General features: G+C 43.1%; 9 protein-coding genes and 2 long non-coding RNA genes across 22 annotated transcripts in view; 6 read left to right on the top strand and 5 right to left on the bottom strand.

Moving 5' to 3' along the window:
• The first annotated feature begins 2456 nt into the window (after positions 1–2456).
• On the top strand, positions 2457–7028 carry LOC309378539. The gene is made up of 3 exons (XR_014172129.1): positions 2457–2571; positions 4407–4594; positions 6799–7028. It is a non-coding gene; the product is annotated as an uncharacterized lncRNA (long non-coding RNA).
• Positions 7029–7649: 621 nt separating this feature from the next.
• Positions 7650–15160, top strand: LOC309378543 (uncharacterized protein). Of its 2 annotated transcripts, none has more exons than XM_081926714.1 (5): positions 7650–7944; positions 10768–10888; positions 12703–12868; positions 14198–14391; positions 14901–15160. In XM_081926714.1, the coding sequence occupies exons 3-5, from the start codon at positions 12817–12819 to the stop codon at positions 14934–14936; spliced, it is 282 nt and encodes a 93-aa protein (XP_081782840.1). In that variant the 5' UTR covers positions 7650–7944; positions 10768–10888; positions 12703–12816; the 3' UTR covers positions 14937–15160. The 2 variants fall into 2 exon arrangements, with proteins under 2 accessions (XP_081782840.1, XP_081782839.1); XM_081926713.1 differs by having other exon boundaries at positions 7650–8145.
• A 2834-nt stretch (positions 15161–17994) lies between these two features.
• SCGB1C1 (secretoglobin family 1C member 1) lies at positions 17995–21399 on the bottom strand. Its single transcript, XM_081907408.1, has 3 exons — positions 21260–21399; positions 20056–20240; positions 17995–18245 (listed from the first exon to the last, which is right to left on the bottom strand). The coding sequence occupies exons 1-3, from the start codon at positions 21312–21314 to the stop codon at positions 18210–18212; spliced, it is 276 nt and encodes a 91-aa protein (XP_081763534.1). The 5' UTR covers positions 21315–21399; the 3' UTR covers positions 17995–18209.
• Positions 21400–36651: 15252 nt separating this feature from the next.
• Positions 36652–41189, top strand: LOC309367196. Its single transcript, XR_014166948.1, has 3 exons — positions 36652–37290; positions 37778–37962; positions 40314–41189. It is a non-coding gene; the product is annotated as an uncharacterized lncRNA (long non-coding RNA).
• A 2605-nt stretch (positions 41190–43794) lies between these two features.
• CIMAP1A (ciliary microtubule associated protein 1A) lies at positions 43795–51052 on the top strand. The gene is made up of 7 exons (XM_081885265.1): positions 43795–43977; positions 44598–44727; positions 45189–45386; positions 47382–47483; positions 48247–48368; positions 48953–49090; positions 50588–51052. Exons 2-7 carry the CDS (start codon positions 44619–44621, stop codon positions 50675–50677), a joined length of 759 nt encoding a protein of 252 aa, XP_081741391.1. The 5' UTR covers positions 43795–43977; positions 44598–44618; the 3' UTR covers positions 50678–51052.
• A 1793-nt stretch (positions 51053–52845) lies between these two features.
• BET1L (Bet1 golgi vesicular membrane trafficking protein like) lies at positions 52846–56610 on the bottom strand. Of its 2 annotated transcripts, none has more exons than XM_081885275.1 (4): positions 56474–56610; positions 55833–55924; positions 55369–55425; positions 52846–54610 (listed from the first exon to the last, which is right to left on the bottom strand). In XM_081885275.1, the coding sequence occupies exons 1-4, from the start codon at positions 56490–56492 to the stop codon at positions 54443–54445; spliced, it is 336 nt and encodes a 111-aa protein (XP_081741401.1). In that variant the 5' UTR covers positions 56493–56610; the 3' UTR covers positions 52846–54442. The 2 variants fall into 2 exon arrangements, with proteins under 2 accessions (XP_081741401.1, XP_081741402.1); XM_081885276.1 differs by lacking the exon at positions 56474–56610 and adding an exon at positions 56026–56329.
• Positions 56611–56687: 77 nt separating this feature from the next.
• Positions 56688–79898, top strand: RIC8A (RIC8 guanine nucleotide exchange factor A). Of its 5 annotated transcripts, XM_081885180.1 has the most exons (13): positions 56688–56815; positions 59422–59637; positions 60204–60276; positions 62069–62253; positions 67001–67048; positions 69509–70123; positions 71532–71626; positions 72304–72454; positions 73132–73227; positions 73573–73717; positions 74620–74764; positions 75905–76024; positions 78631–79898. In XM_081885180.1, the coding sequence occupies exons 4-13, from the start codon at positions 62170–62172 to the stop codon at positions 78764–78766; spliced, it is 1635 nt and encodes a 544-aa protein (XP_081741306.1). In that variant the 5' UTR covers positions 56688–56815; positions 59422–59637; positions 60204–60276; positions 62069–62169; the 3' UTR covers positions 78767–79898. The 5 variants fall into 5 exon arrangements, with proteins under 5 accessions (XP_081741306.1, XP_081741304.1, XP_081741308.1 ...); XM_081885178.1 differs by lacking the exon at positions 60204–60276; XM_081885182.1 differs by lacking the exons at positions 60204–60276; positions 62069–62253.
• A 1820-nt stretch (positions 79899–81718) lies between these two features.
• On the bottom strand, positions 81719–90628 carry SIRT3 (sirtuin 3). 6 transcript variants are annotated; one of them, XM_081885217.1, is made up of 9 exons: positions 90415–90628; positions 89661–89756; positions 87594–87765; positions 87032–87214; positions 85651–85883; positions 85384–85484; positions 84973–85134; positions 83486–83695; positions 81719–82558 (listed from the first exon to the last, which is right to left on the bottom strand). In XM_081885217.1, exons 2-9 carry the CDS (start codon positions 89734–89736, stop codon positions 82343–82345), a joined length of 1353 nt encoding a protein of 450 aa, XP_081741343.1. In that variant the 5' UTR covers positions 89737–89756; positions 90415–90628; the 3' UTR covers positions 81719–82342. The 6 variants fall into 6 exon arrangements, 4 of the variants coding, with proteins under 4 accessions (XP_081741343.1, XP_081741345.1, XP_081741344.1 ...); XM_081885219.1 differs by having other exon boundaries at positions 81719–82482; XM_081885218.1 differs by lacking the exon at positions 90415–90628 and having other exon boundaries at positions 89661–90341.
• Positions 90629–91030: 402 nt separating this feature from the next.
• Positions 91031–100765, top strand: PSMD13 (proteasome 26S subunit, non-ATPase 13). The gene is made up of 13 exons (XM_081920069.1): positions 91031–91244; positions 91722–91800; positions 93516–93550; positions 93685–93740; positions 95380–95423; positions 95839–95925; positions 97361–97532; positions 97827–97906; positions 97992–98117; positions 98656–98718; positions 98976–99056; positions 99364–99480; positions 99962–100765. The coding sequence occupies exons 1-13, from the start codon at positions 91150–91152 to the stop codon at positions 100055–100057; spliced, it is 1131 nt and encodes a 376-aa protein (XP_081776195.1). The 5' UTR covers positions 91031–91149; the 3' UTR covers positions 100058–100765.
• Positions 100766–108667: 7902 nt separating this feature from the next.
• On the bottom strand, positions 108668–115597 carry LOC309354481 (veficolin-1-like). Its single transcript, XM_081884632.1, has 8 exons — positions 115372–115597; positions 113816–113953; positions 113534–113596; positions 113205–113249; positions 112710–112843; positions 111475–111604; positions 109868–110002; positions 108668–109617 (listed from the first exon to the last, which is right to left on the bottom strand). The coding sequence occupies exons 1-8, from the start codon at positions 115475–115477 to the stop codon at positions 109367–109369; spliced, it is 1002 nt and encodes a 333-aa protein (XP_081740758.1). The 5' UTR covers positions 115478–115597; the 3' UTR covers positions 108668–109366.
• A 1824-nt stretch (positions 115598–117421) lies between these two features.
• LOC309355456 (uncharacterized protein) overlaps positions 117422–121896 on the bottom strand; it is a 35766-nt gene continuing 31291 nt past the window's right edge. The window contains exons 23-26 of the mRNA XM_081886343.1: positions 121006–121176; positions 119866–120036; positions 119083–119253; positions 117422–117827 (exon numbers count right to left, since the gene is read on the bottom strand). Of these exons, the coding sequence (XP_081742469.1) occupies positions 117740–117827; positions 119083–119253; positions 119866–120036; positions 121006–121176 (601 nt within the window). The 3' untranslated portion in view covers positions 117422–117739. The remainder of the gene's footprint in view (positions 117828–119082; positions 119254–119865; positions 120037–121005; positions 121177–121896) is intronic.

Raw genomic sequence — 121896 nt, 5'->3', positions numbered from 1 at the left:
TCCAAGAGAGGGTAGGAGAGTGAAAATAAAATAAAATATGGGTGTTCTGGAATGATATTAAAAGAAACCTTGATGAAATTTCAAACCACAATTTCAATCTGAATCCCATAGCTATTTTCAAAGGAAATTTCATAGAAGTAGTACCACCTCAAGGACCTCCTCTCCACAAATGAACTGACCAGACCCTGCAGTTGTTATCTGAGGCCCTTCACACACCTCCTCCATGAGCGGCCCAGAAAGCAGCAACACAAGAACAGGCCTTTTCTGTGTTGGCTCCCCGTTTGTGGAATGCTCTCCTCAGGGAGACTCAACTGGCAGCTTTGTTACATATCTTTAGGCACCAGGCAAAAACATTCCTCTTTCCCCAGGCCTTTGGCTAATTAAACAATCTATGAGTGCGAGGGTAATTATTTTGTTGTTGTTGTTCTGGTATGTATTTTTATGATTTTATATTGTAAACTGCCCTGTGATCTTAGGATGAAGGGTGGTATAGAAATTTAATAAATAATAATAATACTAACATGCTATAAAATAGTGGAAAGTTTACCAATTATAAATAGCAAAGCACTGAGATGGGAGGTGGGAACACACACACACATAAAATCTGGCACAGGATACTAGGGAACAAAATATCCTGTGAATAATTGTAGGAAGGTACAGTAAATATGATCAACTGAAAATCTGGTATAAATTTATTTCATACTGGAAGAGTGAACTCAGTCCAATAATACTGGTAATGAATGTTGAGAATGTAAGCAGAAATGTGAGGCAAGAATAACTACAGAGAACTATAAATGTGGTAGATCCTTCTCTTTTACGTAATATTTCAACAAGGAACTCTTTGGAATGGATAAATATGATTCCTGATAACTAAAGTATACAATTTATGGTTCCTGGTAAAATGAAATGTGTTATATTTTGTCCCTTAAATAAATACATATTTTAAAAGGCACTGAGTGCAAGTCTCAGGGCATCTGAAAAAGAGGTAGCAGCTACACACCTTGTATGTAAGAATTACTGTACTTCCAAAAGGGATCTGTTGTGAGGGTTTTTTCACATTTGCCTCCTGTCCTTCACCCAAGTAACTCAGAGCCACTTTCTAGCTTCACAATAGGTTAGCTATGCCAAAAGCGTGATTTCCCCGGGACTGTCCTGCGAGCTTCATATGTCAATAGCAATTTTGCATATCCAATCTTAATATTCCAGCTGCCTTTTCAAAATTCTTATGTACAGCATACCCTCCAACTTTTATCCGATGAAAATAGGGATGTCCCATTCCATTATAATTTTACTTTTTATACCCCACACATCTTACTGGGTTGCCCCAGCCACTCTGGGCAGCTTCCAACATATATAAAAACATAATAAAACATTAAACATTTTTTTAAAAATCCCTGTACAGTGGTACCTCGGCTTACATACGCTTCAGGTTACAGACTCCGCTAACCCAGAAATAGTGCTTCAGGTTAAGAACTTTGCTTCAGGATGAGAACAGAAATCGTGCTCCGGCTGCGCAGCGGCAGCAGGAGACCCCATTAGTTAAAGTGGTGCTTCAAGTTAAGAACAGTTTCAGGTTAAGTACGGACCTCCAGAACGAATTAAGTACTTATCCTGAGGTACCACTGTACAGGAATGCCTTCAGATGACTCGGGAGTCAAATAACTCCATACCCCGCAACATTTCTCCAATGAAAATACAGTAAGGACATCCTAAGGAAAAGTGGGACATTCTGAGATCAAATCAGAAACTGGGTCGGCTTCTCTAAATCAGGGCATCCCTGGAAAGTAGGGACACTTGGAGGGTCTGTATACACTGTGTATATATGCCTACAAGGAGCTGACCTGGGCTAGGCCCCTGCAGTTCACAGAAGTGGTCAAAAACCTGCTTCTGTCTTGCAAGGAAGTCCCTTATAGAGCACATCACAGCAGCCCATACTCTGGCCACTAATTTTGCAATATGTGAAGCCACTCTCCATCTCCTTCAGATCTGATTCTAGGACTGAAATGTTCCAAGAGACACTAATCAGTAAGAGAATTCCTCTCTCGTCTATATTTTCTCTCCCACGGAAGATAATTTTAAATGTAAAATACTCGGAGAACTTTGGTTATTGGGCTGTATAGAAACATAGCTGTCAACTTTTCCCTTTTCTTGTGAGGAATCCTATTGGGAATAAGGGAATTTCCCTTTAAAAAAGGGAAATGTTGACAGCTATGTATAGAAATGTGCAAGGATGGCTGCAATGCTAACTCCACTTACCTGGGACTTGGGAGTAAGCACCACTGAATTCAGTAGGACTTACTAATGAGAGGACATGGTTAGGTTGCCCCGTCAGTAAATATTTTAAGTAAGTAAATACCAGGAGAAATGTAAATAAGGTCATGTGTGCTCCTGTGTCATGTTGTGGGAGGAGTGGTTCTTGCTACCTCCTCTGTGTGTATAAATAAATACACACCCCAAACAGTTTTGCTGCGTATTGGAACCCATACTGGGATTTCTTCTCCACCATGAAGCTGACACTTGTCCTTCTGCTCCTTGCCCTGGCATGCTGCTCCTTGGATGCGCATCACCATGGTAAGCATCACTCTTCTGGTAACTATCACTATGACACTTAATGGCTCTTTGCCTCAAGAAGCAAAAATAATCCAGTCTAATGTCTTCAGATATGGCATCTACAAATGAGATGCAGGAGAACTTCAGCTAAATCATGAATGCCTGTACCTGACACTTCAGGCATACTCTCCTGAGGTAGGTGCAGTGGCAACCAGGGGCCCAGGATAAAAGATGGTCTTTGGGAACCCTCCACCAATGCAACCCCCTCCCCTAATGCTGTCTGTAGTGAACATAGTATATTTGGGTAAATAGAATATCAGCACAATACCAGGGATGCGGGTGGCACTTTGGTCTAAACCACAGAGCCTAGGGCTTGCCGATCAGAAGGTCGGCGGTTCGAATCCCCACGACGGAGTGATCTCCTGTTGCTCGGACCCTGCTCCTGCCAACCTAGCAGTTTGAAAGCACGTCAAAGTGCAAGTAGATAAATAGGTACCACTCCAGCGGGAAGATAAACGGCGTTTCCATGCGCTGTTCTGGTTCGCCAGAAATGGATTAGTCACATGACCCGGAAGCTGTCTGCGGACAAACCTCTTCTCCCTTGGCCAGTAAAGCGACATGAGCGCCGCAACCCCAGAGTCGTTTGCGACTGGACTTAACAGTCAGGGGTCCCTTTACCTTTACCTATTTGCATTGTAAACTTTAAAATGTAGTATTTAATGCTGGTCATTAAATTAATAACATTAAATAAATAATAACCATGAATATTGACTCACTAGCCTAGTGACATTCATGGGTATCCATTAATGTATCTATCTAACCTACTTTAATGGAGCTCAGAAGCAGTTCCTTCCAGTCTAGGAAACTGTGAATCATCAGAATAGCTGTATATTTTTACAACCATTAAAATTGAGAGCAGAAATGATAACCTATTCTTATAATTCAAGCAAAACATCATTTATTGCAAGAATTAATAAGACATCTGATTCTTAAACAAGTAGCCAAGTTAGATGACTTGCTTCTAGTTTGGTGAAAGAAATTTCTCAAAAGAGATTTGCCTAGCTAGCTTACTTTCTTCTGACAGCGTAAGATAGGGGTCAAGCCTATCTTGCCCCTTGGTAAACCTTGGGTGCTCCTTTGTCAGAGGGGGCGAGGGAAGGATAAGGAAGCCCTGTCCATAAGTCAGATCCAGCCCACAGCTGAATTTCATATGGAGGCCACTCAGCATTCTCCCCAAGAAAGACCTGGTGGGACATGAGCATTGGGTCCCACTGCCTGAAGGCACATGCTCGCTTCCACCCTGTCTTCTCTATTCATCTGGTAGGTGCAGAGGCTGAGAAAACCAGCATGCCTCTCCACTGTCCCCAGGTGGGCAGGAGGGAGATGTTGGAACACTTCCTCCTGTCTCTCTTTTCATAGATTTGAACCTACCTGCCTGTCCATTAATGTAGAAGTGTCCACATTACACCCTCTCCATTTCAGGGTTGTCCCACACCTTTCCACCTTTTAATGTGGGTTTTTTTTTCAATCCTTGGAAAGCCCGAAGAGGCCAGGCTTGAAAAACCTTGCCATAATGAAGAGACAGGAAAGTGCAAATCCATGCTTTGCTCCAGTGTGGACAAGCTCATAGCATCTGCTGGTGTAAGTGCCTCTGTCTTGCAGTCTTCTTCTCTGGCATCCCAGCTGGATCCTGGGCAGGGCAGTCTGATGTGGGCTATCATGGTTGCAGCCAGTTATCACTTAGTTTTTATTTACTTTTTAAAGATGATACTAAAGAAGAGTATGTTTGTGTGTGTGTGTGTAGATTTAAAGTGTTTTTAACAGCCTGTTTGGGTTTTTATTGTCCTTCTTCCTAGATTCCCACAAAACATGCAAACCTATGGAGAAATTTCTAGGTGCAAAGTTTTCCGGAACAGATTCTGAGTATATGGAAGAACTTGAACGTTATTCTGACAATGAAGATGGCATCCAAGCTGCAATGGAAGTAAAAGAGCTGATTGAAACATTTTCGGATGAGAAACGTTCGGAATACCTGAAACTTCTGGTAATTTTAAGCATTGTCCTTTTTCTTGCTGGCTTTTTGTGCTTCTAACTCATAACAAGAGACAGGGGGAGGAATATGATATTGTGATTGCCAAACAGAATGATCTCCTCTCTCCTCCTGCCACATGCTGTTCTGGGGGTTCTCTTGACGCCCCAGAAGGGATTGGGGGGGGGGGGTAGAAGGGGAGTCGTATTGCACTAGTGGGAGCCTCTGCACTGACTTCTGCTAGCACACTGGGTTAATTGAAGCCAACCCAGGATGTATATGTTCCCCCCCCCATCTAATTTTTTAATTTCATTTTTTATTTATGAATTTATAAGAGTACAAAATACAGAACTGAAAAATAAAAGAAAAAAGTGAAAGAAAAGGAAGGGGAGAAAGGGGGAGATACATTACATCAACCCATAATTCTATTTCATCGACTTCCCCTAAAGTTCCCTAAAGTTCCCTTCCATGGTTCCCTAAAGTTTCCCTTTTCTGCTGCATATTCTATTTTTTTTAAACTATTTAAACATTCAAATGCTTCCCAGTATAAACTATAACTGCTGAGCTTACTCCAAACCGATTAAAGTTCTAACATTTTTACAAAGGTTTTTTAGGTAGTCTACAAATGGCTTCTGTCCCAGGGATGTATATGTTCTCACCTATCCCACAAATTACAGTCTTTTGGTTTTAAGAGTGTTTTACCCTGCATATGACAAAATCTGATGCTCTAAAACGGTTTTAAATACGTTGCCTGACCCCAGCACTCTCCACATACTAATTTACATCCACAGCACACGTATCTGTATTCTCTTTTCATCCCAGATAAATGTTTCCGTGGCCAGGCAGATACCCCTGACCCCAAGAGCCATGAATGACTCATAACGTGTTATGGGATTAAATTGACCACAACTTTATTTAAACTTTCAGATGTAGGAAGACCTTAGCTTAGGCATTGGGCATGTATCCCTCCCAGTCCCCAGCTGGGGATCTGGAGCACATCCGGGTAATCAGATCTGTCTGGGAAGTGGGCTGGCTCTGAAAGACATTTGTTTATGCAGTGTCCACCACCATTTCACTGCAACACTGGGGAGTGCACTGACAACTTTTCAGCTTATGGCCCTTTACGGGGAACCCTGGGATCGCCGCCGCAGAGGGGGAGCATCACCACTACACCCCCCCCCCCGTATAGGGAAGATAGACTAAAGGATTCCACCCAAGGCCTAAAACCTCCAAAGTTGTGACATCTGCTACGGGGAAGGCGAAACTTGCCAATGCAGGGAAATTCCTTCCCGGTCCCTTAACAGCAACCATCCTAAGACCATAGCAGCACCTGAATACCTGTAAAAGAAGTTAACCTGTAATAAAAGAGCATTAAACAAAGGGAGGGTAGGGAAGGTGAAGCTCTGGAGCTGACTGTGTGCTGTCAGGTAGGCTCCACCCCTTTTAACTATGCAAAGAGCTCTGCCTCCCCCCCCCCTAGATAGGTTTATTAGAACTGAGGTTTGGTGGGAAGCTCAAAGAGCTGTGACATGGGGAGGTGGACCAGGAACTTCTGCCATTGTCTCAGGGATCAGGGTACTGCGGGCGCCTTCCGGTTGATGGGAGAGCGGTCATTACACAGGTTGTCTATGCCATACATGCGAACCGAGGTACAGAGAGGAGGCAAATATACCACCCCATGAGGCAATCTCCTACAGTTTGAGAAGCAGGCTGATGATTAAATCCAAGACACAAATACTTTTTCTTCCAACTCCCTTGAGTTGGCTCAACTAGAACTCCCTCAAGCCCTGTCTACCTCACCCCTTCCCTTCCTCCTCATTCATAAGGATCCCTCAAGCCTCATGGCCAATAGCTGTGCCTCTCCCAGCTTTACATTACCTTTCTAATCTCCCAGCCATTCTTCATCAGCAGGCCCTACTGACAAGGAGAAAGGCAGTGGTACGGCCCTTGGTGGTCCTTCAGATTAACCCTACTACAGTTTCAGCCCTCTTTTCTTTCTTTCTTTCTTTCTTTCTTTCTTTCTTTCTTTCTTTCTTTCTTTCTTTCTTTCTTTCTTTCTTTCTTTCTTTCCCTCCTGTATCATAGAAAATATCTAAGTGGTGAACAAGAGTATATGAAAATATGTACATAAAGTCACTGGAGCTACATTGCATAGCTGTGATTTCTTTCTTCTTTGTCATTCAGCACTCTGTACTCACCCGGATTTCATTTAATTTCAGAAAAACTTAATGCACAAATGCAAAAAAGACTGGAAGAACTGATCTCTGGATGATGCTACGCTGATTCCACAAGCTGACTACCAATTCCTGAAATATTATATGATTGATCCATTCTTCGATTTCGCTTGTACTGTCCTTGTTCAAAGAAGCTTTCTGTGGGGCAATAATCATTATGCGACAGAAAACCTGTTCTGCAATCAGTCATATTCAAATTGTTATTAAACGTACTGCCTTGCATTCCTCTGCTCAAGTTTCATTCCTGTAGGCTGTTAAATGTGTGCCATTTGCACTGATCTCTTGAGATTTGCTAGAGCCAGCCAGAGACTATGTTAGAGCAGAACAAGGAATGTTCTGAACAGCGAGTTGCTGGCCCAGCCCTTCTCTACAACTTAGAGAGGGCCCTTGTGTTGCTAGTTTGAGAGACAGGCAGTTGTGCTTCCCCCACTTCCAAACCCTTTTTGTGGGGGGTGGGGAGAGTGGTTAGTACTAGGGACAAAGTGCCATAATGATCAGTCAGATACATGGAAAAGTCATGGAAGCAGGTGGTAGAGTTTATGGGCCCCAACTTTGATCCCAGGAACAGGAATGCAGCTGATAGAATTGATATGCTCACCTGTGAATAAATGTCTACACACACACACACACTCCACAAATGTGAGTAAATGCGCTCGCACGCTCATGATACTGACATGTGCTAGACAGTCAGGAGCTTATATTACAAGGTTAAAGGAAGGCAGCAAAGATAAGCTAGAGGAAACCTTTCATTTGTCCACTTTTTCAAAATAGACAAGACCTTTCTGCAGGCAATCTGATTAGCCCAGGGATGATGAACAAAATATTTCAATAAGGAACAAAGACTGCCAAATGTATCATGTGACTCTAGTCAGTGGCCTCATCTGCACAATACAATTATAGCACTATCATAACACTTTGACCGTTGTGGCTTCTCCCAAAGAATTCTGGGAAATATACTTTATTAAGGTGCTGGGCACTCCTTCCTTCAAGCAGCCCCCCATCTCTAGACCTTCTTTCTTGCCAAACCACTGTAATTGGATATTGCAGAAAAATGGATTCAGTTTAGTCCCACAAGGCTTGCACTCTTGTTTAAGAAGTCTTACTGCAGCATCTTGCACTTCTCTGAACCTGGTAGGACTCTTAACATAACGTAAGAATATAAGATGATCCTGCTGGATCAGACCAGTGGCCCATCTAGTCCAGCTTGCTGTTCTCACAGGGATCAACCAGGTGCCTATGGGAAGCCTGCAAGTTGGACTTGAGCTGGACAACAGCACTCTGCTCACCTGAAGCTCCCAGCAACTGGGATTCAGATGTATGTTGGCTCCCAAGGTAGGAGGACAAAGGTATCATTGCTAGTAGCCACTGATGGTCTTATCCCCCATGAATTTGTCTAATCCTTTTGAAAAGCCATTCAAGTTGGTGGCCATCACAGCCTCTTGAGGGATCAAGTTCCATAGTTTAACTATCTGCCCTGAATCTTCCAGCATTCCGCTTCATTGGATGCCCATGAGTTCTAATGTTATGAAAGAAGCAGAAAAACACTTTCTCCTTGTCATGCATAATTTCTGCCACATCACCTTTTTTCTCTGAACTAAAAAGTCAAAAATTCTGCAGCATTTCCTCACAGAGAAATTACTCCACCTTCTTGATAGATTTGTATAATGGTGCTTTTATGATATCAGCAGTTTTATTTTTAATTCCTTTTCTAGGTATCTTCTGTTGTGGAGGTGGGGGGTGATTAACAAAATCAATCCTCCTGGCAATATCTGGGAATATCCCCTCACTCACGCAGTTTAGGACATTCCACACCTTTCCTCAGCAGAGTTTCTTGTTCACTGAGAAAAATAAAGCTTACGTATATGTAAACTCAGCTTTAATAATAAAACTGTAACAAAATAACATAATGAAAGAAACTAAATACGACGACATGAGGCAAGTTTGAGTCAAGAAACAAGAAGAGACAGTTGGTCCGTCCTAACTGAAACTTAATGGAACACACTGAAGGGAGGGGCTGATTCCAAGCAGAACACACAAGCCCCTCCCACCAGATACCTAGCACTCTACTATTCAAATTAGACCCTAGTGTTTTTCTTACATCTTCAGCATGCGATTTGCCCTTTCCACAGCTGCTACACCCTGGGTCAAATATCCCTTCAGCTACTACCCAAAGGTCTCATTCCTGATCAGTCACTGCCAGTTCAGACCCTATGAGTATATATGTGAAATTAAGATTATTTTTCACCACAATATGCATCACTTTACACTTGTTTACCCTGAATTGCATTTCCCATTTACTGCCCATTCCCTCAATTTGGAGAGGACTTTTTGGAAAAAGTTTTGCAAAATCTTTTCATGCTAACGACTCTGAACAATGTATTATCTTCCACAAACTTGGCTACCTCACTGCTTACCCCTAACTCTAGATCACTTTCGAACAAGCCAAAGATCACAAGTCCCAATACCAATCCTTGTGGGATTCCACTTTCCACATGTCTCCATTTGGAGGACTGTCCATTGATTCCTGTTCTCTGTTTTCTTAACCAATATCTGACCCACAAGAAGACTTCTCCTCTTATTCCATGACTGCTAACCTTACTAAACTTTCATGAGGTACCCTGTTAAAGGTTTTTGAAAGCCCAGGTACACTACATCACTGGATCAGTTCTATCTATATGCTTGTTGACACTCCAAAATAAATCTAATAGCTTCGTCGGAAAGGGCTTGTCCATGCAGAAGCCATGCTGGCTCTGCTTCTTGATGATGTACAAACAGCCTGCCTATCTCTCTTAAGAGTACATGAAAAAAGCAGTGCCTATCTCCAGAGAAGCGGAATATGTACCCTCCAAGCAGCAGCATTGGGGTAAAGTGGCTGTAGCCACCTTGTATATTACTGATCTACTCAGTTAGCATTGAGGAGATTTCACCCCTCCCATATCCAAGAATCTCCTGATGATCTCCTGATGATCTCTGCTGACTCTCCAGAGAGGAGGAGGCGTGTTCTGCTATCTACTTATTCTGCCCCAGCACCACATCAGTGTGTGAGAGTCAGTCAGTCAGTGTATCGGAGAGTTAGAGATCGTGTCTAGAGATAAGGTTGCTGCTAAGAGCAGCTGCAGACTCTCAGTGTAGCATTGATTTATGCTTAGAATATTCAGCTCTGTATATAGTTTTGTATCATAGTTGTAGTTACAGAATAAAAGGAAGATATTCTACAGAGCTGCTCTCCAAGTGGTTTATACTCTGTAAGACTCTGCAAAACTCTGCTGCGCAACGACTGTATTATTGAGACAGTGAATCCGGTGCTCTCAGCTCTAAGCTGTGAGTCCACAGCACTGTGACCTGTTCCTGTGAGAAAGGTGGTCTCTGGCAGTGCTACCCAGCTCGCCTAGCCCAGTCGGGGTTGAGGTGCATGAGTCCAGTTGGTGCACTGGCTCATGGGCGATGCTGACAAGCATGACCAACAGACAGGGGATAGGAATGTTGTATTCCAGAAACATCTGGAGGGCCATAAGTTCTTGTTCCTTGACAAGATCTCCTGAAAAGGTTTTAAGGGTTGATCAATCCATTAATCCACCTGATAGCATGCTTGTGAGCACTCCTCTTCTACAGCCCACAAAGGTGTAAAATTTGCCTCAGACACTTAATACCAAACACACAAAGCTGCTTTGCACAGGTTCAGATCATTTTCCATCTAGGCCACACAGACGTATTAGCGTAAGCACTAGATTGGCTCTGCACAGCCCTGGCCTCACCACCACCTTCCCCTGGCAGTACATGGAAGTGATGCTACCTCTGTCAAATGTTGTTGTTGCAGCTCCACCCAACCAGGTGAGCTGCTCTTGATCTCTTGTAATAGTATACAGCATTTTTAAAATGGGTCAGATTTCTTCTCATCGTAAGTCTCGTGATTTATTTCTTTTTAATCTTTGGCCCTTTTCACTTTGTTTTTAGCTAAGGAATCTTTCTGCCAGTGTCAGACCTTTCGCCCCCAGAAAGTTATAGTACATTCCTCCACACAAGGAAAAGATAACAAGGAAAGAAAAGAAGAAGGAAATCAGAAGAAACCTAGCTGGTTAGTAAAGATAATATTGTCTATACTGTCTGCTTATGAAATGAATGAATGAAGATCTGGATAATTGGGGGGAGTGAATAGAATTCAAAGCAGAATTCATAGTTAGCCTAGCCCAAAGATAATAGGTGGTATCCAATGAAGTAGTTCCATCAGTGGCGGAGCTTGGGGTCTCAAATTTCAGTGGAGCCCTGCGCAACTTCAGCACCCTCCGCATTTGTGCTCCATTCTAAATCATAGTTGTGGTGTCCCCAGCATTGCCACTCTCCTAAATCTGTTCCATTAGGACATGGATAAGAGAAAACACACAGGCCTGGGCACAAATCAATACGCAAAGGAGAAATGTCAATATATACACATCCTTCAATTTAGGTAATCCCATAATGACCTAAAGAATTTAAAAGCAACATTCATATTAGCAATACTTGGCAAAGTCAAGATAGTTTGGACTGTTTATAAAACCTCAGGCTATACGGATCATTTGCATTTACCTAACCATGGAACAACCTGCCCTTTCCTTTTTGCCTCCATCAACCATTTGCTCTCTATAACCTTGAAAATCTTACAGCCACTGATCTTTTGTCCTGAAATTTCATTTACATATAATTGAATGCACATTTGGAAGGTTACTATATATTTATAAAGTGGTTGGGGTGCAGGAATCAAATCAAAGTCACAGAATGAAAACATGAGTGTATTTGTAATTGATTTAGCAACTACACACAGGGACTATTAAGTATAACACATGAGAGAGAGAGAAATTTTGTTTTGTTACGTTCTCGTCCCCAGAAACTCAGTGTGGCACTCGAGCCTCACAATACCCCTTTGAAGAACCCAGACCAAGAAAGAGTGAGCTTCATAATAATAATAAGCTACCCAGTGAACTTCATATATATATATATATATATATATATATATATATATATATATATATATATATATTTGCTTTCGTAGATTTTCACGGGTACAGGAATGCAGGTTTTGGTGTCCTCGGGTGTCTTCCCGTGTAAAAGTTGGGGTGTCTAGGCGACGTTTCGACGAGGTCTCACTCGTCATCTTCAGGCTGGTGCTTTCGGCCGAAAGCACCAGCCTGAAGATGACGAGTGAGACCTCGTCGAAACGTTGCCTAGACACCCCAACTTTTACACGGGAAGACACCCGAGGACACCAAAACCTGCATATATATATATATATATATATATATATATATATATATATATATATATATACATATATATATACACACACCCAGTGAGCTTCATATATATATATATATCCTAGCTAAGGCCTTTGTTCTTTCAGCTCACATATGAAGCTCACAGGGCTACCCAGTGAGCTTCATATGTGAGCAGGGATTTGATGCATCGAAACTCAAGAGTACAGCCATAACTCTCTCTTGGCTCTCTTGTCTTCTTAAATCCTACGTACACTCTGCATATAGGTCAACAGGAAACCACACCAGACCCTCCTTGTGCTGTAGGAATTGATCTTGGTCTCTTCATCTTGCCAACCTTAAATTTAGTTCACTCCATTTCCACAGCATTTTTTCTTTCTTTTAAAAGCTGCCACAAACATTCAGGTAGATGATATTTCGTATCAGTTTGCTGACAGACTGGCTCTCTCCCCCATCTGCAGTGCAGACAAAAAGTCAAAAAAATGATTTTGTCCCCTCAAGGAACTCTCTAATAAGGCACACCGCAGTAACCAACCCAGTGCACACTGAATTTTAAATGCATGCAGCAGCTCTCCATCTCCTTTGGATTTGATCAGAAATGAGGAGGAGAACAATAAGATTTAGGGCATGTGTTGTGTTGTAGGTGGAGCAGCTCGTGGGCACATAGAGCTATATATATAGATGCCTGAGCTGCGCAGCTCAGGATCCCAGATAGCTTTGCTGTGGGCTGCAACCCGTCTGAGAATTTTTCTCCATCATGAAGCTGACACTCATCCTGCTCATCGCCCTAGCATGCTACTGCTCTACAGGTAAGCATCACTACTGAGACTTCTGGCTCTTGGTTTCAATAGATGCAAGAAGCAAACATTTAGTAGTATGGCATAACATTTCCAGAGATGCCATTTGTAAATGAATCTCAGTAGAATCTCAGTGAAATGAACTCCAAGAGCTGGACATTTTAGACAATGAGACATCCTGGACCAGCTCCGCAGGGCCTCCACTCAAGTGCAGCACAATGCAAAGCAGGCTTACTCAAAAGTAAGTCCTGTTGTGCCCAATGGGGCTTTCTTCCCAGTATGTTTTCTTTAAGATTGCACAGACCACAGTTAGGGAAATAGAAGCAGAAATCGCCTCTGTTCACTTATTCGTTCCACGTCTGGAATGAAAATCAGTTGATTGAACACAATTGGTATAAGCTGTTGTCACTTTCAGTCTGGAAACGATACATGATTGATGAGTCGTCGTCGTCGTCCCCGTCCCCTCGCATTTGCCCCATGTTTCCATTACATAGAAATGAATGAGGTTGAATAATGCAATGGCAATGTAATTACATAATTTACATAATTATGTAAAATTTGTCACATCGGACAGTGAGACGAGTAACATAGTTTCTGACAGAAACGGTGCTTTCTTACATCCCCAGTGACAGTACTGAGCTCTAAAAAATCATTATGGCAACAAGATGCAAAAAGGAAAAAAAGGGGGGGGAAAGGCTCCTGTACCTTTAAAAATTTCAGCAGGTATAGTTTGGCATAGGAGGTGCATCTGCAGAAATCTCCTCTTTTACACAGCTGTTAAAAGGTGCAAGAGCCCTGTCCTTTTTTTTATAACCTGGGCACCCTAAAAATCACTGAAGATTATAGTCAGTGAGTTTAAGTGGACTACAACAGGACTCAGTTTGATCTAGTGACATGTGAATTTTATGGTAAGTTAAGATGTCATATTTATGGCCTCTAATTTAGAAATTACTCGGCTGTGAAAAGGTCAGTTTTGGTTAGTGCTACACAGAGGAAGTATAGTATTCCCCCCCCCCCCGCCTGTGCATCTCCAGACCCCAGGAAACATAGCACCCTCTGGTCAGGGCTGTGTGTCCCTGACATACAAACATGGTAAGGAAAGAACATTTAAACCATCCTCATGTGGTGTCAGCACAAGAAAGTGCTTTTCCCGTGGAGCTTTCTTGCAGAGAAATGGGCATCCAAGCTGGAGCTGGGGCTCAGCTGAATCAAATTATTTCCATCCAGTTATCAGGTGATTATTTCTTTTTTCAAAGATGACAATAAAGAGTTTAAATAAAACATGTATAAAGTATTATAAATTCAGTTTTTGTTTTTGTTTTGTTTCCTCCCCCATCCCAGTTTATTCTGAGCTATGTCCTTCTGTCGAGAATTCAGTGACTGAATTCCTTTCTGGAACAGCGGATGACTTAAAAGAGGAGCTTAAAAAACACGTACCTCGTTCAAAGTATGGGATAACCAATGCACAGAAGGTGCAAAGTTGTACCCAGGATGAATTTACAGAAAAGGAAAAAGAGGGGTTATATGATCTTGTGGTAATTATCTATTTTGCCATTTTTTCCTTGCCTGTGTTTGGGTATTTATTATACCTTGTCTTTCATCCCGTCAAACTTTATTTGCAGTCTGCTATTTAAAAACATCATTTTAGCATGCATATCAAAGGCCACAAGTTAATATCTGATGATCTAAAAAGGATCTAAATTCTTTGTCCTGCCATCTATATTACCAGAGCCTTCTCCATATGTCAGAGACTAATTCAGGTCATACAGTAATAACTCTAGTTTAATATGCATGCAGCAGGCCTGTGCCATCATATGGAAGACCCATCTTTTCCAACCCTAAAGCTGCCCAATTGTTCTGATGGTTCAGCCAAGTGAATTGAGGCAAAGTTGCCCTTTATTGACTTTCAGTCATTTTCACCATGGCATGATCTTCTACTGTTCAGGAAGCAGGCTGTTGAGTAATGCTCACCAAGAACCAGCTAGCCACAACCTTCCTCATTTCCTTTATCACCTGTACTTACATTTGTTTCATTTCATTTCAGAAAAAGATGGTTGACAAATGCAGCAGCGACGAGTAATTTTGATCTATGGAAGAAGTCAATCAAATTCCACATGCTGACTACTGATATTGGTTGCTGGAAAATATTGATCCATTCTTCTATTTCTTTGATCCTGTCATTGACGTCGGAGCTCCTGCCTCCCTTTGAAGCAATAATCATATGCTGCAGAAAAGCTAGAGAAATCTCCTGCCATGTTCTTCAATCATTCCTACTTGAATCATTATTAAAACCCGTGCTTTGCATTTCTGTACTGAAGATTCATTTTTCAGTGTGTATGATAAATGCCACAGTTAATCCAGAGACTACTTGAAGGATTTAGAGAGCAATTCTAGAAAGGGAATTTAATTTTGTTGATATTTATTTATAAAAATATTTATATACCATCAACTCAAAGCAGGGTAGAACAAAAGATAAAATGAAATGAAATAGTTTATTGTCACTTGTACAACTTGTATACAGTGAGATTACACGAGCACCCCCCACTCAACTCTCTTAGTCTTAATTCCCCTCATTTACTGACGCACACCCACCAAACCCAAAAGTCAGTTGCCCTGTTGTTATCTTTTCATTCAGCAGCTTAACAGCCCACGGATAGAAGCTGTTATTTACCCTGTTGGTGCAACTAATCATGCTTCTATATCTTCTGCCCGATATTCTTGCTGATATTAAGGTGCAAGTGATTCCCTAGGCACCATGTAGATATTTTTTGGACCTCCCCTCTATACGCTGATTCGTCTCCACCTGTTATTAAACCCATTATGGTGGTGTCATCTGCAAACTTAATAATTGCAGTAGATGGGTCAGATGATAAAAGGACACTAAAGAATTGTTGGGGTCCGCTAATCGGGCGCAAGCTGCCTTGGTCACTGAAAGGCCAATAAATGCCATAGACAGAGTCCCATAATTACTCGTTTATTCAGCTGAGTAAAACAGAGTGGGTGATCCACACTCATCAGTGTGATGGAGAAGCCATGCCCAAATAGCCTTTGTTCAGACTTTTTATAGGCATCCCCCCTGCCTTTCCCCCTTTTGAGGTTCCTAGCGCTGATCAAAACAGGACACCCTGCCTGGAGACCTTGAAGGGAAAAGCTTCCTGGCAGAGGGAAGTTTTCTGGAAAATTGCCTAGCAATGTTATCTGGTCTTCACATATTTGTGGCTCACCCTCCGAAATTATAAAGCAGGCAGTTTCTTTACAGAAGCAAAATGGCATCCGTTAGTCTAACCAAAAAACAGACAAGAACAGGCCTCTGTGGCTTTTCCTGAGACCTCACAGGATAAAATACAATAAAACAATAAATGGCAAAGGGCTAGCATTGCTGTATCAAAGGATTCTGTCTGTATGTGGTGCACAACTCTAATACAGTTTGTAACCATATTCAGACTTATGCATCCTGCAAATGACCTGCTTATCAAGCATTCATTCTGGTTTGCTTACATAAGCAACAGCACCCTCTACAGTGCAGCTCATGGTTGGCACAGCAAGCGGGAACATAGCAAACAACTTAGTCCAGCCCACTCTGTGGAATGGAAAAATGAAGCTTGTTTTTGGGGAAGGGGGAGGAAGGAGGGAAGATGCTGCACACTCTCTCACCATCACCCTGCCTTCTCACCATCCAAAGACACATTCAGTCAGTAAAAAAACCAAAAACCTCAAGGAGGCTGCAAAGCAAAACTGGAGGTGGGTGATCTGAGCCCCAACAGAGAGGCTTGGATGGCTGTATCTGGTCCCCAGAGCCCAATATTCCCTATCTATGCACCCTTAACAAAATACAGTTCCCAGGGAGCTGCTATTTTCTGCTTCACCTCAGGCAGCAAATTGTCTTGGAGGGCACATCTGGAGGCACCATGCTGGCGACTCCTAACCTATTGGATTCGCCAAGTTTTATGCTGGGTTTAATTGTTTTAGTTGTTATGTTCTATGCTGAAGTTAGTTATTTTTTTACTGGGCTTTTTAACTTTCTGATTTATTTTAAGGTTTTTAATAATAGTATAAATGCAGTGTAAAAATGCATGCTAAACTAGCTTCCTGGCCAGGAATCACCTGGGGAACCATGTGGCTTTGAGAAGTGGACAGAGACAGGAGAATTGGCAGGTTTTAAAAATTGGGCTTGGAATGCCTGAGGCAGAAGGGGAGGGGCTGTGTTTCCAGGGACTTGGGGGAGTGAGAAAGGAGGGGTCAGAACTTCATGTAGGAGCTGAAAGGCAGAACTATCTTGGCTGCTGGCTGGAGAGGCTGTATCCCAGAGGCTGAGGAAGATGGCTGGCTGCTCTGGACTCAAGATGGCTGAAGCTATGAGAGAAGTAAGGAGAGACACCCTGGAGATGTAATGCTGTGTACTCCTCCATCCTAGGCTCAGGTTGTAAATATGTGTTATTAAAGCATGTTTCTTAAAGACACTAGCCTCCTCTGTGCCTTCATCTGCCCAATGCAAACACAACCCTGGGTAAGTGCCTGGAACCCCAGAATCCGTGGAGATTGGGGTAGTGTGTAACAGTATTTTAAGGTGGCTAAATTCTGTTAAGTTGTGGGTGAACATATCAGACAACACAGCGATTCTTCAAACAGCTCTTGTTTATTCACAGGCCAGAACAGAACTGAACTGAAGGGTTCAGCCAGCCTGCTTATATAGAGCTCCACTACAACGCAATAGTAACCACTTTCTGTAACTATCCAATCACTGAATGTCACTTTCAATCCCTTATTTGCATATATGGACCTGAGTGAAAACTATCTGTTTCACATATTGCAAAATCAGGTGGTAAGTGAATGGAAGGCTTAGCTCACAATTGATCATGCCCCTGAAATTAGGGAAGTCCAGCAACTATTCTGTTCTATTTTGACTTCTTTGTGTTGGGTTAGTTAGTATAACCCCTTGCATTGGGCCAATGATCTGCAGAATTATTTCACATTGAAGATGAAACTCTTACAAATATCACCAGCCATGTAGTGTGGCATATTACAAACACCCAAGTGACTGCTACAAAGTCAGCTTTGCAACCAAAACGTTTGTGCCCTTCCCAGCAGTTCAGCTGGTGAGCAAAGAGCACTTGTCATCAAGAATACACAAAGCAGAGTTTGAATGCAAGGCAATGAGTTTAATGAAACAGGAAGTTTGAGTGATTTAGAAATATTATAGGAAGTTTCTTCAAGTTTTGTAGATCATGATGGATGCACTCTAAAGGAAAGATGGGGCTCCTTGATCAGCGAGAAGGAAGGGATGCAACTTGCAATTGGCTTTGTCTGGCTGTTGACCTGTAGCGTTGCTGTAGATTTCTTTTGAAAACTGAAGCTACTGGATTGAGTCGCAGTTCTTCATCACCTTCCTCTGAATTGAAAGAACAGATGAAAGGTCAGCATAAAGTGCCAGTGTCATCCCAACCTAACAATATGGGCTATATATTGTCTGGAAAGATGATTAAGTTTTTATAAAAGTTTTTACATCCTTACTATACTGGTGCTAGCCTTGATCTGAGTGGTATAGGAGCACCGTGCCTCTTCTTTATATACTAGAAACCAGAATACTACTCACACTGATACCCACCTGTTACTTTTTCAATGGAATTCTGTTTGTGCAGCAGGGCTTCCCCTCTCCCTCCCAGCCCACTCTCAAAATCTCTTCTGAAGGATCCTCCAATCCTCTGGAGAAGATTTTGAAGGCACGTGCATGGTGGACTACAGGGGAGAGGAGGGGAGGGGGAAGTTTTGTTGCACAAGTGGAAGTCTTCTGGACGGGCTGAACAGCAGCTTAGATACAACCCAAAGACTCATGGGTATTCACTGGCATTATACCAAACAAGGGAGTCAATAGGCTGGTCAGTTGGGAAAGAGGATGGGACTCCTGTACCTTTAACAGTTGTGCAGTAGAATTTCTGCAGGTGTAGCAAGTGACAACTGCTGGAATTCCTTCATCTAAACAATTATTATAGGAGCAGGAGTCACTCCCCTGTTTTTCACCTGGTGACCACCCTAGTTACACCTCATGAGCATCACTTTGTCTGCTGAATTAGACGAAGGTAGGACCTTCAGTCATAATTAATTCAATATTGGTATCTTTGTTTAGCTCAATGGTTATCAAACTTTTGGGTCACACACACACCCAGGTCCTATGAACTCATTCCCAGCATCCCCTATTAAAAGCATCATTCAGAACACTGCTTTGCACAACCCACTAAGGAAGATAAGAATGCAATAAAGTTCAAAACAGTGACAATTAATTGCACAATTATTCAAAACAGACCGCTCCCTGCTGAAAGGCCCATTTCCACCTGGCCTAGGGGTAGGGCCCACATTCCCCCTGAACACCCTGGGACACTGCTGGAACAACTCTTGGGTTGGGGCAACTGGTTAAAATGTTTTAAATAATTCTAATTTTTGTTCTCTGCTTCATTTTTGTTGGGTTGGTGTTGGTTAAATGTTTAGTTGTTTTTTAATGTTTGGTATTTTGTTGCGTTTTATATGTTGTAAGCCACCCAGAGTGGCTGGGGAAACGCACCCAGATGAGTAGGATATAAATTAAAAATATTGTTGTTATCATTATTACTACTACTATTATTATTGAAATCCAGTTAAAACTATTTAGTTGAATTAATTCAACAGTGGAACCTCTGACTTAGCCAGTTATCTCATAGATACACAATTATGCTGTACAAGTAGTTCATCACCTGAAATAAGAAGGTTGAAATGTGAATTTAAAAGTGAAAGGATTGCATGCATGCGTGCAAAGGCGTACCTAGGCTCCCATGCACCCTTGGCAAGGAGCTATATCAGTGACTCCCCATCCCCACCACCAAATCCCTTCCACCTTTGGCAAGGAGATGCATCAGCGCCTCTGAAGCCAGGAGAGAAAATGAACCACGAACTCAAAAGGTTTGCTTTTTGTTGCCTTTCACTCTCCGCCACTGACTTCCCCCATGAACATCGAGGTTAGGCTGTGTCTGCTGTGCCTCCCTTCCTCCTCCTCCTCCTCCTCCTCCTCCTCCTCCTCCTCCTCCTCCTCCTCCATCTGTCCGTCTGCCTCCCTCCCCACCTCAGCTTCCCATGGTAGAGAGTGGGAACAAAACTATTTCTCCTTCTCCCCAACTCCCCACAAATGACTTAGCTTAATTTTCTAGATAGTTGTAGCAAAATATAATTACCACCACAGGAAGCAGAGTTGCTTTTTGCATAAGGCTTAATTCGCCGACACATTCTTTCAATTTAAATACAGCATTCTTGGCATCACTGTCCTCTGTGTGCTTAGCAACTTCTTTCTCAACTTCATCATCTGATTTAAAAAGCACCGTTTTTACGAAAGACTTGACAGGCTCACAGATGGAGAAAGCTGCATTAAAGCAAAACAAACAAAGAAAACAAAAACACTAAATAGCTGGCGATTTAAGAAATAACTTTTCACATACATTTTATTTCAGATCTTTGGAGTTTTAAATGTATAATGACAATAGTAACTGGGAAGAGTGTATGGCTTGATTATTTTTATTTATTCCTTGTTAGATTTATATACCGTCCTTCAAAAGATCTCAGGGCAGTTCACAAGATAAAAACAATAGATAAAAGCACAAATAAATAGTTAACACAGAAACAACAAAACCTCCCACAAACACATTTAAAAGGCTGTAGAATATTATCAGGAATGGGGAATGAGAAGAGAGAAATATAAAAGAAAAAACCTTTTCCGCTTATAGCTTCCTAATAAGCAAATTCTGCCTAAAATGCAGGGGCTGAGTTGCAATATCTCAGTAGGAACACAGGCAGCTGTGTTACACCAAATCAAGCCACTAACTAACTTAGTACAGTGCTACCTTGGGTTACATACGCTTCAGGTTACAGACTCCGCTAACCCAGAAATAGTACCTCGGGTTAAGAACTTTGCTTCAGGATGAGAACAGAAATCGTGCTCCGGCAGCAGCAGGAGGCCCCATTAGCTAAAGTGGTGCTTCAGGTTAAGAACAGTTTCAGGTTAAGAACGGACCTCCGAAACAAATTAAGTACTTAACCTGAGGTACCACTGTAGTGGCTACACTGACTGGCTGTAGCTCTGCAGGATTTCAGTCAAGGAGTCTTTGCCAGCCCTGCCTAGAGGTGCTGGAGACTGAAACTGAGACCTATTGCATGTAATGCAAATGTAGCAACGTCCAAAGATCAATTAGATATTAGTAGAGAATGGCGTCCATGATTGCCAGTTATGCTAAGCTCTGCGTCTCCCTGCCACCCTTTTGCGACTGGTTCTGTCCCTGCACCACCACTTTGTGTCAGGTGGGCCTTGAGGGGTAGAAGGCTTGAGAAACCCTGCTCTACAGTGTTTTCAGGCAGAGAATTGTGCATGGCATTACGGATGCTTACCAGAGTTGCAGCTACATGCCAGGATGAGGAGCAGAAAGAGAAGGGTTGGCTTCATAGCAGCAAGGACCACTTCCTAGGAATAGCTGAAATGCTTTGTGACTTCCTTTGGAACCTAAGGCGCACAGCCGAGAAAGAAGGAGATATATAAGAGGCTACAAGACTGACTCCTCCCTCAACAGAGCATGGCAGGTCACCAGACTTCCTTCGCTCTTGTCTTCCTTGCACATTTCCTTAGCAAGGACGCACAGGCAAATATGCCCTCCAGCCAGTTTCAGATTTGCAAGCCTCTGTTCTATTCTCCGAAGCTATGACACATTGAAGAGTTTGAGGAAACCAAGCAGCCACAAGGACTGCCATATGCACTGGCAACAGCCATGACCATAGTTGCACACAGCATAGAACGAGCTGGAATTTTTCTAAGTCCATTTTAACAACAAGAGCTGTTTCAAATCCCCCGGGAGAAATAACAAGACCAAGATCTGCTGAGTTGGGTTTTCTCTAGAATCCTTGTATCTGATATATTTCAAAAAAAACATCATCCACTAACTCCATCAACAATAAAGCAGGAGCATAGAAAGGGTAATGTTTTATTTCAAACAATTTCTTGGGAAAGTAATGGCAGAGGTGAAGAAATCAGTACTCTTACCCAATCATGTTTAAGGCATCTAGGACAATACCAAACCTTATACACATTCCTCTGATACTTAGTAGGCTTCATCCACTCAGAAGACTACTATGCCTGCAAATTTCATCCAGTTTTGACACATTAAACCCATTTGCTGATCTCTCCATTATAGTTGATGGGGAGACAGCTGAAGCTTTGTAAAACTAACCAAAGCAAGGCTCATCTTCAGATCTTAAATTAAGTTTGAGGACATTACTAGGCTTCAGCCTGAGGCTCCAAAGTGGGTTCTGAACTGAGTGATTTGTTTTTACACCCCTAATCTGTATACAGTGGGACATTTGTTGTGACAGACACTACAGTTGTCACCTCTGTGTTCTTTTTCCTGGAACTGCCACCATTTGTTTACTCACTTTCTATAGGGATTCATACAAAGCAGTTGCCAGATCATTGCATTCTCCTATTATTTTTCAGACCTGGGCTTTTTCGGTGACAATTTGTGTTATAAAATACAATCACAGTAGCAGCTTGTCTAATCTGAACAGAGAAAACACTCTCAAGGCTTTTAAACATTAGTGTGTCTTTAAACAAAAGCTTTCTGTCTGAAATCCAGAACACACGTTGATGGCACTGGTCCCAGCAGGTGATTTGGCTGCCATGGCCTTGCTGCTGCCCCATTCAACAGCTGCATGGCTGTTGCCAGTGCAGATGGCAGTCCCTGTGGCTGCTTGGTTTCCTCGAACTGGTCAACGTGTCATAGCTTCGGAGAACAGAACAGAGGCTTGTATATCTGCTCCAACGGACTCCATTACCACCTGTTATCAATGTTCTTAATGAAATAAAATACACCTATGGAAAGACCCCCTAATGCAGATTTTGTTTGGGATTTGTTTCTACCATTAAGGGATTTCCTTAGCTATTGACATTTCTTCTCTTGATACTGGCATGCGGTTTCTTTTCTGAAGGAGCAGTTAATCTGGCCACAGGCATGCTTTACTTTTATTCCTGGTTTTGGCACGCTTTGAAATTCAGCTGCTAATTGTGCCAAACTACCGCACCACTAGTTAGTTAGTTATTTACTATTATATTCCACCCTTCCTGCAAAGGAGCCCTGTGCTGTTCACCCTAGGTGCTTGGGGTGTGTTTTAAGTTAAAGTGCTTTCCAACCATTGCAAATGCTTTTATTTCTAAGTATTTCAAAGAAAAGTTTGCATTGGGAGATACAAAGGTGAACAACATCCTATATGCAAATAGGTGTAATTGTGTTCTTATGGCCTGTAACTAACACACACAAACACACACACACACAGAGAGAGAGAGAGAGAGAGAGAGAGAGAGAGAGAGAGAGAGAGAGAGAGAGCTGCTCTCTCCAGCATTTCCACCAACATGAAAATAAATTTCTTTCCATCTCCACCTTGTTGGCTACCTGCCTGCTACAGTAAAAGATGTGTAGAGTGTTGCTGGACTCAGCCATCAGAAGGATCACCTAGTGGGGGGGGCGAGAATGTTTGCATCTGTCCTATTGGTAGATGACTGATGGAGAAGCTTCGTCTCTTAATGCCCCTCCTCCTTCAAATGCTACTCCATCATTGAAGTGCCCAGTCTGAAGCCCTTAATATCTCTCTCTCTCTCTCTCTCTCTCTCTCTCTCTCTCTCTCTCACACACACACACACACACACACACACACAATGAACAAAATGGAGGCAGCTAGTAACAGTTTAATTTTCTGTGGAGGCCACCAAAGCATAAATGAGGGAAAGCACACATGCCTCAGTCCAAATCAATTCCCAAAGAAGAAAAGTCCATGTATACAAACTAATCCTTTAATTTAGGTAATCGCTTAATGACCTGAATAATTTAGAAGCAGCATTTGTGTTATCAATTCTTGCCAAAGTCAAGACATTTGTGACAGTTTACAATGCCTAGGATTATGTTGATCATTTTTTATTTACCTTTCTATGGAATAATCTGCCTTTGCCTCTTCCCCTGCCCAGTCCCCAACCATTTGCTCCTTGCAACTGTGAATATCTTACAGCCACTGATCTTTGCAAACCTCATGATCCTGTTCACCTGTTCTTAACACAAATGCTTCCTTGCTATTTATACCCATTAGTTATCTTGGCAGGGGTGCCAGCTTGAATAAAATATTGGAGGGTCCAGATAAGCCCTTCCTCTGACCCTATCCACCTTAGGCTTCAAGCTTGGTTTTTCCCCACTCACCCTTGGTCACCTCCAACAAAGGAGAAGGTTGCTGGTAGGCTCAAGCTTGTCTGCCCCCTGCTCTTTTCTGTTCCCCATCATCATCATCACCACCACTGCCACATCATAACCATGAAAACCTTATGGCTATTGATATTTGCAAAATCTGCCATCCTATTCTGCATTCAGGTAGTTAGCCATGTTGGTCTGACACAGTCGAAATATAAAATAAAAAATTGTCCAGTAGCACCTTAGAGACCAGCTAAGTTTGTTCTTGGTATGAGCTTTTGTGTGCATGCACCAGAACAAACTTAGTTGGTCTAAATAATTTTTTAAATTTTTTTATACATCCTATTCTGCAGTTCTTAATGAGCACTAACTCTCCCTGACCTCACTACCTTTCCAGCAGCACTAACTTAATTTCATTAATTCCTCATTTTCTATTGTCCTCAGATCTTGTTTGTATGCCACCAAATACATATTCAGATGGTTATTTTCTTTACACAGAGTTTTGGAGGAAATCAGAGACATGGAGTGCAAGCCTGAGCGCATGTGAAACTGATACAGCACTTGCAAACCATGTACATGAAACATGAAAACATATACATATTGTTGCTTTTCTGACAGTTATAGCTCGATTTATACATTAAGAAACTCACAGGAGTCTCTAAGTGTTCCATCCTCACCATAACCCTATGAAGTAGATTATGCAAAGGCAGGGTTGTTTTCTTTGAGTGGCAAAGTGGTACAGTTAAGTAATGTTAGGCTTTGGACTTAGTGGTCCGATAGCACCCTCTTTCGATGAGCACATGAACTACTGCAGTTGTGAAGCACACAGTTACAGTAACATTTATTTCCTCCATCTCCTCCTCCACCACCACCACCAGCAATTCCACACTTTAAAACTGTTTCTTCATTTATGATAAATTTAAGCAAGCGAAAAAGCAAACAAAAACTGTTTGTCAACCCTGGTTTAAAAGAAAAAACAACAATGAGACCTGAAATTTCACCTTTTAAAATCATTTAAAATCATAGCGCTACCATGCCTACAGGAATGAAATGGAGTCTGTTGCCCTGCTGCTAAAAAGGTAAAGGTAAAGGGACCCCTGACCATTAGGTCCAGTCGTGACTGACTCTGGGGTTGCGGCGCTCATCTCACTTTATTGGCCGAGGGAGCCGGCGTACAGCTTCCAAGTCATGTGGCCAGCATGACTAAGCCACTTCTGGTGAACCAGAGCAGCACAGGGAAATGCCGTTTACCTTCCCGCCGGAGTGGTACCTATTTATCTACTTGCACTTTGACATGCTTTCGAACTGCTAGGTTGGCAGGAGCAGGGACCGAGCAACGGGAACTCACCCCGTCACGGGGATTTGAACTGCCGACCTTCTGATCGGCAAGTCCTAGGCTCTGTGGTTTAACCCAAAGCGCCACATGCGTCCCAGTGCCCTGCTGCTAAATACACTTAAATGGGAATAAACACTATTTTGTTCTAAAAAAAATAAAATAAAACGTGATTACTGGGGGTGGGTGGGTTAAAAATGAACATCTGTAGCCATGCATATGCCTGGTTGGCTGGCTGCCCCCTAACTATAGAATGTTTTTAAAAATAAGAAGGAAAAGATGTTAGCCTTGGTGGGCTCCAACATGCCCATGCTGACCCAAGTGCTGATGTGGGGCCTGTTTGCCTCTCCTTGCATCATCTGAACTGCTGCTGTGGTCTAAACCACAGAGCCTAGGGCTTGCCGATTGGAAGGTCGGTGGTTCGAATCCCCACAACGGGGTGAGCTCCTATTGCTCAGTCCCTGCTCCTGCCAACCTAGCAGTTTGAAAGCACATCAAAGTGCAAGTAGATAAATAGGTACCGCTCTGCGGGAAGGTAAACGGCGTTTCCATGCGCTGCTCTGGTTCGCCAGAACCGGCTCAGTCATGCTAGCCACATGACCTGGAAAAACTGTCTGCAGACAAACGTGGGCTCCCTTGGCCAGTAAAGTGAGCGCTGCAACCTCAGAGTTGTTTGTGACTGGACTTAACTGTCAGGGGTCCTTTACCTTTACCTAGGGATGCAGGAACCTGGACTTTGACCCTGACATCCAGCCCTTATTAAATCACTGCTTAGAGGAAATGCATTACCAAAAATGAGGACAAAAGAGAACATTGATTTGCATAAAACTGGCACATCTCAGCTTCTCAATAAACTTGTGAAGTAGGCTATGCAAATAAAGAGTGATTTTTTGCCCCAAACCTGCTGGTGAAGTCCATATGTCAATGGGATTTTCCATATCTAAACTCAGCATGTTGCCCACAAATTTTGCAGTGTTGAAAACAGCCCTGTCTCTGCTAGGTTTGCTTTTCCGAACCAATGGAAGGCTTACTTCTTCTTCTTCTTCTTCTTCTTCTTATTATTATTATTATTATTATTATTATTGAGATAATTTTTACCTGTAGATTTCACAAAAAGGGGAAGGAAAAGGAACGGGGTGGGGAACAATCAAAATAAGATGTGCTGATGGGTATTGTATCCATACTGTGAACTGATGATTTTTTTTGTTAGTGCTGTTTATATATTCTTTTTCTTTCCTTCCTTTTATTGCCTTTATTTCTTCATCTTTTTCTTCCACCAATGAAAGAATTCCCCTCCCATCCATCTTCCCCCCACCTCAAGAAATAAGGAAGATAACAGATGTGAATAAGTTTATAGTGCCCTCCATTTTCATGTGATGGGTAGAACATCTGTTGCTATTTCCTGTTTCTGAACTATGCAATTAAATAAGTTACATGCCCAGTTTTGCACCTCCTAAAGTGTCTGCCCCCTCGCCCAAAACTGACACTTGTCCTTCTGTTCATCACCCTAGCATGCTGCTACTTCTTTGGTAAGAATCACTTATGGCTCTTTGCAGCTAGTCACTGAAAAAGCAAAAATAAAACAATTCAGTGCATGCTTTCAGGGACAGCATTTGTAAACAAAATACAGTGGTACCTCGGGTTAAGTACTTAATTCGTTCCGGAGGTCCATTCTTAACCTGAAACTGTTCTTAACCTGAAGCACCACTTTAGCTAATGGGGCCTCCTGCTGCCGCCGCGCCACCGGAGCATGATTTCTGTTCTCATCCTGAAGCAAAGTTCTTAACCCGAGGTACTATTTCTGGGTTAGCGGAGTCTGGAACCTGAAGCGTATGTAACCTGAATCGTATGTAACCCGAGGTACCACTGTACAGTAAAACAGGTTCCAAAATGAGGACATTTCAGACATCTGGCTCTCCATGTGAATAGTATCACCTGCATTGGGACATGCACCTGTGCGGCTGAATGTAACATCTTCTTTTTAAGCTGCAAAATGTCACATGAAGGAAAACTTCCTTCATTTCTAGTATTAATATTTTGGCGTTGTAATGTCCAACCGCCTTTCTTCAAGAGAATGTGATGGTTCTCCCATTGCCCAGAACAAGGTGTTATAGGAATTCTAAGGTCTCATATATAAAAATAATCCATTCATAAATGTACAAGGTAAACACATACCTAAGTATATGAGCCATGTGTCTGAAATAGTGCTCTTGGATACCCCATAAGGCAGTGGTGTCCAAACGTTTTTTCAAAGAGGGCCAGATTTGATGAAGTGAAGGGCCATGAGGGGCCAACCAAAGTTGTTAACCTTTTCTTGGGATTGAAGTTGTTGAGCTCTCTTTATGATTTTACCCTGGGAAATAAACTGCCGCTGAGGCCGCATTAAACCGACCGGAGGGCCAGATTAGGCCCCCGAAACGGACTTTGTACATAAGAGTATGTGTGTGCGGCTGCACTCAAGCACAGCACAATCTGTTGGAGATTTGCTCAGCTGTGGGTTCTGTTGTGTTCCGCAGGGCTTATTCCCTAATTCCCTTATTTTCTTTCGTGCATCTCTCTGGCAAGCCACGAGATGGAGCTCTAAGAATCATCGCAGATGGTCAATGTTACTTGAGGAGTTATTATTTGCTCCATAGTGAGCATCTGGATCCTGTGGCAACTTCAGGTATTGCACTTAGAGTAGCTATCACCCAAACCTTGTGGAGACCGTTGTGAAAAGAACCTTTGCTTGACCAGTGCCACACAGAGGAAGCAGAATACTTTAAAGTTCCTACTTTCCTGCCCAACTCCAAGCAGGAATAGCACCCTCCCATCAGGGCTGCATCACATGTCCTTATCATGCAAATGCATAAAGCACCGGAGTGGGTTTACCTGGCTTGAGCTGTTCTGTCTCCAGAGGCTGGGGGAGCTACGTGGCTGCCCAGCACATAACAGCAACACTGTCACTGTGCATGTGTCTGCTTGCATGCAAGGGGGAGACAGAGGCTGGTGGCTGCACCCAGAACAACACCAGAGGCTGGTGGGAACTGAGGAAGCAATTGCTGCTGTGGGATCTATCAAGGGCAGTCTGTTGTGGGCACCCAATACTCTGGAGCTGGGCTTGTGTCCTTTAGTACATCAATGTGAACCCATTGTCACTTACTATTAAGGGGCAGGGGGAATGTTGCCCTTCTAGATTTGTTCTCTAGATCCCCAAAAGTTGCCTCTATGACAAAATGCATTCATCATACAAACTTAGAAATGAATCCTGAGCACAGGTATGCAAGGCAGTGATTTGAGCATGAAAGATTCAAGAACATGGCATAAAAATTCTCAAGGTTTTCTGTAGCATAATCAGGGCCTCATGTAAGGTTTGATGAGGCCCTAAGCTACTGAAGGTAATAGGGCCCATTATATGTCCAGCTGTCCTTTGTCAACAACAAATTGTCGCTGTTTTTTGTATTGAATATATGCTATATGGTAATTTATGGACCTCATAGGTATCTAAAGCCATTTGCACATAACAAAGTATGTATTTTATCAAAGTAATTGTTGAACTGAAATACAATCAAGAAGAAGTATATTAATAGTGAAATACAATTAAGAAGAAGTATATTAATAGTGAAATACAATTAAGAAGAAGTATATAGTTTTTGGGGCCCCAAGAGAGTGGGGCCCTAAGCCATAGTTTGTTTAGCTTATACATAAATCCAGCACTGTCTGTGACAAAATGCATTCATCATACAACTTTAGAAATGAACCCTGAGCACAGGAATGCAAGGTAGTGATTTGAGCATGAAATATTCAAGAACATGGCATAAAAATTCTCAAGGTTTTCTGTAGCATAATGATTATTGCCTCACAGGGGAAATGAAACTTCTTCATCAATGACAATACAAGAGAGGAGGAAGAAGATAATAGATTGATGAGGAGTATTTCTCCACAACTGATGCTGCCAGTCAGGCTGTAGAATTATCTGGGCTTCACCCAAAGATCATAATTCTTGGAAGGCTTAGCATTTTTCCAGCACTTTTTTCTGAAATGAAATGTAGGTCAGTACAGGGTGCTGAAGTGTAAAAGAAGCAGGAGACAAAAGCACAGAGTACTTTTTGATGAACAAAAGTATTAATAATCTTCCCCAAATGTATGAGATTGCATCATGGCAGATAAGTGGAAATAATTAATATCTTTGCCTTCTCTTTGTGACTTGGGACACCTGCCTGAACTATTGGAACAGTTGGCCAGCTTTAGTGTGGGCAGACCTGGGTTTCCCTCATAATTTTATAAGCATACTGTGTAAATTGAGAGATTATGCATAGGAATTTGTGTAGAGAGAGGGCTGTTTGACTTTTGATCTCTACCACAATGTTTTTTACAAACAGACTGTACATAAAGTTTGAAAATTTTGAACCTGTTTTGAACCTGTTTTGAACCTGTTTTGAACCTGTCTTCAACTGGGGGAAAAACGAGCAAGAAAAAAATGACAGAATTACCACCAGTGTCTTGTAGCCATTTTTTTCCTCCTGTGACAATTTGTCGACGCTCTGTTTCAATGTGGTTACAGCAGTTATTGCAAGCTTTGAAGCAGAGTATTTTTCAAGAGCACTCTTCACATCGGACTCTGATCCATGAAGCATTAGAGACATAACATCTTGAACAACTGCACACTGATAAAAAGAAGCTAGGAAGAAAAAAATAAATAAAAACCAAACAGATTTTTTAAAAAATGCATGCTTTATTTAAACCCTTTGTGGTGGCCCACCTGAGAATGCACTACCTCTGATATGATGTGGATACCAATTACAGTATAACTCTGTAGAATTGTGGTGGGAGAAATACTCCTTCTGCTGACACTACATGAGGGAAGAGTGTAATGCTTACTCACTCATTGCTATGTTTGCATGCCAGGGACATGAAGCCATGATGAAAGGGTGGCACACTCACTGGAAGTGGTGTATTCAGGAAGGACCAGTCAAACATTAAGCTTCCTCTACATAGCACTGCCTTCCCCCAGGAAACACAAAAAACACTTTGGCCCAGCTTTCCTATGAACTGAGTGACTTCTAAACTGGATGCTATTGAGTACGACACTGGAGCTCACAACAGAATGTAGATTTCACTACTAGAGCCAACATAAACTGGCGGTGCCTCATGTAACTCACTGACTGTCACCTTCACAGATCTTTCTGAGTTCCGTCCTGTGAGCTGCCAGGCAGTAACACAAAAGCAACTAAACACAATTAGTAAACACAATTACTAGGGAGTAAGAACAATGGGATCTGCACCTGAGAGAACTTGGGTTGGGTTGGGTTGTGCTTGAGTGCAGGGTTCTCTCAAGAGTTAGTCCAGGTGAACTCCTTGTTCTGGGCACTGAGAGGACCACCCCATTTTCCTGAAGTAAGTAGGTGGGTCATAGTGCTAGAATACTACGACCAGCCTTTTTGAAAACTATTCTTTCTTCTCCCTGAACCCACACACTTCTTTCCTTCACGCTCCTTCCACTGTCACAGCTCCTCTGAACCCAACTGTTCTTCCAGATGCACAAGCAATCCTTGGTAATCCGCATCAATACAGTCAGAGCCAGTAATTTCATAGAATCAGAGAATTGGAAGGGACCCTGAGGATCATCTAGTCCAACCCGCTACAATGCAGGAATATGCAGCTGTCCCATGCTCTAACCATCCAGGCTCATAAACTTGCTACTAGCGGTATCCATAATTGACCCCTATCCACATATCAGGTGGTTTTCAGCTCTAGTTCTACTCAAAGTAGAACCATTGAAGTTAATGGATAGGATGAATTTAGGTTGCTGAATTTCAGTGGGTCAGCTGAATACAACTCTTTGCATTTGGCCACCTGTGTACCTACCTTTGGGCAGGTGGTCCCGTTTGCCTGAAGAGCCCGATGCCTGAAGGGTCCTGGTTTTGGAGTTCATTTCACTGAGGCTCTCTGGCACTTTGTTTACAAATGTTGCTTCTGAAGACACTACACTGAATTGTTCTATTTTTGCTCCTTCAGTTTGCTGAGGAAATGAAGGCCATTAGTAATGCTTACCAGAGGAACAGCTAAATGCCAGGGTGATGAGCAGAAGGACAAGCACTGGCTTCATGGTGGCAAAGAAGGCTCTGAATATGGGTTACAATAAGCAGCAAGCTGTTTGGGATCCTGGACTGCACAGCTCGGATATGTATGTATGTGTATATATATATATATATATATATATATATATATATATATATACACACACACACACACACACACACACACACACACACACCTGGTAGCAAGACCGGCTCCGCCCACAAAATGACAAATGAGGAAACATGACCTTATTCACCTTGTTCTTCTGCTGATTTCCTGAGGGAGAGAAAAGATGGGCGGCCTGATGTCTCTTGAGGGAGAGGTGGGGAATGAAATCTGAAGGAGACAGGGCTGCTTCAAACATTGTAAAATTAATAGACAATGTGTAGGTCACCATGGCATGCCCTGTAAGACATTTCCTTGCAAAATAAGGAAAGATTTCCCTCCCCCCCCCCCAGCAAAGTGCAAGTGCATCTCCCTGTGGACTCAGGTGCAGAATATAAATGGGGTTTTAAAATGCAAGAGGGCAAAAATGGTGTTATGAAGTGTTTAATCTGAATGTGGAAAACCCTTCTCACATATGGAGCTCTCTGGTAGCACTGCTTGTTTCTATTTGAAAGACTGCCAGACGACAGTCTGCTGTTTGAAGGGTTTCCCAGTTTAAAGATAAAACCCGCAGAAGCCATACAAGAGAAAGCAGGGGTTTTGAAGCACCTGTCAACAGTTATTTATCCATTTATTTTATGTTGTTGTTGCTGCTGCTGCTGTTACAGTAGATTTATGAATCACCTTCTAGACCACCATCTCAAGGCAATTTACACATTTAAAAACCCAGTTAAAAGCACAAAAGAAAATACATTTAAAACAAAACTAAAACCTTAACATAGTGGACACTCGTGGTAAGGAGCCATTTATCCAGTTGGGAAAGCTCCCTTTTCCTCCAAGGAACTCAAGACAGCACACATGTTTCTCCCCATCTGCATTTATTCTCACAAGGTAGGTTAAGCCGAGAAACAGTGACTGGCCCCAGATCACACAGTGAGCTTTATAGCTCAATGGGGTTTTTTGACCCAGCTCCCCCAGGTCCTAGTCCAGCACTTTAACCACTAAAGCACACTGTGAATACACAGCACTTGTAGAGCAAGCACACCGATCACCTGGTGAGTGTGTAACCCCTAGGGTGGAGTGCATTAAATTTCCCATTAAATAATTGCATTTATTTCTAAATGTATATCTATACATATAAATGACTATGTGCAAATTTTGTGTGTCTTATTTTGACCTTCTGATGCATTTTCTCTTCTTTGGCTATGCCTACGTGGCCATTTATTCACTGGATAGTCTGAGAAAACAACTCTCTCTTTGCATAGCCTGCCTGCCTGGTTTAGGAGACTGGAATGTTACTGTGTATTTCTTGGTGGAAGGAGAAAATGCGCATGTAAAGAATGAAATGAAATATGTCACTTTCGCAAGTCAAATTTAATGTGCATTCTGTGCAGCTGAGGAACCTGATTCAGATGCCCTTAGTTTTGCACTTTGGTGTCTTTCATTAGTTTGCCCTCCACAATTCTCTTTGAGTGTAGTAACATTCTAAATGTGTACTTCATTATGTGCATATACGAATGAAATCTGAAGACAATGCATCTCAATATGTGCAATTTTGAAGTTGAATGAGAGATGTTGACAATATTGCTGGATCAGGCTGTGTTTGTGTTAGGAGCTGCACAACAGGACTGCAAACTTTGCAGATCAGTGGCTGTAAGTTTTTCAATGTTACAAAGAGCACATGCAGGTAGGGGAATGGGATGGAAAGAGGCAGGTTATTCCACAACACAGTTAATTTGTCCTGTATCCAAATAATCAGTATAGCTTAGGGTTTTATAGAGTTTCTGAATACAGGTCTAGAATTGCTAACACAAATGCTGCTTCTAAATCATGGAGGTTATTAAAAGATTTGTAAGTATTGGCTCCCAGTACGTTTCCGAGCACAATTCAAAGTGTTGGTGCTGACCTTTAAAGCCCTAAACGGCCTCAGCCCAGTATACCTGAAGGAGCGTCTCCACCCCCATCGTTCTGCCCAGACGCTGAGGTCCAGCGCTGAGGGCCTTCTGGCGGTTCCCTCATTGCGAGAAGCAAAGCTACAGGGAACCAGGCAGAGGGCCTTCTCGGTGGTGGCGCCCGCCCTGTGGAACGCCCTCCCATCAGATGTCAAGACGATAAACAACTACCTGACATTCAGAAGACATCTTAAGGCAGCCCTGTTCAGGGAGGTTTTTAATGTATGATACTTTAGTGTTTTTTGGTTTCTATGGAAGCCGCCCAGAGTGGCTGGGGAAACCCAGCCAGATGGGCGGGGTACAAATAAATTATTATTATTATTAGTAGTAGTAGTAGTAGTATATTTTTTCCTATTGATTTGTAGTCAATATTGTTTCTAGAATTCCATCTCCAGGGAAGTTTATCTGGGGCCTTCTGCATTGTTATTTTGTTGGTACCACATTAATATACATTTTATTTCTCAGGCATTATTTTTTAAATTTTCTTTTACATATGATAGAAATGGAAAAACTGTTTTGAACACAGAAACTAAATTATCCATTCTGCTGAATCTGGGAAATTCTTTTATTTTAACAGCTTTGTACTACATTCAGTAAATATGAAGGGCTGGATAAAAGCAAGTTGAGAAACCTGTCATCAGTCACCCAGGGCAAAAGCATGCTGTTCCATATCAACTGTATGTCTAGCTCATGTCTAGACCATCCCAATTTGGGGACTGTGGGTGTGTTTCTTCAAAGCCTCCCTTCAGCCATTTCTCTAATCCCAACCATACTCTCCAGAAACAGCTGTTCTTTTGTGGCTGGGAAGAGTTTAAAGGCCACATGGTATGACCCCTCTACGAGATCACAACGAGGCACTTAACCAATAGGAATGCATCTTCAAGGTCTCCGTTCTGAGGCAGGCTAAGCTCCATTTTGCCATGTGTGTAAGCCTTGTGTGGAGTTTCTGGGACCTTGTGCAATCTGTCAGTCTCCCTATACTTGCTGCTGAGAGCTTTGGAATATAGCGACGTGGGCGTAAAGGAACCTCTCTACCTTAAAGAAATGGTGGGAGAAGCATGGGGTGCTGATCGTTTGGGATGTTGAGTACAATGTTAAAGTCCCGTTTCGCTTTAAAAACCATGTGCACCTTTCTTCATCTTGGGGGGTACATAGCTGTGTTTTCACTCTCCCCAGCTCCATCTAAGCAGAACCAGAAAAACACTTTGCTCTTCTCTTTCTCCAATGTTGCAATATGAGTGTGGGGGGGACAAGACCCTTAAAAACAAAAAATGCCATCTGCTAGCCTGCTTGTCTTGTTTTGCAATGCAATATCTATACATTTAAAGGTTTTCTGGTATTTTCATAGATGCATAGTTCAGTTTATCTATTCTGAACATCTTTAAATGAATTTTTCTCAGGCAATTAAGTGGTTGCCAAAGTACAGGCATGCCTCGTTGTATTGCACATCACAGATATTACTCCTTACGAGGATGGGGGTGCAACTGCAGGCAGCCCAGCCACATCCAAGGTAAGGAGATCCCCCCCACTCTGCACCACCACTGCCCCTTTTCTGGATACAGTAGAGCAGTGTTTTTCAACCACTGTTCCGCGGCACACTAGTGTGCCGCGAGATGTTGCCTGGTGTGCCGTGGGAAAAATTGAAAAATTCGAAAGATTTAAAAATAAAGTATTTTATAATTTTTCATATTTCTGTTTACTTACTATTTCATAATAAAGTAATTATAAAATACTTTCTTTGTGTTTATTTGATTCCTATTCAAGAGAATTACTTTATATATAGTCAATATAGGCACAGAGTTAAATTTTTTAACATTTTCTAATGGTGGTGTGCCTCGTGATTTTTTTCATGAAACAAGTGTGCCTTTGCCCAAAAAAGGTTGAAAAACACTGCAGTAGAGGAGTGGGTTGGTGCTGGAGCTGTTTTTTCCCCTCCCACCTCTGCAGCCAGGAGGGCCTGGATTAATAGTACAGTGGTACCTCAGGTTACAGACGCTTCAGGTTACATACTCCGCTAACCCAGAAATAGTTCCTCGGCTTAAGAATTTTGCTTCAGGATGAGAACAGAAATCGTGCGGCGGCAGTGAGAGCCCCCATTAGCTGAAGTGGTACCTCAGGTTAAGAACAGTTTCAGGTTAAGAACAGACCTCTGGAACGGATTAAATTCTTAATCAGAGATACCACTGTATAGTGCAAACATGACTTTTGGATGCACTGGGAAACAAAAAAAAAGTGTGACTATCTTTATTACACCACTCACTTTGTTGTGGTGCTCTGGAACTGTACCCACAGTATGTCTCAGGCAGAGGTGCCAACTTGGGCCCCAGTTTGTGGGTGCCCAGCGGTGTGCTCAACATGATGTCATGACATCATTTGGCATATGCGTGCACATGCGTTGCTCGGCCTCCGCTTGCAGAGAACACAACAAAAGTGTTTGTTTTTATTAATTCCTTCCATGCAGCTCAAAGTGACATATTTGGTTCTCTTCCCCATTGACCCTCACAGCGGCCCTAGAAGGTAGGTCTGTCTGAGCTGCAGCAACTGATTCAAGGATAGCCAGTCAGCCGTTTCGATTGAGCAGGGACTCCCTTCGATTGAGCAGGGCTAAATCAGGGGTCCCCAACCTGCAGCCCATGGGCCGGAAGCAGCCCACGAAGGCTGTTTAACCAGCCCACGAGCCGCCCCTGAACCAAGCCATCTGCTTGGCAAGTCCCCACATGCTGCACTAAACTGGCACGGTGTGGTGCAGGGACTCTCTTCTGTGGCGCTGGAAATCGCTTCTGTGAAGGCACGATTTTAGGCATCTGGGCATGTGCAGAAGCTACTTCTGGTGCCCTGGACATGCGCAGACGCAATTTCCAGCGTCATGCTGCACAGGGCCATCCCACGGAGGATCTCCACGGGAGTGATCCAGCCCATGCCCAGTAAGCCTTGCCGACCCCTGAGCTAAGTATATAAGAACCATTGTGGGATCATATCATACAACAGAGGGTCATCCTGCCCAGCTGCTGAATACATGGCCTTAAATTATTATTATTGTTGTTGTTGTTGTTGTTGTTAAAAATGCATCTATTTTGATTTTTATCCTGAGGTACTGCAATGGAATAATTCAGAGGCTTCATACCTGAGCAGTACAAAATTGATAATATCGGCTGCTTCAACACAAGAGACTTTACTAGTGCTGAGGCACTATTTTTCCACAATTAGCTGCATGTGAAATATAAAGTACAGTATAGCTAGAAGGGAAAGTATAGTGTTGCATTAATCAGCCGATGGCCAAGGTCCTGTTTCATAGCGTCAGCAGAAAGTCTCTGATCTGACTCTTGCGTAGAAATAAATCCTCTTCACCACAGTAAATAAGTTTTTTTAAAAAAGCTTTACTTGCAGAACTTGGTTTCTAAACATTTAGCTATAGACAATAACTGTTACAAAGCAACAAAACGATGCGTTGCATGTTAGCAATGGGTTTCAGTCTTTTAAATTCCAGCAAATCTCTCCCTCTGACTCCGGAGTGAGTGCATGCTGTTTAGAAACAAAAACAGCCCAAGAAGTCTTGTAAACTGCCATATTGAGGGAGGAGTCAAGTGTTGCTGGCTGGCTCCTATATATTTCTCTCGGCTGCATGTCTGAGGTTCCGCAGAAAGTCACAGAGCATTTTGACTATTCCCAGGGAGCACTCCTTTGTCCTTGTAGCTATGAAGGCAGCCATTGTCTTTCTGCTCCTCTCCCTGGCATGTCGCTGCAACTCTGGTAAGTATCGCCAATACCGTTTATCTCTCTTTATGATGAAGGTAAAAGTGTGTGGTCAAAGCCAGAGATTGGCAGTGAAAATGAACAGAACCTGAAGAAGAGCCAGCCCCTTCCTTCCTTAAAACTTGAGGAAAAACCACCATTTTATCCTCTCGACAACCCTATGAGATAGATTAGAGTGTGTGAGAAAGTGACTGGCTCAACATTCACACCATACAAGCATTATGATACCGCTTTAAACGGTCACAGCTTTCCCCAAAGAATTCTGGGAGCTGTGGTTTATTAAAGGTGCTGAGAGTCGTTAGGAGACCCCACTATCCTGCACAGAGCTACAATTTGCAGAGGTCCCTTGGGAAGAAGGATTAATTGTTAAGCCACTGCATCACTGTTATTAATTTTACACTCCTAAGGCATGAAATAAAATATGCGTAAAAAATGTAATTTTCAAATCACTTGCTCTTCAGCTCTTCTTTTTCTTTTAACCTAGGTTTGATTTCTTGTATCGCTGTCAATAACATTGTGCAGAAAGGGCTTTTAAAATCGGATTCGGTGTTTCAGGAAGAACTTTCAAAGTACACAAGTGACGTCCATGCGATAAATGCTGCACTTAAAATGAGAGCAAGTGTATTTGAGTTGTCTTTGCTCCACAAACTGGCTTTGGTGGATCTAGCGGTAATCTTTTTCTATTTTTTTTTTAATGTCCTTGCTTTTCTTGCAGTTGAACCTTAACTCTGACGGGTCGTCGTTTGATTTTCACAAATGCTGTTCAATTAAGAAAAATCATGTTAATGTCCACATACTGAACATGAAAGAATGTAGAATCACACAGGTTTCCAGGGACTTGAGTAATGTTTAAAAATTAGAACAAGTTTTCTATCTACTAGAAAATGGCGAAATCCTGGACCACTGGACTGGGTGCAACCTAGCCCCATGTGGTCTGCAGTGCCATCCTAGGCGGTGGCAGGAGCTGGTGCCAGGCTCAAAGCAGGAAAACTGGTGGAAAAACTGGAAGTTGTGTTTGCCACAACTTCAACCTCTCTCAGTCCTCTCTTACGTTTTGGTTTGTGGTTGCACCTGCAAGTTGCACAGTGCAAGTTTAGTGCTCATTTCTGCAGTATTTGCAAATAGATTTCATCTGGGTGTAAATACACAGGATCGCTCCGTCACTAGAGCATGAGACTCTTAATTTCAGGGCCAAGCCCCACGTCAGGTAAAAATACCTGCATTGCAAGGGGTTGGGCTAGAAACACCCTCAGGATCCTTTCCAATTCTGCAATTCTATTTTTCTATGAACACAGAAATGAGCACTCAACTTGCGTTATATTCTGCTACGTTCCCAGAAGTGGCTTTTACATTCTGTGAAAGCTCATTTATAACGCAGAAATCAACAGTCAAGTAAATGTGAAAAGGGAATAAATTGCTGTGTGGAGGCACTCTTGGTAGACAAAGTGGTGCTTATGAGGTGGCACCACTCACCAAGGTAGCTTAGGCTCACAGATGCTCACTGATATTACATCTAACATGGGCAGCCAGAGGTCCAAGAGGGTATGTGGCTTGTCAAGCAAGCTGAAATCCCCTCATCTACACAACTATTAAAGAGCCAGGAGCCCTGTCCTCTTTTGTATCTGGCCAGTCTAGGTATCACACTTGTGTTAGATATAATATCAGCAAGTTTTTGTAAAGGAACATGTGAACAGGTGTGTGCCAATCCCAGCACCCGTCATGTAGACATAAGCACTGGCGGAGGAAGAGGAGCGTGGGGGGGGAGCGCACCACCCCAACCATCGCAGCTGCCCCCCCACCAGCGCTGGGCACCACGCCCCCGCAGGCAGCGGGGCATGCCCCCAGGAAGCATGTCCCGTCCTCAGGATGCACGCCAGCCCCGCCCCCGCCTGCTCTCCACCCCACCCCCCAGTGCCGGAGCATGAAGCTCCACTACTGGACCCAAGGTATGGTGCCCCAATAGCACTAGTCAAAACTACCACAACAGTGGTGGACAATTATTTTCTGTATACTCAATAAATGTTCTCCACTCTTCTTTAAACATATGTTCTTCTTGCTCTCTTGTTCTATGTGTTAAACCTGCAAGTTCTGCATATTCTAACATCTTAAGTTGCCAATCCTCTTTATCTGGGACCTCGCTCATTTTCCATTTTTTGGCTAACAAAACATGGGCTGCTCTTGTTGCATACATAAACAAGATTTTCTGACACCTAGGAATTTCTGTCTGGGTTATTCCTAATAAAAAGGACTCTGGTCTTTTGGGGAAGGTAATTTTAAACATTTTTTTCAACTTGTTATAAATTATTTCCCAATATTCTTTTACCTTTTTACATGTCAACCACGTATGAAAAATGGTACCCTCCTTTTCTTTACATTTCCAACACATATCTGATTGTACATTATACATCTTAGCCAACCTACTTGGAGTTGGGTACCAACTGTGAATCATTTTCAGATAGTTCTCTTTCAATGTGTAACATGCAGTAAATTTCAAATCTCTTTTCCAGAGTTTCTCCCAGAGGTTTAAATCCATATTGTGTCCTATATCCATTGCCCAGTGGGTCACTGAAGCTTTCACTAGTTCGTCTTCTGTTTCCCATTGCAATAGAAAGTTATACATTCTCGACAAGAGTTTATCCTTGTTTTGTAATAGTTCTTTTTTAAATTGTGAGCTTTCGTCCCAAAACCCAGAAACGCTGGCAGCGTTTCTGATAAATTCAAAAGTGTAATTAATGTTTGAATGGTGTAAAAATGGAAAATTGATTTGAATGGTTATAGTAAAATATGCAGGAATGGAAGATATGTAAAATGAACCATGGAAAGAGAAGAGGGGAAGTCATTAGATATCAATAAGTTTGTAAAATGTCTATTTCGAATTGTGAAAACTGAAAATTATAAAAAAAATATAAAAAAGACTAACACAACAATGGTGAGGGTAATCTGCGAAGATGTGAACTTATCCCATATTGCTATGTTGAGAGGACTTTATGCTGAATTTTCTTCTGCCCTTTTAATTTCAGGCTGATATACTGAAGATGTGCTGATAATTCGAAGGAAATCTTCAATAACATTGCAGGCCATCTGCCAGCAGCAGTCGCCCAGTACTGCTCATTGAATGATGCACCCTTTTCTCTTTCTGCTTTCACTGATCAAGCCCTATCCTTCCTTTAGAGTATATTCATCATGCTGTACAAAACCAATGAGAAACCTCTTTATAATATTCCTGAATAATTCAAGCTTCACGTTTCATTAAAATTCCTTATCTTGTTGCATTCAGGTAAATTACAAACGATCTTTGTGTGTTTTCCAGCAGTTATAGCAGCAATTTGGGTCTCTGTAACATGTAGTGCTGTATGGCTGATAATACTTTTAAGGAGTTTCATTTTCAATCTTGCAAGTAACTGAGGCAATACAACGGCTTATCCACTACAAGTAATTCAGTATGGAAAAAGACAGTAATTGGTGTGAGGCTGGGTAACTCTGCCAGTTCCAGGAGCATGGGGAGGTAACAAAGGAGAATTCTGACCACTGTTCCTTCACCATCTTGGCTCTGTCTTAAGTCTGCAATATGTGAAAGTAGACTTCAGTTCAAACCTTGTAAAATACAGAAATTGTCTGCATGAACACACAGAATCAACACATTCAATTTAATTTGAGAAATGATTTGGAACATGCATGGAAATTGCATTTGTTGTGACAAGTGCAGGTGCAGGTTTTTTCATGTTTGTTTATTTTTATTTGACCAATTGTGGCTTCCCAGATGTACCCATAATGAAGAACCTGCATGTCTGGACAACTGCCCATGAATGCTGGTTTGCAAACAGCAGAAGTAGCCAAAAAAAACCAATGCATAAAAATCAACTGCAAAAAAACTACAGTGAAAATTCTACATGTTTAAATAATGTAGTTATTTTACAGGTTTAATTAACATAGTTATGATAAAAATAATCTCATGGGAAAATACTGTAAAAATGAGTGCCTCATATAAATATTAGCAGGAACTTCTTTCGACTCTCGTCTGATGGACCAGAAGCTAACTCAGTATCAGACCCTGAAGGTGTTTCTAAAGCAGAGAAGCAGCAAAGGTCTTTTTTTCCAGCCAGTTGGCATCCCCAGCTGGGGGAAAGGGGGGCAGGGGTAAGAGAGAGCCTTCTGTTTGTGCCTCAGCATGGGGGAAAGTGCTGCTGTCTCAGTTTCCCTACTGTGCCAAAAGGTGAAAGGCGATTGAAAGTCAATCAATTTATTTCTACATGTCAATGATAGCACTTGTGATGGAATCCATTCCACAATCATCACCATCATTTATTATTTATACCCCGCCCATGTGGCTGGGTTTCCCCAGCGACTCTGGGCAGCTTCCAACAGAATATTAAATTACAATAGTCTATTAAACATTAAAAGCTTCCCTAAACAGGGCTGCCTTCAGATGTCTTCTAAAAGTCTGGTAGTTGTTTTTCTCTTTGACATCTGGTGGGAGGGCGTTCCACAGAGAGGGTGCCACTACTGAGAAGGCCCTCTGCCTGGTTCCCTGTAACTTGGCTTCTCGCAACGAGGGAACCGCCAGAAGGCCCTCGGTGCTGGACCTCAGTGTCCGGACAGAACAATGGGGGTGGAGACGCTCCTTCAGGTATACTGGGCCGAGGCCGTTTAGGGCTTTAAAGGTCAACACCAAAACTTTGAATTGTGCTCGGAAATGTACTGAGAACCAGTTTAGGTCTTTCAAGACTGGTGTTATGTAGTCTTGGCGGCCACTCCCAGTCACCAGTCTAGCTGCCGCATTCTGGATTAGTTATAGTTTCTGGATCACCTTCAAAGGTAACCCCACATAGAGCGCATTGCAGTAGTCCAAGCGAGAGATAACTAGAGCATTCACCTCTCTGGGTGAGACAGTCCACGGGCAGGTAGTGTCTCAGCCTGTATACCAGATGGAGCTGATAAACAGCTGCCCTGGACACATATCCAATGTTCCAATGTATCCAGAGCAGCTGTAGGGCAATCTAGTGATAGAGACAGTGATTCTGGCTTGATGACTACATGTGAATCTGAAACGAAACAAAAGCCATCAGTATTATGAAGGGGAACCAATATCCTAACATGGCTGGTTTCAGGTCAACAGGCAGTAGCTGGAACCAAAGGCAAGCTATGTGTCCATCTTGTCAACAATGCCATCATGTTCACTTTGCGTGGGGCATAATTGCTCATGAGTTCTGGGGCCCCACTGAAAGTGGGAAACAAAACAAAAATGTGTGGCTTGCTTTATTGTGATATTCGCTTTAATACGGTGGTCTAGAACTGAACCCACAAGATCTCTGAGGTATTGTTGCGGACTGGCTGGACACGGGAATGGTGGGAGGCACCAGTTGGGGAACCCCTAAGGGAAGAAGGCTCAGAGCCAGGGGATTGGTGGTGGGATGATGATGAGTGGTCAGAGGGAGAAGAAGGAGCAGACTGGGAGAAGGAGGTGTTGGCAGAGACGGAGCTAGCTGCTCCGGCACCCAGAGCGGCGCACATGCTGTCCACCCGGGGGCGGGGCTAGCTGGCTGTGGGGGCAGGGCTACCTATCTTTGGGGGCGGGGCAAGCATCCCAGTGGATGCCGCCCACAGTGAGTGTCGCTGGGGGGCGGAGGGCAATGTCACCACCCCCTTCCTCTGCCAGTGGGTGTCGGGAGCTGAAGAGGTAACATGGTTTATTGTGCAGGAAGAGGCTGTGGCAGAGGGAAGTCCAAAATCAGAATCTGAAGCTGGAGAGGAGGGAGGCCAAGAGGCAGAGATGAGTCAAGCTGGTGAAGAAACGCAGGTGTCTCCCTCTCCTGCTGCAACAAGCTCTCCTCCCCACAGTCTCCCAGGACCAGAAGAGGTCTGAAGACAGAGGAGCAGAGACAGACATCCCTGCATAGTTTCAGATTGCTTGGGAAGGACCCAGGGGGAGGATGAGATTCAGACAGCTGTGGGAAGGCAGGGACCTTCAGCCTCCACAACTGCCTCATAGGGGCAAGTCCTACTGAGAAGAGTTGCTGTGCTCATTAGGCCTGGCTCCCCTGAGCAGGCCTTGCTTCTTCAAATAAAGAGTAAACGCTACGTACTCTGTGTGATTTATTGCTGATTTATGGCTCCCTGACAGGTATGCCTGTATTAGGATTGTGTATTTTCAATGTGCACTATTTTCAGATATTCTAGTCATTCTCAGAGATTTTCATACCTGAAATTTTAACTTACAAGGCTGCCTGCATCATTAGAGACAACTTGCTTACAGTAGCTGGCATGGGAGAGGAGCGAATTAATTCCCCTCCTTCTCCTATGCAGTGTGCCAATCAAAATCCCCGGTTGCTTTTAGCAAAAGAAAAATATATTTGGAGATCCAGCCAAGGATCTTCCACAGGCTATGTGATTTGACTCTAATTCTCATCATGACACACACACAGCCCAGGCTTTCCTAAGAGTCATACCTGGTGTTCTAGAACACCCAGAAGTACTATGAAGGGCAATTGTCTGTTTCTATGGCAATTTCATGAAGGTTCTTCACATGAAGGGGAGGATAAATCCCTGCAAACGGAGATGGGTTCTGCTTGTTCAGAATTCCATCTTCTCCTTAAACTGTCCACAGCCCTGTTGACAGACAGCAAGGAAATATCCTGCAGAAAACACTGTTGCCCACATCAGTTAAATCTCCAAGGGCAAAAGTAGGTGAATTAGCACTCAGTGGCCATTTAAGAATTGTTTTAGTTTATATTCATTTTTTTCCTCTGTTTCATGTGTAGTTACCTGACTCTTTTGGAAGTCGATGGCTGATTCTGGGCGGGGGTTTAATACAGTAAGCGGATCACTTAGATAGTGCAAACTGGTAATCAGCAACACAAGGTTTTCTATTTATTTATTTACTGGGTTTCTCCCAGGAAAGGTAAATCCAGATTAAAGAGAGGGAGAAATACAGGCTGGTATTTTGATGACGACAACTATGCCATGTGGACTCTACAAAAGATCTTGGATGCATGAAGAGCCCCTTCCCACAATAAATGGTGGCCACTGTGAGAACAGGATGCTGGGCCAGATGAGCAGCTGGCATGATCCAGTAGGCACTTCTTATGCAGGGAGGCCTAATTCTTCCATTCTTGGTACTTCTATCTCCAATACAACCCAGATAATACAATGAGACTCTACTGAATTGGTAACAGTCATGTTAATAGCTAGCTATAGATCCTGCCAGCTCAGTGCAGGGTACAATAGAGTTACCCTAAGTTTTCCCCCAGGAGGATGTATCCAAACTAACCTTTACACAAATTCGCTCTGTGTTCTTCATTTCTTAGGCTTTAGACTAGACTGCCATCATGAGTAATGGAGGTTGGGTGGGCACATGGAGGCCCCATCGTCCACGAGGACCAGTCATGGCCCAGTATTCCAGCCCTGGGCCCAAGTACAACATACCGGGAGCAACAGGTAAGCAAAAGAAACAGGAGTATAGTGGGGTTTAAAAAGTTGATGCAAATAAAAAGGGGACTGGACAGCAGGAGCAATCTGCCAGGCTGGCCCACATCACAGAAATTGATCAGGGGTGGGGAAGCTCCATATTCCGGTACATATTTTCCTTTTGGGGGCATGTAGAAACTTGAAAACTCTTAGAGCTTGGGTCCACTGCTGGCTCTTGGCCGGGGACACCAGTCCCCTCTGTACCCTGTCCCTCTCAGCTGCCCTGGTGCCCCACAACTAGAAATGACTGAGATCAGCTGCATCATCATAGGAGAACATATATTTCAATCTCTCGTGTCTCAGACTAAATGATCTAAGGAAGCAGGGCCAGGAACGTCCTTTGTCTTTGAGATACTGGAGAACTGCAACCAGTCGGAGGCAACGCCTTACTCCTGAGCTCTGTGGCATGAAATGTGTCTGTCCTTTTTCAGGTTATATCTCACACATCCCTACCAAAAGGAAAGCCCCTGCCTACAGTATGTATGGCGCAAAGCCCCCACCCAGCAAAGACAGAGTTCCGGGTCCTTACGATGTGCAGGGCTATATGACAAACAGAGGAAGGCAATCGGCTCCGTCTTATACAATGGGTGGTCGATTCAGAGTGAAAAAGGAGGTTACCCCAGGTCCTGGTGAGTAATAGTCACCCATCCAAGGTATATGTTGACTAACCCAAGACTAAGGTAGAATTTGGGTGCATCGTTCCAAAACTGGCCTTTGGAATGATTTCTTATGGCTACATTGAAAAACATGTGGTGTCATCCTCAGATTAAATAATCCATATGAGTTGCTTGCTCAGACAGAGACTGGACTGATTCTGTTTGTTCAGTTTCTTTTTTCTTTTTGTAAATTTATTTATTTGGTTTTTCAATTTGAAGTTTTACAATGACATATCCAGCATACGTCATAAGGTTCCATAGAATCTCCTGGACTTCCCTCCTCGCCTTTGTGGGTCCTATCGTTAATTTCCTCCTGCATCTTTTATAGTAATCCAACAGTTTGTTAAGTTTCAACATGCCTGATTATTTTTAGAGAATAAAAAAGCTCTGTCAAAGGCTGCATCTGGATGTTTGTCAAAAGCGTCCTCAAATCTTGCCACAACATCAGGCATATCTCGTATGCTACTGTTGGCTTTAGGTTGAATTTTGTCTTATTTCTCAGTTTAGGCTGCATTTTGTCTTGTTTTTTGGTTGTATTTTTTATTTTGTGCCATGTCAATTTTGGGTAAGCTGCTTTGGGCAGAATCCAAAGAAGTTTTTCCACTAGTGCAGGAGTGGGGACCATATATTGACCCTCCATATATTGCTGAACTACAGTTTGCATCGTCTCTAGTCACTTGGCCCTGCTTGCTGGGGCTGATATCCATTGTGACTCAACTAGTTCAGCTAGCCTAAGGATTTCCACTTGCGCAACAGAACTTCTCCCTCTCCTCTCCCTGCATGCCTCTGCACCCTCCCAGGGCCGGCTGACAACATTTTGGCATCTGAGCCAGGCCCCAAAATGGTGCCCCTGCCCTGCCTGGGAAGAAGGGATGAGAGAAGATCTAGATCCAGAACGGGGGGGGGGGGGGAATATCAGCATCAGGTTCTGCTGCCCTGGCGAATTCAGCCACCTGAGGCAGCCACTTCACCTCATTGGCCACAGAAGGGACACCCAGTTTCCTGCCAGCTCGCAGGGACATAGATACTTTTTCGTACACCAGTGCATACACCCTTTGTACCAGGGACAGTTCTGTGGCACAAATTTGCACAAAACACACACTTTTTTGGCATCCTTCTGTCTAGAGAGACAATGGAATGCTCCTCAGGGGGTGAAGTCAAACTGCCAGAGAATCACAGCACCTGCTGTGGCTGCAGAGACCGGTAACTCGTAACTGCTGCCTCCTGTGCTGTTTTTGCTGCATTAGCAGCCCCACAGTGACCTCCCTGGGGTACAAGCCTGGGCAGTGTGTGTGGAGGTCCTGGGCTGCCCAGAAAACAAGACCCCCCCTCTCAGCCTCAGTGATGTGGTTCAAAGGAAAACAGAGCAATACGTTTGGCACCAGCTTGGCTGCAGGAATTGCCAGAAGGAGACATACAAGACGCCGTCCAACCATCTTAGGGACTCCACTCAGGATTTCCTCAGTGTTTCCTCCTTAGCCTTTTCTTCTCCCGAAAACAAGGCAGTGGGTATGTATATGCATAAGGTAATTTATATGGAGAAACTAAGGTGGTGAGTGGCTGGGGTCTTACAAGCACCACATGGTGAAGAGGGCCCAAGTGCCAAAGAATTAAAGTTAAGAACAGGAGATCCAGAAAACACCTGTTGTCTCTGCAACTCCCAACAGCATCCCTGCTTCCCACACTACGTTCTATTCCTTCTGTATCTGCTGTTTTATATTCATCCAACTGCAGTCTCATTTGCAATCAGAATAAATCATGCAAAATGTACATTCATCCTGCATTTTAATTCACATGCCTTAGTCAAAATGTGATGTGGGATTTACCCTCCCTGCGTGCAGAATGTTAACTTTTTAATTAACAAAACTGTAGACAGCCCTTCAGAGGCTTTAGGACATAGCAGTGATTTTGGCATGGTGAAAGATGAGCTTTAACCTAATTGCATTCATTGGCTTCCCATCTACCTAGCCTCTTACTCACCAGAGAAGTCACGGAAAATAATTTATCAAAATGCTCCTGCACATTCTATGTCATTCAGGACTCGTGGTTACAAAGTAGATGCCACACCAGGTAAGGCTTATCCCTTATGGTTTTGTTTTTTGCTTTGCTGTTGTTGTTGGAAGGCATCAAACATAGGTTGTCTTAAGAAATTTATCAATGATGAAACACAGCGCATTAGCATGTTTACTTGGAAGCAAGTTCAGCAGGACTTACATGCACATGTTTAAGCCTAGGGGTGTAGTGTTATGCTTCTGCCATTCAGAAAGGTCTTCTCTCGTGGTGGTAAGGCTGCAGGTGGCTGGCATCATGCTAACCAGTAATATTAGATTGCTAATATTCACAAATTATGAAAAGAAGAGTGCCTAGCCTTTGCAGTTAAAAGATAGACATGGTGGAAGTGGGAAACAGCTTTTTATGTTTTGACCTGTGAACTTGAGCGCTGGAGAGAATGTGCACATGGCCTCTGGAGGAAAATTAAATTAAGAAAACTCTTTTGAAATGGAGGAGGCCCTGAAAAGCAATTTCTGAGATACTGTATTGCGATGGTTCGATGTTCTAAGACAGGTGTGGGGAACCTTTGGCCCTCCAGATGTAGCTGAACTACAGCTCCCATCAACTCCAGCATGGCCAAAGGCCAGCGATGATGGGAAATATGTAGTTCAGCAACATCTGGCGGACCAATGGTTCCCTACACCTCTTTGAAGGAAAATGGTCAAAAGTTTCCTAGGTGGTATTCCCAACTCTTTGGATCCCAGCCATTACCTCCCTCCTCCTCTGGCTCTGCTGGAAGTCTCTGGTGCTCCTCCCAATGGTCCCCATGTTCCTCTTTCAGGTCCCAGTGCTTACACGATGCCTGAGGTCCTTGGGCCGCACACAGTGGCCACCTCCGCCGGCCCTTCTTACTCCATGACAGGGAGGAGTAAGCTTGGGCGTTTCGATGAAGACTTGCATAAGGTAGACTGCTGCTTCATTTCATGCCTTGTTTCTCTCTTGGTTACCAATAGTCAAAGTTGTGCCTGCTCTGGTCCATTTTTCTGAGATTTGTTTTAATTTTGATTTAACAGTTTAATGCATATTGCTGGTTGCTAGTGCCAAAGAGCCAATTTGTGCTATTTCATGGGGGTCTTGATGCTAAAATTACTCATTCAGCAGCAGATAGAAAACTGGCTGTGATGCACTGTTCGATCTTGCCATGGTCTTTTTACCAAACTTTTTGCAACGCCTTTAATCTTGTTTTACCCCTACTTTTTAGCCTCAGTTGTGCAACATCTTTTACTCTAATTTTCACATGTCCTTTAAAAAAACAACTCAATGGCAGGTCCTATTTTCATATTTGCTTTTTTATTTTACAACTGCACTGATAAATCATTGGGGAGCGGAATACAATTAGTGAGAGAAGTAAAGCGTTGCCACAGTAGGAACTATATTCAATGTGTTTTTTGGTGTAACACAGGGAGCTGCTTAATTTTTCTGGGAAATTAGGAGATATGGATTGTATTATTACTTCATCTATGGGGGTCCTGTTCCTTCTCTTACAGACCCCTGGTCCTGCTGCATATCATAAGCCTGATACAGATATCTACAAAAAGAGAGCGCCCAAGTATTCTATGGGCAGTCGAAGCAAGGGTCTAAGAGCTGGGAAAACACCTGGGCCTGCAGACTATAGTGTAGGAAAGGTGAGAAGCAGCTTCCTTTCATGCTTAATTGTTTTCAGCAATTATTACTCCCATGTATGGATATTCTCCTTTCCTGGCAACAGAGCCTGAAATCGTGGGATGTGAGGAGAGGGAAATGTTTGTCCTAATATTACAGAAACAGAAGTTAGAAGCTGGTCATAAGTAGCTTAGCAACCTTGTTCATTTTTGTTTGACGTAATTACCAAACCATCAACTTGTTATGGCCCACGCAAATAATTACTAGTGATATCCTTTATCTAGATTGGTCCATTTGTCACACAGGTCTGATTGGGACATCACATTCCTGCTTCAAGAAACCATGGTTTGTTGGCTCAGGAGCAAGCAATGGGTTGGAGCAGTCCCTCCTCTCCTTATGCAGCTGGCTGTCAGAGAAACTTTCTGTATTGTTGAATGACAGTTTGCCATGATGTCTAAAGTACAGCTTTAAAGCTCTCTACAAGCCAGGATTGTAAACCGAGAACAACCAGTGATTTGCAATCCTGGTTTACATGGTGTGCTTAGACCAATTTCCTGTTTTGGATGTAATGCAAACTATAGTTTAACAAACCAGTCTCTTCTGCTGCCAAACACATGGTTTGACAGACATAGTAAGACTACTCAGTGTCGGAGGAACCCTCTCCAGCGCCCGGGGCAGGACACCGAGGGGTGGGGCCAACCGCCCAGTGACAGACGTGCGACATCTGTACAGACTTTGCATGTGCGGCGACCATACAGGATGCCGCACATGTGCAGTCCATACAGGCTGCCGCTCTCATGCAGCGGCATCCTTGCAGAGTGCACATGCGATGCAGCCTGTATGGTCGCCATGTGAAAGGCAGCCCGTACGGCCGACCATATGGACGATGTGAGAGAGCGGCAGCTCGTACGGACGCTGCGCAAGCGGCAGCCCGTATGGACTGCAAGCGCCCTCAGCTGCTCTACAGGTGGGGGGAGGCAGGGGCCATCTTGTCAACCCCCCCCCGAGTGATCCGCCCCCTCCGCCCCCCACTTTGTAAGCCCCTGAGACTACTACAGGTGTGTGCAAACCAGTTTGGGGGTTTTGTGAACTGGTGAACATGAAAATCGCATGAAATTTTGTTTGCAAGTGTGTGCTGCTGGATCTTGAAACTATACACACTCCATTTCCAGAACCAACCATGGTGCTACTTAATTGCATATGAAGTTACTCAGACCAGAAGAAACAAGATGTTGAAATTACTGTTTATCTCCAGGGGTCCACAATCCCCAGGATATTCATCTAGCTCCTCCAGCAGTATTTCATGAAACACTGCCCCAGTTGTGCTCTGCAGTTATTAATTATCTGTACTTAATTCTTCCACTTAACATTCCATTTAAAATGCTTCTTACTCCGTAAACCAGCAGGAAGCAGCCTGTTCTGTTAAGCAGAACACAGAGATCAAAGAACAAAATCAAGAATCTGTTAGCAGAAGCCTAGCCTGTTTCACCTAATATATTTTACACTCCTTCTGCTTCTAGGTATCATTGCTCAAATCTTGTGCTCCAGTTGTCACTTTTGGAATCAGACACTCCGACTACACAACACCTCTGATTGTGGACGTCTGCTGAATTCATCCCTTGTACAGAAAATGATTTTTCTACTGATATTTCTATATCATGTTCCTCCACATTTTAACACAGTTAACCACCAGCTGTTTAACTGCATTTTTTACAAATACCAGAGCTAAAGGACCATTTAAAATATTCAGAAACTGATTACCATTCAAGACTGAAGTTCTGTCCTCTGATGAAGGGATAGGCCATAAGCCCCTCTTGTGAGGAAGACAAAGCGCAGCTCACACTTGCCCTACTCTTTGAGCCCAAGGAATACATATCTAAATGCATGTCGGCATTCTGACAACTAGTATACAATTAACGGTGTCATTCTTCATAAAGTAGGATCCAATATATATTAAATATATATATGTATTTGTGTAAAAAAGCTACTTGTGTTCCTGATCCAGAATTATTTCATGGAACTTGTTTGTTGCAATAACTCACATAAAAAGTATTTTGTATATTCCATATCTTCAGCTGAGAAACGTGTTTTGAAATAAATAAACAAATCAGGAATAAAATGTTTATTTCATGTCCTGGCTATAAAATAAAACATCAGTTCTTTTGTAGAGGGTTCACTACTCAAAAACTGTAGGAATATTCTGAACTTGAAAAGTAGAATGTTAAGCTTTTTCATAGAGAACTAGCAGTAATAGTGATAACAATATTGCCTTGCAGCTCAGTCAGGATTCTTACCCATTAATACCGGTACAGCAGCTGAAATAATTGATGCTGCGAATGGTTGCATCCCCTCCTGCACAAATGTGTTGAGGGGGAACCAGGATCTCACCAGTTCCCCCTCCTTAGCATCCTTTGTGCATTATATTTATTGTGTTCATCCTCACAGCAACTCTGTGAGGAAAGCCATTTCACAGATGAGTATGTGAGGCTGCACCTGTTATTTCCCCGTTGGCTACACAATAAGCCCATAGCACAGATGAAACTTGTTCCAAGCCCTACTCTGTCCACTTGACCACAATTTAGACAGTAACTTTATTACAGCATAAGCTTTCATGGTCTACAGTCCATAAAATCTGTTAGTCTTTAAAGGCGCTACAAGATTGTTTTTGCTGCAAAAAGCAAATACAGTAAACTCACTTTCTTTCTCACTGTGCTGTAGCAACGGAATGTCAGTTGAGATATCTTTCAAATTAAATAAACTTCTTTATTTAGATTTATCTTTCAAAAGCCTCCTAGCACATGATGTGGAATATCTGCAATCAGATCTCCCAATATCCTTTTAGAGGTTTAAAAGGGGAGGGGCATTTAACCCTTTCTGTTTACACAGAAACAGTCAGCCCTGCTTTGAGGCAGCAAGGCTATGGGAGGAAGCTTTTGAGCAGTATTTTTGCCCTGATCTAGTTGCACTGGCTCCTGCCAACAACTTTTAAGTCTGGAACAGGAACGGCATGCTACGAAGTTTGTCTGGCTTGGAAGCCAACTGAGAAGTGTCCTTTTAATTTTCTGGCATTAAAAAATGATAAATAAATCATAGTGACTTTAAAGAATTCTGCATCTTTTGACAGCATCCCTGAGTTAAAGGTTGCTTAGCTTTTCAGTGACCTCAGGTTCATTTTGCCCATTGCATTTTTAGGTGTACTGTACACCTAGAGATATGAGGTAAATATGACAAACATTATTGCAACCACATGTATCAGGATTGCAACCACTGTACACCTAGAGATATGAGGTAAATATGACAAACATTATAGCAACCACATGTATAAGGATGGGTACACTTGTCTAAGAGCTACGATTCACTGCATGTCTCTCTGGAGTATGCATTTAGGGGTTCACAAACTGCAGCTTGCCACCTTGTCCCTCATTCAGAGGTTTTAGAAGACAGGCTCCTGGAAGATTTTTTGACTTGCCCTCAAAAACCTGATACTGATCTAGTTAGCTCACTTGTTCTAAAGAAGCAACTATCTAAAGAAGCAACTATAACCTTGGGCAGCAGCCTCTATTGTCTTACATGCAGGAGCAAATGTTTGCTTTTCATAAGAACAGCCAAAGGTTACTAAGAAAGACTTTAGAAACTACCTAATATATATCCAGGACTGGCATGTTTTGCTGCCTGAGGCAAAGACATGATGATGCTCCTTCCATTTCATGCAGCTGAATCTTACTTCACTACTAGCATCAGGAGAGTGTCCTCTACTGCACCTAAGGGCAGCATGCTGTTCTTTTTGGCGGGCGGGGTGTGTGTAACATCCTGTGGCACAGCTGCGCTTTAACAGGTGAGGGCTAAAGGCTCAGAAACAGATTGTGGGATTGTTGCTGCTATCTCCCTAGCACTGGATGAGCTAACTGCCCCACTTTGCCTAATACTAGGTCAGGACCTGTATATATCAGAATTTATACTAGGGATAGGGATACAGGGGGAAAAATACTGGCAAGTGTTTAAAACCTGTTTTAATTTTATTTTTAAGTTAAAAACCAGTGTGAAGGTACTATTGCTATGGTGAGATGTTATAGAATAAGTGAGAAACAAAAAAGCAAGATTCACCCAAATCAAGTCAGGCTTTGAATGACAAAGATCAGCAATGTATCAACTAGACCATGATACACAGCAGAACTGTACCAGAATCTTTCTTCTTTATATTATTTCAGTTGTTGCATAGTAAATTATGGAAAGTTATATCCCGGAAATTGGAACGTCAGACCACCAGTCGAGAGATGAAAAACCTAGGCTGCAGTCCTATGTGCCTTTACCCAAGTTTTGAGTATACATGCATAGGAGACACACACACACACACACACACACACACACACACACACAGAGAGAGAGAGAGAGAGAGAGAGAGAGACAGAGACAGAGACAGAGAGACAGAGATCTCAATCACACACAAACTTAACTCCAGTTTTGCTGTTAATACCTTTCTGGCACTCCAGGTGCCAGAACCTAGTAAAAAACATTAAAACTGAGGAGTTTTGCAAAATGCTACTTGATTCCAGAGAGAAGTGGATAATTATTCAGCAGCCAGCTAAAGAAGACTTAACCAAGAATCAATGAATCAATAAAATTCTTTAACAGAAAGGATGATTTGGACAAGCTTTTAAAAGCGAATATACATTAACTTGCTATAAGGTAAGGTTTGTATAACAATAAACAAATATAAATAATCTGTTCAGAGGACAGACTAGAACAAGAAGGAAAAAAATGAGATAAAATCATTTGTGCAAGTTCTCACTCTTCCTTCGTTTAGGAATATTCTCTGTTTTACTAATCAAGTCCTTGAGAGTAATAGGCAAAAAGGATTGTTTGACTACTTATAAATGCTGGTGTTAACAGAAGTGGAAATAAATTCAAAGTTACTTTTCTAGGAAGAAGTTGTCCATAACACAATTAGTTCTCAAGAGATGCATCACAGTCCTCCAGGTAGTATTTTTCCATTCAAATTGGGCACTTGAACATCTCTGACATGGGTGTCAGGATTTTCCTGCTGACCACAAAATTATAAGAGGTGGCATCACCAGCATGCTTTCCCACCCAGACAGCAGAGAGAGTAAGCTATTATATAGAGACTTAGCTTCAACAAGGATGTGAATTGTGCTGCATTTAAATTTTCAAAGGAACAGTGACAGAATAAATTATATTCTTTTTAAGAGAGCACGTCAAAACAATCCAAAGATGATACTGAAATCCACAGAGGTGCCTCTGGATCACTGTCAACATTTGAAAAATATTTTCAGGATCTGAAGATCTTCCAAAACCATTTTCATCATCAGTTTTTCCCCCTCTTCAACAACTATCCAATACAAAATCTGGACAATTACTCAAGTCCGTGCTCTTGTCACCAAATAATAGAGGATGAAGAAGACTACAATCAGTCCAGCAGAGACGTAGCAAAGAAGTTTACGATTGTCTCTTCCCGACCGGGTCATAGTGGAGAAACGCTTCACACTCCCCGTCAGAAGGCCTGTCACACTCATGAAATCGGAATCCTAATGCAAAGAGTAGAAATAATAAGGTATTTAGAAGACATTGCTTACTGAAAGAAGCAACATGATTATATATACATATGGCATATATCAGTGAGAGAAATATATTTAACTCAGTTAATTGAATTCCAATTTAATACTGTTAATATTTAAAAAGAAAACCCAAACAAATACAGACACACGTGCTCAGATCCCACACCAGCAAAATACTCTAGTGAAATTCAAGATTTGACCTTGTCAATAACAATTTTAAATGACTTTACTGCATGCATATTTTGATCTCATTTATCCTTGCGATAACCCAGTGAGAAAATAAGACTTCTATGTGATCATTATAACATGGTAGTCTGTACAAGGTCCACACAAGGTTTGCACAATTGTTCATTCAGGTACTTCTTGCATAAGAAATTCAGAATATTTGACACAAACCTCAATCTTAATGCACAAAATAGTTTCACAGCATATTTGCCATTAGATACCAGATCACTGAGCACCAGTTTCTCAGGGAATCACTACCAACAGAAGACCAACAAGTTTGGTCCCTCTTAGAAAGGAAAAAAAGATACGTGTGCATGAGCATGTTCCAGAAGTACAATGGCAGGCTAAAACACATTAACTCTCTGGAACAGAGCTACTTACACCAATAGACTTGTGGGTGATTTCTTCTCTGTACAGAAATATGTTTCAATACAAACTAATTGTCCTGTTTGCTCATGCTGAGCTTCATCAGTAATTCTTAAAGAGTGCAAACAGTTGCTTACCATGCCATCCAAGTAGTGATTTTGATCCTCAGCATCTTTGTCAATGTCCAGTGCAAGCTATTGAAAACACAGAATGAAGCAGTTATTGACACCTAGACAACTTTCGGCAAGAACTAATAAAACTGCAAACAAGAATATCATTTGCTCTTCAACAATTCTCTGTACATTACTAAATACAAGGGGGGTGGGGACAAAAACAAAAACCCTCAAAGACCAAAGTCTTCTGGAGAGCAAGACAGCAATCGAAGAGGAAGGGCTCATCCAGACTTCCTTTTTGCCCAAATGCCACAAATTTCCATTTGTTCTGATTCAGCGTGAAAGAGCAAGTTTTCGATGGGAAAGCACCAGGGCAAAACAAAGAAAACATGTTCAGTGATGACATTTCAAAGCACAGCCCTGTGCCTAGAAAGCACAGGGCAAAAGGTAGGTGTGGATGTCCCAGGTAAAGTAAGTAATCTACAAACCGATTTTAGCCGGGTGACTTTGGAGGCTAGGTTTTCGGTCATACGCTTGTTTTCCACATCTAACATATCATCCACAGCATTGGCATTCTGACCTGAAATTAAGATAAAATAATTATGCCACTTAGTGAAGCTAAAACATAACAGCTGTTAAAACAAAAGGTAGTATGGTAAAATGCGTGGTTATTTTGCAGACCATCCCCTAGCTCACTCCAAAGCCTATTTTCACCATCACAGGGCACAGCAGGCTCCCCACTTGCTAGTGTGGGATGTTACCCCACACTGCAAACACACACAAAAATGCACTGCGTGGGCTGAAGAGTCCATTCCACCACCACAACAGAAAGCCACACTGGCAAAGCATGGGCAAAACAGCTGCCACGTCCTTGCCCGTCAGTCGACTACAGAAGACACAGGAGCCCCGAGCAGGGGGGAAGGTGGCAACTGTGACCTGGGGAGGATCAGAATGCCTCCTTTGTTCCCCGTCTCCCACCCCCAGCACAGGCCACGGAGGTCCTGAGGCAGCGCGACGAGCCGGAGCAACGGCGCCCCCAGACCCGTTCTCCTGAGGGAAGGCAACGCTGCCGCCACCACCACCCGCTCCCGCTCCGGCGCCCCCTCGCCAGCCTCTTCCGCGATCTCACCTCGCCCCCAGTCCGCCATGGCCGCTTCCTGCCTTCGTGTCCCGCTCCGCCCACAGAGAGCAGGAGGAGGAGCAGCGGCGGAGGCGGCGGCGGCGAAGGCTCGGCTAGCCGGGGAAACTCTCCCCTCGGCCGCAGCGTCCCCTCCTGTCGGCCCTCCCCTCGGCTGGAGAGGGAGGCGGCCTCAGGCTTCTCTTGCGGAGGCGGGGGGCGCGGTGCAATGGGAGCGGAGGCCCTCGGTTGCCGCTGCAACGCCTGCTCATCTCTCCCTCAGGAGAGCGGCCTCGTCGCCCTTGTTATTCGGGAACGACTTGGATGGTCCGTGGCCTCGGGCAGGATCGCCACGTAAGAGGCCAGCTCTGGCTTCCAGTGGGCTGCGACAAAGGCTCGTTGGCTGAATTCCTGTCACACAGGTGTTAAAAGGGCAAGAAGTCGTTTGGAGGAAAAGGTGGCACTCCTTCCTCGCCCATTTTTCCTGAGCAGTGCAGGTCTATAAGATTATTTATTCTTCCAAGTGAGCCTTGGGGCGTCTGGCAAACCAAATGCTAAAGTGTGACATTTTTATGCCACCACGCTCATACCTTCCAGGTTTTGTGCAGTTCGAAAGCACGTCAAAGTGCAAGTAGATAAATAGGTACTGCTCAGGCGGGAAGGTAAACGGCGTTTCCATGTGCTGCTTTGGTTCGCTTAGTCATGCTGGCCACATCGCCGGCTCCCTCAGCCAGTAAAGCGAGATGAGCACCACAACCCCAGAGTCATCCACGACTGGACCTAATGGTCAGGGGTCCCTATACCTAACAGCTGACAAAAACTTTTTTGTGTATGTAAACAATTTATGAGTATGTTAGTTCTTCCAGTTCATCTAATTTCTTCATGTGTTTTTCTTCAGGTTAAATATACCGGACACTAATTTTCTTGTACTGGATACAATACATTGCCAAGAACTGGTATATAACTCCAAAATAATAATTGGTAATTAAGGCTGGCATCCTGCATGCAAGTTGCTTAAGTTCCTTTGAAGGGAATGGGATTCTGGCTGAAAGCCCAAATACATTTATAAGGGGCAAGTCCAGTCTTGTCCAAAAGCACTTACCAACACACCAGGAGCAAGGATGATTTTCATATTGAGGGGCCAGATAACTTTGTGTTGTGATGGCTTACAGTGTAATCGCATGCAGAGTTGGTGCACCTATGGTAATTATTCATAAAATAACACAGCAGCAAGATGTTTACTTGCTCTGCTTGCATGTGCTCAAAGACATTTATTTGATAAAATTAGCAGTTTCTTTACTAGAAAGGCAGCCTGCAACTATTTTAAATAAATAAATGTTTAGGTAAAGATAACGGTGAAGGACCCCTGGACAGTTAAGTCCAGTTGAATTCGACTATGGGGTGTGATGCTCATCTCTGCTTTCAGGCTGAAGGATCCGGCGTTTGTCTGCAGACAGCTTTCCCAGGTCATGTGGCAAGCATGACTAAACCGCTTCTGGCGCACAGAAGACGATGAGTGCCAGAGTGTATACTCGTGCTGGTGTGCTTTCAAACTGCTAGGTTGGCAGGAGCTGGGACAAAGGGGAGTTAGGTAAAGGTAAAGGGACCCCTGACCATTAGGTCCAGTCGTGGCCGACTCTGGGGTTGCGGCGCTCATCTCGCTGTATTGGCCGAGGGAGCCGGCGTACAGCTTCCGGGTCATGTGGCCAGCATGACTAAGCCGCTTCTAGCGAACCAGAGCAGCACACGGAAACGCCGTTTACCTTCCCGCCTGAGCGGTACCTATTTATCTACTTGCACTTTGATGTGCTTTTGAACTGCTAGGTTGGCAGGAGCAGGGACCAAGCAATGGGAGCTCACCCCGTGGCAGGGATTCGAACCGCTGACCTTCTGATCAGCAAGTCCTAGGCTCTGTGGTTTAACCCACAGCGCCACCCGCGTTACTCAGAGGTAAATCCCTTGTGGAACTGAAGTTAGTGAACTCATTCAAGAAAGTAGTCTAAAATGACATGTTAACTGACCGGAGCACGATTGAGGGTGTGTGGTTTATATGTTTAAATACAGTGCTTACATACCGTAGATAGGAACAGATAATATGGATTACTTTTCCCTTAGTGTAATAATCATAGAGAGAGGCATAGGCACAAACTCCTAGAGGCCAAGGGGTATTTGGCCACCCCAATAAAATATTTGAGGGGGCCAGCCCTCAAATGGTGTGCATGCACTGTATCATGTGATTGATTATGGGGTGCAGGGCTTACCTCCCCCCCCCAATATTTTATACAAATTGCCCCCCTGGAGCGAGGGTAGTTAAATATTGGTACAATTGACTTTTTATGCTTATACATAGAAGAGTGATACATTTAAATGTTTGTCTAGAATCTAGATCAATATTTATGTAGAACAAAAAATAAAAACAAATATCTTTAATACGGTCAATGACAAGAAAGATTTATGTAGAACAATGATGTAGCAGTTATTCCTACCTCATTAATCTATGTCATTATTTATTAAATTTCTACCCCAGCCTTCATCTCAAAGGGCTCCAGGGTGACAAACGCCAAAATCTTAAAACAATAATAGTAAGAGGATACACAAGCTTCTGTAAGTACCATTACAGAAGATTAAAGTATTATCTATCTAGTTAGTGAAGAATCAAAGTAGGACTTTGAAATAACAAGCTGGGTTAAGGGTTTCCATTAGTCTGTTATCTCCAAGAGTAAAACAAAATCCAGGTGATTTTTTTTGTACCCTTTGGATATCCAATCTGTGGATGCTGGTTTGCCATTTCTGACTGCTGCCTGGGGAGCAAAGCCAAGAGTTGACTGTAGCCAATCATCTGCTCCGTGCCATGATTTCTCACTTCCCGTATGGTTTTGCATTCACCATTTCCCATCAGCCTGAAGACAGTTACTGAAAGGGGTGGAATTCCCAAGAGACCTGTTCTTTCTCTTCTACAGTCTCTGGATGAGCAGCCCAGCATTGTGGTTCCCCACTGCGCCCTCTGTTTTCTGCTAGCAGGATTTCCAGCAGAATGACAACAAAGCCGCTGCCTGCTCTTGAAAACTGCATTTGGTAGGGTTGGGGGAAGGAGGGAGAGTTGCTGTTTTCAGGAAATGAAGCAGGAAGTCTGATCGAAAACTGCACACACAAAAGGCAGCTTAACTAAAAAGAAGGTAACATTTTCCCCTCACCCTCTGATTAGTTTGGTTTTTAAATTTCTGAATTCAGGTTAGTAGGACTAGCTAGGCATGAATTTATAGTGAAATGATTTTTTTGCTCTTTAAACAATATTATTTTAAACCATTTTGGAGTCTGTCATGTAGCTTGCATGTTGGATGACAGGCTGGGATATAGGTTAATGGGATATTTTCCATTTCCCCCAGCTTGTGAATGTTTTCCTGAGGGATGTGGATGGCAGTAGGCTTTGATGGAGTTTAAATGATTAACATAATCTATGTATATATGGCTTGCCTAAACAGAAACAGACCTGACTTCAGCTTTACATTTTCATTCATATACAAAGGTTTGCATATTCTGTTTGATGCTGATCTTTTTTTCCAGTGTGTGCACTGGAAATGGGTGAAAAATAAACTGATATGGCTGTTTCTAAATTACAAAATCCTTGCATGTGTGTGGACCTGTAGTGGAAGTGCTAACTACAATCATTGTAGCAAGTACTGCCAGATGTTTCCTATTTCAAGGTATATACCTTATTAAAAATGCTTTGCTTTTGTTTCAGATTATCACAAGTCTATATAAGATAAAGGAAGTGATGTGTTTCGCAAGCTGTTACAAGCTAACTCATACAATCAGTTGAGCTATTGGCCTCATTCTTTGATAAACTTTCACTTGTTGACAATGCTTGATGTCAAAAAACTGTTATGCAATTAAGAGCTAATTTATGCAATGATTCTATATTTTCCTTTTTAGTTCCCTTAGAAAATGGGTTACACCTTATGGCAAAAGATGGTCTGAATTATTTGTTGTAAACACAAAACTCATGTTGCCACTCCATTGCAAACCTTCCTAATAGCAGTTGAATAACAGTATGCCAAATCGCAATTTATACTTGAGACAAATGGTCCCAGTTTGGGACAAATGGCCCCAGACAAATCCACCAGGGTGCTTGGAGAAATCAGGGGACAATTTTATTGTTAGAGAACTATCATAAAACTTTTTGTACAGTGTTTAAAAGAGAATACAGGAAAACATACAAGCCCACATTCCCCACAAGATTTCAGGGATTTAGCAACAGAGACCTTGATCCAGCTCCAGTTGCAAGGAACTAGTTGAGTGATTGGCCCTGGGTGGGGACGTGCATTAACTATGTGTACAGAAGGCTGTTTATTTTCATGCAGTTTGTTTCTAATACTCTGGTTATGTTTACATCTCAGTCTCCACACATACATACCCCACTGTTCCAATGCCTGTAGCTCTGAGAGCTGATTAAATTTTGTATAAAAGACAGCTGAATTCTTATGAGATGAGGCATTTATGGATCCAAGAATGGTGGTGCTGTGCCAGGATTGACAATGCCTGCCTGTATCTGGTAATAAATATATAGCATCGTATCTCTTAGTTCTTTATTTGGAAGTTGTTCTGTGCCATACTCTTTGCTGGTTTGCAAAGAATTCATAGCAAGTATTTAATTATGTCCATGTAAGCTGTAGCTCACAGCAATTTCACACTTTGTGGCAGCTGGGTAGTGTTTTCCTCAGTACACATGTAAAGTGTGAAGGTCAGGCACCTCTAAAAATGAGACGTGACTCTTAGATAGTACAACTCATGGCATTCTGGGAATGTTATCAGGCTTCTGTAATTCTGGCTTGCACATAATTTGCAACTTGCAGGAAGAGACATATATCATCATGATTAGCATTCTAGTTTTGAAGGCCAGGATGGATTCTATAATGTAAATGGGATGCACTTGATTATAAGGCTGAGCACTCTCAAGATGGGACAGGCATGGACTTCTTGTTGCCTTTCCCAGCTTGTGTGCATGGCCTACTGATCTCCCTCACCCTGTCACTGTGTGCTGACATCATGTGCTGTGATTAGAAAGACTACTGGAGGGAAACAAACATGGCCACACATCCTTTAAACAGTTGCCATGTTTGTTACTCTGTGGTAATTGAATGCAGATGATACATTTAACCAGGTTCATGTATTTGGATCTAATGGGAGTCAATTTAAAAGGTACTCAGATCTGTGGAAACCTGACAAATGATTTTGCCACCTTAACCTAGATGGGTGTGTGTGTGTTTGCCTATATTGTGCTATGTACATTTTTTAAATATATCACTGGGATGGTTCTAGGTTTTTCTGTGCTGTAACAGAAACCAGGACAGTTGGAGGAGGGAAGCTATTTCAGGGAGCTGCAGCATCCCTTCTGAGGTAATCCTCAGACTGGGGGAGGGGGAGGCTTTTGTAGGTGCTTTGCTGGGAGGGCATTTTTTAAAAGCTGCAAAGCTCAGTGAGGGAAGAGGATTAGTGTGAGAGAGCGAGTGAGCTGCTGGCTGGTTTTACTAGGATCATCCATCTGCTCTGTGCTTTGGGCATATTGAAGTGGGCAGTCTCACTTTGCTTTCCTCATCTCCTCCTCAGCTGTGTGATTAGGGCCCTGCGCATCTGTAATTATCCAGCCAGACTGCAAAGCCGCTTGCCACACTTTACAGCACTCCAGGCCACCTCCACACCGTGGAGCAATGGCGCTCCGGACTGTGCTAGAGACTGTCGAAAGTGGGGAGCAAGATACTATTCTCAAGGTGCTGCAGATCTACAACCAGGAGGTGAGTATTCATTGGAAATTGTTTGGCTGATGTCAGTCGGAAGGATCAGCTGGAGAATCTATGCTGGTGCTTTGGTGCCGTTCCCCATAAGCTGCCTTCAGTTCCATCTGCCTGCATTGCTTCAACAAAATGTTGTTAACCTCTGCAAGCAAGTATCTTTTTGCCTTTGCAAAGAGTAGGTCTTTTGCATATTGATCGTTTGTGACTGCACTCTCCCTTTTTTCCTGTATGTAATGGGGAGCTTGTGCTGCTTTGGCCAGAGTCAGATGTGTTAGAAAAATCGATGTTAGCAGTGAAGGACAGATTTTGGAGAGCAGAAGGGAAAGGAGGAGCTTTATGTGGCAAGCAGATGTGTGGTATTAACAAACAGGCAGCCCCAGGAGGAGCTGTATGTGGAATAGAACTACTGTGCGGTGTGCAATTTTAGATAATTAAAAAAATCTCTTCATTAAGAGGGATTGCCATAGATATGGCATTTGAAAACTGGTGGGGAAGAGAGAAAAAACAATGAACATGGTGAGAACAAGCAGTCTAAGGCACTAACCATTAGATTTGTTTCAAAATGACACAAGAACCAGATGCTTCAATGATAATCATATCTGAGAACTTGGAATCAAGCTCCTGTGAATATGTCATTAATTTACAGGCAGTTGCATCAGGAATACTTTTGGTTTACATATCTATGTGACTCCCCTTGTGGTAGACCTTTAAACTAGGTGGGAAATAAGCAAAGCTGCATATTTTATATGTAGCACAAATGGTATTTCCTCAGAGGAAAAATAAATGAGTTGGCAAACTGCATGTATTTATTTGCATATGAAATCGTCTTACACCGTGTCAGATCATTGGTCTTTAATCCAGCATTTGTTTACTTCAGCTCACAATGAGGCCTCGACCAGAGGTCTTTCCAAGTCCTGACCTGAGATGCTTTTTAATTAGAGATGCTGGGAAATGAATCTGGGAACTTTTGCATTAAGAGCTTGTGCTCCACTGCTGAGCCTTCCCCTTGTTTTGCTGTGGCAAAGATTCCAGCTGTAGCAATGACAACATGAATAAAGCAGAGACTGGTAGATAAAATATCAGCTTCATTAGCAGAGAAAAAGGTTTAAACCTTTAGAACTCCATTCAGGATATATGTGTATGTACTGTATGTATGCATTTGTAAGCGATTTTAGATAGAGAAAATCAATATTCTACCTGGAAGTTTAGAGAACAAGAGCTTTGTAAACAGAAAGGCCACCTTTTGGTGTTTCTCCATCAGTGTTTGGAAGAGCGACTGCCATTCTTTGAGCACCCTGAAATGCTTCACTGTTGTCTCTCAGTATGGAAATAGTATAATGCTGAGATATTTTAAGAGTTCATGAGAGGGAACTCCATAAGAGGAGGCACAGCAGATAAAGCAAAAGTCATGCTTACCAAAAACCTCTTAGTTTTTACCAAAAAAAATTATTAGGCATGGTGACAGAAGAATATAAAAGCTATACACCTAACAGTGACATTTGTGCTCCACTTCTCAGCTGTCTCTGCCAAGCAGCTGCCAGTGAATCGAGTGCAACTAGTAGGCTTATTCAACAACTGAGGAAACAATTATGTGAATTTCATTTTTATTTTTCTTAACGATGTTTGCATATAAATCAGACAGTATATGAAGCAGCAGCAAAGGCTGTAGAACTTTGTTTCTTCGACACATGAGTGATCTCTGATGTTGAGAAGGAATACTTGGGAGAATACGAAACCAAAACCAAGATATTGCTAGGAGTTTTTGAACGGTAGTGTGGGAAACCCATGAGATCCTTGGAAACTTATTAGGAATCCTGCAATCAGAAGATCAAGAATGGTGGGCAAGCTTTCCTGAAGAATGGCGTGCCCACCATTGCTGATCTTCCATTGCAATGTAAAGCTGAAGGGATGCATTAGTGTGTTCTAGAATGTGTTTTTAATTCCCACAGGGCAATGATGAGATCCAGTAGGCTGCCTTAGAGCGCTGCATGAATGGACTGCCCATCTTAGGACATGCATCATAATATTCTACATTGTAGGGGTTTCCCTTCAGCAAAGTTAGTGTGGGTTTCCCTGAAAGTAGAAAATTTGAAAACTACAGTCATAATCAACATGGCTACTCAGGTAGTAATAAGCCGTTCTTCCTGTATCTCTCCCTCCTCCTTACCCCAGCAAAACAAGATGGTACAAAATATGGTTTAGTTCTTTGTCTGCAATAGCAAACAGTGTATGATTCAATGGGCAGGGCTGTCTTTCAGAGAAGCTTGCCCATCATTACCAATACAGAGGTACCTAAGGTTACAAACACCTCGGGTTACAGACTCTACTAACCCAGAAGTAGTACAGTAGTACCTCAGGTTAAGAACTTTGCCCCAGGATGAGAACAGAAATCGCACGCCGGTGGCGCAGTGGCAGCGGGGCTCCAGGAGGCCCAATTAGCTAAAGTGGTACCTCAGGTTAAGAACAGTTTCAGGTTAAGAACGGACCTCCGGAATGAACCTCCGGAACAAATTAAGTTCATAACCAGAGGTACCACCGTATTTTCATCCTCCCCCCCCCCCAATATCTTCCCACATGGAATGTGAGACACTCTGAGGACTCCAGTCCAAAAGTGAAATACATATCTAATAAATTAAAACTATTGTGGATCCCTTGATAGGTTTTCAAGGAACCACAGAGTACCATAGAACAGAGTTTCAGAAACCATTTCTGCTGCTAATAAAACATATAGCAAGATCTGAAGCATAAGGCCTCCTGATCATTAAAGAAATCCTCTTCATACAGCCAAAATGCATTGTTAAATCACTCCTAAATTTGGAATCTTAGTATTCCATTTCATTTCTATATGATAGCAATGAGAGAGAGGTGAACATGATTTTGGAATGTGCATAGATGAGTGTGAACAAGGCCTGTCAACAGTGATTTGCCTGTGTCTGTTTGAGAATCATCTTCATATATAGCAAAAGTGAATTTGCTAAAAAAAAAAATTACATTGTGATTATGAAATGTTTACATAGTAGTGTAAAATTAAAAAAGAATCTAGAAGAGTTTAAAAAGCAAATGAACTTGAATTTTGGGTCCTTATTTACAATTTCACATGTGTTCTTCCTTCAGGAAAGCTGGCTGGGCTGTGTGAACTGTCTTGCCCTTGAATGTAGTAATCTTTGAGTGGTAGTTGGCAATTCAGATTAGAGCCCTGTGTGCTCCCCTACCACTTCATTGTGGAAAAAATGTCACTATCTACTCTCACTTAAAATGATTGTACAGTTATCTCAGGACAGTTAATTTCAGTAGAACAAGATGTAGCGAGTGTAGGACGGAATTAAAGATTTTAGATTCATACAGTGTAAATGGAAGGAAAAAAACAGTGGTATGAGATGAAGCTGTCTACCTGCCTTAGCATAACAATCTTTTGCTGATGTTTGGATATATCGGTATCCTGGTACCTCAAGACTGAATAGGTATGCTTTGAAATCACCCAATGAATTTAATTCAAAGTTTCCAACTTTTTAAGTATGCATAGCATACTTTAAAAATGGACTCTAGGTATTTTCAGTGCCCAGTGTCTCTAATTCTGTGTAGGATTTAATGTGACCCTTACTGGGCACTCCTAACATGCTAGGTTCTGTACATTCTAGTTTATTAAGCTCCTTATTAAACAAATCATGTAACATGCTTTTGAACAATATGATCAGTAGTGGCTAGCTAGGGATTTGCATAAGTGACATATATACACATTCCAAAAACAAAAACTTGGATCATAACGAGGCTTGTTTGTGGGAGCATCCCTTGAGCAGAGTTCCTCTTTTGCTGGCAGGAGCATCTCATGAAGGGTGATGGAACTTTCCTCACTTTCCCCCTGCAGTCCCTTATGCCTTACAAAATCTGCTCTAGAAGGTTGGAAGACTCTCCAGAGAAGCATGAGAGAGAGTGCAGGGGGTTGCAGCAGGAAGGGAGAATTAGAGAAAATTGCCTCTTCCGTCTTCCATGTTGCAGACTCATAAGAATTTTTACTCAAATAGAAATTGGCTACAATAATATATTGAAACTTCTTGTTCTAAAGTCAAGAGAAACTAATTAGATTGTCATTTTCTCTTGAAGACATCAGAATGGAGAACCGGTTTTTTTTGTGTTGTTCAAATGAGCACATCCTCAATGGCTTCAAAGGGCTTTCCAGATGCAAGTACTTTAAGGACTGCACCCCAAAGTTGCTTTGTTCTGTGTCTTATATTACTTCAGAATTGCTTCCTATGTATCTTTTGATGTTTTCTTCAGCATAGCCTTATATGAAACAGTAGAATTGTTCAGAGCTGCACAGTTTCCTTATACAGTGGTACCTCGGTTTAAGATCTTAATTCATTCTGGAGGTCCGTTCTTAACCTGAAACTGTTCTTAACCTGAAGCACCACTTTAGCTAATGGGGCCTCCTGCTGCCACCACACCGCTGGAGCACGATTTCTGTTCTCATCCTGAAGCAAAGTTCTTAACCCAAGGTACTATTTCTGGGTTAGTGGAGTCTGTAACCTGAAGCGTCTGTAACCTGAGGTACCACTGTATCATAGCTTTCATATGCTCCTCAGTATGAATTTATCAGTTTAAGCGTGTTTCTTGCTTAACTTCTCACTGCTTTATAGTGTTCACTGGAGTTGCATGCTGTAGGACTAGGTGTTCAGAAGAAATTCCTTTCTCGCTTTTAGAGTAAGTTTATTTTCCTAGTACATATCTGTTGTCTCTGTTTCATTCTCAGAAATCACAGTGTTTCACCTTTGAAGATGAGGAACAGGAAGAAAGGAGGGTAAGTACTTATTTTCTTATTTTGCTTACTCCATCAGGATCACTGAGGCTGTGAGATGGTGACTTGCCCTAGACATTGAAAGCACGGAATTCCTCCTACATGCATGGAAGCTTTTCCTTCTGAACAAAAGTGTCTGGTTCAAAAGCATGCTTCATGTATATTATGGTCCTCATGAAATATGAAATCATGCTGGTAGCAGCTAGAGGGTGGCTGATGGTACTGCCTCATAAAACCACATGCTGGGTAAGAAGCAGAGTACAGTTTGATAGCGAGGCACCTGTTGCATTCAGATCCCATTTCTTTTGTTTACCTCCCCACCCCCACCCCAGTCTTGGAGCCGTGAGATGAGTAGCAAATAATCTACTTGACTAGTGGTTGTGTGATGTGCTTATATAGAAAGGCCTTTCTATGAGGAGGCACAGTCACAATAAATAATGGGAGCCCAGTTCCCTCATGAAGTTTCCTTGATGAGGCAGCAGTGCTAAGCCAATTACATCAAACCATAAGTCCTGTAAAGCTGTAGTGTTTGTGATCCTTCTATATCAACATTTCTGTTGATATAGGTCTAAATGGTCTATTTAAAATAATATAGTTAACTTTTATTTAACTGTTAAAATAATACAAATAATTACTAATGATAAGTATAACCAATCTTATTAATACTATTATGATAGATAGGTAAGTATTTGATTATTAAATATTTAACTATTTTAGATAATAAAAAGTACTGTGGCAGTTTTATTGACATGTTTTTCACCTGCTTGCTTTATAGGTAGTATTTTATGTGTATGGGATTATTTTATGTTGTATTTTTATTTTACTTGATATTGGGCAACTTGGGTGTCATTATGTGGAAAGGCATGATATAAATTTAATAAATAGGGTCACACATTGGCAAGCACATTCTCAGTAGGTGTACCAGCCAGTATAATTTTATCTGTTCAAGGAAGCTTCCTTGAGTTTTACTGCATAGCCAAATTGCAGAAAGAAAAGGGGGATCATCCAAGATGTAACTGCATACAGTGACTATGCAGATATCTTTATTGCATTCACTTTCAGGGCAGAACAGAAAGCTACTGTGACTTGTTCTCTTCTCCCACCCCACCCCTCAGCTGTTTTCAGTTTCTCTTCTCTGGATTTGAACTCTGACAGAAATAAGCCACCATTCTTTGAGGAGAACAGTAGTTCTTTGCATAAACAGTCCTGTTCACTAGCATCAGTTAAAAAGGCATTTAAACAAGTGTTTGCTGATAATGCTCCAGAAATAGATACACCTCTGTACCTTTACTGAATTTGGATTAAATTGGCCCATAGTCTGCAGAAAGGGACGCGGGTGGCGCTGTGGGTTAAACCACAGCGCCTAGGGCTTGCCAATCAGAAGATCGGCTGTTAGAATCCCTCGCGACGGGTTGAGCTCCTGTTGCTCGGTCCCTGCTCCTGCCAACCTAGCAGTTCGAAAGCACGAAGTGCAAGTAGATAAACAGGTACCACTCCAGCAGGAAGGTAAACGGCGTTCCCGTGCGCTGCTCTGGTTCGCCAGAAGTGGCTTAGTCATGCTAGCCGCATGACCTGGAAAGCTGTACGCCGGCTCCCTCGGCCAGTAAAGTGAGATGAGCACCACAACCCTAGAGACATCCACGACTGGACCTAATGGTCAGGGGTCCCTTTACCTTACCTGTTGCAGAATAAAAAGATACAAAGAGAAGACGAGAGAGAGAGAGAGAGAGAGAGAGAGAGAGAGAGAGAGGGGGGGGGGGGAAATCTATAAAACTACAAATGTGCCTATTTTAAATACTGTATCCGTTTTCACTGAAGCTCCACCATGGCACTCCTCCACTCACTTTTGCATCATTTTGCTGCTTTATTGTGGCCTGCAGAAAGCAAAGAACTACATATCACTAAATCCAATGAGGGTGTGTGTATAGAAAGTGGAATTCTCTTAAGGATCAGTTTTAAACCTGCTTTTTTTAACTTGCTCATTAATGGCCGACAAAGCCAGAGGTTTTGAGAGGAGTCCCAAAGGCATATCTGCAAATTGCAGGGAATGTGTCATTAAAATTGCAAATGCAGTTGTTGCTGCTGCTGCTGGTTTTATTATTAAATTTTTAACCTGCCCAATATAAGCAAGTGCAGAGCAGTGCACATTTGGGCAAAAAAAGCCTCATTTATTTTAACAATATTTATTTATTTAAAAATTATAAACTGTTTTACATTCAAATAATAAGTGATACAGTATATTATCATGTGTCACAGCTGTACTAATGGGGTCCAAACTGGCAGTGACTAACCAAGATGGATATGGCCCAAGGCACTGGATGGGTTGTGCAGGTTTGGGGTACAACGTAGCTCGTTGAACCTGTGCAATCCACTAGTGCAGACATAATTTTCTTTCTTCACATAGACGTTTATTGCTTCACTACTAGTTTTCTTCTCCCACCCCCCACCTCTGTAATGCTTCAGAAACTGGCTGCGCTTCTGATCAAGTTTCTGGAGAGGGTGCTGCAGCCATCCTGCCAGGTCACCTGTTTGGAAAGCATACGGATCCTGTCCCGAGACAAAAGCTGCCTTGGCCCTTTCACAACCATGGAAGGCCTGAAGACGCTGGCCAGGCACGCGGGGATTGATTACGCAGAAGAGCAGATTCTGGAGGTTCCAGACCTTGAAGTGATCCTGGAGGCGCTCAAGTGTCTCTGCAACATTGTCTTCAGCAGTCCCCGGGCTCAGGAGCTGACCTCCGAAGCCCGGTTCGTGGTGGGCCTCACAGACCGCATCAAACTCTACAACGAGAGAAACCTCCCGCACGATATAAAGTTCTTTGACTTGCGCCTTCTCTTCTTGCTGACGGCATTGAGGGTGGACATCCGGCAGCAGCTTGCGCAGGAACTCCGGGGTATCGGTCTGATGACAGATACCTTGGAACTCACCCTCGGAGTCAAGTGGCTAGACCCTCACGAGGTAGCTGCTGAGGGGAACCCTTCTGCTCCTTTACCTCGGCAGGAGGTGGAGCGTGCCATGGAGATCCTGAAAGTGCTCTTCAATATCACATTTGACACCAGCAAGAGGGAGGTAGATGAGGTAAGATACTCAGAGGGAGCTTTTGGTAGCTCAATTTTGTGATGTGTTTCTGTTTTTATGTACCTGTTTCTTTCATCCATGATTCCTGTGCTTCTAGACACTATTTAAGAAAGGTAGGGGGCAAGTTGCCTGACTTAGTTCACCCCACCCCCCTGCATTTGTTCTGTGGGAGCACCTATATATTTGGTCAATTCTGCTCATGCCCACTGGCTGACTCTTGTTATAAACAGGCCTATTTATCAACATACAAAAGCACAAATTCCTGCACACTTGAAGCCAATAAAAAAAAGAAAGGCTAAATGCACAGAAACATTCATTTCTAAAATTATGTGGTGTTTGCTTCCACAGTCCTGATCTAAAACATGGTAAAATCAGATATCTTACAATCTGGTGGAATTTATTTTTCAGCAGTGCATGGCAATTCAAGAAAGAAAGCCTAGCATTGTGGGTGTTGAGGTGTAAGCAGCAGTGTTGGCAAGGTACTGCCAGTGTCTGTTTACTAACTAAATCGGGATGAAAACCTAGCAGATCAAGCTATTTAAAATATCCAGAGTCTCTCTCACTTTCTGGATTAGTAATGAACTGTGAGCTCAGGGAGACCTGTGAAGGATATAATTTCTGGGTGTCTATTTTATACTATTTATTTATTTCATCAAATTTATATACTGCTTGATGGTAGAAATCCTCAACAAAATTACTTTGGGTTTTATATATTCTGCTTTCATATTTTATGATGTGAGTTTATAAACCTTTAAAAATATAAATAAATGAAACATGAAGCAGCAGAAGAGAGGGTAAAGTGTGGCAGAAGAAATAGAGATACCTCTGTAGGGAAACGATATTTGCATCTGGAGTTCTGCATTAAGAAAATATTCCAGATTCAGCAACCAGACAATCCAATGACTGGATTTTTTTTAAAGAAAATTGCAATATGCCATGTTTGTGTATGTATGAATTAATTTAATTTAACCGTTATATTCTTGCTGCCTAATTTAATTATTGTTTTGCATAATTTTACATTGTGGGGAAAGAGGAGGAAGAATACAGCTTAGACAAAATTGTGGGAGCATAATCAAGACACCCAGAGAGAAGGATAAGGGGTCAAGAGAAGAAAGAAATGCTGAATGAAGGAGTCTCGTACTACTTCATTCAGCCCTACTTTGGTTACTATGCCCACATTTCTCCACAAAATGGTACCGGGAACTCTCTGTTAAGGGCTGTATTCTGAGCAGGGTAATTCAGCTACGAACATTTTTAGTTTCCTTGGGCACAGTTTTTCTTTGGACTAGAATTCCATTCCATTTTGAGAACGTACTGTAAAGCGTAGCTTTTTGCAACAAACAGACTGTGCACAAGAGAGATGTGTTCCTTTCTCATAATCAGGCTTTTCATTGTGTTTTGGGGCCAGGAAGATGCTGCTCTGTACCGACGCCTGGGTGCCCTCCTCCGTCACTGCCTGATGATTTCAGCAGATGGTGAAGATCGGACAGAAGAATTTCACAGGTGATTATCCTGGTGAAAAACTTGGATTGGCTGGGAAAACCAAAAACATTATCATGACCGCCATACAGTTTAGGTATTCAAGAATCTGGGGGTCAGGTCTATTTGACACAATACCTAAGAACTTTAGTTGCTGATACTGATTGATATAGTGCTACCTGCACTTCTGTACCGGGGGGGGGGGCAGGGGAGCATGCCACACCGGGTACCATTTGGGGAATGGGTGCCATCATGGCTGCCCCCGGGACGCGCAACCCTGGGATGTGCACCACGCCCCCACAGGCGACACGCCACGCCCCCGCCTGTTCTCCACTCCGGGTGCTGCAGCATGTTGCTTCGCCACTGGCTACTAGTTGTTGTTGTTGATGATATAGTACATGGCACTTTATAAAGAATTAGTTTGATATAATCTAAAAATGGACATCAGAAAACAGCAAAGGAAGGGAAGAGAAAATTGAGGCAGTACATGGGAGAAGTAAATGCTATTGTTAAATGTTCTCAGGAGTGTTTATAGTCTTGCCATGATGGCAAGGAAAGGATAGTTTTGGGTCTTGTTCCCGTGGTGCTTGAAAATGGAAATTAACTAGATATTTGTCAGCTTTAAACAACAAAACAAAATGGTTCCTTGTTGATGCGGAGGCTACTTTCTTCGCATATTTTGTCTTGCGTTGCATGTTCAGCCACACAGTCAACCTTCTGGGCAATCTGCCTCTCAAGTGTCTGGATGTCCTGCTGGCCCCCAAGGTGCATCCGGGCTCGCTTGAATATATGGGAGTCAACATGGATGCTGTCAATGTTCTGCTGGATTTCCTGGACCGACGTCTTGACAGGGTGGGTGAAAAGTTCCTCATTGCCTCACACCACATTTACTTCAGATTCTTTTCATGCAGCCAATGAAATACAAATGCGGAATTTCTTAGAGAGGAAGGGGGGAACTACAGAGTGTTACAGTTTTTGGTGGGTACCCTGAATTTTTTATACTATAAAGTTTCATCTGAGAAAAGGGATGAGTTATAAGGTATATCTACTCCATGGGTGGAGCCAAGATTTATTTTTTGTGGGGGGAGAGACTTTATGTTGGGGGGCAGAACAGATATATCTGCGATGAAATTGGTCAGTTAGTTAAGTATTTCTATTTATTTACTTGATTGGAGAGGGCAGCTTCCCCCCCCCTCTGGCTCTGCCTATGATCTACTCCAGGCATCCCCAACCTGCGGCCCTCCAGATGTTTTGGCCTACAACTCCCATGATCCCTAGCTAACAGGACCAGTGGTCAGGGATGATGGGAATTGTAGTCCAAAAAAATATGGAGGGCCGAAAGTTGGGGATGCCTAATCTACTCTGATGATTTACTATGATGTTGCCTGCAGCTGAGCTGCCATTTACCTGCTCTGTTTCAGATCCTTCCATACAAAAATTGTACTCTAATGTATTTTTTCCCTACATGGGAAACAGCATGGCTGTGATGATGATTTATTACCTTCTTCTTTTTGTGGGCTCTTCTGTAGGGTCACAAGCTTAAAGAGAGCCTGACCCCTGTGCTGAACTTGCTGACTGAGAGTGCTCGAGCCCATCGACAGACCAGGAAATTCCTTAAAGCTAAGGTACTGTATTTAAATTACGTAGGATCCTAAGCAATAATACCTCCATTTATCCAGCAAAAAATGTAAGGCAAGCCCCACCTGTGCCATCATTCTGGAAATATATACTGCAGAAATACTGAAATTGTCTCCCAAGATTGTGTGTGATCCTATTGTTTTGAAAAAAGCTTTGAAGTTGTGCGCTCCCTTGCTATATGAGTGTGAGTGGGCATGTGTCTGCCTAATGTAAAAGTGGCAAAAGTCACCATGAAAGCTTCTGCAAAGATGTAGTGGCACTTTTGGAGCAATACTTACCAACGTAATAGGAAGGCCTTTTAAAATAACTCTTCCCTTTCCATGGGATTGCAGGTACTCCCTCCACTGCGGGATGTGAAAAATAGACCGGAGGTGGGGAACTTGTTGAGAAATAAGCTTGTGCGCCTCATGACTCACATTGACACTGATGTCAAGCACTGTGCTGCGGAATTCCTCTTTGTTCTCTGCAAGGAGAGTGGTGTGTGCCTTTCCATGTTCTATTTCATCTAGTGAAGGTTGTCTTGTAACATTGTATGTCTGACATTGTATGTTACAATGTCATGTAACATTGACTGTCTGAAAAAGCAATTGAGTGAATAGACTGATCCATCCATCTTCGTAACTGCTGAAAGATTTATAGCACTGGGGTAGACAGAATATGTTTTAATGGTGGCTTGGCTGCTAAGAGCTGAGGCAATTCATTTATGAGTCATAAGGCAAAATTACATATTGCCTGGGTAAGGATGGAATGAAACAGAACCAAATAATTCACCCTAAACATTCACTGACTAGAGATACACTTAGGAAAGAAAAATATTTGTTGTAAAAAGGGAGGAATTCCAAACTTAAGCTTTGATAGCCACATACTTACATATTCTCTCTCAAGTTGAATCAAAGGGCCTCGCTTCACAATTAAATCACTCCTTTTGCTGAATGTTAGGACAATGGCAACAGTTTTCCATATTTTTCCTTTGCAAAGTGACTGTTTCCCTCCAAATATATGCACCAGCCCATAGATGGCTACAACCAGTCCCATATGACATTTCACACATTTCTTCTAGTGTGGATATTATATTTGCTTGAGGTAAAAGTAATACAAATATCTTTAACGGTCAAAGAAGCTGGGTTCCCTGCTGCTACAGGAGTAAGGGGATTCCCTGGGCCTGTAAAGCAAGTGGAGAGTGAGAGGCAAAAGAGGTGAAGTGAAGCAGCTCTGAATGTGACTTACAGACTTGAGAGGCTTGCAAGAAATCATTTCCTTGAAAGGTGGTCCGATAAGCAAGAGTCGGTTTTATGATCATTTGAATTCAGCAGTCTTTTCCAGATTGTTTTTGTAGCAGCAGAAGAACATGACCCTTTTGCCTTTCTTTTCCTCAACAGTGTCACGGTTTGTGAAGTACACAGGATATGGGAATGCTGCGGGGCTCCTGGCAGCCCGGGGCCTCATGACAGGAGGTCGGACAGAAGGAGAATACTCTGAGGATGAAGACACTGACACAGAGGAATACAAGGAGGCAAAACCCAAGTATGGACCCTCTTGTATGCATTGCTTCCTTAAGTATTGCCTTTTCTTCTACTTTTGGCACAAGTCCTTTTCTTGTTAACTTTTCCTCACTCAACCCATTACTCATTTTTTTCTTTCCAGCTTTCTTATTGGCATGATGTTCATTTCCCTGTGTTTAATACTGTGGTTATCTGCTTCCATGCCTAATGGCCTTATTCACTGCCTGCCACTTCTTCACAGTTGCATGTCTAGACCAACAGCTTTCCCCTATAATTTGTTGCAGAGGATCACAAACCTTTGTTTTGAACTCCATTTATAGGTGGCTGTATGTACGAAAGCTTTTATGTCATGAAAGAGGTTCTGACTCCTCCCCACTCCCATTTATCTTGGTAGCTTTCTCTCTTCCTATCCCTTGTCCCATCCCCTTCATTAGCAGATGATTCTCCCTTCTATTCCAAATATATACAGAATTTCCATCATTCACGATTAAATCCATCTTGCGGATTTCTTTGGTTAACTGTTTTATTAGCACGAACTTCACAATCCCATGTCAATGTTCTTTCCTTCTGCTACCCCTTCCCATTTTCCCCTGCTCATCAGTTATATGTGAATGCATTACATGTGAATGCATTTGCACATATAGAAAATTTATTAAAGTAGGGACTATTGCAATTCAGAGGAGGGAGAAGTGAACATTACTGGGAAAGGGGTGAAGATTAGAACCTGGACAGTGAGAGGGATAGGATTGAACTGAACTGAGTCAAGAGTGCTATTCTGGACACTTTGGGGATAGAGACACAAAAGCACCTTGTATTCTCATGTTAAAGGTGTATGTCTGTGGTAGGCATGTAAATTATAGCACTAGATTGCTGGACTGCTAACCTCCTCTTCTTCCCCTGCTTCCACGATAACCAGTCCAAATGGGGATCAAAACTGGCATGCATGTCAGTAGGTGGATTGCCACTTGCCCTAGCAAGAATCCTGTGCCATTTTCAATTTTTTAGTAGTATTTAGTCTTAGGTAGCATGTGGTGTTGGAGAATGTTTGCTACATCTCTGGTACAGTCAACAGTCATTATGTCAGTGGTCAATATATCTGCCTTTTAAATGAACATGCTTCTGCCTTCTTTCTGTGTGTTGTTGTTTTGATTGACTCGTACAGCATTAACCCTATAACGGGACGTGTGGAGGAGAAGCTTCCCAACCCAATGGAGGGGATGACAGATGAGCAGAAAGAGGTTGAAGCAATGAAACTGGTGAACATGTTTGACAAACTCTCAAGGTACCATGAGATAGATTTATCTTGAAGTGGGTCAGCAGTTTGAAGAGCAGGCTAAAAGAGGTCAACCAGTTAAAATTGAAGGTTCTGAAATTCCAAGCTCATTGTGACTTCAAACAAATAATTTCTGAATTGTTGAATTACATTTGACCTCTTTTATCCTCCAAATCATTGGACTGTCTTAGATTTTGAGCTCCTAGGAAAGAGGACTATTAACATCGAGAAAGGCCATTGAAAACAGCCATGAGCCTGTTAGGTAGCATAGGATATCAATATGATTTTGTCCATTAAGCCATTATGTGTTAACAGTCACTGAATGGGAATGAAGTGGAACCAATTGTCTGAAAGAATGAAAGGAGTGAAGTACTGCCCTGCTATCAGTGGTGGCTGATGGGGTAGCATTGCTCTCTTGGCTTCCCAATGCTGTGCATCACTGCGAGTTACTAAGAGCATGGCAGCAGGGCGCTCAGCACAGTGTGGGTGCCAATCCATGCACTGTGTCAAGCTCCCTGTTGCCTTTCCCTCCTCTCTCATGGTAACCAACAGCTACACTGGATCTCCATCATTTGGGGACAGTAGGGCTTTACTCATTGGCTTCAGATGTGGTTGCTGGAATGAAATAGTGTGCATCTCATTTTTAAAAAACCATTTAGACTGTTTTGTAACTGCTAGTGGACTAGGAGAATTATATTGAACTTAGTGGCAAGCAACAGGAAGGCAATGACAGGTGACCATACCAAAAGGGTGCTGGTATTCTGGCCTTTTGACTACTGAACTAGAGTAGCAGGGCATGGAAAATGTTGACCATGTATCATTAAGTTTCTTCCTCAACAATGAGGACTGGAAATATTTGTTTTAATATTAAAGCAGAAATTTTCTAGAATCCTGAGGGGGAAGTGTAACCCAAAATCAGTGCTCTAGGAAATCTGTGCTGGGAAATGAACACCTTGGATAAACTGGGTGTGATGACTGGGAATAATGGAAATCTGCACCCTGGGGGATTGCACACCACTTACCTACAGTATACATTTGAATGTTATCTCCACAAAGTTCATTCTGCAGGCTGTGTAGTGATAACGCTGGCTAGCTGCTAGTAGGAAGTACTATTGCAAAGGCAGATGGCAGCTAATGCCACCCATTCTCCTTCCCAGCAGGCATTCACTCTACAGTAGTTGTTCATACATCATTTAAGAGTAGTGCGGGCAGGAGTCCAGGATCTACCTAAGGAGTTCAAATGACATCTTGCTGAGCAGCCGTCAGTCTATTTATGCAGATGCCCCATGTTTCCAGTGTGCATTAGACAGACGGAAATGCTAGTCTGAGCATTTTATTAATGGTATTTCCACTACAATGTCACTTTCTTTTGCTGCTGATGTGACCTAATCAGAAGGACCCCTGAGGCATTTTCCAGCTAGATTAGCGGAGAAAGATTTTGGAGCAATCACTTCCTGGGTTTCCAGTGTAATTTTAGCATTGTTACAAACTTGCATTTGGACCTTAACTTCTCTGAAAATCACACCCGGATTACTTTTCCAGGATGTATGTCATGAAGGTTCAGAAAGGCTGATAATTAGCATTTGGTGCATGGCTAATGTGCCCTTTAACTAGCGATGAAGCCAAAAATAGAGCTCCAGTGCACCGTAAAATGAAGGAAAAGCCTTCATTAGCAAGCTAGTCTCCACATTTCCCACTGAGTTTCAAACAAAAAATATTTTCCTTTCAGTGGAAATGGTTCATCATATAAATTGATTTCAGTCAGAATGTAGGCAGTTCTGTTCAGGTTTCTGAGCATGAAAAACTGCTTTCTGGCTAAAAATGGAGAGTACATCCTCTCTACCCAAGAAATCTAAACAACACTCTTAGATTTGACACACTGATTATACAGTATTTCATTTACATTTGATTAAATGGGATTAAGAAATCTACATTCTGATTGGATTCATTTGTTGTTGCTTAGTAGTTTCTCCTGAAGAATATTTATGACTGAAAAATGTTCTTCATATTTGGAATCCACTGACCAAGTTCCCTTGATGGATTAAAAGGGCCCTGGGAGATAGAAAAGCAGTGGAAAAGTCATTCCACTTGATCCTTAAAGGTAGCTCAGTGACTGAGCACATGCTTTGCCAATGGCACCAGATTCAGTTCCTACAATCTCCAATCTTAGGTGCCTGAAAAGAAATCTGCCTAACAACCTGATGATCTGTAGATTGTTGGGTTATTGTAGATTGTCATATACTGTAAAACCAGTAGTAATTGAATCTCATCCAAAAGCTTCAAATTCTCTTCTAGAAATGTTAATAGCGCAACATCTGTAGTTGAGCAAATAGGATTTGTCCATGGTGCAAGTATTTATATTCTGGATGTGAGCAAAGCAGTGTCAGCACATGTACCAGATGCCAAACTGAGGAAGGGTTGGGGCTGTTTTTACTGGTGGTGGTATGTATAGCTATTTTGTACTATTTCTGCTAGGATCAACAAATGAATTACATTTCTCAAAGTGGGCATACTACTGGCCTGTCCTTAATGTAGGCTTCCCCTTGATGGTTTCTCTAAGAATGTTATCATGAGGAGCCCCTCTCTGACTGTGCTATTTCTCCTTTCCATTGCAGACAACGAGTCATCCAACCAATGGGGGTCAATCCAGATGGCAATTTAACCTCTCTCAATGTAACCTCCTTGGAGGATGCTGTCCATCAGATATCTGAGGAGAGGTTATCATCTGACTCTGACTTGGAATTGGACTGAAAAAACATTTCCTGTTCCTCAAAAACCTATGGACCCTCTATTCTCTCTCTGTAACAGGTGCTGTATCAGGAGACCAGTCCCAAGAAAGGACTTCCTATGGGATGGATCTCCACCGCCCAGAGTGGTATAACATCTGTTTCTTCTCTAGCTCTATAACACTCCTACCTTAGAGAGCTCTTTACAGCTTAGCTCTTTTGATCTGTTTTCCCTCTGTGTCCACAAGATTATTACACTCCAATTCCAAGGATTTTTGAGCAGAAATTTCATGGAGGGAAGGGCAATCTCTTATTATATCAAGGAGGTTTAGTAGCACTTAAGGGTGCTGTGAGTGCACTGCAGAGCTACTTGTATGGGACTCAAATGTGATACATACTGGTGATATATATGTGTGCGCACGTGCATTGATACTTGTGCAAAGCACATAATGCAGCAACCATACAGCATGGTGGTGTTTAAAACACACGGATACTCTTGGCAAATGTAAATGTCTATTTGCATACACGACTGGGGCATATTATAGAAATGTGTGAACAATGAGAAGCCTGCATTTTTTTTACATGTGAAATGCAAGAAAGCACATTCCTGGAGGCATATAAGTGCAATGTGTGTGGCAATCAGTCACATTTTTAGGCAGTTCCTTTAAGACACATTACATGTGTATGGAAACATGCAGGTAAGGAAACGTGCATTGTTGAAATAGTATGTATATGTGTGGTATGTGTCCATTATCTGAGATAATGTGCAAAACTCTGAGATATCCTTTGCTCACAGTGACATTAATGTTTGCGTTTGCTGATAATTTGGGGCCAGGAGGCTTCTAATCCTCACTATAACCTTGACACCATGTTCCTCTTTCTACCATGTTTAGTTTCTGGACTACTCTCACTCTCTGTGCTCTTCAGACAAAAGGAGGTGACCAATTGCTTAACCTCACTCTAAATCTGCTTCAGTTCCCCTATATCCATAGCACTCTGCATTCACTCTGTTATGTACCTTCATCCTGATCATAGGCTTTTCTGTTTAAAAAAAGCAGCCCCCATCTCCTACTTTGTTTCCAACTTTGCCAACAGTTTCTGAACTTAGCACAAATATAAAGATTTTCACTAGAATAAATGAAGCCTTCAGATAACAATATGCGTGCATCTGTTGATTATTTGGGTCATTGTATCTGAGCAATTAGAAATTAATTTCGTGGCAATGTAACTGCAGCCAAACTGGAAGGAGTCCAGTTATAGTAGTGTTGTACTCAAGCACAATGCCATGTGGGTGAGCGGTGGAACTTTCTGTGCTTTCAACAAACTAAACCTCACTGAGGCCGTTGGTGTCTTATCAGTCAATCTGTAGTGATAACATATGTGGAGTATCCCGCCCATTGCATCGGACTGGATGATCTAGCTGCCTCTGAAAATGTTGGAAACTTTGGGTTATCTCTACAAACTAACATTGAGTATAATTATGACTCTTCTGCATACCCCATCCTCCTAATATATAGTTAAAAGGTTATTAATCACTTACGTTTCAACACAATGAAACTAATTGAAGGTCTGCACATCAGACCAAAGGTCTGCCTAGTATCCTGTTTCCCAGAGTGATCATCAGGCACTTGCAGAAAGCCCACAACCAAGCCTTCCCCTGTTGTTCATGTAGCCATCATGCCTTATGGCCACTGATATTCCTTTTGTCTTCCTTGTCATTAAAATAAAATTGTTCAGGGTCATTAAAACAAAGATTATGAAAAATTCCAAAACGACTCTCCAAACTGAATGAAAGGGCAAAAGCAATTCAGTGAAAGCAAGTGTAAAATGATGTATATCGGGACCAAAAAATCAAATTAACTTCATGTGTATGCTCATGGGTTCTAAACTGACAGTGACCAGGAACACCTTGGGGTTGAAGTGTATGGCTCCATGGAAGATGCTGCTCCACTGCGCTGCAGCTGTGAAAGAGGCAAATTCCATGCTAGGGAGCATTAGGAAAGGAGCTGAAAATAAAACTGCTATTATACAAATCTTGGGTGCAACAACATTTTAAATACTGTGTACTGTACTGTTCTGGTTGCCTCACCTCAAAAACAATATTGTAGAGTTGGGAAAGGTTTAGAAAAAGGCAACCAATATGATGGAGGTACTCGCATGTAAGGAAGTGTTACAGCGTTTTTAGTTTGGAGAAAAGGCAAGCAAGAAGTGACAGTATATAGCAAACACACACACACACACACACACACACACACACACACTCACTCACTCACTCTTCAGCAGGGCTGATGATCAAAATGTCTCATTTGAATGGCTTATCCTAAATTCAGGGCTTTCCAATCCAATATTTGACTCACACATTCATATAAACAAATCTGTTAGCACATTCAAATTATCAGAAGCTCTTTGCAAAAACGGCCTTGCCGAAAATAGAGCTTGGGGGCGGGGGATCCAGCCTCTGAGGTTGATTGTAATTGGAGAGAAATAAGTAGAGTTCTTCAAATTGGGGGAGCAAACTAGTCACAATTCCTAAAAGCAGAGGGTAATCCTTGGCGTACATGGTTATCGGATGGCACAACCACAAAGTTAATATTAAGCTACACACACTTGACGTATACAAAGTTGTGCTTGCATCTTCATGGTGATTTGAAGTTCATAAAGTAGCAGTACTAGATTTAATAAGTTCCACAATTTCAATGTTAATTCAGAGTAACACTACAAATAACACTGTTCGAACCACCCAGAGCTTCCTTTCATCTCTTTGTCAACAAGGACATAATGAAAGAAGAAACCCAGAAGCTCAGCATCTCTTTTAAACAAATAAAAGCCTGCCATTCAAAGATGCTGAATAACACCCAGAATAATGTCAGACAATTGTGTGAATGATGCCCACAATACTTTTTTCCCCATTAAATAAATTCAAGGACAGAAAATACAAGTTTAGAATTTAAATACTGAGAAATCTGCAGACAGAATATTGAGAGACTGCTGAAACATGCTTTTATTTTCACTAATTATTGCCACTCAATAAGTGTTTATTCAAGTTCAAACAGCAGCTTCACTACACTTTTCATTGTTGTCATTTCTTGCTAAAATTGTAGTTACACACCTTAACTTTTCATGTTACATAAATGATACACCGAATATTAATACATCAAATTATTTTTAGAATATTAGCTTTCAGATTGATCTTCACAGAAGCTACAGCAGAAGAGACACTGACTGAACAGTCAAACTTCTAAGCTTAGTTATTAAAGTTGGCCTAATCCAAATTCTTTCACAAGTTGGTACAATGTCAGATTCAGCATAACTGTGATGAATGCTATTGCAGCTAAGGCTACTAGTGCAACACCACAAGATCTATGATGGTTTAGAAAACATTTGAAGAGTTTGTTTGGAGAAACAGCTTAAAAGGTGAAGTTTAATGGGAAGCAGCAGCTATAATGTACATCTTCATCTTCCACTCTGGTATCTAGAGCCTCTTACACAAAAGCAAATTCACAACCTGCCATTTGATCATCATCTCCCAAGATCCTTCAGAGGACATCCATGTGCAACTAGACTCTCTGAATGATTTTTAGTTCCTCTAACCTACTGGGTGCTAGCACAATGGAGAGCATATTTTCCTCCAGTTCTCTGCTCTTATTGCTGTGACCTTTGGCTGCAGCGAACAGTCCTTTAGGAGGTAAACATCATTTCCAACAGCAGGGGTCAGATTTCCTATTTGTCTTTTGCATCCAGCTAAAAATAGAAAGAACATTATTTGTCTATGAAGCTTGCTTGTTCCAAAGTCCATCTGTTCAACAGCTGATACTGACTAAAGTGAAAAAGCAACAACACAGAGAAGGAAATGATTCATTTACAGTTAAATGAAAGCATATCACTGTTGAGTTGTAAGAATACAACAAGTACATAGGAAAATGCCATTAATTCTAACATCACAGAATCACAGAACTATAGAGTTGGAAGGGACTCATCTAGTCCATTGTTTTTTTTGGGGGGGGGGCATTCATTTAATTTGTTCTTATTTTGTATTTTTATGCTGTTTACCTCCCCGAGATCTTCGGATGAAGGGTGGTATACAAATTTAATAAAAATCAAATAGTACAATCCCCTGAAATTCATGACAGATGGCCATCCAACCTCTGCTTAAAAACCTCCAATGAAGGAGAGTCCACCGCCTCCCGTGGGAGCCCCTTCCACTGTCAAACAGCTCTTGCAGTTAAAAAGGTCTTCCTGGTGTTTACTAAGAACCTTGAAACCTTTTGTTTGGGTCCTACTCCCTCAACCATTCCTCATGAGGTTTGGTCTCCAGACCCTTGATCATCTTGGTCACCCTTCTCTGCACATGTTCCAGCTTGTCAATATCCTTTTTAAATTGTGGCACCCAGAACTGGACACAGTGCCCAAGTGTGGTCTGACCAAGACAGAATAGAGTGATCTCATTACTTCCCTTGATCTGGACATCATACTTCTGTTAATGCAGCCTAGAATAACATTAGCTTTTTTGCTGCTGTATCACACTGTTGATTCATGTTAAACTTGTGGTCTACCAAGATCTCTAGAACCTTTTCACATGTACTACTGGCATGCCATATACCCCCCATCTTGTACAGATCATATTATGTCAAGACAGGTGATTAACTACTCTTTTCAGAACTCCTGCAAGGTTTGTACTCATGACAGATTCTGCAAGTGAAGTGGGGTGAGAGAATAAAAGCTTTGCAACTCGGAACTTTCATACCTTTTCTTTTTCCTTCTTCATTAATTCTTGCAACTCCTCCTTCCAGCCCAACAGTTCCACTACTTTTTCTACTCCAATGATGACGTCTCCCAGTTCAGCCACGTCACTGTGCTGTGGCTGATGAGCGAAGGGTCCCACCAATTCCCGATTGATCAGCACACGTGGAACAGAGCTACGAATTGCATAAACTAGACTGGCAAATGGCTCCACCTAAAATCCAAACACCAAAAGGAAAAGGCTGCATATTCTGCTCCAAAGTGAAAGTCACAGCACAAAAGAAATTCATAACACCTTGAGATCTATTGATCTATCGAACAACTCTAATAATGCACCCAAATACTGGTTAATGAAGAGGGCTATATGGTAGTGTAAATGAGAACCTGCTAACAAAAAGGAAATATGTTACCTATTGTACAGTGGTTCTGCTAAATGCCTACTCAAAGCAGTTCAAACTTAAGATTATTTCAGGTTATCCTTTCAACAAGTCAGGTAGGTAGGTTAGCAATATTATTCCTAAGTGAAAGAGTATAGCTGAGGCTTGTAAGAAAATGACTTGCTCACAGCCATCCAGTGACTTTGTAGCTAATCTAATATTTAAACCAAAGCTTTCCTATTTCAGGGTGCATACCCTTGGCCATGCGTAGGCAAACTAAGGCCCAGGGGCCATATCCGGCCCAACCGTCTTCTAAATCCGGCCCGCAGACGGTCTGGGAATCAGCGTGTTTTTACATGAGTAGAATGTGTGCTTTTATTTAAAATGCATCTCTGGGTTATTTGTGAGGCATAGGAATTTGTTCATTCCCCCCTAAAAAAAATATAGTCTGCCCCCCCAAGGTCTGAGGGACAGTGGACCGGCCCCCTGCTGAAAAAGTTTGCTGATCCCTGCCCTTGGCCATACACTACCAGCTATTCACCCTCAATTAATGCAGAGCATTTGAACAGCAGCTAAGGAAATCTACATGCTTCTTATTTAGGAAATGGGGTGTACTGATTCATCATTGATCCCTACAGTACAGGTGATTGAGTCCATATTGCTCTCCCTTTCCCCTGCTAACACAGTTGCTGATGGGGCAATGCACATGTTAAGATTTCTATTGTGTGTGCTGGGATAATGTCATACAGGAAAAACTGCTTGCATTTCCAATATTCCTGACTTTGTACACAACACTATTTAGTGAAGACTGTCTTGTCATATGTCTATGCTTAAGGCACATTTACTTCTGCCCTGCCACTGAGAGACAACAACACTGATTCCGCCTCTCCCTACATCACTACACAAAATCATTTCTTCGATTTTGGCAATCTATGCTTCCCGAGCTATTTATGAATCCTTCTTACACATTTCCCAAGATGCATTCGACTTGGTTGATCCCTGAATTGCCACCCTCGCTTTCCCTTTGGATCCGCATTGCTTTCCAGAGTCCCCGAACCACTCTGTCTCAATACCCCAGCTTTCATTCTCTTCCCGTGTTCATGATAGCGCAGACCTCAAGGGAGGTTCCGATGACAAAGAGCAGGTCTGCCATAGGAAAATCTGTCACGTGCAAGAAGAACCGATGAGGGAGCTCCTCTCCAAAAAAAACAATGTCAGGTTTGATCATTCCAGTACACACAGGGCACTTGGGGATCTTGTCAGCCATCACATCCTCCTATAATGATAACACAGAAAGTAGGATATGAGTCCACAATCAGGCAGTATAAGCCACACATTACATCACTTGAAATTACAAGGGACACTTTCCATTGGTACTATTGATTGAACACCCCAAGCATTAATGAAAGTAAAAGCAAACCTATGAACCCCGCAAAACAAGATTCTTGGTGCCTAAGCCAAACATAACCAGCACCCTTTGCAGTATTCTTGATATTCCTGGTGTATCTGCTGTGCTGTCACTTACCCTGAAGTCTTCACCAGGGTATGACCTTCGACAGACAGTGCATGTAGCAGAAGCAAATGTACCATGAGCCTCAACTAGTTTATCTGGAGGAATCCCAGCAGCTAGAACACAAAACTCAGAGTTAAGGTCAATTCGACCCAGACGTCCCACCAATGCAAAGAAAGTGGAGAATACTCTCCCTGCCATCCAAAGGTTTGCTGCAGTATCTCTAACATTAGCCTAGATTTTTATTTCTTAGATCCAAATTGAGGGGATGGGGAGACGTACCTCTCTCCAGCCCATCAATGTTCTGTGTGTACAGACGCAGAAGGAGCCCTTTGTCAAGTAGAAGTCGGAGAAAGTAATGAGCATAGTTGGGCCTGTAATTGCCAGGGTATAACTCCTTGGCCAATGTAAAGAAAGGCTTAGGATTGTGGAAAAAGTAATTAAGCTCAAATATGGCTTCTGGATAAGGAATATTATACTGCTGGAGATTACTGTAGAGGCCACTCCCAGGGGACCTGTGGAGACAAGAGGGGAAGAAAACTACAGAACATGCCAGGAAACCAAGCCATTGCAAAGGTTTTTCATGTGCTGGTTTTCCCCTATTAGAAGTAAATTCACATATGAGAAAACACAGTTGAGGAGTATTTTATCACAAGTTTGTCAAGAAGACATACCACCAAAGTGGCCTATCAGTTGATATGTGAACAGCTTATGGTGAACAGGAAGGAGAATTCAGCAGTGGAGGCCTCTCTCAAGAAGGAATGATGCTTTTAAGATGGGAGGAGACACCATGACAATGATACCAGAAAATGAGAAGGAAGGTAGCTGATAGCATGCCTGGTAAGAGAACTTCAAACAGGGTAAGGGTGTTTTGATTTGATATAGTAGCATATTGTTTCACTCTTTATCAGCATAGCAGGATCAAACAAGCAAATGAGAACTACAGCAAAATGTGACACTTCCCTGAGACCAAAGATCTTTACATAAATACTCAGATTAAACATGCCTTCCTTCTCTGAAAAAAGAAATGTGCTGAAAGTTCAAAGCAGAAGATTGTGCAGGACACTGGCTGGCACTGCATAAAGCCACCCAAAGCATCCCTCTCTAATCCCCACAAAATGCTTGCAAAAATTAAATAAAGGTGGCTAACAATCCACATGAGGGAGGGGGAGGTGCGTGACTGGTGAAATAGCATTCTGTTCACAAATGCGTGTCTGTCACTTCATGCACAACACTTGGTGTATTTGCTCTGGATTCTGTTGCTATCTGTTTTTGAACATAGGTTGCAATCCATAAAGGGGGAAATTTTGGATGCAAGAAAGTCAAATTAAATAGTTAAAGGACCTATTGTGGCATCCTCCATGTAGCATAAAACCAGATATGACTTATTTGGCATTAAGGGACTATACCGTTAATGGACCTTGTTTGGTGCGATGTTGGGATAGGGAAAAAAGTGACACCAACAGTACCAGCCTCTTCATTCAATTCCAAAAAAGAGCCTGGTTCACTCTTACTGCCTGTGCCCTGCTTCTTGGAGCTGCTCCATCTATGACTGGGAGTGTGGTGGCTGCTGAAGAGTTCACACAAGGTGGAGACTTTACAGAGTAGGGAAAATGTCTGTACAGTCAAGAGAGCAAGGCCTTGATAGCAGTTTGAGTGTTACCTGAAATCGGGGATACCACTAGGAGTGCTGAGCCCGGCTCCAGTCATCACCACGACTCTCTTGCATTCTTTCTTCTGAATTAGTTCTGTCACATCCTTCAGGGTGAGCTGCTCCTTTTGACCATCATTTCTTCCTCTGCCACCTCCAAAGAATACCATTAGAGCAGTGGATAATGAAAAGGGCCTGCCAGCAACATATGCAATGGGTTACAAAGAAACACATTCAAATGCCATTCACCAGAACGAGATTACTGGGAGAAAACTCCCTCAGTTCGTATTAGCAGTGAATTGGCATTCTTTTTAACAATGTGGCTTTACTTGCCCTGTGTCTGGTGTCGTATGACTTAAAGTGTGCTCTCAACACTTCCTTTGCTTGAATTCTAAAATAACTGAAGCCACAGCTGCAAAGGAAGAACCAGGAGTGCACTTTAAGTCAAGGGGATTCTTATATTCTTATGGGATAAAGTAGATAAACACAAATAAATACAAGCGTCCCAAGCACATTTTGTGAAGGAAGGTGGCAGAATTCAAAGTCAAAATGAGCAGGAGAAAGGATATCATACCTCACTCCATAGGTACTTGCAATCTTTTCTGTTCTGCTTTGGAAGAAAAGATTTCCATTTGGAAAGAAGAAGGTGGGTTTCAATGAAGTTAGGAGCAGTTTTCTGCAGGCCATAGAACCAGAAAAATTCCCATAATAATGTTGCTGGGAACATATCCAGCAATTCCTCCATCCTATAAAACATAACAACCATTTTCAAATGCAGGGCTTGTAATAGTTGGTTATATGAAATTTCACTGAGGAATAGAAAACCCATTTGACAGTGCAATCCCAACGATGTCTACTAAGAAGTCCTATTAAATTTAATGAGGCTTACTCACAAGTAAAGTGGGGGCAATAGGATTAACCCTAATTTAGTTGATTAAACCTTTATTTCGGGGTAGGGAACCTTCACTTCATAATCCAGGTGTGGCCCACAGGATCTCCCCTTTAGCTTGCCAGTCTTTTCCCAGATCCAGATCCATCTACTCAGCCCCCTCCCCCCCCCCCGCCTCCACTGATGAGCTGTAATATTCAATCCGTGAAGTAGCCCAGGGAGAACAGATCATACTGAGGTGAGGAAAACCTCCCGCTGCCCTGTGAGGCTCAGCTTACTGAAAATTACTGCTCAGTAGTGGGGAAGAGGGAACATGGCTGAGTCCTGCTGCTGAGTTGCCCATGAGCTGAGCTGAGCAGTTACACCAACAGTACCAGCCTCTTCATTCAATTCCAAAAAAAGAGCCTGGTTCACTCTTACTGCCTGTGCCCTGCTTCTTGAAGCTGCATGGGCAGTGTGGTGCATTTTTATCCTGCAGAGTGAGAAAAGGAGTCCCTTTCACACTGTGCAGCACAAAAGTTAATTGAGCTGCTTCTGAAGGAAGAGATTACTTTCTTTCCCCATTGGCAGTTCCTGGGCTGAGCATGGAGAAAGGGAGTCCCTTTCTCAGCATGCAGCACAGACGCCATGCAAGCAGAACGTGGTGCTCTTCAGAGGTTGTTGAACTATGACTCTGATGCTTCCTGATCATTGACCAACCTGTCTGGTGAAGAGAGGGCACTACACTGGCGGCCTGATACAGTGTGTATATGTGCATGTGTTATGTACAGTGGTACCTCGGTTTATGAACAGTCCTGTTTACGAACGATTTGGCTTACGAACTTCACAAAACCAGAAGTAGTGTCACGGTTTGTGAACATTACCTCGTTCTAAGAACGGAATCCGAATGGTAGAAGGGTACTGGCGGCGGGAGACCTCATTAGGGAAAGCGTGCTTCGGTAAAAGAATGGACTTCAGGAATGGATTAAGTTCATAAACCAAGGTACCACAGTATGTAGGTTTGTGAATGGGATGTGAGTGTCTATGTATGCTTTGACCCTGCCTTCTTTTGGCCTTGGCCCCAAACACTACAGGTGTATGGCCTTGACTACTCCTCCCCCCGCAAATGGAGCCCTGGAGAGTGGGAAAGGTTCCCCAGCCTTGTATTATATATGACTAGTATTTGCTGAAGAACATAAATTATTATTAAGTATCTCCTCATGCAGTTGTATAGACAAAGCAACAGGGTTTTGCGCCAAAGGAGACTCACACTTTATGCAACAAAAGGGGATAAAGGGGGATACACTGCAAAAGTCTGAGGTTACATTTTACTGCACTTCCTTCATATGGCTCCTTGGAGGATGTGAGAGTTATAAACCATTTTGCAGGCTAAAAGTGTTCTACAGACAGACAGATGTAAAAAATTACCTACTCTAAATTGGTTCATAGAGGAAACACCTTAGCTCAGTGGTAGACTGTATGTTTTCCATGCACAATGTCCCCGGCATCTCTAGTTATCTCACGTAGCAGGGCCAAGGCCTCTGTCCACTTGAGAACTTGGAGCAGTTGTCTGTCAGAGTACTCAGCCAACGGTCTGATGCACTGTAAGAATCCTCCCTATATTCAACTTTCCTGTTTATACTAAATATGCCAACAATCTTCCTGAGTACCTGTAAGCTTTTCCATTCCAGGTCTTAGCTCTCCTAACTCTTCCAAAATCTGATATGGCCCTTCCAGTTCATTCATATTCTTCTGTATTAGATTGTTACTTACCTATTGGCTTCTGAAAACTTTCAGCACAAAGTGCATGCCTTCCTGCAGAGACTCTGTAATATAATCTCCAGTTCATTTCCCTCCAGCCGCCTAGTCCTGCACCAGAGAAAGAAAAATCAAGAGGTTTCTATGTCTTCTGTGTTCTTCCCTTTATTAATGGCTCTACTCATGCAGGTGGGCAGGAGGCTGGTATCACTCTGTATCTCGCCAGTTTCCTGTTTGGGTTGTATTTGTGGTCTGAAGGTTACAGAAGATCTGGAGTGGAGCAGTAGGGCAAAGCACCACTCTTGTTTGCTTTCAGTGATCTTGAGCCTGAAAGAACAGCTGAAAAGCTCTTTACCTTAATGTTCCTAAAAGAAGAGCCTAGATCCGCTCATGCTAAAAATCCATCTCTTACGGTCCCCACCACCCTTGCAGTAGCTTTTTGGAGATGAATTGCACCACCACTTAAGGCATTATGCTACAAAACTGCTTGTTATACACTGCTGCTCTCAACTGGCAATAGCTTTTTTCTTTGCAGTAGGTTCTGCTGGGTGTAATCTCGTTCACAGTGGCTTTTTTTTATGGGGCGCCACTAGTCTCCGACTGCCGTAATTGCCCAAGAAGCACAGCTCTGTGTTTCATTCATTTTAAGGCAAGGCCCACTTCAGACACACATCCCCATCCAGGATATTATTATTTTTAGCATTTTCGAAACGAATATACAGCAATGAGTGCAACAATTTTGTTCTTTGCGTTGCAAGATGGCACTTACAGCAAAGGAAACCGCACCTCCCTCAGTTCTAAGATCGGGCAGAAAGGGACGGAGGGGCCAGAAACGGGAGAGAGACGCTTCCCTGCTCAAACCTCCGTCCGACGGTGGCGATGCACCTGAGCAAAGGGAGCAAAAGGAACCTGAGGGACCCTGTCCAGGTCACTTATGGCCGGCGCGGAGGGGCCCTAGCGGCTCTCCCCCAGCCCAACCGGGGGGGGGGCGAACAGCAGGGATCTCCCGCCTGGAAAACATGTTCTTTGCCGCCGTATAGCGAGGCGGTGGCGGGCAATGTTTTATTTCACGAAGCTGCGACACTCGACATCCTCCTCCTCCTCTTCGTGGCGCGAGGCGGTGGCGAGTGACGTCAGCATCCCCACCCTCACGTCACGCGCGGGGGCGGGCCGCCATGGCAACCGGCACCCAACGACGGCAGGGGGCGCCCGAGAGAAGCTCGCCGGCTCGCTCGCGCAGCGGAGGCCGTTGCCATGGCGACCAGCGGGCCTGCCCGCCCTCCCCCGGAACTCTCGCCCCTCCTCCTCCCCCCAGCGCGTGGGGCGAGATCGAGAAGCAATGCTGCGCAGAGCGAGGCCAATACGGTACCCGGCGTGCTCCGCGCCGAAGGTGCCGGAAGTGAGTGTGCATTTCCGGCGGCAGGGTGGCCCGGCCTCCTGCTCCTGCTCCTGAGGGTGAAGCGCTCTCTCTGTCTCCCGCTGCTTCCCCGGTCCCGGCCTCGCCATGAAGGACGTGCCGGGTTTCCTGCAGCAGAGCCAAAGCTCGGGGCCCGGCCAGGCCGCCGTGTGGCACCGCCTGGAGGAGCTCTACAACAAGAAGTGAGGCGGGGGTGGGGGGGGCGGCTGGGGGAGCTTGCGGGAGGTGGGGAAGGGGCGACTCTGCGCCTTTTTCAGGAGATGATCCGCTGGGGGGGGGTCTCCTGCTCTTGAAGGCCAACCCCCCCGTTCAGGAAGCTGGTGCATCGGGCCTCACTCCCGAGATGTGTGGGCAGGCTGCTTGCCCTAGGAAAATGGTGGATAGGCACGCGTCGCTTGTGGCATAAGCACAACAGGGTCGGAAGTGTGAAGCACTTGGCCGTCTCCATTGAGGCGCTGCGCTGGCCTGGTTGCCAAAACGTGTGTGTGTGTCGGGCAAGGGCTTCTATTCATATAACTCGTGTTTTATTTGAGTAAATACACCGTTGAGGGTTTTCTGTGGTCTCCTGGCTGCTGTACTCTTCCCTTGCTCGCCCTCATTTTGTAAAATTGACAGCCTGTCCTTTGCCATTTCCATTGTCATGTGTAAATGTTTTACAGACTCTGGCACCAGCTGACCCTTCAGGTTCTGGACTTTGTGCAAGACCCCTGCTTTGCCCAAGGAGATGGACTCATCAAGGTAATCTCCCAAGTCTTACCTTAGTCATTGAGATGGTGATGGGTTGCATTATTTGTATTCTAATTCACAAGATTCTTGGAATTACCATAAATAAGAAAAATTAAAATTAAGAGTAGTGTAAATGTATGCCCCTGGCTTCTTGTGAATACAAACGTTGCGAATGATGAGGCATTTAGGGGAACTCCACTGAACACATCAGTTCCAGGGCTTTGTAGCTTATGTCCTAATTTTTTTGCTTTGTAAATTTCATTGACTTCTGTATCCCTTTTTTGGCATTTGGGATCACATTTGTATTTTTTCCAGGAGTCAAAGGGTGCATTTTGTAAATACTGTATAATGCTGGTACTCTAAATAGACGATGCAAAATGGTATGAGATGACATTGCAATGATAAACTGCCAGATTAAATCATTAGTGGGGAACCTCTGCTCCCAGGCCTAGTTTCGCCTACCAGTCCTCTGAATTTTGACCAGCAGGCCATTTTTGGCACAAACAACACCCACCTGTCAGTCATCTGACACCATATGACATGGATAATCTGTTATCTCCAGTCTAAGTGCTGTTTGTCAAGACTGGAAATAAGGGATCTCCTTTCTCCTATCTTAGTGCTAAGCACTATAGTGCTAAAATCAGAAATAAGCCCAAGCGTATAAAAAAAACCAGGCAGTACTGTGGGACCACAGTACTAACGGCAGATATAAGTCTGTGCCTACTCCCATGGTTTGAAGTTTGGATCACTTGGTGTCATATTACATTGGGTGATTGACAGGTGGGTAGCCCCACCCACCTATCAAAATGGGGGGGGGAGGATGTACCAGTTCTGGATCCAGCCCACCCTGTATTATAGTTTAGAAAATACTAAATGAATGAAGGGTTGCTTTAAAGGAGGACAACAAGACAGACATTTGTATGAAAAACAAGAAAGATTGAAGGAACTGGATATGTTTGGTCTGGAAAAGAAGATTGAGAGGGGATATAGAAGTTGGAAGGGACCCATAGGTCATCTAGCCCAACCCCTTGCAATTCAAAAATCTCAGCTAAAACATCCGTGACAGATGGCCATCCAACCTCTGCTTACAAACCTCCAAGGAGGCAGAGTCCACCACATGATTGCACTGTTGAAATAGAGGCTCTCACATAGAAATGATCACATACTTGATATACCTAGAGGGCAGGACTGACTGGTTTCAGTTACAGAGGGATAGATTTCAGTTCAATATTAGGATAAAATGTTTTACTGGTAAGAGCAGGGTTGGTGTTGACAGCCTTCATGTCACATAATTTGCAGACATATTTGTAGCACAGAGTTGGTCTGCTAATTGGCCGGGTGCCAGAAACCAGCTCTCTCTAGATCAGGTCCTTGGGGATCCTGCCATCTTCCATTCTATGTACATAAGCTAAACCATGGCTTAGTGTAAATGCATGAGCTATTGGAGAGAGATCACATCTGCTTTGCCCTTTCTCTGGGCCTACTGGTATTACCCAGGGTTTGGCTTGGCATGTTGTCCAAACCTGGGTTTTGATGTTTCTCACTCCAGACAAGGCATGAGTTGTTGTGGTCTAGTGCTGACCCGGGGCTTAATATTGATTGTAAGGAATTCCACACACACTAATGAAACTGTAGATAGTGTCCTAGATGTACTAATGATCAACTTGACTTGTTAACCAAAACACACTTGTATTGCTAATCTTACCACCTCTTTCTTTGATTTATAGCTTTATGAGAACTTTATCAGTGAGTTTGAACACAGGTAAAGATTTTAAAATACTTAAAATTTAGGGGAAACCTTACATTTTAAGATCAATATTTTAATTCTAAAGTTCATTATTAAACTTAATTGCTATTAAAACTTCAGTTGTTCATGTTACCATCTCTTTATTTCAGGGTGAACCCTTTGTCCCTTGTAGAGATAATTCTTCATGTAGTGCGGCAGATGACAGGTAAAACATCTTCATTTCATTAGCTATCTTTCATTATGAACTGGTTCGGGGGGGGGGGGAATCTGAGGCCAACAATAAGACCTTTAGGAAAGTAACAAAGGATTGAACTACAGTGGTGCCTCGCAAGACGAAATTAATTTGTTCCGCAAGTCTCTTCGTCTTGCGAGTTTTTCGTCTTGCGATGCACGGTTTTCCATAGGAATGCATTGAAAATCAATTAATGCGTTCCTATGGAAACCGCCTTCCCCCGACCTCTTCTGGCGGGCAGCATTTTAAAATCGCCCGGGACAGCGGAGGACTTCTCCGCTGTCCGGGGCGATTTAAAAGCCCCTGGGAAGGCAGGCAGGGAGGACAAAGACTTTTGCCCCGCCGCCTGCCTTCAGAAGAGGTCCAGGACAGGCTTCGCGGACGTCTCCGCAAGGAGCGGGAGCGCTCCTTGTGGAGAGTTGCCAGCGCGCCCAGGCTTCGCGCCCCGCCGCCGGGCTTCGGGACATCGTTCCGAAGCCGGGCGGCGGGGGGAGGCTTTTTCGCCCCGCCGCCTGGCTTCGGGACATTGTTCCGAAGCCGGGTGGCGGGGGGAGGCTTTCTCGCCCCGCCGCCCGGCATCGGGACGATGCCCCGAAGCCGGGCGGCGGGGGAAGGCTTTCCCGCCCCGCCGCCCAGCTTCGGGACATCGTTCTGAAGCCGGGCGGCGGGGGAAGGCTTTCCCGCCCCGCCGCCGGGCTTCGGGACATCGTTCCGAAGCCGGGCGGCGGGGGGAGGCTTTCCCGTCCCGCCGCCGGGCTTCGGGACGATGCCCCGAAGCCGGGCGGCGGGGGAAGGCTTTCCCGCCCCGCCGCCCGGCTTCGGGACATCGTTCCGAAGCCGGGCGGCGGGGGGAGGCTCTCCCGCCCCGCCGCCCGGCTTCGGGAGGCTTTCTCGCCCCGAAGCCGGGCGGCGGGGGAAGGCTTTCCCGCCCCGCCGCCCAGCTTCGGGACATCGTTCCGATGCCGGGCGGCGGGGGGAGGCTTTTTCGCCCCGTCGCCTGGCTTCGGGACATTGTTCCGAAGCCGGGCGGCGGGGGGAGGCTTTCTCGTCTTGCGGGTTTTTCGTCTTGCGAGGCATTCGTCTTGCGGGGCACCACTGTACTCAGTCTTGGAGAAAGGGAATTATTCACATTTCAGTCTTTCTGGACACTAGCCATTAATACTCCTTAACTTTGCTATAAGGCCAGCATTTGAGAATTTGAGAATCTAATCCTAGGAGTTTGACAGACTGAAGGCCTTTTTTGGTGCTGGTTTCTCCCTGGGACTGATCCAAGGAAGTATCTGGGAGCTAGCTTTTGGCTTGCACAATCACTCCCCCTCAGTGTAGAGAGAAATGGAATGATCAAACAGGAGATCTCATGTTACTTTGAACACGAGCTCTCCTCTGACTTTGGGACATTAAATCAGGAGATCCTTGAAACCAGAAGTCTGAGCAAAAATTTTGTCATTCATTGTTTCTCGGAACGAAGGGAGGAAGCATGCCTTGAAGCCCTCTACTCCTCTCCCCAAGGACAATATCATTCAGGCAGGTCCTCAATTCTAAAACTTTTGTGATAGGATCCAGTAAGAGGTTATGTGAATCTTAATGTAATTGCTTGCTTGTACCTCCTCAGATCCTAATGTAGCTCTTACTTTTCTGGAAAAGACCCGAGAAAAAGTAAGTATGATATATGACAGATACTTTATATAGTACTTTGATCCACTTGCATGGAATTGTTTTCAATGCAGTTACTAGTTTTTATTCATTGCTGTAGCCTACTGGTGTTTTTCTCACTCGTTTTAAAGGGGTGTAGACTTAAAACTGTTGATTTAAAATAAGCAATTATAGGTTTTATGTTACAATTTCTGTATACTATCTTTTGTCCTGAAAGGCACGATATAAATTAATAACGCATCTACTGAACTGGCCAACAAGCTATGCTTCATTGCCAGTAAGAAAATGATCAAGGATAGTTACACAGTCAAATTTGGAAAAACTGCTAACTACTTATGCTCTCTTTGGCAGACACTAGTTTCATTGCTATTTGTAACAATAGCCATTTTATTACTTTGAATTTGTATTGTGGCTGCAGGTGAAAAGCAGTGATGAAGCCGTGATTCTATGTAAAACTGCCATTGGAGCTCTGAAACTAAACATTGGTGATCTACAAGTCACAAAGGTGAGACAAAATACATATTTTCTTGTTCATAATAACAAAACCTTTTTTTGAATTTGCTGTGTTAGATGGCTCTTGCATTTTTGTGCAGCCCTTAGTTTTTAGTAGCTATCTTCTAACATAGGAGAGGGCAGACATCAGGCCTTTATGGGTACTCTGAAAAGCCATTAGCTGTAGACAGGTGCAAAAGACATAAACTTAGAATTGAAGGACATTTTGTGTTTGAGCAGGTGCTGATCAGCATGATTTGTTTTGGGTACCAGAACTGAGCTGAGTTTGCTCTCTTTTCATTCAAAAATCCATTCCTGATTACCCCCAAGCATTCTTCATTGTCGCAGGGGGAGAGGCATTTTGTTGCCATTGTTAAACAATTGAGAGCCGGAAATGTTTGCCATTGTACTGGACATCAGGCAAGGATCTACCAGTATTCTGGACCTACTTCTCCCCAGTACTGGATATGTGGAGAAGACTAAATTCTATCTGCTTCTTGTGTTCCACTTTGTGTTACCGGAAATGAAATACAGTGGTACCTCTAGTTACAAACTTAATTCATTCCGGAGATCCATTCTTAACCTGAAACTCTTCTTAACTAGAGGCGTGCTTTAGCTAATGGGGCTTCTTGCTGCCACTGTGCCAGCGGCACACGATTTCCGTTCTCATCCTGGGGCAAAGTTCTCAACTCGAGGTAACTCTTCCAGGTTAGCGGAGTTTGTAACCTGAGGCGTTTGTAACTCGAGGTACCACTGTACAATACAATTTAAATAATCAAAAGTGTTGGTATTTCTGATAAGATACTGTATTGAGTTTTTTTCAAATAAGATGCTAAGTATGCAGTAACAGTATTTGTGCTTTTGACAAGTGGCATTATTATTTCCATTCTGATGGCCAGAGATCACTTTTGATTTGATTTCTTTTGCTGGTATAATCCAGTAACATAATCCATGGCCCATTAGAAACTGTTCACAAAAGTCTAAATAAACATCTTGCAATGTGTTCATACTTTGTACAAATGAAAGCTGTTTATCAGTTTGCCACAAGCAAAAAATAGGGGTTTTCGAACCTGTAAACATCTGTTTAGAAACACGTTTTGGCAATTAACAAGGTTATTAAGTTTATATAATGGAGGTTGTTTCATTTTTTTATAAACCACTATTAGGAGCTGTAGTGTTCAAGCAGACAAGGATATACAGTTGTGGATTTGTTTCTTCAGCAGAGTTGAGACTTCATCAGGTCAAATCCTAGTACCAGCAGAAATAAAACAACAAATATGTTCTGATCCTTAAGTTAATGTGATCACGCCATTCTTTGGAGTTGTGTTTTTTTCTCTCTTCAAATATTGCTTATAATTGTTAGGCAAGTTATTGTAACATGCTTTTGTGTGTATATATATAAAATACATGTGGATTTTAAGGATTGGTATCACCTTATTTCCCTTTAGGAGACCATTGAGGATGTTGAAGAGATGCTGAATAATCTTCCTGGTGTGACATCTGTTCACAGCCGTTTCTATGATCTCTCCAGCAAGTATTACCAGACAATTGGGAATCATGCCTCTTATTATAAGGATGCATTAAGGTTCCTGGGCTGTATAGATGTCAAAGATCTCCCAGGTAATGCTCTTTTCTTCCCATATTGAACAAAATGCATTTGTTTGTGCTGTGGAGACCTGTATCAAATGGATTTAATTTACTGTGCAGAGAGGGAAATAGAAATTATCCTCAAGATTATTGTTGTTGGAACCTGGAGTTTCAGGAAAATAGGCCTAAGACAAATAATTTATTGTACCTTTGTGTATAGAATGCTCACATTTTTATTGAACGTAGGAGAATATATGTATGTGTGTGTACTAAAATGGGGTGTGGTCTCTCAGACTGTTGCTTGACCCAGATCATTCTTCTTTTCAGTGGCAGACCAGCAGGAGAGAGCCTTTACTTTAGGGTTAGCAGGACTCCTTGGGGAAGGAGTCTATAACTTTGGGGAACTGGTAAGTAGAACTTAATTGGTGAAAATGTTCAGGAACCAGAAGCCAGCTACTATATCTCAATGTCCTACTTTATTTCCATCCTCAGCTTATGCACCCAGTGCTGGAGTCTTTGAGGAACACTGACAGGCAATGGTTGATTGACACGCTTTATGCCTTCAATAGTGGCAATGTGGAAAAATTCCAGGCTTTGAAGTCAGCATGGGGGCAGCAGGTAGGTGGCTGGTTTGACTGATTAAATAAGTACTTCCTCTTTGACTTGCTAGTGGAAAGTAAAGCTTATGCACTTCTGAAAACAGCTGGTATAGATTCAGAGTGTTAAAAAAAAACCCTTGGGGCAACAGGACAGAGTTCCCCCATTAACTGTTTTAGAGTACTTAAGCCTTGGGACATGGGCCAGTTCAGGAAGGATCTGCTTCAGAGAAGGTCTAAATAACTCCAAAGAATCCCACTTCAATTTAAAATCCATGCTCTGAAACAGATACATTGCCAGATGTCTTGAACTGTGTAGTAGCATTCATTTTCTCATTCCCATAGAGGAGATGTTGGATTAATCAATCTTAACGGTTGCATTTAGAAATTAAACACTTCTGTTGAACAATTTACAATGGTAGGTCTAAGGTTATGGTTTCATGACACAGATGACACATGAAATGATGAGCGCTTTCTGTGTTGCATGCATCTTGTTACATAAAAGAAAACACAATAAGATTTTTGGAGTAACTAAAGTTCTCATCTGTCATGTCTTACAGCCAGACTTGGCTGCAAATGAAGCTCTTCTTCTACAGAAGATCCAGCTGCTGTGCCTCATGGAGGTAAGTCTAGCAATTCTAAATTATATAATCTGGTCCTTCCCTATAGTGGTTTCCACTTGGGGCAGAAGTTTTTATTTGTATTGAAATGTAATTAACATACAGTATATTGCTATTGAAGATCTAGTCCACCTTTCAAATAATGCCTTGCACAGAGGCGAACAAAGCTCGGGAAATCAAGCTTTATGATCACTATGTTGGGAACTTCTTTTTTCATGTAAGCCCAGGTTAGTTTTAACTTTAGTTTTACTTGACTGCAGATGACCTTCACCCGACCAGCTAACCACAGGCAACTCACTTTTGAAGAGATTGCTAAAAGTGCCAAAGTCACTGTAAATGAGGTAAGTTGCATTATCAGTTCTTTATGAGGGAACCAAATGTTCTGGGATTCTGTGTCATTCCATTTTCAAAGACATTTTTATTTCAGATAATCCCTGTTAAAATCGATGCAATTAAATTTCCAGATAGGCATTTACAGCAGCCATGATCTTGGCCATTTCCCCTTTCTCTGTTTGTTAAATCCCTCTTTTTGAGTTGTAGCAGGTACTCAGACTGGTAAATTGCAGTGATTTTTGTGGAAACAACTGGATATACTAAATCCAGATTTAGTAAATCCAGTAAGGGACTCTTGGTTTTCTTTTCCTGCAGGTGGAGCTGCTAGTGATGAAAGCCCTGTCAGTGGGCTTGGTGAAAGGCAGTATTGATGAAGTGGATAAGAGAGTTCACATGACATGGGTCCAACCACGGGTGCTGGATTTACAACAGGTAATCACTCTTGCTGAAATCTCAGTGCAACACTCTCCTTTTAAAGCATGGCATGGAATCTTAGTAAAAAACAGCTTTCTGGGGGAGAAAGGGTGTGGTTTCTTTGATTAATCACACTGCACTTATATGTCTTCCTTTACTTCAGTGCAGAAACAGCTTTATACGGTCACATGTTGAATTTATGACACATTGAATAATTGACTTAAATCAGTTTTCTTCACAATGCTTACTTTGTTTCTGGCACCTTTGAATCTCCCTATCAAAACGTCTTGTCATTAAAACAAACCAATAAGACACTCCACTGGGAGATTGCAGTTTATCTTTTCTCTAAAACAGGATTTTAATGTAGTCTGTTGCAGGAGACATTCTGATGTAGATTGGTTAAATTTTTTATCTTTCTTGGCCCTTCTTTTGTCTGTGTGTATTCATTGTGTATCCATTGAGTCCAAGTTCCTAAAGTGCTTGTGGGTTTATTTCCTAGATAAAGGGCATGAAAGACCGCCTGGAGTTCTGGTGCACAGATGTGAAGAGCATGGAGATGTTGGTGGAGCACCAAGCCCACGATATCCTGACATAGAGGACTTTGCACTGGCTGAGGGAATGTCTTGTACTGTTGCTGAAACTGGCAGTGCCCTGACCACTGACTCTGTACTGAATTCTATTAACGGGGGGCTAGGGGAGGAGGGAAAGAACTACTTTTCTGATGCTTGTACAGAGGACTAAGTGGCCTTTGCTGTGTAACCCTTTGGTGCTTGGAGTCGGGAATTCCCTCCTACGTGCTAAGCCATTTGATTAGCATTCTCCTTGGGAGCTCCCATCCTGCTGCCACCAAAGGCAATAAGGACTCCTTCATGGTGGATTAATCGGTCTTGGTGTGAGGCTGCCGCAATGGAGGATGTTTGGGGCTTATGGGCTAAAGGGTGGAGGTCACTAGCTCCGCAGTGGGATGGCAGCAGGACTTCCATTGTGCATTTAGGGTGTAAGAAGGAAGGGCCATCTTCAGTCATTGGGCATTTCAGACAGATGTGGGGGGAGAGCATGACCTTTCTCCCTGCCAGTCCAGAGGCAGCATAAATGAGAACAAATGCCTCTTTCCCCTAGTCTCCCTCTGTTTTGCAGTAGAGGAAACTGCTCAAACCCCATCAATGAGTTTTCCAAGAATAAAATCATAAATTTAATGGATTTGTTTTTATACTCTCCTTGGGTTTGCTCTTGTCTTTTATGAACATTTTATCCTGAAGTGTGATGCAGTCAAATAACTGCTGGAATAAACTTCTCTGCCTTCCCTCTTGCGCAGTTCTGTTGGTATGCTTTCCACTGAGTCTTGAATTGAGCAGCAGTCCTATTATAATAGGCACAAAACCAGAGTTAGCAGCTTACTTGTGCCCTTCAGAGTTCAGTGGGTTTTAAATAATACTACTACTAATCACATGTCTATGGAAGGCATGATTTCGATGTTAGTATTGCTCTCAGTCTTAGAGCAGTAATGGGTGACTCTGGACTTGATCTTGAAAGGGGCTCTGTTCTCCAATTTTTGAATACATACGAAATCTCTATTTTAAAAAGCTTTTAGGTTTCCGTGACAATTTTTCAGCTTCATGTTTGAAGGTGAAATGGGCATCTAATGACAAAGGCTTCTTTGGTAGTGCTTTTATGGTGACTAATTGGCATTCATCCACAATAGGGTGCTCACCAATGTTAAAGGCTATCTTGAAAAGCATCCTTTTCACTGTAACTTTCACCTTGGACATGTCATTGGTAAACTAAATCTTCCCTTGTTTTAGTTCTGGTCAGATTCCCTTGGGGGTGGGGGGAGGAAAATGTCCAGATTTCTTTAAAAATTGAACATAGAGAAATTGTGGGGGAAGTAGGCTACCAGCTCAGTCTACAGTAGAGCATGAAACTCTTAATCGCAAGGTCGTGGGTTTGAGCCCCACATTGGCCAAAGATTCCTGAATTGCAGAGGGCTGGACTAGATGACTCGGGGGGGGGGTCTCTTCCAACTCTACAATTCTATGATTCTAGGGAGATCATAGGATCAGATATTTTCCTCTAAATTAATGAGAACTGTGGTGATGGTGAATTGATAATTATGATTAGATTATCTACCCTTCACAAGACGTTCCCAGGGCTAGTCAGAGCAGTGTAAAATGTCTTGTAAAAAACTATTAATCACTCACAAAGGGGCTGACTGGCCTATCTCATGTCAAAAAATCAGCAGCTGACATTTCTAATAGTTCTTTGGTCATCTGCTAAAGAAAGTAAAAGTATGAGAACTAGCTGCTGCCAGTTGTGTATAAACAGCTTTCTGATAGCACAGCCTTGCTCAGTTACACTGGTTTATAACTGATAACATTGCAAAAAGTGCGACATGAAGCCACATCACTCAACCTTTTATAGGTGTGGGGTTGGCTAACTGATTATTTTGATACAGATAGTTGCGTGCTTTTGTACAACTGCATTTACGACATATAATTTCCACTAATTCAGCTGAGTTTCAAAGTGGTCCATTTTAACTGTGTACTATGTATTCCAGTCTTTAGTCCTTGTGAGGGGGATAATGCATCTATCTGTAACAAAAATATGTAGAGGCCATTGTTAGTGACAGCATACCTTGTTCTTAGAGATGGTAAATCAGTTTCTCAGTTATATCAATCCAACCTGCAGTAGCAGCTTCGAATTTGAAAGAGTTCTAGTCAAGCCATCACTCTGACTTAGAAAAAGGCTAACAGTCAGTGTCACTTGCTTCTTGCTTTCACATTAATGTGGGTTGAAAAGTATCTGTGGAACACATTTACTTACAAGCAAGTCCCACTATGTACTGTGTGTATAGGATTGGGGCCTGAGAGACATGAGAAGGCACTGCTTAATTGAGAAGGCTGTTAACCACATTCTCCTTTTTCTGTTGTACCATCTCCCAAGTTTTTGGCAGAAATGAGATTTTAACTGGGGAATTTCAGATTTACAGCTTGATCTTCAAGCCACTTCACTATGCTAACTGAATACTTATTCTCTCCTTTCCTTGGCATGTTTTATTATTTCATGTTGCTATAAGGAAGAGGAATAAGGGGGATTTTTTCCTGAACAAACAAGTTTCACTGTGGTTTTTTAAATGCAAATTTTTAATTATAAAAACAGCAAGAGACAGCTTTGCATATGGGAGGATACAAGTTCCTTTGGCATCTGCTTTGTGACCACGTTCATAGTGGAGAACTTCTGCCTGTGCTTCATTCACGGTGCGCGTTCTTGTAATCCTCCATATGGCTCAATATCCAACCGGATGGGACCAAGAAGGTTATAAACATCACAGTCAGTCCAATAGCTTGTTCCTGTACAAAGAAACAGAGGTGAACGTCGTCTACAGTATTATGAATGTTGTAGAACATTCTGGGTTCTAGGCTAATCACCATTTATAGTTCATGCAGGGAAGAAAGCAAATGAGCTAAAGTTACTGTATGTGCTGTGTGATTTGTCTTTATTTTTGTACAGTGCAGTGAAGTCCTTATAGGATATTCGTTGTGGTTTTGAAAGAATCCTCAGTTGCCTGACTAGTCTGACTGCAGGGCCCCAAATAATCTGCAGATAATTGAAAAGCCGCCTCCTGTTGGTTGGTATGCTGAGCCCACTTCAGCTCCTATAGCCTCTTCTGTGGAAGACCCGGAAAACTGAATTGCATTAATAACTGCCAGGACCTATACACCTAATTGTGTAGTTTTGAAAATGTCTTGGGAGTCTTAGCAGTGTATAAATACTGCATACATGTGTGCTCTAGAGATGAGGAACACATTTACTCTTTGGATTGGACTTTTTTCTAGGTTTCCTACCAAAAAAGGAAAACTTGGGGAAACTAAGTCAATCAGAGGGCTTGGGTTTTTATTTTAGTTATTACCCATCCCTCACCCCAAGGTCCCAGGGCAGGTTACAATTTAAAATGGAACTGCAAAAAATGCAACCACAAAAGATAACATCCAATAAAAAGTAAAACAATTCATATGATTGCTTATATTATATTTAGATTTCCAGTGCTGGCCTCCCTTTGCTAGCTCCCAGATGCACTCCTCCTTTTCATTCAGAAGCAGGAGCTTTTGAACAACTACATCTCATAGTTCTCTCTAGTCTGTTCACAAGCACAATGGGGCAGGAAAACAAAATCCTCTGCTCTCCACTCACACAGCTTTTGATGCTGTCCCCACTTTAATAAGGGGAGGGGAGGAGGGACGGGCTAATGGGTGATAGAGATGGATGGGGTTGAGAACAAGAATTCTTCATCTTAAGACTAAGTCTTATAAAGTTTGCCTCAGTTTTGATGAACACCTGCAGTATGGGTGTGTTTGGGGGGGGGTGTATGAAGTCACACCACTGGGGAATCACAGCGCCTGCTGTAGCTGTGGAAACCAGTAACTCATAAGTGCTGCCTCCTGTGTTGCACAAGCCTGGGCAGTGTGTATGGAGGTCCTGGGTTGCCCAGACCACAAGACCTCCCTCTTGGCCTTACTGGTGTGGTCCAAAGGAAAGCAGAGCTATACGTTTGGCACCAGCAGGAGTTGCTGGAAGGAGGCATCAAGGCACCATCCAACCGTCTTAAGGATTCCGCTCTGGATTGATGTAGGGTTTACTCCTTAGCCTTTTCTTCTCCCAAAGAAGTCCCACAAGGGAGTGGGTTTATGTTTATGTATGTATGTGTACACACCCACCCACCCCATGGTTTGGCTGAGATTGAACAGTGTACTGTACATCCTATTCCTATCAAATGTGTGGTCTTGCAGTGCCTGCTAATTTGTGTCGTTTAATTTTTCCTATGATGCAATGTACATAATTTTCCTCATTCAATATAAAGTGTTAGTTGGGCCCTCACTATTGCTAGCTATATGCAAAGGCTGTAGTCAGCCCAGATAAGTATTGCTGAATGGTGCAGCCTTTAGATTCCTTCTGAGCAAGGAGATAATCTTTTTGCAATGGCATACTGGCAGTAGCCTGACTTTCAAGTGACTTTGTCCTGAGAGCAGTAGCACAGGCCTGCCTGATCCCAATTAGAAATCATCTGAACTAGTTATATTCTGTTGCGCCTGTGGGACTGACTGTGCATACTAACTCTTGTGTGTACTAAAAAATACGTAAAGCATATATTTTTGTTTAGTTCCTATAGAGGGTGGGTGTGATTTTCAATCATTGTGTTTCCTCACAATTTAATTCAGTTGAGATTCATCTGATGAAAGAATGAAGAAAAAAATGCCCTTCCTTCAGAAACCACTCTTTTAATCATAAATTGTTACTGACATGATCTGGGCTGTTAATTTGGTGCCAAAAACTTAGTTTTTCAGCAAGAAAATCAATGTGCATGCCACAAAAATGAAAAACTCTGAATAATTAAAGCAACATGAAGAAAGGGGGACATGACTTGAGGCCATAAAAACTGGTAGAATTTATTTGTGGTTGCAAAAATTCTACACTGATCAATAAAGGCTGCAGATACTGCCTATGTATATTCAAATAAATATTTGATTTTCTTATAGGTCTAAAAGCTGCTTCTCACTTTATTGTGCCATAAAAGGTATAGAGCTGTGAAATTTCTATTTCCTGGTACGTGTATCAGATCTGGAGAACAATGGCTCTGTGCAGGCATATTGCCAAAGTTCTTAACGCTCTTTAAGCTGGGAAGAATGAGGAAATGAATTGTATGATTTTTTTAAAATGAGGCTGGATGTGCAAGAGTTGAGGGTGGGAGGAGATGGTCTCTATAAATAACACTTTGCCCATTATTATTAATTTGATGGGGGGGGAGTTCTACATGTGTCTCAAAGCACTGGGTTGTTTTTTTTTTTGGCTATTAGGGTTTTTTGCATTGATTAAATGTATTAAACAAAAGCTTAGCTTCTTTCCCCTAAAAGTGATTTGGAATACCTTCAAATCCACAAAGCAAACACCATGTGGAGAGTAATATAAAGTACACACACCTTTCGGCACACATGTACTCACGTCTCAAAAGTTTTCAGATGTATGTAGAGACAGTTTAAGGCTATATGTATGTAATCTATACTTTGCTGCAAGAAACATTAGTATTGTGTGTCATTCTGCCTCCTGCAAGTAGTGCTGCCCTTCCCAGTGGGCAGATGCTGGTGGTCGAAGGGGTGTGATGCCAAGGGGTTAAGAGGACAAGAGCTGTGTGTGCCACATGGCTCCTAATCTAGCCTACCGCCATGAGTTGCGGAGGGCAATATCCCAGTGCCAGTGTTGGAGAAAGATCCTAACTGCCATCCTGATGGCTTCTAGACATCTGATTTGTCTTTCGCCTTAGGCTGCAAACTCTGGAGTCAGCCCTGGCTGCATGGAATGTGGACCCACCACACCTGCAGTAGGAGAGCCATCGCTTAGGAAGACTTGAAATGAAGGTTGGCCTGTGGGAAAGCCCTGCTTTGATATAGGTCCATGCTATAGGTAAAAGAGTGCACAGAAACATTCAAGTGTGGCCTGTGGGACCAAGAGCCATTTTGAGCTGTTCCTGCACGTTATACGAAGCAAATGTGCCACAAACACATTGCAAGGAATAGGCGCAACCCGATTGCACCAATAAACTCATACTGTTGTGCTGCAACTTTGGGGAACAGAATTTGAGACAGTATATAGCGGGGAAGGTGTAATGGCCTATGTTTCAGAAGGGTGGGGAGGAGCTGCTTTAGAGTCCCAGCAGCACTCAAGGCAGTCGAGAAACTATTAGGCCAGCTGCTTGAGGGCCAAATGACGCAGTCTGTTCAAAGCGTTACTTAAACACTTGGTTAGAACCCGCTGCCACTTTTAACGAAGAAGCAGGCAAGTATGAATATGTGGCATTCAGCTCAGGAGCCTTAAATCCTGTGCCATTTTTGTGCCTGATATCACAGTGCAAATTGTGGGGAATTTATTCACTGGAAGAAAAGACAAGGGAGGAGGAAAAAAGGGAATCCCCTAGGCTGCCCCCCCCCCCCCGTTACAGACATTCCTTTCAGAAACCAAAATCAAGGCTTTAGGTTTGTGGCTGAATAAAGTGTGTAGTTGCCAGTTCAGGCGACACCTTAACCATTCTCACCTTCTGAAATCTGAACGCGACATCTAAGCACATGACAATACAATGTATCTGCCGCACTACCCTAATTTCCTGGTGGTCCAGAGACACCAAAAAAGGATACTTACCACTGGTGTTATGATCTCCTTAGGTGGCTTCTCCGTAATATTTGCTCGAGGAACAATCTGATTCCTCATTGTCGCATTCAGGAACCTGAACGTCTTATGGAAACGCAGCATTTTCCTTTTGCTTTTGAGCTCCCCAAAGCTGTTGCTGAAATGGCGCTCTCTGCCCTTTGGTAGGGAGTGTCTACGGGCTCGGGCTCTCGAGCTGGGAAGTTGCAGCTGTCGGTGTCACAACAAGTGCACGCTCGCTCGTCCAAAGGCAGCTGAAGGTTTCCAAGAGGTCGGAGAGGAAAACAAGTGGCTCCGTTCCTGCCAGACTAATTTAGCACCGCTTTCTTGGCTCCGATTGGCTGCTGAGTTGCTCAGCTGCTTCCCTGAGATAGCAAGCAACTGCACAAAGGTGCCTCAATAGCAGGAAATAGCAGGGCTTCTAACTGAATCTAAACAGTTTCTACTAAACTGTGTGAAATGTTTTTGAAGAACCCTGTGCAAAAATAAAAATAGATTTAACTTTAAAAGTGTGACTTGCTTGACCAAATTCTAGAAGGAAGTTTAAAGAAAATGTACCACCAATTATGGGAGTAATGTGGCAAACAGGCCTGGAGCAGAGCGGTTTTTTGGCGGGAAAAGCTTCTTGCACTGTGGTCCTGATTCAAACTTTTCCTTTGTTAAAAGACATGTCAAGCAGTGGCGTAGCGTGGGTTGTCAGCACCTGGGGCAAGGCAAGTAATTTGCGCCCCCTAACCCGTGGATTTTAGCACTCGAGTCTCTTCCACTAGATTAGTTAGTGCGAACGCGCCCCCCCAGATGTTGCGCCCAGTGCGGCTGGCCCCCCCTGCACCCTCCACGCTACGCCACTGATGTCAGGTCCTAACAGTGTGCTTAAAGTGATCCGGCCTTTGGCCTCTGAGACAGCTCAGCCTGCACATCCCCAAAATACCAGCTCGCTTTCACCCCAGAAGCAGGTCATTGTTTGGGTGATGCACGTGTTACAATAACGTGATCCTGGTATGCTGCCAGCCCCCATTGCACAAAATGAGGGTCTTACTCTAGTAAATGCCCCAAAGATCCCTTGCCCTCCATGTTTAGAATTTGGAAAATGCTCGCGGTGTAATCCAAAGGTAAATATGCACCCTTTTGCTTTGCTGCAGTGCTTCTCCCTGTTTCATGTCACAGTGCTTTCCCAGTTATTCCCTGTCTCTTTGAACCAGCGTGTCCAGGAGCAGGAGTTATATAAACATAAAGAAAGTGTGCGAAGCCAAAGTCCAAAGAGGCCCAAATAGGGGATACTGTTTAACTCTCTACATCTCTCTCTCGGTGTAAGGGTGAAAGCTGCCAAGAAGAGCATAAAATATATTGCAAGTCTCTCACCCACTGTTTTGGACTAAAACTCCCATCAGCCCTGCTAGCACGATAAAGTGGATCACTCAGGGAGCGGCAATCGCAAATGAATGGATTCCGCAGTATCTCCTGTCAGCATAGCTGTTTGTTTATAGGAACAGCCAGTGCTTTTTTTCTTTAAAAATGTTTAGGGGTACTCTCATTTTCCTACTCATATTGAAATACTGCCCCTCAATGAGGCCAAACTTAGATTCACAAAATGTTTAGGGGTATGCGTCCCCCCAGAAAAAGAAGCACATGGAACAGTTATCTGAATGCAATAGCTCCTTTATGTCATTTTCTAGCTTTGATGTCCATCTGACGTGTGTGGCCCGTGAAAGAATGAAATATGTTGTGTATGTATTTTCCCAATAGCAAAATATTCTAACTGGAATCCTGAGAAATACTGCAATAAAAATTAAGCCTCAAGAGAAGACAGGAGGTTGGTAGGTATTTAGCAACACAAATGTGCTTTTAAAAATGTATAATATAAAAATGTATAATATAAAAATGTGCTTTTAAAAATGAATATTCTAGAAAGGCCCTCATGATTATAATCTCCAGTGCAATGTCAGAGTGATTGTAGAGCTACAGGGGGAAAGAAACCTGGCTGCAAATTGTAAGTAAAAGGCACAAGCCAGTATTAACTGATCAATTAGGAACTCTGCATTGTTCCGGTTTTTATTTGCAAATGTGCTGTTTGCTACAACATTTGGTTCCTTCGTATCTCCCCAACCCCACTCCATTTATCAATGTGCACTGACAAAACTCTATATAAAACCATTATTGATATGACTGTACATATGAAAATGCATCGTTTTGTGATGTGTTGCTTTACCAATGTGCATTGATAAAGCACCCAAGCAACAATAACAAAACAAAACATGGGAACTCTATTCATCCTCATGCCACAGACTAGGAATTTATAAAAATAATGAGAACATTTCACATCATTTTAAAAAAACAGTTGAACCGACATGTAAACTTCTTGTGTGGTGTTCAACACCCCCCAGCGCTGCAGTTCAACATAAGGCTGTTGCTTTATGTGGGGACGTTGTGGGTGTTTCAAAGCAAGCAGCCAGCCACAATTTGTCCATTCGAAATGTTCACTGTGGGATCCTTTCTACCATTCATACAAGGGGAATAAAAGGCGGTCTTATGCAAGTGACAACCAGGTGCTTCATCAGACTGGCTTCTTCCTGTTCAGGCCACTGCAGTGTCCTGTGCTCCAAGGAGGGCCTCTTTGTGTGTTGTATTTTAAAAGCAGATGATTCCGCATTCAGAGATTGCCTTGCCAGGCATGGAATGCAGAAGCAAGTTCCTGAACAGGTGGACACTTCACCTATTGAGGTCTAAATTTCATGTCTGCATATTTGTAAGAATAATGATGCCCCCGCCCAGAATACCAGTTGATGCCGTTAGCATAAGAAGAATGTTCGCCTTTGAGGTACAGGCCGTTCAGGTTGGAAGAGTGGCAGACGCTGTACCACCAGCCCCCCTTGTAAACCACAGAGCAGCTGCCTTTTTCATTGGTATCATTGTCCTTGTCTCGGGTGGAGAAGGCCATGCCCCCGTGTCCTGAGAAAGAATCACCTGAAAGAGAAGAGCAGGGAAAATATCGAATTCACCTCTTTCACATTAACTCTGGGTGCTAAGGCAGTGGAAAAAGGCTGATGCACTGCTAGCACAGACCTGCTAGGTCACATATATAAGTGCCAGAGGAGATGCTCTGCAGGCGGAAGGTCCTCCTAGATTCAATTCCTGGACCTTCAAAAATGCAATATTCGTGTTTTTAGGTCACCTTGAAGCAGATGCCTCAAAGGGAATTCTCTGTATAACTCACCCATGTTGCCATCTAAATAGGAGCCCACTTCCAGTGTGTAGTTGTCCCTCTCACTCAAGACTTTGAAGCTGGTATATGTAGCATAAGTTCTAGTGTCATTGAAGTCCTTCACGTCAATTCGCAATTGTTGTACTCCTAACCCCCAAGGGAATGGAAGAGATCTGAGAGTAAGCATTGGGGTTTTGGGGGTTGTTTTTTTTTTAATTGTGTTTTATAAACAAGAATAATGTTATACAAATAAGTCTACCAAGTTTTCTTATGTCATTTGTATATCACAAAAAATTGCATAATAAAGGTGGAAAAATATCTACGACATAAGTTTCATTATTAGTGGGCAATGTATAAGTTCTTGGTTTAAACAATTAGGAGGAGGAGGAGGAGGAGGAGGAGGAGGAGGAAGAAGAAGAAGAAGAAGAGGAGGAGGAGGAAAGGGGGGAAGAGGAGTGGCGAGTGGGATGGGGTTGGGTGGTTATGCTTCTATTATTCTACTTAGTGTGTGAGAGGGGTTGTGTCATTGTTGACAAGAGAAAGCCTTTAACACGTCTACAGCTACAATGAAGACCAGCAGCTTTTGCTCCAGGCTGTGGCAGCTGGTGGTGTGGAAGGCAGAGCCATAGTTCTGGTTTTGTAAGGACACTTAAGCAATGCAGTACAATTACTTAGCTACTCAACAGATGTGGCTGTCCCAAGAATGGAAATTTCACAAGCATCGGGAGCCAGCTTCAGGCATAGAAGTGATCATGCACTACTGCAATGAAACAATTCCCAACACCCTTTCACAGAAGCAAACTGTTGACGAGGTTCAGAAAAAAGTAACAGGGCTTTGTGAATCAACACAAGAAACTTCAACTTGCCCTGTAGGAAATTGGCAACCAGTGTGTTTCTCTTAGGAAAGGAGTAACATGTTGCCAGTAACCTGCTCTTGTGAACAGTCTGGCCACTGCATTCTACACTAGATACAAGGGGAGCCCCACATAAAACATGCTGCAGTAGTCAAGTCTTGACGTTACCAATGCATGGGCCACCATAGCCAGGCTATCCCAGTCTAGGAATGGTCACAGCTGGTAGAAGGCCACATGAATCACTTCACCATCTAGATCAAAGATGGATGGAGGAGTACCCCTTGAGCTGAAAATCTGCTCCTTCAGAACAGGCAGTTACCTACCGCCTAGACACAGGAACCACTCACCTACAAGACCTCAGCCTTTGCAGGATTCAAGCTCAATTTACTGACCCTCATCCAGTCAAGCATTGCATCCAGTCAAGCATTGCATCCAGGGATTGCACATGTAATGAAGCTGGGTATCATCAGTGTATGACACCTTGCTCCAAAACTCCCAGTGATTGGCTTAATATAGATGTTGAATAGCACTGGGAATAAAATAGTGCCCTGTGGGATTCCACAGCATACACACCAAGGACACTCTTCCAATGATATGCTCTAGACATGACCCTGCAGCTATTTATCCCAATGTAAAAACTTCACAGGTCCGACTCTGGTGGAGCTTTCAATAACTGATTCCACACCTTTCTCCATTATTCATTTTAAATCCCCAAGCTTTCCAGTGATGCTCCAGCATCAGACAGAAGAGGAAACGTTGGTTTACCAGAGCTTGTAAGAATATGGATTTTATCATTGCCCAGCCAGAACTCTGACGCATGGCTCCCAAAGCCTTTCTTGTAGGACTCCCAGTTACGGTAGAAATCCTCCGACCCATCCTGTCGCCTCTGGAAGACCTGGGGGCAAAGGGAGGTGATATGTCAGTGTCCCAGCTGAAAGACAAGCCCGTTTTCTATTCCCTACAAGTGCTAGGTGCAGAGGCTAAGATGGAGGGGGCCCACTGTGTGCTGTGTGTGCATGAAGTCACGCACGTGACACGCGATGTGCGCAACATCACATATCGCCGGGAGGAGGCTGAGCAGAGCCCGGCATGGGGCAGCTTCAATGGCCAATGGCTCCTCCTCAGATGTGCTCAGGAGGAGGCCGACACCTAAGCCGCGCCATGCTAGGCTCTGCGCTCTGCCTCCTTCAACATGGAGGGGCCCATCCCCATCCTAGCAAATATTAAGGGGGCCGAAGACACCTCAGCCCCATAGAGTTGGCGCACCTGGTTGGGTGGGCTCTTTTAGGCAGACTGATTGGTTTCAGAACAGGCCTCACAATATAAAGATGTATCCCTGCTGACTCTTCCTCAGTCTAACATATCTCAACAGGGTGATAAATTAGGGAATGAGGACAATAACCTCATAAAAAAATGAAAATAAATTCTCGCAAGGGCATCAGCAGGGTTTCCACACCATACCTCCTCTACAAAGCACTATAACATGGTAAGGGATAGACTTGCACATGTTCCTTCCTCTGTTGATTCAGATTAATAGTTTTGCATTCAGCTTGCACCACATGTCCTTTCAGAAAGCACAGGACAAGCGGAAAACCTTTTAGACCCATGTTTTTTAAGCAAAGGATTGTGGAAGTGTGGACAAGCCATAAATAGCAAAATATCCTCCATTCCCCTACAGAAGACCCTTGGACAACACCTCCTCTGAGCTCTGCAGAAGCCAGCAAACAAGGGAAGGCAGCTCCTCCTGCTGCTTCCTCTCTCTAGTCTACTGTTTATGAGCATGCATGTGCAGAAAGCATGTGGGGCTGCCTTTGCTTTGCTTAGCACCCTGGGCCAAGTCTCTTTTGCTCAGTGAATGAGATGTCTCTGGAGGAAGAAGTTGCCCAAGTGCCTTCCTGGCAGGGGATTTCACTTCTTGAAAAGTGTGCATCATATTGCCTGACACCCTTTTAATAAGCCATAAACAGATGGCTCTTCCTTCTCCATGGGGTAAAGCTCACCAGCCAGCCTCCTCCGTCCGTCTCCATGTCACAGAAGACCACCATTGCTTTCCCTGTGGCAGGATAGATGGTGTACCAGCCACTCAGGGTCTCTCCACGTTCCAGAAGTTCTTTGCAGTCTTTGGCTCCAGCCTCTAGGAGAAATATCAGGGAGGAAAATGCAAAACAGTTCAACCTATCTTCCGTTCTGGAAGTATGTGTGTGATGAGAGCAGCATGGCCCTCTACTGTCTTTATCATGTTTGGTTTTGCACAGAAACCAACAAGATTCTGGGAATACAGAGAAGTTTAATTTGAGCTTCCACCATGGGGTTATTATTTTTTATTAACCAGAGAATTATAATTTCTCATGCGGTAAGTTCACCCTTCCCTATATTATCCTCATGATCTGTGTTCACAGCCATCTTGCATTAGACTGGAAAGGACCGTGAGTTGAACCAAACAAACACAGCTGTACTAGCAAGAGGATGATTAAGATGATGATGATAAGACATACCTTGCGGCTGACAACCAGCAGAAGTGTCCAAACTGCAGTCTTCTCCTGCAGGAAGAGAAAAACAACGTCTGGTGAGGTGAACAAGCTAATAAGAAAGGTGAGAGTGAGAGCAGTTCCAGATTCCATGCTTTTATTTAAGTTTATTTTCCTTTTCCACCAGTGGAGTAGCAGAGGCAAAGGGGGTCACCTTGTTAGCATTGGGGTCTGTTTCTGCTCAAGCACAATGCACAGTGCAGTGTTCACCTGGATCAGCTTTCACCTGTGAATAATCCAAGCTCTTGCATTGCCACACCCCTCCCCTCACAGTGAAGTTATAGATGCAATATTACCTTTGTCTCCTTTGTCTCCCTTGGGTCCAGCTTTCCCAGGCATCCCAGCAACACCTTTCTCACCTGAAAGGGAACAGGTAAGAGATGAAGCCTTTGAAAACAATCAAAACATCTCTAGAAACAGTCTTTCCTGCCCCTAACAGCCCCTCTCCTAGACATGGTGTTTACAATTGCAGAGCATAGCAATGAGCCTCTTCTCCACAGTGATGAGGCTGAATGAGAGCAAATGTTCTCCAGATCTGTCTGGCACAAACTCTGAAGGAGAGATTGGGATCTTCTTACCTGGAGGACCCTGAGGGCCTGGGTCACCCTTAGGCCCAAGTGATCCGCTTGTTCCGGGCACACCTGGTATTCCTGGTATCCCTGGCTGGCCCTGGAAAAAGATCCCGCCTGGTCCACAATGTGATAGGCCCTTCAGCTCTGAAACAGGAAACGTGAGACAGCGTATAAACCTGGGTGAGACAAGACATGTTCCCTGGCATGGGCATATTAAACCAAGAAAGGACTGGAGTGCCAAACATCTTATGTGGTGCAGCAGATAGGACTGCATTTACATGAGGGGAAGGCAGGTTCATATCCTCAGGCACCATCTTCTCATCTTTACCAACCATACAGAGCAGCTGTTGTGAGGATTTTTGAGAAAGTAAAATTACTTTCCTGAGCTGTTGGAAGCGGTTAGGGTTGTTAGAGCTACCATGGGAACCTTTTCTCCTTTATGTATATCTCCATATATCTTAATTTAAATGTGGGCCAATTTAAGAATCCCTGTTAAGTATTTCAGAAAGGACATTGATAATCCCTGGCTTTCTAATGGATATGTGGATGTCTTTGCAGATTCAAGCACAGCCCCACTTGTTTACCTTTTCAAAGGTATACTTAAAATATCTCTGGTAAATATCTTAAAGCTATCAAGTATGAAATCAACCAATTAACTACAGTTTAAAAGGAAAGGCTATCTTATCTTGAAGAGTTTTCTGAAAGACCTGAAGCTAGGTTTTTATGGAATTCAAGACCAATTAGGCACCTGCCCCTTCCACTCTGGCCTCATTCATGAAATTAGTTGTGGCCTGATTGGGAATATCTTGACAAATCTGAACATTTAAATAAAATGCTAGTTGCAGCCAGAAGACAGAGACACATAGAGTGACCAGATGCTGCTTCTTTTTGAGGAACGCCCTTTGTTTCAGAGATCACAACTCAATTTGCCAAATCACTTCTCTCTCCAGCCTTCAAAGATCTCCTCAAGAGCCTCACTCTCCCATCCCCTCCACTGCTTCAAGATTAAACATTATCACATCCCTGTGACTAAAATGTAAGCCCCTGAGTTATACTTTCATATACCCAAACAATTAACTGAGGAAACAGTGCTGGCCTTAACATGTGCCACACAGTGGTCTGATGAGATGCAAAAAATTGGCTCCTTTTCCCATAATAATTGCACAGGAGAACAAACTTAGGCCCAGCTTTCTCATTATAACTCTTCTGCACAACCATTTGAATTTCTATAGCTGTACAATTAACATTTCCTGGACAGCTTACAATAAAAAAAATTAAAAATGCAATATAAAATAGTAATTAAACAAGCAAAAAAATGTCCTTACATCAATTAACATTTCCTGGACAGCTTACAATAAAAAAAATTAAAAATGCAATATAAAATAGTAATTAAACAAGCAAAAAAATGTCCTTACATCATGGCAACATAAAAACAATCTGCAGCCCAGATTAAAATATTTAATAGACTGGATGAATAAAAGGCACCGGCTGCCCCACTGCCTTTTATATGTACTTGTCCAGAAGCAAAGATCACCTCCCACCTCATCCCACTTTGCACTCACGTTCACAGCAGCTGGTTTCTGCCTCCTGTCCAAAGCTTCCTCTCTCCTGCACAGACGCAACCACCAAGAGAGTCAGAGCCAGGCGGAAACCAGTCAAGGCTGTCATCTTGCCTTGCAGAACTTTCTTGGCCGCTCGTCTGGGTGAAACAGAGGTAAGTGGCAGTGGAGGGGCTTATATATATGGCAATCCCAAACAGTTATGTAAACAGGAATGAGGAAATTCTTGCCTTGGGAAAGGGCTTTGCTGAACCCCATTATTGTGCAATATTTGCTTTCACAAGAGTCAGCATAGTTCGTGATATTTAAGATTGTACATTTCTAGACAATGGCTGGAAATCCCTCGATTGCACAATGCCCACCCCCTACTCTGCCCTGATCAGGAAATGTGTATTCGTGCTGAATAATGTGTTCTTTGGAGCCATAATCCCATCACTATCTTGTTTGGCGTGAGGCTTGATCTTGATTTCCTTACTACAGTACATTCATAGAAGTGTCTCCTCCTTCTGCCCATCTCTTTATTTGCTGTATTTTTTGCTCTATAAGGTGCACTTTTTCCCTCCTAAAAAGTAAGGGGAAATGTTTGTGCATCTTATGGAGCGAATGCAGACGGTGCAGCTATCCCATAAGCCAGGACAGCAAGTGGGATCGCTGCGCAGCACTCCCTCTCACTGTTCTAGCTTCTGGCTTAGCCGCGCGAAGCCTCTTCAGGGTAGTGGGGAGCCTTCATCCCGCTGCCGAGGCTTCGCACGGCTATCCCAGAAGTCAGAACAGTGAGAGGGATCGCTGTGCAGCGCTCCCTCTTGCTGTTCTAGCTTCTGGGATAGCCCCTCAGTCCCTTCCCCCACCTCCCGGAAAAGCCCCCAAGAGCCCCGCTCCCTTTAAAGAGCCACGCAGAGCGTGTGTGCGACTCTTGGGGGCTTTTCCCCAAGGAGGGAGAAGGGCAGCCCATCATTGACGGGCTGCCCTTCTGCCTCCTCGGGGAAAAGCCTGCAAGCTAATGAAAGGGAGCACTGAGCAGAACCTGGGATGCATACCGGCTCTGCTCAGCGCTCCCTTTAAAGAATATTTTTTATCTTGCATTCCCCTTCTAAAAACTAGGTGTGTCTTATGGAGTGAAAAATACAGTAATTCCTTTTTTGAATGGCTTTGTAGTGCTGAATGGCCATTCTGGCTGATACTCTGTGCCTCTTCCAAACCTATGATACCATTGTGGCTGGGTTTGGAATGTATAAAAGCAAGCTTACCAAACCAGTTTCTTTGTCTAGGCAGTGGCTTTGGCTGGCTAGTTAAGCACCACATAACCAAAGAAGTTGCTTTGTGCAAAAGGACAAATGGGAGGACCTCCCCCTTCTCACCTAGATGCCAGGTAGGAGAACAATAGCCAGAGTTGTGTGTGAGGAAGCAGACTGGAAGATGGACACACAGACATGCTTGCTCTGTGCTGGACTCAAAGCTGTGATTAATGAAGCAGGATCTTTCCTCTATTCTTCCCTTAGGAGGGCAGATCCCCTCAGGTGACGAGTACAAACCTGCATTTTCATCTTCAGTGGGTTTTTAGGTCCAAAAATGCCTCTTATATGCAATCTAGGTGGGGTGAATCCCAGTCCATGGGACTGGAGCAAGTACTGCTTTATGGTAAAGCCAAAAGCTTGACTGGAGAGGAGACTAATTCTTGCCAGAAATAAAAGCTGGTGAATAGGATTTCTGTCTGTATATTTTTACAGCATGAAGTGAAATGGGGAAGCTGGTCCCCCTTCACAAGAATCTAATGTAAGCAAGATGTAGCTAATGTATGTCGCATCCCGATTCCAGTGTGTTTGGTGTGTGGATAAGACAGAGCATGTATCCTGGTGCACTAAGGCAACCAAGACGTGATAAAATAGAGCAAAGGGTGAAGCTTCAGGCTTTAGAGGGGAAGAAAAACCTAGGAGAAACCAAGGCATACAAATGAAATGTGAAACACAATTAAAAAAAAACAGTTCTGTTGAGAAGAGCAGAATTCATGGAACACTCACATTCACATCAACCAACCAGCAACAGAATAAACAGGTTAACAAACAGGGCAGAAATTTATTATTTGTTCAGCAAACAGTCCTACACTCAGTCCTACACCAGTAAGTAAAACTGGCTGCAGAAACTGGGCAGGGGAGTATTGCGGATGTGTGAAATCCTATAATGGGCAAGAGGTTCTTTTCCTTCCCATTCTGGCTGCTGCTTCAACTCCCGATTCTCAGTCTGGCCTGAAGGTTGGTTTTGTTGCTTCCTTTGAAGCAGGAGATGATGTGGTTCGGCGGAATCTCAGTTCCCAACAGAGCTATCCAGGCACTCCATCCATAACCATTCCTGTCCTCTGTCATCATAGCGGCTCCTATGTGTCTATAACCAGGTCAGGCTTAATCCTTCTCACGCTACTAAGCTCTCTCACTGTGTCTTCAGATAACTCGTCAATATCGAGTCTGTGAATGGAAGAGAAAGAAACAATCTGTTGCCTCCTACACATGGCAACAAAGACTATGCACAACTTATACACACTACAACACTTAAGTGATTTTTCTTTTTAAGGCTGTTTCGAGGTTCCTGCTTCCCACTTTAATATGCAAGATTGCATGGTGGTGCTGAGCATTTCCTGGAGGAGGAACTCGTCTCGTCCCCCGGAATTAGTTTCTAGGGAAGGTTCTGCAGGACAGAAACTGTGACATTTAAACCCGCTGAGGTTGCTAAGAATGATTTCTTAAGACATACTATTCTATTCTAACACACCACTTTCACAGGTATTTGCTAAAATGGCAAATCTTTTTAGCCTCCTGATATACTGTGTACACTCCCCACCCCCCACTCCAATTACATGGAGAGAAAGTCAAAAGTACAGAGATGACTAATGGGCCTTATCAGGCTCCTTACAGTCATTTAAGGTTCCACTGGGCTTTATTCTTCATTCATTTCCTTCCTTATTTAAACAGCTAAATTGCCCATGCATGCAATCACACTTATGCTCACTGGAATTCTATAGGACTCCTTGGTGCTTATCAGAACAAGTCAGGGTTTAAAAAACTCGGTGAAGGAGGTATCTCTAAGTAAGGAGCAGACACCCAGGGTTCAGTGGGAGTGCTTAGATGCAAAAGCCCAAAGCGTGTTTTTAGTGCTTAAGTAACAGATGTATTTGACGATATCAAGTAAATGGGTCTAGTTCAAAGCCTGCGATTCTCATGAAAAGGACCTTCTACAGCATGGAGCAGGAACCTGTGGCTGGACTCCAAATCCCATCAACCAACAGAGCCAATGGCCAGGGGTGATGGGAGTCCAAACATACCTGGAGGGCCACAGGCTCCCCATTCATGATCCACCGGCTTTAATCATTATACTCAGCAGAACAATGCTATACATTCCATTCTCTGTGTACTAATATGTTCCTGGGAACAATCCGCCAACAGTGACTCAGACCTCCACAGGTAAGCCTGCTCCTGTTCTTGACTTCTTTCACAAATGCCACTTAGGCAATTAGGCAATTTCCCCTTGTACCTTGATGTCCCCCTGCCCGGTTCTACTCACAGTTTGATTGTCACACTGGCTCCCTTAGTTCTTCTCCTGCCTTGTTTTATTAACTTTCCCCTTTAAAAGGCAGGGGCATCTCTGCCCCTGGGAGCCTACCTTAGGCAACCACACAGCTCCTCAAATGAACGTTGCACAGCAAGGAAGCTGCCTGCAACTTACTCAATTGCCTCCAGTCCACAGCTTGGGTCTTTCAGTCCTTCACAGAGCATCCTCACTCCGGAATCTCCCAGTTTGTTACCCCCCAGCTTCAGCTTCTTCAGACTCTGGTTGGTGCTGAGAGCAGAGCAGAGATCCCTGCAGGAAGCCGAGGTGAATTCGCAATTCCATAACCTGAAAAAAACCCCAAACACCTAGGATGGGAGGGGCTGCTGACTTGTTCCTTACTTGTAAATACAACTCCACAAAGCATGAGGGTGACAACAGTTTGGGAGAACTTGTGATATATTACAGGCAACCCCCAATTTGTGCCGGGGTTGCATCCCACATCTTCATGCGTGTCACCATTGTTGGTGGAGTGCGCATGAGCCCCCCCGTTACACCCTCTTCCAGGTCTGAAAGTGGTGTGCGCATCTGTGGTCACACACCAAGAGCTGCCTATACTCACAGTGATCCAAATTTCTTAACTAGTCAAATTCATTGCACTTTCCTCATTGTGTTTCAGTGCTGTTACATTTGTTCATAGAACAGAATTTGCTATGAAAAGCTACCTATTGAGAATTTCAGCTTTCAGGCTTTGTTGGGGTTTCAGGGGGGTTGCAAAGAGAAAAGTTACTAGCCCTCACTCCTTGTTGGAAGGAAAAGCTTCATCATATTTCCATGTGCTTCTCACTGTTACCTGTTAAGTACCCGCTGCTCATTTCCTGACAATATTTTTGTTTTTGAAAAACTGAATTATTCAAAAACAGATTTAAAAAACTGTAGATAGGAAGATTTCTTACTTACGACAAAACCTGAAGCTTGCAGCCTGGGTGTTTCAGAGCCTCACACAGCAGCCTCATTCCTGAATCTCCCAATGGATTGTTCCATAAATCAATGTCTTCCAGCATCTGGTTTGTGCTGAGGGCAGAACAGATCTCTCCCCAACCTGCTGCTGTGATTTCAGTGCTACACAAGCTGCAGGACACAAGTGCACCTCGTGTGACCATGGGTTTCGGGAGGGGTAGAAGAGGGAGCCCCTGTGGTTTATGGTGAGACCACCAAGACTGAATTGGGTGGGTGGAGGGAGTTTCCTTGGGAAAGACACCAAAAGGGCAGGAGATATTGGGCAGCTTTTAACTAAGAAGTCCTGCTGGTGCAATGCACCCTTCTCCTCTCTCCTCGCCTGGCACTCCCTCTGCAACATCCCCTCCCCACCCCAAATTGGCTCAAGGAGAAGTTAAGAGAGCCCCCAGACCAGGGTGTGGAGGAAGAAGAAGGGGATCAGTCCATCTGGGAGGCTGAAATGTGATTTCCACAGCGCTGTGTTGAATGCCTCCATGTATCGTTGTGGTGGGATGGACCGTAGATTGGAGGTGGGAGGGGAGGAATGGGGTGGGCAAGGGAAGAGGTAAAGTCCGCTTAGAGGGATGGAAAACACAGGAGAAATTAGCCTGGAGTGGGGAAGGGCCTCCTTTGGCTAGGGCATGTGTACTTTTGCAATTATGAAAATGCACATATAAAGACATATAAAAATGAAAACAAGAGAGAGAGTGGTATGAATGGATGGATGGATAAGGGAGGGATTCCCCTCATGAAAACTACTGTATTTAGCGCTCTATAAGACGCACCAGGCCATAAGACGCACCTATTTTTTGGAGGAGGAAAACAAGAACAAAAATATTCTGAATCCCAGAAGCTGGAACAGCAAGAGGGAGCGCTGCACAGCAATCCCTCTTGCTGTTCTGGCTTCTGGGATATCTGCAGAGCCTGCATTCGCTCCATAAGACACACACACAATTCCCCTTACTTTTTAGGAGGAAAAAAGTGTGTCTTATAGAGCGAAAAATATGGTAGATTGCTCCCTCATATGCAACAGAACACAATTCCGGACCCACAAGCACTGTGCTCATGATCTGAACCTAAAGGAACAGAGTTCTTCCTTACCACAATTTCTGCAACGGGCACTCTGGATGTTTCAGTCCCTCACACAGCAGCTGCACCCCGGAATCCCCAAGCTGGTTACCTCCCAGGAAAAGTTCGGTCAGCGTCTGGTTGCTGCTGAGGACGGAGGCAAGATCTGCACAGCAGGCAGCAGTGAGATCACAATTGTACAAGCTGCAGGAGAAAAAAAAATTGGCTGTGTTATGTTCACACGAAAGCTAGAAGAGTCCCTCTGCATTCCTCCATCCCGTTTGCAAGTTTGTACCGCATCTAATCACTCTGTAGAACTGGATTCCGGCAGGGCATGGAAGAACAGGGTTTTAAGGGGATGGCTTGAAGTGTAAAGACCCTTCTCCCGTTTCTTCAGATCACCTCGCAACTTTCTTCAAATACAAACAATTCCTGTCACATGCAGCAATATCCTGCAGCCCCTACGTAACAAACTGGATGACAAGGGCTTTCTTGGTCATGCCTCAGCTGACAGTAGCTGCTACTGAACCCATTCAATGAGCAAAAATGGGCTTCTATGTTCCTCAAAGAGTTTCCTGGAGGTGCAGAAACTTCTCACCCTGAAACTCAGGCAGAGAAGATGTGTAGTGACACTCTCAGTCAGGGGTAGGCAACCTAAGGCCCGGGGGCCGGATGTGGCCCAATTGCCTTCTCAATCCAGCCTGCAGAAGGTCCAAGAATCAGCATGTTTTTACATGAGTAGAATGTGTCCTTTTATTTAAAATGCATCTCTGGGTTATTTGTGGGAGATAGAATTTGTTCTTATTTTTTTTCTTCCAAAATGTAGTCCGGCCCACCACATGGTCTGAGGGACGGTGGACGGCTGAAAAGGTTGCTGACCCCTACTCTCAGCACTTGATGGCAGGAAATGTAAGCCAATTTTTT

The sequence above is a fragment of the Podarcis melisellensis genome (genome assembly GCF_964234715.1).
Source record: "Podarcis melisellensis genome assembly, chromosome: 1".
NCBI classification, from domain to species: Eukaryota; Metazoa; Chordata; class Lepidosauria; order Squamata; family Lacertidae; genus Podarcis; species Podarcis melisellensis.
The sequence above is the reverse complement of the archived record's forward strand: the minus strand, read 5'-3'. Positions and strand labels throughout refer to the sequence as shown.

Coding starts and splice junctions, on each gene's coding strand:
- LOC309354481 (XM_081884632.1), bottom strand. CDS start 115,477: ATGACAGCCTTGACTGGTTTCCGCCTGGCTCTGACTCTCTTGGTGGTT. Junction 113,597..113,815: donor AGGCCCTCAGGGTCCTCCAG/GTAAGAAGATCC, acceptor GTTCCCTTTCAG/GTGAGAAAGGTGTTGCTGGG. Junction 112,844..113,204: donor TGCTGGTTGTCAGCCGCAAG/GTATGTCTTATC, acceptor TATTTCTCCTAG/AGGCTGGAGCCAAAGACTGC.
- RIC8A (XM_081885178.1), top strand. CDS start 62,170: ATGGCGCTCCGGACTGTGCTAGAGACTGTCGAAAGTGGGGAGCAAGAT. Junction 62,254..67,000: donor TGCAGATCTACAACCAGGAG/GTGAGTATTCAT, acceptor TTTCATTCTCAG/AAATCACAGTGTTTCACCTT. Junction 73,718..74,619: donor TGTTCTCTGCAAGGAGAGTG/GTGTGTGCCTTT, acceptor TTTCCTCAACAG/TGTCACGGTTTGTGAAGTAC.
- PSMD13 (XM_081920069.1), top strand. CDS start 91,150: ATGAAGGACGTGCCGGGTTTCCTGCAGCAGAGCCAAAGCTCGGGGCCC. Junction 98,719..98,975: donor AGCTGCTGTGCCTCATGGAG/GTAAGTCTAGCA, acceptor ACTTGACTGCAG/ATGACCTTCACCCGACCAGC. Junction 99,057..99,363: donor CCAAAGTCACTGTAAATGAG/GTAAGTTGCATT, acceptor CTTTTCCTGCAG/GTGGAGCTGCTAGTGATGAA.
- BET1L (XM_081885275.1), bottom strand. Junction 55,426..55,832: donor AAGTCACCCGGCTAAAATCG/GTTTGTAGATTA, acceptor TGTTTTCAATAG/CTTGCACTGGACATTGACAA. Junction 54,611..55,368: donor ATCACTACTTGGATGGCATG/GTAAGCAACTGT, acceptor TCTTTGCATTAG/GATTCCGATTTCATGAGTGT.
- SIRT3 (XM_081885217.1), bottom strand. CDS start 89,736: ATGAACTGGAGATTATATTACAGAGTCTCTGCAGGAAGGCATGCACTT. Junction 87,215..87,593: donor GCAAGTACCTATGGAGTGAG/GTATGATATCCT, acceptor TGTTGCTGGCAG/GCCCTTTTCATTATCCACTG. Junction 82,559..83,485: donor TGAAGAAGGAAAAAGAAAAG/GTATGAAAGTTC, acceptor TTTTCACTTTAG/TCAGTATCAGCTGTTGAACA.
- SCGB1C1 (XM_081907408.1), bottom strand. CDS start 21,314: ATGAAGCCAACCCTTCTCTTTCTGCTCCTCATCCTGGCATGTAGCTGC. Junction 20,241..21,259: donor GGCATGTAGCTGCAACTCTG/GTAAGCATCCGT, acceptor GCTTTAATGCAG/CTTTCTCCATCTGTGAGCCT. Junction 18,246..20,055: donor CAACTCTGCTTCCTGTGGTG/GTAATTATATTT, acceptor CTTTCAATTCAG/AGGAAGGTGATGAAGAACTG.
- CIMAP1A (XM_081885265.1), top strand. CDS start 44,619: ATGAGTAATGGAGGTTGGGTGGGCACATGGAGGCCCCATCGTCCACGA. Junction 44,728..45,188: donor CAACATACCGGGAGCAACAG/GTAAGCAAAAGA, acceptor GTCCTTTTTCAG/GTTATATCTCACACATCCCT. Junction 49,091..50,587: donor CAGACTATAGTGTAGGAAAG/GTGAGAAGCAGC, acceptor TTCTGCTTCTAG/GTATCATTGCTCAAATCTTG.
- LOC309378543 (XM_081926714.1), top strand. CDS start 12,817: ATGAAGCTGACACTCATCCTGCTCATCGCCCTAGCATGCTACTGCTCT. Junction 12,869..14,197: donor AGCATGCTACTGCTCTACAG/GTAAGCATCACT, acceptor CCCCCATCCCAG/TTTATTCTGAGCTATGTCCT. Junction 14,392..14,900: donor AGGGGTTATATGATCTTGTG/GTAATTATCTAT, acceptor ATTTCATTTCAG/AAAAAGATGGTTGACAAATG.